General features: G+C 36.0%; 2 long non-coding RNA genes across 2 annotated transcripts; one reads left to right on the top strand and one right to left on the bottom strand.

Moving 5' to 3' along the window:
• Positions 1 to 17,382: 17,382 nt before the first annotated feature.
• LOC116183737 (uncharacterized) lies at positions 17,383 to 82,813 on the bottom strand. Its single transcript, XR_004148423.3, has 3 exons — positions 74,978 to 82,813; positions 47,672 to 47,721; positions 17,383 to 43,017 (listed from the first exon to the last, which is right to left on the bottom strand). It is a non-coding gene; the product is annotated as an uncharacterized LOC116183737 (long non-coding RNA).
• A 150-nt stretch (positions 82,814 to 82,963) lies between these two features.
• On the top strand, positions 82,964 to 92,891 carry LOC116183738 (uncharacterized). Its single transcript, XR_004148424.2, has 2 exons — positions 82,964 to 89,351; positions 92,665 to 92,891. It is a non-coding gene; the product is annotated as an uncharacterized LOC116183738 (long non-coding RNA).
• Positions 92,892 to 121,896: the final 29,005 nt, after the last annotated feature.

The following is a 121,896-nucleotide window of genomic DNA, read 5'->3' as shown; positions in this document are numbered from 1 at the left end:
GTGGGTTCTTCATGGTGACTTTCTTCAGAAACTACCCATCTGCTGGGACAGGGTGTGGGTGTCCCATCTGCTGAGGTCACTACAGGGAAAGCTCACTCTGGCCCTTGGGCCACTGCCTCCTGCTCGTTTTCCAGTGCCATGGTGTCTGCACACAGCCCTTTCCCAGCTGGCATCTTGGTGGGAATTTTGTGAACTGTTCTTCAACCTTTAATTTTCAAATTGAGGAGATGTGTTTGTCTGTGAGTCGGTTGTGCTAACTCTCCAGCCAACAAAATGTCTGAATCCCTCTCATATCTTCATAATTACATTCATTAGGCTTTCTACCCTTTTACAAATTATTTTGTATATTTTATTAAACTATATGGAACAAACTGTTTTTTGAAGGAAACTGATTCTCAGGGAAAATGTCTTTGCATTTATTTTGAATAATTACTGCTATTCCACGTGTACAAGATGAAATGTCTCCTAATTTCCATCTTTTATAGACTGCCTCACAGTTCTGCAGGCTACCAGGAGCAACAAGCAGTGGGGATTTCTACATTCAACAATTTTTGACATTTTTTGGATTTAGGCTACAGCATGGTCCCAGAAGAAGAAATGGCAGTCTTAGAAAAATGGTATTAGTTCAGTGTTGTAAATGAATGCTACATATATTCAAGCAAGTTTAATGAGGGAAAATATGTCAGATTTAGTGTTTGCTAATGTTATTGGCCAATGCATCATTGCAGCACATTCTTCAGATCTCCCCATGAAGGCTCCCACAGGTCTTTTCCAACCTAAACCATTCTATGATTCTGTGATTGTAGATAAAGATGGGTTGATTTTTTCCACTAAATATTTACTCACTTGAATAATGACTACATACCGAGTCAGAATTTTGTGGAAAAATATTCAAAGTAATTGTGTAATGACAGTTTATACTAATGACAGTTTATAGTAATGACAGTTTAAATTATGACTTAAAATGAACAAATTTAAAATCACAAATGTAGCTCCAATGCCTTGATTTTCACAGTTCTAACTGCTTGATTTTACTATTTTAGCTGCATATGCTGTAGGGCTTTTCTTCTCATCCAGCATAACTTTAAGAAGGAAGTAAAAAAAACTGCTCCAACAGGGTAACTATTGAATGTAAAAATGAGAAAAATTTGTTTCTCAAGCTTCATTGTTGCATTCTTCAAAATTATATTGGACACTGTGTTTTCCTTTTCTTAAATTTTCCTCTTAATTTTCAATGTCTTTTGAATAGAGTTGTATCTACCTATATGGAAAAATAGTTCTTTCACTATCATGCAATCCCAGTAAAATGATTAAACTTAGACTAAAAAACATCTGGAACTTTAATGGAGCTGGGAAATTTATGAACTTCTAAATTTTTAGCAGGCTTATCTTGAAGCATGAGAGCTGATATAATAATAGCTTTTCTCTTTTTGGCATGAGCAAGTGGGCTTCTACAGAAAATTTCTTGAAATCTCTCAGTCTCTAGTAAGAGTATGCTCATTAATTAATAGGTTCTCCCCCCAAAGAGTGTGGGAGCTTTTAAATGAAAGTGAAATTTATCCTGCTAACAGGAACTTATGCAAATGTTCAGAATCCCTGATTTTATAGGACAGGGAGAGTCCTGACTTAATTAATGAATGAGATTTTTCAGGATGAACTCTGAGTGAGGAAGCAGTATCACTTACTGTGGGAAAATATGGGAATTTCTGTAGAGCAAAGGAAGAAATAATCAAAAATCTGAAAATTGATAATACTGAACTAGTTGATCCAGATCTAAGCATATAGCTATTCCACCTAAATGCAGAATATTTATACAAAGTATGCATTAATAAATACAGTTGAGATTTAGCAAGTGGGGAAATAGTAGGCATATTTAGTTTTTTTTTTAATAAAATATCTGTTATCTGTAATTCAAGATTTGCCATTGGCACTAGCTGTAGATGTCATTGACATGGGAATTGGGAGCTGGGAATCTTGATCTAAGGGAACAAATATGTTCTTAATTTGAAAGAGCTTAAAACAAGATCAGATCGAGCAGTAGATATTGCATAATAAAGGACAAATCATGCTAACAGGCAGGCTGATACATTATTGTAATCCATTCTCTTCCTAATCTTGTTTCATCCTTACTGTGTGGCCTACCACTATGAAGACTAAATCATATTGAGTGATTTATTTCCAAGCTTTGGTTCTTAACATGAACTTGTCACCCCATGTCTGAATACCTGCCCACCTGGCATAAGTGTCCCGTGTGATTTGAAATTTGAAGAGAATCTAGCTCTTTCAGAAACACTGTATCAACCTTCTTCCTCACTATATCTTCCCTAACAGATAACCAAATACCTTTGGGAAGTTGACTTCAAGGCTTATTGATAAAGTACCATTGGATTCAGGGAAAAAAAATCAAAAACTTGCAAAAAAAAAAAAAAAACCCACAAACAAAAACAAACAAACAAACAAACAAAAAAACAACCTAATATGTTTCCACCACTGAGATAAATAAAAATGGAAATCCCTGTGGATTAACTTCTTTCTAATAGACTTCTGGAAATATCACATCGTTGTGAAAGTTTACAACATCTGGGTGTACAGTCCTGGTGTTACTTCGTTTTTTGCCAGCCCACTTCTGCTAGGAAGATATCAAAAAACAGATGCACCTTTTCTATTCATCATAAGTTAGGAAATTCTAGGTTTTTGTTATCCTAAATGAGAAAAATAAGAGAAAATGAAAGCTGATTTTGGTTTTTTCTCTGGACTTGGTACGTCTTGCTCCGGAAGAGATTTAAGTTCACATCAGGAAAGCTCATCTCACAATCTGAGAGCACTTGATCCATGCAAGTCAAAATACTGGCATATATTGTGGTTACACTGAAAAAAAAAAATCATCCAGTTAATTCTGAATCTCAAGGCATTGTCAAATAGAAAAAAAAATGTAATGTGCCAAATATAAAAGAAAAACATAAAAGAAGATAATCTGGAAGGATATCAGCTGTTTTGCATGAAATCAAATTTGCTGTTTCCCCCTTAGTAGCTCTAGAAGAGTTCAGTAAATTGCAGAGGGGAAGGGAATGTTAATATATAGCTATCTTCATATATTCAAAACCACTTAAAATTACAACAAATTGAAAACCAGATTGGTTTTCTGATAAAATTCCATGGAAATCAGCTGTGACTTTTTCTCTCAAACATTTAGTTAGTCTTTTGCTCTTAAGCTTACACTGAGTCGGTGAACTTTTAGTTAAAATGCTTTTCAAGACTTTAGGCCTGTTTACTCAGACAGAGGAAGAAAGAAACCTTGTAGGAATCTAGTGGTATATATTCCAACATATTGGAAGTTGCTCTTGTTATTTGTGCTAATGTGTTCTGAGATTCCTTCAGGTACTATTCACATGAAGAAATAAAGTGTACTGCTTCAGATAGCCCACCAAAAAAGTTCTTAGAAGGAAACAAACCCCACCCAAATAGAGAAGTAGGAGCTGGCTGAGAAGGATGTTAAGCAATAATAAAAACAGTGATAGTTGAGAGAAGTTAAGACATGATCAAATTATTTCCAAGTGGTCAAGGCTTACTGCAGTTGCTTTAGAGTTTTCTCCTCAACACAAGATGAATACCGATGTGTCAGCACATCTAAAAAAACCCTATCAATTATTGTTAATAGGAGTTTAAGAGATTATAATATGTGATCTTCAGAAGTTTGACTGTGTATTACCTTCAAAAATAGATCATGTTCAACCATACAATTCAAATATATCTCATACATAGTATGTGATCCAAATACTTACACAGTATAATCTTGATCCTGTAAAATTATTTACATATATAAGTTAACATTGAAATAATCCTAATACCTTTGAGAAATTATTCAAAGTTAATACAATGTAGAATGGTTTACCGTGTTGTAAGCATGAGGTAGTAAGATGATATGTGAGGTAGAGGGCTGGAGTATGGGAAGGACCATTGTGATGATTCTTAACACTTGCAGCAGCAAATTGTTTAAATGCCACACCTGTGCATTGAAGAAACAGTCTGTGAAAATCAATGCAAACAGATGCTGGACTGATTGACTGATATTATATACTTTGACCTTTAGTCTGAGTTTCAGTGAACATTTAGACATTCATCATGTGGCTCATGGTTCATGCCTTTTGAGCACACATGTAGAACTAGGCTTTGAAAGAAGACTACATTTCTATTTAATGTATATTATTTAAAAGCCTCTTTTCATGATGCACAACCCTGTCTCTCATCTCTAACTTCTGCCTTGGGAACCGGGCTCTTGTTTCAGTTCAGGATCATAACTTAGATTTGTAGAAAAGGAATATCAGCTTTCTACTCAAAAGCATTGTTTTCAGAAATTTAATGACTATGAAATTAAATTCTTTACTGAATATTTACTGCCATGTCACCAATTTTTCAGAACTTCTGCATACAGATTCTTTGACAGTGAGGAAGATCCTCTAGAAGTGAGCAGACTTTTTAAGAAAGAGATATACTTGCAAAAATTACTGTCTTTTTTTCTTGTACTGCAAAACATTCAGGCATAATTTGAATTTCTTCAACTATAAATGTCTTTTTTACCTATAAAATCTTGTTGCGGACATCCAGATAGAAAATTAAACATTCAGAATTTTGATTTATACCTAGATATTCCCATGTAAATATGGATATGTTATAATTATTTATAAATGTAGGCTTGCCACATATGATAGATTTCATGTTGATGGTATTGTTCTTGTGAAATGGTGTTATGCTTGATAACACAACAAAATTGAAACTGGAACAGAAGTACACAGATATTTGGGTCTCTGACTGAAATAAAGAATCACATAATCTGGCATGTCCTCTCATTGCTCTTTTATTTTTTTTCCTGTGCTACTGGATTTTTCTTCTAGCCTAAAATAGAGTAATTGACTCATGAAAATAATTTCAAAGTCAAAGCATTTTAGTCAGCAACCATGATGCTTTGTAGGGTTAAAATTTCAAAACTGTAGGTTGGGGGCTCTTTTAGTCATTAACATATATTTTGTTGTTGGGTCTGAAGACTGTAATGCACAGAGGTACAATAATTTAGAAAACCTCTAAGAAAGTGAAGCATATGAATTTAAGTAATGAAAGATCACCTTTATCATGAGAAAAAACAATAAACTGGTTTCTAGAGTAATACTGGAAAACCATACTGCTGAATTATACTTTTTAAAAAGTTAAATTTTTTTTGTATATTACTTTGTCTTTAGGCCTGAAAACTTATTTTCATGATAAATATCACAAGTCCTCCAGCAAACCTCCACTAGCATGGGCTCCTCTCTTCAAGAAACCACAGGTCCAGCCAGGAGCCTGCTCCAGCATGGGTTTCCCACAGGGTCACAGCCTTCTTTGGGCATCCCTCTACTCTGGTGTGGGATGTGGATGTCCATGGGCTGCAGGGGCACAGCTGCCTCACCATGGGCTGCACTGAGGGCTGCAGGGACATCTCTGCTGTGGTGCCCAAAGCACCTCCTGCCCCTTCTTCTTTGCTGTTGGTTGTTCTCACAGATTCTCACTCCTCACTTCTCTGGCCACAACTATTTCTGCACAATAATTTCCTCTTCTTAACTCTGTTATCCCAGGCACTACCACTGTCAGTGATAGGATCAGGTTTAACCAGTGGTGTATCCAACTTCAGATGGATTGGCTCTGTCAAACACAGGGGAAGCTTCAGGCTGCTTCACAAAGCAGATTCTCCCCCCCACCTCCCACTCCTTGTAGCCCCACTACTACCAAAACCTGGCTGCACACACTCAGTACAGTAGCAGTTAGTAGACTTATATCTTTCATCAAATTATATCAGTTACAGAAGCTTTTCTGTATAGTTCCCGTTGCCTGAACACTGCAGAAGTTTTTCTCCCCTCTCATAAACACTGCCCAAAAATGATGAAGCAACTATTTGAAGTTAATGTCTAATGCTACTATAAATTAGCTGTTAGGATACAAAGTTAGTGTATTGATTTTTTTTTTTTCCATCTAGTACATGCTCTTTTTATAAACAAACTTGGTCATGTGCCTATTGATATATTGCAGATGTAAATTTTATTGGAAAATGGACTGGAAAGTAATAAAAACTTCGAACAGGCAATCATTATCAGCAAATTCCATTAGTAAACTGATAAATTTCCAAACAAGTTTATTTTTTTTTAAATATGTTTTGATTATTCCAGAATGCTAAAATTGACAGATGCAAGATGGTCCCCAGTCATTTTAAAAAATAAAGAGAAACCTTTTCCGTGATTGGCGGGGAATAAAAAGGTTTCCATACTTATTGATTTTACATATATACTGATTCACAAGCAATGCAACAAGAACAAGACATGATAAGCTACAAGTAACCCAGGCAGATTCTGTGGCAAGTGTCAGTCTTTGAAGCTGGATCATGCACTCATCCTCAACAACAGTATTTGAAAATTCCACACTGTGATGATGTCTTCAAATGCTGTTAAAATACCAGGACTCCTTAGTCTTGTCTTAGGGAAATGAATTTATTGAGCCCTGCTGTAAAGAAATTAGATAACTGGGTACTGAAAGTAGACAACCAGTGAGACAAGAAGGAAAGAGGGTGGATGCTGATGCAAATTCCCAGTAAAGACTGGTTGGGTGACAATTATAAGCAGAGACAGCATCACTGTCTCACCTGTGCTGCGACTGCAGCTAGCAGTAGTTAATGAGGTAATGTATTCTGCAGATGCAGAACAGGATGGAAGCATTATTGCTGGTTTTTCCTTAAGGCTCAGGCACCTGGTTCTGCTCTATGTTTTCTGCACAGCACTACCAACAGCTCACATTATAGCAGCACGATTGTTTTGATGAATTGTTTATTGTCGTAATAAGGGTGCATACAACCTCCATTTTTTGAGATAACTATAAAATCAGCAGGTTTTTTTAAACCCCACACATTTCTATTTTAAATGCTTTTGTAAATCAATTTAGCTATGTCAGAGTTTCACTGGAAATGTGAAAATAACTCTTTTACAGTGAGCTAAGCTTGCAAAGGGCAGTATGCTATGATTTTACAGCCCAGTACTTTCCATTTCCCATTTCTGAGATGTGCATCTTGGCTCGAATGGCAAGTATTTTTGCACGTGATTGTTAGGTGTAGTAGAGTTTACCTTACATACAGATATAGGCATCCTGAGGGCATGAATAGCTCTTGATGGCCTTAACAAGACTTGCCTAGGGCATCTCCACACTTCTGAGTGATGGTTTCATTTAAGCCTAGTCCAGGACCACCGAGTCCCTGTCTGAGCCCTGTCGTAGGGTGTCTGCCTCTTCTCTCATTCCTAGAAAATGGCATGGATTTCCTGGCTTGACCTTGCTTCTGACTTGCTGCCTTGCCATTGCCTGATGACCACTGAGCTGGTGACAGGACCCTGTGCTGTCACCCCCCTGCCCTGCCCTCCCCTGTGTCAGTGACACTGCATCCTTCAGGTCTAGGATTGTGTGCCCTGGCTTGCCTCACCTGGAGCTATCCCTGATCTCGCTGCACCCTTGTGATGAGCTGCATTCATCCCATTAAATTAACATTTGGAGTTGCCAGAGCTTTTGGAGTAGCTCTGTGTGTGCACTGCACGGCTGCGGAGCTTTGGGGTGCTGGGGAGGATTCAGCTCCAAGCAGAACCTGCTTCAAACAGACACTGCTGTTGCTCAAACCCTTTGCACGTGGCATTAACAATGTGTGGCTTGTGACAAGCAGGCAGCTTCTCACTCTGTGCAGTATTTTGAAAACCTGTCAAAGAGAGATTCCTACATAAGATTCTCTGCAAGCACGTGGATTTTGCGTGTTTTCAAGTCCTTCTGTTTATAGTAGCACAGAAAATGTATTGCTGCTCTGGCATTTGTGATTATCCCAAACTCCATTTAATGGACACTTGCTAATCTGCAGAAGTCATGTTGCTAAATAACAGAGAGATTTGAAGGCAGAAGAAAGGACCCAAAAATTCAGAAGTGCTATTGAACTCACCAAGCAGTTTCTTTTCAGTAGAACAGGCCAGAGTACTTTAGATGCATAAAGAAGATTGTGTTGAAGATTAGAAAACGCTCTCCCTTCCTGCCCATTGTGGGCAGTAGGCAGGATTCTTTTCTCCAAACTGATGGGATTTGTTTCTGTACTTTTCATAACATAGAAGAATGCCTAATACTTGCTCCAATGTGGGAAACACTAATGTATCCTGATGGCAGTGCACCACTGTGTAAATAATTGATTATTTTGTAGATCAAAGACATGAATCCAGTTGAGTTATTTCCTAATATGACGGTTCAAATAATGATAATCTGGAAGATAGAATAGTGATAATCAAGAGCTAGTTTGGGCTAGTTAGCAAAAAATAAATGTCTAAACTGCAGAAATAACACACCTTATGAGTATGTCTGACCTATCTGGAGCTGTCTCTGAATTTTAACCTTTCATGGCATCTTGCATTCATGAATTTCACATTTCATTTTATTTTATTTTATTTTATTTATTTTTATTTTATTTTATTTTATTTTATTTTATTTTATTTTATTTTATTTTATTGTTTGATCTACACTTTCTGCCTGACTATTTCCTAGTATGTTCTACAGTTACCTTTCTATGATACATAAAGACATATCTTCCTCCCTTTTTTATGTCAATAGGTATTTTTTGTGAAATCATATTATTTCTTTCCCATGCTGAAATCTAAGTAATTTCATGTAATATACAAAATATTCTATGATTGTGTTCATCTTCTAGCATACTTTTTTGCAATGGCTTATCCAGACCTTTATGAAATTTTCCAATGGAAACTGTGAGTTCAAAAAGTGATGCAGTGATTTCTTGTATGTCGTTCTCAAATTGCTCTGACATGACCCTCAACATCCAGTTGCTCCCTGAATTCCTGATTGAGTGTTTTCCTGACATTTTCAGAGAACTATCCACAGAAATTCTCATATTTTTTCTTAGTTAACATGGTTGACATGGAGTTCTCAGCATCCATCAATAAAGATATTTTTTCCTTCTTGCATGACTTCTCACTTTGCTGTTGAATTTCAACAGCCATTTTATCACTTGGTTGCTGAGGTTTGCTAAACAGAATATAGCAACAACAACACCACCAACAACAAGTTATTTATTGTAGCTGGAAAAAAAATGGCCATCAAACAATGACTTTTCAAGTGATTCTTGCCTTGCAGTGTTTAAGCCATTGTCAGAAACTGTCACTAGGCCAGCAGCTGTCATAGGACCAAGGAAGTTTTGGAGAAGTGTCTTGAGGTGTCCTTGCCAGGAATAATCACACTGCTACAAAAATATCCTGAGACTTGTACAAGAACCCTGTATTGGAAAAGGAAATACTAAAAGTTTTTCACAGCAGTTTTCAGAGGCAGGTCCTTAAATTCTGATGTAACCTTGTCTCTTTGCACAAATCTGACTTATCCGGGCAGTAAGGAGCTCTTAAAAACTCTGTTTGCCTGAAGTAGCAGGAAAACAGGGCTTGTATTTGAATCTAACCACTGTGTTAGTCTACAGACAGATTAAATAAATGAATCAATGAGGAAGGAATAATGCTTAATTAATCTCAAAAAAGGTTAAATTCATGCTCTTGTTCTGTCACACTTTCTTCCTTTCATTAATAACTGCCCCCACTTAAAAAAAAAAAATCCCAATGAAAATGTTTTCACAAAGGATTAACCTTGCTAGATTTACCCTCTGCACTGAAAGCTGTTTCCCTTTAAATTTTTCTGGACATTTCAAGCATTCAGCATGAGGATCAACAGAATGAACTCCCCAGTTTAAAAAAGTAGGTCTGTAGCAAGACCTGATTACAAGAAGCTGACATTTTCATAGTGTCCAGTGAAGAATATGGAAATATGTAAATTACTTGTTTCAAACTTAAAAATAAAAATAATCAGGTCAAACTGAGGATTCCATAATAAAAGAGATGTATTTTTGAGTTATATCTGCATTAGACAGACAAGAAGGCAAATTTTCTTTTCTCCAATAGCCTAATGCACAGAAGATACTCCTAAGAAACCTAGGAAAAGTGAATTTGGGGATAGAAAATACTATTGAATTAAATTGTTTGTGCTGGAAACAGTGTTGATACCATAGGGATGTTTCAGTCTCTACTGAGCAGGTTTTGCACAGAATAGAGACCGTTTCTGCCTCTCACCTCCTCCCACCAGGGACAAGACTGGGGGGATACTCAAGAAGTCAGACTTAATTTTGTCTCCCCTTTTTGTCTGTCACTGATGCTCTGACACACACTTTAGATTTATTTTATGATGACATACAAGACTGAAATGAGATTTGTGTCTCTGAAAATTCTGTAAAGTCCAGTCTGTAAATATTCAATTGTACTGTTTCCTTTACCCTAAAAGTGCTGACTGTGTGAATCAGTGAAATGATGAAGTAGAATTTTTGAACAGATTCTCCTGTTCTTACAATAATTAAAGATCTTTTTAAATTCTGAAATTTCTTTTTCCTTTCTTTTTAAACTTATAGAATTTCTCTAAGCATGATCTTCCCAATATATTAGTTATACTTTTATATAACATGCAGAACTCTTAAACATCTGTAATCTAAGGTTGCTAAGGTTTGGGAGAAAAAGAGGGAAGTTAGGTGCATGGGTAATACAGATAACAGTTATTTTTTCCCATTTCAGCCAACACATTAGGCCAGTCATTGCAACATGCAAACCATGCAGTAGTTTCTGGATTAATTCATTTAATAAAATAACTCTGTCTTGTTTTCACAAAAAATGCAAATGGCATGCAGACATAGGCTATTTATGAAATAAGTTCCTACACTGTTGAAGCAAGGCTGGAAGAAAGACATTTAAGAATATATCTTACACCTTCGTAGAAGCATCATGTTGTGTGAAATGGAGGTTTTCCTAGCACTCCTGTAGCTGACCTTTCAATAAAATATCTGTTGAATTAGGCTAGACATGTTCTGCAAAAAAGATTTGCATGGATATTTCTGATTTTAGTTGAGATGCTTGTCCTGGGGAAACACATTCATAATAATTATTTTGAATGAGATTGGTAGGATTTTATTCTGATTTTTTTTCCCCTGACCTAAATTTATGGAGGTTCCTCAGAAACCTCCAGGAAATTAACACTTGGTCTATGTCTTGTAAAGAAAAATTGTCCCATTTAGGAAAATCTATACATTTGAATAGCTTGAAATGGCCTTTTGAGGTGTCATGGTAAATGTTTCAATTTATTTCCTCACTGTCCACAAAGCCTTGACTTCATCAGCATCTCCAAGGGGAGGAAATAAGTAGTTTCAAAAGACAAGCCACTTTCCCCTTAGCACAGGAAGCAGTGCATGTGCAGGTGGGTCTGGTCCCTGCTCTTCCATCCAGCCGTATTTCTCCAGCGTTCCTTGGTGCCTGCAGTACCATGAGATGTTGCAGCACTCAAGAAGTGGGTGCACCATCTATATTTGTATTGTGCAGTGCAAGTCTCTCCCTATGAAAATATCTATACACCCAGCTTCCAGACCTACTACACTCTCTGCTTCATTTTTTTCCAGTTTATTCTGAGTCATCCTGCAGCTATTAACAGAACAAAATCTAGCAGATTACTTTTTCATCAAGATTAAGGAGCACAACTAACATATTTAGATAGTTAATGAGATTACTTTCTTCTGTTTAGATTTATCTTCCCCAGCTTTTCCATTTTATTGGGAATAATTTTTGACCTTAGATTACTTTCACTTGGTAATAGTAAGAATAAAAAAGCAAGTGAAAGCTGCTGACTGTATTTTCTTCTAAGTTTGTATTTAAAAATTTAGCAGATGTTCTGGAATATACAGTTGAGTGTCTTGTCTGGATCAATTCTTTCAATTCCAGGATCAGAGAAAGTGTAGAAGATGTGTCACTTGAATTATGATAATATTGTATTTTTCTAGCTGAGTTGTTTTTTTTTTAAATCCAATTTACACAGTAAAATTAGCATAAAAGTATTGACACTCTTCTGGAAATCCATTAAAAGAGTGTTTCTGATCAAGTCAAGTGCTGAAGTGTCCCAATATAGAAAGTGTTAGGATACCATGGTGATTGTATCTATAAAAATCTATGTTCTGTCAAATTTCAAAGATTAAGAGGAAACACACTCTGCAGTATACCTTGGGAGAAATCATTAGTAGGAAAAAAAGACTACAGCACATAAGTACTGTGATTTTCTTTGCTTGTCTGAACTCAGTCTACCATGTTAGCTGTCAAGAGTGTCACTGGAGTTTGACAGTAGAGACCAAGAGCTGAACAGATGCTCCAACAAACTATAGTAATTTCTGGAAGATTTATAATGCAGTGCTGGAGATAAAGGCTAATTTTTTCAATCTGTCTAATCTTTCATTTTATCAAGATTCATTGATGTGTAACATAATGAGGTGAATGAACAAGTGTGAAGTGTGGCAGCTGCAAGAAAGCCCTGGCCTTTAAACTCAAGCTCCCTGCTATTAGTGAGCTGACCTGATCAGGGACAGATAAAATTTAGATATCCCCTCTTTCCACCATGTAAAACAAAAGCTTGCTCCAGAAGCTCACTACTCTCATAACAGAATCATAATTTTCAACCTGAATTTATTTCTGTCTGGTATGCATATTTTTTGTGTTAGTCTCTCTTGCAGTTGATGTGATTCTTCTACCTCCACACTGGTTCTCTTTCCATCTGACACCATCCTACTTCATCTTCCTACACCTTCCTTCATTCCTTCGTTCTGTAAAAAAGTCACTTGTAATTCCTTTCCACATCACAGCCTTCATTTTTGTAAAGACTACATCACATTACAGCCTTCATTTTGGTAAAATGAGCAAGTCAGGGTCTTTGAGTGCTGTCTGTGAAGACAACCTCTCTCATTTTCTCTCCTGCTTTTGCGATTTTAACTCCTTTTTGTGTGAGGATAGCTAGAACTTTATAGAGTTTCCAGATGAAATCTCATGAGTACATTATATAATGATATTAATATTTCCTAAGCCTCCGCAAATACTTTTATTGATACAGTCTACCACTATACATTTTTTTTTTTTAATTTAATGTTGCATCTCTTGGGTGAAAGAGATTGTAACACCCGTCCTTTTGCTGTCATTTGTGTTATGCCCAGTTCAGTAGGTGCTCTAGGCTCTACTGTAAAGTTTAATAATGAGTTTTATTAGTAGTATCAATGAATTGCATCTCTCATTACTTGAGAATATTGGTGGTATTCTTAATCCTTAGTTTCCTCATTTCTCTCTGTATTTTGAGTTGTCTTGCTTCTTTTTGCATGTGTTCATTTTAGTATTTTTACTTCTCTGCTGTGGCTACCCTTCAAGAAATACAAAACAGTTCACAAATCGTACTGTTGCATATTTAAATCTTTTTACAGTGTAACTGTGAAGGTTACTCTCCACATAATAAAGTGTACAGACTTTTTACAGGGGCTGTATAAACAGTAGTCAGCATTATAGTACATTAGAAATAGAATTGTAGAACTGTAGAATAATTTAGGTAGGAAAAGACTTTTAAGATCATGAAGTTCAACCATCAACTGAGCAGTACCACCATGTTCACCACTAAACCATGTCCTCAAGTGTCATATCCATATTTTTTGAACAGTCTCAGAAGTGGTAAATCCACCACTACCCTGTAGAGTCTGTTCCAGTGGTTGACAGCCCTTTGTGTGAAAAAAGTTTTCCTCCTATCTAATTTAAATTTCCCCAGGTGCAACCTGAGGCCATTCCCTCTCATCCTATTACTTGCTATGTGTGACAAAAGACTGACCCCCACCTGGCTGCAACCTCCTTTCAGGTACTTGCAGAAAGCATAATGTCCTCCTTTAATCTCCTTTCATGGCTAAACACCCCCATGCCTTAATAAAAATAATATTAATAATAAATTGTAATGAGGCTGCTATTTTGATGGCAAAATATTTATTAGACCAAATATAATTTAATTTATGCAATAACTCATAAAGAAAAGTGTAAATATTATTATATAGACTGTGAATACTGCAATAATATACAAAAAGGAAAACAGAGGGAGAAGGAAGTCAGAATCTTACTAGACTTTCTGATGCAATAAAGCAGACTTTTATTGTATATAAAATGTGCTTTTATGACTTTATATTCAAGACGATTGAAGAATGAGACATATAAACGCATACATTTCATTTTATACAGCCATAGCAGTGTGATTTAATGATTGTAAGTTGCATAAAGTATTTCTTAGTTTACTTAATATATGTTATATACAAAGAATGTATTTACCTAACTTGAAAATAAATGTCTCAAAATCTATTGCTGCATTTAACATTTAAAACACCATTTTTTTTTAACCTTACATTATCCTAACCCTAGCAGAGCAGAGACTTAATTTTAAGGGAGCTAAATGCAGGAAAGATCAAGGCTGGACTACATCTGATATGAATCCTCCTCTTGCCCTGGCAAGGCTGAAGAACTGAGCATTGCTGACTGCAAAGGGTTCCTCAGAAAAGATCACAGAATCATGGAATGGTTTGGGTTGGAAGAGACCTAAATTAAAGTGTCCCAAACCCCCTGCTATGAGTAGGGACACCTTCCATTAGACCAGGTTGCTCAAAGACTCCAGCCAGCCTGGACTTTAATCCTGCCAGGGATGAGGCCTCCACAGCTTCTCTGGGCAGCCTGTGCCAGTATCTTCTCACTACCCAGGCTATTTGGTAGACCATTACAAATATTGGCCGGTTAAATTTTCCACCTACAAGCTTGTTCTTGGAAACAATGTGACTCTGTTTACTGACAATGTAAAAACTCTTAAAATGAAAAAAGGAAATCTTGTGGCCATAGATAAGTGATTATAGTGAATTTTGAATGAACCTTCTGGATTATTTATGATTCATGCATAGCTTTTTCATCATAGAAGTACAATAAAAGCAGTCTCAGGGGAACTACATTTTTGTTTGGTTTTGTATAACGCATAGCACATGAGGATCTCTATAGAACTGTGCAAGTAGCTGGGATTGTTGCCTGGCCCAGGAATAAGTTGGCAGAAAGAAATATTTTCTATTATTTTTTTGCTCTTTTTCAACCAGCATGGTGTTGTCATTAAAGGCCTGTCTTTGAAGAATACGTCCTATGTCTTTAAAAAATTGTTGTGGGGGAAAGAGGAAAAAAGCCCCAACTTAATCATTACATAACTGGAAAAGAAGACCCAAATTCAACACAGAGACATATAAACTAGTACTTTGTCATAAATATAGTAGCTGCAGTCTTTGCTGTGGTGATCTGGGATCATAATGCAAATATTTTATTCCAATGTTCACCTATGAAATTTAGAGGTATAATTAAAGAGCAGTCCAATTCATGTCAGACTGATCTTGAAAGAGAAATATCTGAAAATATGTAATTTCACAGGTTGCCTTTATGAGAACTACAAAAACACAAAGCAAATCCAAATTTTATTCCAGAATATGTCACTTGAATGTTATTTAGAGAAATAGTGTCTGTGCCTGCTATGTATCCAGAGTAAAGTCTGATTGGAAAAATATTTGGTCAGAGGTTTTTCTGAGTTGTTCCCTCAGAACATAGAGGGATTTTCTTCTAATCATTCCAGTTTTGGGTATCTTTACATGACTGTGTCTGGGCTGTACTAGGGTGTGGTTGCTCCTGAACTTGATAGCAGAATCCACCTCAGAGAAATTGAACACTTCTATGGAACTGTGTTATCACTACCTTTCACTTAGCACAGGTATTCTTAAATTTGCACTCAGTAAGAACAAAAATCATATAGGAGGAGAGAAGGAAAAATTTCCTAGCACTCTGAAAAAATGCAGTTTGAGTTGGCTGTTAGATCAATTTGATTTGGAATGATATAGTGACATGAACAACCCATCATATGTGTAGGAAGCTTGAATTTCTTCTCAAACATAATACTGTCAGGACATATTTGGCCTTGCATGAGCTTAGGGGCTTTACTTATTCTAGGTATAATAATGCATAGAGAGTTAAGTTTTAAATATGTGTTAAATTTTTATGTGCCCTGTTAGAAGACAAACAAGATTTTTCTGTGGTAGGAGATGTTATTCCATTTTCTGGCACTACAGCAAATTTCTCTGCAAGCTGTTTCTTCATAATTTTTCCTTGTTTTGTTTATAGAAAAAAGGTGTAACATTTTCCAAGGTTGCTAAATTACTCTAATAAATCTGTTTCATGATGAGCGAATTCATAACATCTCAACATATTTTAACAAGTAAAAAGTTATTAAGACCTCTGTATGCTCTGGATTCTGTATAGAATTTCAGCATGTGAACTACTTTAAGTGTTTTCAGAAGCTGACCACTCTAATATTCATTCCTGAAGCCAGTCACAGAATACCATTTTCTCTGAAAGGCAAAAATTCAGAGAATGACAATTAAATGTCTCCATGCAACAAAAGCCTATGTGCTAACACATACTGTTGATTTATGGAATATTTGGTAATAGGGATTTTGACTGAAAATGGGGAAAATATTTCTGAGAGGAGGAGAAATATTTAACTTTTAGAGTCAAGTGTGTGATATCAAACCATAGAGAACTTTTTCTTTGACAGTGCGCATTAACTGAGTATAATAGAATTCAGCTCAGACAGACAAAAAAAGAACTAGACATAAAGAGAGGTTAGATAACATAGATGGCCAAAATGTTTGGATATAGCAAACATAATCCTTTGTACAAGACAGGCTTTATAACAAGTCCTGTTCAGTATGAACTTACTGGAAAGATGAAAAGCAATGAGAAAATCGAATGTGTGTTGTCTGTGAATGCAGCTTTCAAAACTCTGAAGATTCAAAAAGGAATGAAGAATTCAGTTTGATAATGAAATGTGGAAAGAGAAAATTTGCTAGCAAAGAAGGTTAAAATTGAATCATTACATTTGAATTGCATTTTAGTAAGTAGGAATTAATGTCCAGAGAGATATAAAACTATGCAATCAGTGGTATAGTTGTGAAAACACAACTGCCCTCTGTTCTTCATGAGATGGACAATGTAACTTTGTTGCTATTGAAATGAGAGAAAATTATCTGGTTGAAAAATCCATGAGATTTTTTCTGTAATATATGTCAACAGCTTTTCTATATTATTAAATGTCTTCATTATTTTCTGACCTCAATACAGCTTGCACAAATGTGAAGCTTTATCCAAGCAAGTACTATGTAAAGAACATTTTTTTGTCATTAATATGATATTTGGATATTTGACTGAAAAAATGAATGAAGGAATAATCATTAAACATGTGTATATCACCAAAGAATGAAAGAAATGTCAAAATCCTAAGTCCAAGGCATATGAAGCAGTGAGTATTGTGCTAGTTAACTCAGAGCTCAGTAGATATTCAAGGGACACGCTTGCTGTCAGTGAAATGATTTGGCTGCTTCTTTCCTTGGCATTAATACACAGCCAAGGGAGGTTATCAGTCACCATAAAAGATGTGATTCAGAAGTTTTCCAAATTAACAGCAATGAGATGAAACACTTTATACTTATAACACTCTAAACAGCTAAGTTATAAACTAAAATTATTTCATATATTCAGGAAAACATTAAGAATATAATGTTAAAGTCAAGGATCAATGTTTCTTAAGAGTGATCAATCATCTCAGTTTCATTTAATGACCACATCACTATCAATCAGGAATTCACCATACAGGAACTCAGGTCATGCCATAAGATAATCAAAGACTGGAGTAATGAAACTGAAGGGAAAACAAGCTTACAAAAAAGTAGATGTGATAAGACACAACAATAGCTGAAAAGGTATGAAGCAAAAAAAGTCTACTCTTTTAGTGAAGAATGTAGGCATATTACAAGAGAAGTCATCATCTGTAATTAGACATATATTTAGCTAGGTTACCAGACACTTCCCATTATCTTTTGTCATTTGTGTTGAAACTTTAATCACTTGGGCTGGAATTTTCTACATCATGACAGTAGCTTTAGGCCATATAAATTTGTATCTTCCTTAAATGTCAGGTAATACCACTGGAGAGTTTCTTTAAATAAAAACAAGTGGGAGAAAAGAAGCAGTATTTCTCATAATGTTTTAAAAAATCAGAACTACTATTTTTAAGAACTGCTGCAGTTTTACAGCTTAAACTTGAAATTGTTATATTAGATGGAGTCTTCTTTGGTTGGGGATTACCAGCATAAGAAAGATTTAAGACTAAAAAAGCAAAAGTTCCTTCTGAGATATATGGGAATAAAGGTTTATTTAAATATTGCAAGGGGTTCCTGAAACTAGTTTCCTTCCAGCATGAATTGAATACCTGAAGGAATTTCTGCAGAAGTTTCTCCTCAGAGCCAAGGAGGGTAAAGCATGAAAGCGAATATGACCAGGTTTCATGTAGCATTCATAACTGTGAAATGTAAGACAAAACAACCATCTCTCTCAGTTCTTACATTAAAATGTTTTATCTTCAAGACTGAATAGAGGTTCCATTTGTCATGTCCAATAGTATGTGTTTGAAGAGTGAGGGGTAGAGATTAGAGAGGATGAAGTTTTCAGTAGCTTGTCTGGATAAAGTTTTAATTTTATATCTGAAATTAGTTTTGATTAGAATCATGGGATGTATTGGAGATTTTAGATTTAAATTAGCTGATGTACAAATTTTTTCACATTCTTTTCCTGATATATGGGACCTTACAAGATTTTAAGATTGTCTATTAATTTTCACAGAGAAGAGGAAACTTATACTGAAATAATAATAATCCCTTTCTGAATAGAGATGGTAAGTGAAACTTGGAAAGGATAATGAATAGCAGAGGTATTAATGTCACAGAAAAGTCATCCAAGTAGAATTAATGCAGGAACTCCATCTGTACCTGAGTTGGGAGTAAGCAGAATAAAGGAAGAATTCCAGCTCTGATGCTGTGAAGTGAGCATGACATGGGAACATGTGGTGAAAAGCTTTTTGACTTGAAAGTACCCCAGGAAGTACATTTTGCCTAGCATGCCCTCAAATATGTTGTAATTGCATATTTCAATTTCCCTCTTGTAACCTCTTTATTCCCCAACTCATAATCATTCCTGTCCAAACCTTTTCCTAAAATCTTTATAAATAAACCAGGACTTAGCTGTACTGAGCAGCCTAATACCATAGGGCAAAACTGATGAGGAAGAAAACAGAGATCTGAAGACAAAGTGTTGCAAGGAAACAGCAGATGAATATATAGAGGAAAATACTGTCATTCTGGAGATAACACAGCTTCAAATATGGGCTTGTAGAGCTCAGAGTCTTGAAAAGATGTTGACTGAAATATACTGAGCCATAGTCTGCAGAGAAAGAAATAAATGGATGCTTGAGGCACTAAGCACATGGAATTCAGGAAGGGAAAGACTTTGCTTTGTGTGGTCTCTTCTGAGGTTGCTTACAGATATTGCTCTGAATTCCAAGGGTTCAGTACACTTGTTTTTCTATTAAACTAAATGAATTGGTCAAGTAGCTGAAAATGAGGATCCCTGATATCTACTTTCAAAATCAAAACCTTTAGCATAGATGAAAATAGTAATTTTAGCATAGGCTTTGAGCAGTTTTGTTCTCTAATTATGAAATATGTTGATCCTACAATCTAAACTCATAGGTATTCTGTGAAGCTAAATTGGATAGTACCTTTGAAATACTTACATGGTGACAAAACCAAGAAGAAAATAGTTGTTTGTAATACAAATTCTGAAAAGCGCTTGAGATGAACACACATTGGGTTAAAAGAGCAAAGCAGCTATTGAGAAGATAGTAATGAAGAAGGAACTGCGAGAAAAACAAATGAAAAAGATCTGTGTCAGGTCTGTAGCAAAAATAAGCATAAAGAGGTGAATTAAGAAGACATATATTGTATATATTCTACATATAGTTAAATATATATTATATATATATTTTATATATAATTATAATACATTAACTATTCTATTCCATTGAATTTAAAGCACAAGTTAAGAACACAGAAGTCCTTCTTTTTTGTGTGTGGAATCAAATGCTTTTCTGGAAGTAAATTCCAAAATTGCATATATTAATAAAAATAGAACAAGAGAGAATCTGCTCACCCAGAAAAAAAGCCAGAACAGGTGGAGATGCCTGAAGGAAGCTGTAGTGGTGGGGACAAGCTGGAAGTGTCAGAAATAAAGGAGTGAAGCTGCACCTGGGAAGAAGAGGAAGTGGAAGGGTTTGGGGCTTTTTGGGGGGCTTTGGGGTGTAGGGTTTTTTTGTATTTATTTAGTTTTGGGGTGGGTTTTTTTTTGGTTGGTTGGTTTTTTGGTTGGTTGGTTAGTTGGTTGGTTGGGGGGTGGGTTTTTTTTTGTTTGTTCTTTTTGATCTCAGTATCATTCTCTGTTTGTAACTGGTGATATATTAATTTAATATTTTCCAAGCTGAGTCTGCTTTGCCTTTGGTCATAATTAGTGGGTGATGTCTGTGTTGTCATCTCAGCCCTAACTTTCTCCCCTTGCTCTGTTGAGGAGGGGGAGCAAGGGAGTGGTTTGGTGGGCACCTGACAGCCAGCAAAGGTCAACCCACCACAAGAGCTCTGAGCCTTTCCTCTCAAAGAAGGGATTGATTTTGCCTAATACAACTTTGGAAAGAGGTGGTGTGCATTACAGAAACAAAATATTTTATCTTGAAATGTCAAAAATGCTGAAACATCTGCTGTGTAGATATTGTATCTATTGAGATCAGAAACTCGGGTCTCCCATGGAACTGGAAAACTCTAGAAAATCAGCGTGTACAGGTTTTCTTTCTCTTGAAAGCAGGCAAATTACAAATGAATACATATAGTACTACTAAGTAAACTATTCAAAATAGCCATAGCTTAATGAAGAGGCAGGTTAGGAGCAAGACAATTACTTTTAAACACTATTCCACACCTGCTTGAATTTCTTCCTCTGTTGTTTGCCAGACACCAGTGAGTAGGTCTGCCCATTTTCTTGAAAATGAAAATTACTTTGTGAAAATTTAGAACCAAGTGTGAGATATGTTTACAATAAATGGAATAATTTAGCTGTCACATTTATAAAAGAATAGCAGAGTATGTAGATGCAGCATCACAGACACTACTTCAGCATTTTATTCAGACACAGGATTTTTACAGTTTGCAGAAACAGGAATAGAGCAAATTGATGTCAAAAATTTCCCAGAACCTTTAGAGGGATGGATTGATGTTGCTAGCATATTAAGGAAAACATCTCAGAATCAAGAAGCAGTCTCTCTGTATGGTGGATGAAATATTACAAAAGAAGGCTGCAAAATATCTCCATCTAAGGTGACCACCACCCATAATAATGTGTTACTAGCAATGAAAAAAGACAGAAGAATTTTTAAAGGTGAATAAATTAATGCTTTTCATTCTGATAGAAGCTTTTAGATGGAACACTTAACAGCTTGCTGATGAAGGGAATAGTACTTACAGGTGTATAGGGGCATACTGAGTCTATATTAGCTAAATTGGAGGATTTTTAACATTTCACAATGTTAAAAATTTTTCCAAGAGGGAGAGAAAATGTAGTTTGATGCATTGTGAAAGATATATTTAGTCTGAAGATTTGAGATGAATTTGCTGATTTTGAGTGGTGGTCATAGAAAATGATTTTTGGGAGTGCAAAGTAGTCATTCAGTCAGAAATAAGAATCAGAGATGTCTGAGAAGAAAAATTTTCCATTGCTGGCAAATTTTGTCACTGTTAGGTCTCTCTCACTTCTTCTAAATACTCTCTGCAAGATAAAAAATCCTGGTCTTTCAAAATATTTTCTTCCATGCGTTACATTTAACTCTTCTGAGTGAGGCTAGTGAAGTTTACCATTAAAAAAACTCCAGAATATTATTCTTTCCCAGGTTTTTTTGTATTGGTGGTGTTTTCATGTTGTTATTGTTGAGATTGTTTGGTTGGTTGGATTTGGGTTTGTTTGTTTGTTTGTTGTTTAGAGAGTTTGGATTTTTTTTCCTCTTTAAATGATATGGAAAGCCTGCAGAAAAGTGCTAATGGGTGTTGAGTATGTATTTCCTTTTCCAGGTGCAGGGACCAGAAAATACATCTATCCTGTCTTGAGAACTGTGTATTACAAAGTGTGTCCATTTCTATATATAATAATATTTTTTATAATAGAAGACTTTGAAAGTACTTGCATATGTTCTTATAAAACTCTGTGTTCTATTCAGTTTGCTGTTCTCATAAAACTGTATGTTCCATTCAGTTTCTGTTTAGGCTATCTTCAGCCTTTTCAATTTAATTTTTGTCTCCAGCTTGAACAAGAGAATGCTGGGAAAGAGTAAAGGATCTGTTGGTAGTTACAGTTCAGGACCTGTTGTCTCTCCTGATCAATGCAGGTGTTGGACAAGGAAACTCACAGAACCACAGAATGGGTCAGGTTGGATGGGACCACAGTGGGTCATCTGGTCCAACCTCATTGCTTAAGCAGGGCCATCCTAGACCACAAGGATGATCTAGGCTAAATTATCTGTGTCCAGATGATTATTGATTATCTCCAGTGAGGGAGATTCTATGACCTCTCTGGGCAATCTGTTCCAGTGCTCAGTCCCCCACAGAGTAAAAAAGCTCTTCCTCATGTTCAGATGGAATTTCTATGCATCAGTTTCTACCCATTCCCTCTTGTCCTAATTGCTTGGTACCACTGAGAAGAGCTTAGTCCATCCTCCCCACACCCATCCTTTGGATACTTGCATACATTGGTGAGGTCCCTTTTCGGTCATCTCTTCTTTAGGCTGAACAGGCCCAGCTCCCTCAGCCTGTCCTCTTAACCAAAATGTTCCAGTCCCTTCATCATCTTTGTAACCTCTCCTGGACCTGCTCCAGGAGCAACATGTCTCTCTTGTCCTGAGGAGCCCATCCCTGGACATAGCCCTCCAGATGTGCCTCACCAGGGCAGAGCAGAGGGACAGGTTCACCTCCCCTGACCTGCTGGCTCTGCTCTTCCTGATGCACCCCTTCTCAGCCTTCTCAGCCACAAGGACACTGCTGGCTCAGGGGCAGCTTGTTGTCCCCAAGGACCCCCAGGTCCCTCTCTGCAGAGCTGCTTTCCAGCAGGTCAGCCCCAGCCTGTGCTGGTGTCTGGGGTTATTCTTCTCCAGGTGCAGGACCCTGCATTTGCCTTTGTTGAATTGCGTTAGCTTGCCCTCTGCCCAACTCTCGAGCCTGCCCAGGTTAAATTTCATACACTGTCACACGCAGAAATTGCAGTGTTCAAACCTTAAGGGTAAGTCAAATCTCACTGTACCAACAGAAAATATTTTATGATAGAAAGATCACTGAAAGGTACATGCTTCTTCACAGGCTCCAGAAAGACTACCATGTTATAATATCATTTTACTAAATTTATTTCTTATTTGTCAAATAAGCCCAGTACTGGAAAACTTTAGCTCAAAGAAACTAAGCAACTAAGCAAAGTGATCAAAAGAGTCCAAACAAATCCTGCAGTTGCCTTCCTAGGGCCTTCTTGTTTACTTAGTTCACCACAGAAGTGGTTGTCTGCCATGTACGTTACATAGGTGAAAGTACTGACTGTGGTGCTCTAGGCTAAGTAAACACAAGCATAGAGCAGAATGTCACCAGCAGAAGAGATAGAATTCAACTCCCTTTTTATATTGAATCGAGTCTCAGGAAACAGCTGTTGAAAGAATGATTGAAAAATAAAAGGGACATGTCCTGGTGCAAAAGCGGGAGGAAATATTTTTCTTTTTCCTCTGCAAGAAGTAATAAAAGAGAATTCACAAATATCCCACTACAGCAAAGGGATAAAATCAAGATTTTTTAATATATTTCTTATATTTTTTAATAATAATTTCAAGATAGCAGACATGATAGAAGAATTTGGAGAGTATATTTGCCTTGACTGAAATCCAAATAGATCTTGCAATTCTTTTACCAGGGTAGTCTAAACTCTTCATCTTGGCCCTATTGGTCACTTTGGGGTGGTGCTTTCTGGCTCTTCTTAAGCTGCACAAATGTTCACTGCAGCAGAAGTTTGTTCAGTTATTGAGCTGGCCAATGAGACCCATCCTGCTATGAGCCCTGGCCCGAAAGTAGGACCTTTGGATAACTTTGAAATTTGTATAAATTATTTTTTAAGCAGAAACAGAAAAAAATGCTACCTATCACTAACTGGCATTGTGCCTTGGAAAGTCAAGTTTCAATCCTTCAATTCAAGTGACTAGAACAGCCACTACAGGCAAGACTTTTAGTTTTACTTGCTCTACAACTGGACTTCATATAGAAGCAGTATGCCATGCATCAGTAAGAAAAATATTTTCTTTATGACATACAAATCCTTTTTTGACTACATAGAAAACAACCTTAAATAAGAGAAACGTCTTTCCACAAGAGAAATGTAGAAGTTCTATTTTACTATATTTTCATGAAATAGAGGTGTTATTTTACTTGTTTATACTTAGACACCTCTGTTATTATTATTCAAGCTCTTTCTAAGCCAAGAATGGTAGCATCTGAGACAAACAAGAAATAGGTAAATCAAAATAAAAAAATGTATAAAAGGAAACTTCCATGCAACATTGTCTTAATTATTGTTTTGCTAACAGTAGAGACAATTTTACCACTCAGTTTAAAGGAATCAGGATTAGGAACAGCTTAAGAGTCCTTGAAAATCCCAGGTTATGGACACTATAACTGATTCCTACCCAGATCAAAAGATACATTTTTCCTTTAGGGAATATGCAGCAAATCAGGAAATAAACAGTCAAAAATATCCACTGAAGTCTGTAACATTCCTCAGAGATGGAATTTATGAGGAAAAAAAAAAAAAAGAAGTGTTATCTACACAAAGAATTACATTTTATTAGAGTGCACAAATGTATTCTGCTTGCTACAGGTTAAATTCTCGGCAAAATGCAGTGTATCAAAACCAGAAGTGCTGATTTGCAAGAGAAACATTTTTGTTGTTGTTGTTCTCATAGCACTCTTCCCTTCTTTTTAGCAGCTTATTTAGCTGGATATTGTATTTTGCTTTGTTTTTCCTTGCCTTTTTGATTCCCTGGATTGGAATAAAATAAAGTTACTCTGTGCTGCACTAGAATGCTGAGCTCCATAGACTGTTCCAGCAGTCTATCTTTGGCGCCCTATTTAAATAATAGTGCCATCAATTGCTCTAATTGTTTCATCCTGATGCATCCATTTTAGGTTTATCAGGTTAAGATTTTATCCCCCATTCATAAAATTCAATCTATTTCATTTAATTTGTTACACTAAGGGCTCAGTGCATTCTTAATGCACGTAAAATGCCTTAGTATTTTATGTCTGATGTATTCCCAGGGATTATTTAGTTCAGCGAATCACATTATTTTTCAGACTATTGCCATTGTGATTAGGCAGGTCATCACAGAGGTGGTTGGGGTGGATCCTTAGAGGCCAAGCTAAGAGTGGGTCAGTAGCTGGTGTGTAACACGTCCCATGATGTGCTGGCTGAGTTTCAAAAGCAGGTTATTGGTAACTGATTCCTCACAGAATGCAACAGAAACAGGACCTGTACAGGCAGAGCACCTCTGAAGATCATTGGAAACCAAATGTTATTGGGAGCCTGTCAAACCCAATGTAGATTTTGTAAAACAAATTTCCTCAAAACAGTGTTTTTCACACCTTTTCACATCAAGAACAACCCATCCATCCCCTCTGGAAGGATTAATTTCATTTTTGATAGAAGCCACAGCAAGTTGTAGTTATAACGAAGGACCTTCACCAGAAACATAAAATTATTATAACAGCTTTAAAAGCCATTTTTTTACTTTGGAAAAATATATGCTGTGGCATCTGATAGGGGATACATCAGAGGAATTTTTAGTAACATTTGTTCCATGAAGATAACAGTAGCACAGCACTTCCTAGTCTAATTGCATTTGTGATATATATATAAACCCAATGTATATTTATAGATCTTACACAATGGCATTCTGCCCTCCCTCTTGATGTTTTATCTTTAACCAATGAAGTCTTCTCTGCAGCAAAATTTCCCAGAAAAAAAATTAAATCTAGTTTTTCAGTTCTGAACTAAATAAAAGAAATCAACTTCCCCACCTGCTGTGGCTGGCTGAATAGAGAGAGAAAAGCAGTGTTAATTCAAAACAAAATCACACAGTGAAGATCCATTCACAGCTATTCTCATGTTCTGCTTGCTTTCCACCAGGAACTAAAAACATATATCTGAAGCAAATATTCTTTCTGAGGAGGTGCCTTTGTAAATGCAATTTTACTGGGAGCTCACCTGCCATTCAGTGAGCAAATATGTACTCTGATCTCCCATGAATCTTGCCTTCCACTATGGCTTCCAAAATATCTGGGGTGTGTGTCAACCCTGCATATTACTAAACCCTCTCTAGGGCATGTCAGATGAAATAAATAATCTGTTTGTAATGCCAGAAAGCTCTGCTTGCTAGCATAAAGCTGTGATTATCTCATATAAAGGAGTTGATTTTCCACACTTTTTTATCCATTTTCAAATAACTGCATTACCTCACATTTCCACGTGAAGCAAGAACTCATGGATACTGATTTATAAACACTGTGAGATTCAGAAAAAAGGTAAGACTACTGCTACCAACCCAAATGACAATATTTCTGATTTCTGTGAAGTCCAGTTCAATTATTTTAAGAATCAATGGCCCTATTAACACTAGAGAGAAAGTGCAGCAGGGCACTATGATAATTTTTAACTCTCTGTCTTATATGGATTAAGTGTGGCGAATCATAAGATAACTTTAACCTTTCACCTGACCCTCCAAAGCATTCTTCGGACTTCTTAGAAGTTAAATTCTTCTTACTTACATTTGAAATAAATTACTTTATTATCTCTTTTGTATATCTTTCAAACATCAGATTTGACCCTGAAAGTACAGAACTACAGATGTGTTGTTTTAATGGAGATAATGCCTATTAACCTCACAGTTTTATCCCCGAGGATTTAGTTCCTGCTTTTTTTAAAATCATGAAAAACTTTGATTATTGTCTGTAAAGATGAGATTTCATCTTGTGTCCAAGTTTTAAAGGTCAACAAAAAATCTTCTATATTTTTTTCATGAGTCTGTTTTAATGAAGCATCTACATAGCTATAAGCTTTCCCCACATTTCCAGAAAGTGTGGCAGAGGATAAACTGCCATAACCTCAGACTGTAGCTTGATGTTCTTTTTTAATGTGGACACATCCCCCATTTTAATGTGCACTTCTACTGAGACAGAAACTTCTCAGTTTTTTTGCATTTTAATGGCTAGATATATTTTTCCAGTGTTATACCTTAAGATCTTTCATATGTAGATATCTTACCCAAACACCTCAGATCTTCAGTCTTAGTCTCATAATGCTACAGTGGTGAACTAAAGAATTATACTCATTTCGATAGAAAGGGGAATAAGAACTACAAAATATAAGTATGTTTCACAAAATAATATCAAATGAACCTGTCACCCAGGAAGAGCAAGAGCTCAATTCTCCCTAATCTGTGATTTATCATCAGGATCACAGGAGGATCACTGAAACTGCAGGAAAATTTCTGCTCAAGATTACTAATCCTAAGGAATGTCTAAATAATGTGCTCACTTACAAGAAAACTTTACCATCAGATCCCTGGCAATAAAAAACATTTTCATGCATTTTCATCTCTCTTTTGTATTCGTGACTGCATTATCCCAAGCTGATCAGATCACACTTCATTCAAGACATCATAGCGCTCTGTGGTGGGAAAACATTTTGTGGGACTGACTCTTGAGACACCAGACTCCAGCCAGTGAAACACTGACAAAAGGAAAGGAGGACCCAAGTGGTTCTAAGTGCACTGCTACTCTCCTTACTGCAGGCTGTATCAGGATAATGCTGTTCCATGAAGGCAAAAGCAAAAAATTAAAAGATGGACCTCTGCCATTTCCCTTGTATTGCCTCTGGCTTTGCACAGCATGTGGATGAGAGTGATAATGCACATGACCCAAGATGAAGCAGCAAGATAGTGAAGGGAAACCATCAGCAGAAGAGACAAAGGAAGAAAAGTGGGTTGACACTCTACATTTTTGTCCTTCATTTTTATTTTCTTTTTAAGTGATAATGGTATCAGGCATAGTAATCTTTTTGAAAATATCTTGCTTTTGGTTATTTTGATGCGTATTCAGCACATGATGTCTGTGATTTTCTAAAAATCTGTATGTGAATGCTGATAAAGATTTAAATATTTCTGCTGAAAAAAAAAGGAAAAAATATTTTAAAATATATTCATAACCATAAAGGATTAGTTTATCCCTTAATCTGGCCTATCTAGGCCAGACCCAAAATTGTGACATCCCAAAGTAAATTGTTTGTACACCAGAGGCTCTAAATGCAGTGAAGTATTTTCTCATTCTTCACTTTTCTTTTCTGTCTTTTGTGGTATTCCTCATGTCTATGCCCTATTTCTTCCTACACACATAATTATATCCCATAGTTGTTTTACCATCCTACCTACATATACATCAATAATAATATGCATCAGTTTTAAGATCAAGAGAGTAACAGAATAGGAAAAAAAGAAATGCACTATTTAATCTATTGACTTAAGAGACTATGTTATCTTTTTCAAAAGACCCCTTTCTGGTCTGTTTTGGATATGGCACATTTAAAGGGTTAAAGGCCTCTACATACAAGCTGGGAAAGCAGAAATGTGTAGCTCCATGCTGGAAGGAGATAAGGGAGACTGTGAAATGCTAGACAAGAGAGAAAGAAATTTTAGCTGTGAGTAGGTCACTCTTCATACAGCAATGGCTATTATTAATTTTCTGCAGCTTACATTTCCCTCTCAGCACAGTATCTCTCCAGGTTACTGTTGTATTATAGTAAATTCTTAATGTTTGCTTTTCTATTAGGTCACAAAGTGCCAGATAGCTTTGCAGCTTTACAGCATGTCCAAATAATTCAGCATCTCACAGGAAAAAAAAAAAAAAAAAAAAAAGGTGTAGCAGCTATTAATATATGTGGCCCTCAAGGCTAACGTAGGAAAACTGAAGCCTTTATTATTTTTTTCATTAATTTATAAAATGTGGGTTTGCTGAAGTATGAGTGGAGGATGGTGTAAATTTTTAAACAGGGGCACTCTCAGCAGTTACACAGACTCCTGTAAATACAGCTCGTCTCAGAGGACTGTAGTATTTAAACAGTGTTCTCCATTGGAACAGAACAAAAGAATTTCCTATTAATTTATGGAGCTTAGTGGTGTTCAGTATCTGCTCACACCTTCCACAAGAAATCCAGAAGCAAGCCTAGCATCAGCCATCTGTCACACTGGGGATGACTGGATGGAGTTAGGCCTGAAATGAAAACATTATATCTAGGCAGTTTTGGCTTCTCCATCCAGCTCCATCCCCTCAGCCCCCACCTTCTGTCCACAAAGGAAAGAGTTTAGAAGTATTTTTATGTTTCTTAAGCTGAACAATACAGATTTAATTGAAACAAACTATCTGCATGCTGTTACAGGATGGAAATAAGCGTTTTTTAGTAGTACAGTGGGTACAGTAGTACATTAAGGGTTCAGAGTCCTGTTGACTGCATTGCTGAGCTCATTCCACTGCTCCTTTAGGTAGGGAGTGGGGAACAGCTTGGTCTGAAAATCTCTTGTGTGAGAATCACCTTGAAAATCCTCAGTGTTACACTTTTTAGCAAGTACAGACGTATGTGATACTAGCATTCTTCACATCTTACACAGAGCATGAATTTAGATTATGGACAATACATCTGAGTGCTCAGTTTATCCCTTGCACTCAGAGTCAGCGGAAAGGACTGTAAAATTCATGTAGAAAGACAAATTTCATTTGGCTACAAATTTGTTCTGTTGCAGAAATTCCTCATAACTTTGAATAGAAAAAGATATATGCTAAGAGCTGTGATAATATTCTACAGGAGAAAAAACAAATAAAGAGGAGGAGAATGAAGATGGAAGTAGGGCTGTGATGTGTGATAAGGACAGGGAAGGGAAAGGGCAAATCTAATAAATCTCAATAGTGAACAGCTGGTCAAATTTTTTTTTTTTTGCAATGGTGATGCTGCCTGCATGCTGTGAGAAATAAGACAGTAGAAATAGAATTCTATTCAACTAAATTCAAGATAAAATTCTATTTGGGATAATTTTTAAATACGAGACACTAAATCACAAATCTTGTGGTAAGGATTTGAGACATTAGTAAAATAACAAAGAGGGACAGGGGGAGTTGAAGGATGAATGAGAAAAACATTGTATGGGAAGTGAATACATGTAAGGGTTGTGAAATAGGTAGTGGACTGATTTGGACAACTAGAAGCTTTGAAGAAAAAAAAAGAGAAAAACATGAAATGGGATAATAAAAAACAGGTTTCAGAAAAAAAAGGAGATTAGGTTGTATTAAAATGATATGTTTCTGTCAGAAGATAATTGGGTTTTGTAACAGAAAGATCTTAAAAAATCTAATCAATCTGGATCATTACATAATTCACTTTTTAATAAAGCTCACAATTATTCCATATGGAGATTGGCTGGGAAAAATTGAGATAAATATAAAAGGCTTAATGTGAGTACAGCTAACAGGAAAAAAAGAAATGGGTAATGATGAACCAAAAAGTCTTCAGCTTAAGTGCTAAGAGTGGAAGTATATTAAAGAGTCATTTTAAAGATGTACATCCTTTGTTGTTGTGATTAATAAACTTCAAAAAGTTGAATTGTTTGAATAAGATGTGTTGAATATTTGAAAATGGCAGGTACTGTTAATATGGAGTAGTTAAAAGGATATTATTCAGAGATAATTGACATTAGGACTGATGGAACATAAATAGAATAGCATATAAAATTGTGAAGTACAAAGGACTTTAATTATTAAAGGCTAATAAACAAAGTAAAACAAATCCCTTGTAATAATCTTAGTGCTTATCAATGAGATGCCATGGGAAGGAAGTGGATCTGAGTGCATTCATCAATCACAGGATAATTTGTGTGCTGCCATTGTGAAGTGGTAGTGAAAAAAACTAGTGAAAGACTGGGATATGTCAGAGGAGACATTTCCAGTGGAGGAAGGGAGAATGTTAATGTGACTGTGGCAGGCTTGGATGAGACCTGATCTGGAATATTGTTCAATTCCTCATTCATAGTCAGGAGAAATGAATTTTAAAAAGTTCAAGAAACAGTCTGTTATGATTCTCAGGGGAAGGAAGAGTCTATTTCATGAAAGGACGCTGAAAGAGCTTAGAATTTTAGCAGAACAAAAGCAGAGAAGGGATAAGATTGCTGTCTTTAAATACATCAGAGTGGTAAAGCCGGAGACAGGAAGGAAGTGTTTAGGTTAAAGAATAGTATTGGCTCAGGAACAAGTGGGAACAAACTGTCCATGAATAAATTTAAACTGGAAAGGAAATGAGGGCAAAATGCTCTGGTGTTCAATAATGCAACTTTTGGAAATTGTTTATATTATATTATGTTTTTTACGTTTATTATTTTACAGCATAGCATAGCACAACACAGCATGATAAGATTGCCTTCTATAAGGCTGTCGTAGGAATTTTACTCCAGTTCTCTGTTTCTTATTTTGTGTGAATGTGTAAATGCCTGCAAGTATAAATATTTAATTTGCAGTAAAACTGGAGGTCATCTGGGATTATTTAAACAGAGATGCAAAAGGTAGGCCAACTGTGCATTTACACAATAGTTGGAGTCAGAGATTTTGATGAGAAGATACACTTACTACCCTGAAATAAGGTGCTTTAGAAAAAGTATATCTAAGCATTATACCTATAATATTTAGGTAAAGTTTTGGATTAAATTTTTCAAATTCTGTCCCTATGCTCAAACCAATTTTGTTGCCTTAGCCAAAGCACAGAAAGATAGATTAAAACTGATAACAAGTAAGGCTAGAAATATACCTTTGTGGTTACATAATTTGGTTTTCATTCTATAAAGAAAATGAAAACCTCTCTGTCTCTGACCAATTGGGGTTTGTGTTGTTTGTCTTGGTTTGTGGTTTTGTTTTTTTTTTTTTCCCTCCAAAGAATGAACTTTTTATGAATAAATGGATTTGAGTAGGAAGATGGTAAAGGAGTTTGTTATTCTATTCTAGAAATGATACAAACTACCTAGCATATAGTGTGGAAGAGTACATGGTCAGTTTGGGGGGATAAATACCTCGAAGAATTGTGTAATAATATTAAGCACTCTCAAAAGAATACTCAGAGTATGGAATTGAGATAAGATTATGAATTATAGGGGTCTTAATGTAGAAGTGGAAACCTTAGAAGATAGGGCACCAAAGTAAGTGACAAAGTAAAAACCTCTGCAAAGCCTGCAGAGGCTCAGGTTTTGTATATGCTGTTTGAAAAGGTTTGAGGAGAAGGTGAAGTGTTGAGGGAAGTTTTTCACATTTCCAGTAAAAAAACAGTGATCTTCACAGTGATCTGATATGTTCAGAGGTGGATCAGTTTTTGTGTTTTGTAATGTAACAGGAGTTGATTTTTTGAGAAAATGTCCCAAAAAGATTGCCTCATTTTGTCCTCCCATTAAAGAAAATAAATTTTTGTGATGCTTACCTGCTTTAACACAGTACTCTTCCTTGGACATGTGTGTTACACAGAAAGAGCATCCTCGGGAGGGTTCAGCATCAAACAGTTGCACAGTCTACCACCTGGTGAGCTGACCTGCTTTTTCTGAGTGCTGTTGCTGAGAAACACAGCAGAAATGCAGATCATTGTTTGTGTTCTTCTTTCTCTGCCCTTGAATTGGCTTTTGGTCTCTTCTTGTTTACTCATGTCTCCATTCCTCACTGTTTTTATATATTCAAACAGTATATTCATTTGCCTTTTCAAAATGATCATACCTCAGTTTAAAATTTTAAACAAGAGCAGTTTACTTTGCAACTAGTTTTTAATATAAACTTTTGCCATATATAATACCTAAGTCCTTGTTTGTATAAAGGGCAAATGAATTTACCATTTTCTGAGAGAGTGTTATTTTTCTGAGCATTTTCTTTAGCATTGTTTTATTGCTCTGAGGCTGCCAAAATTACTATCAGTAATGGATGGAAAATCCACAATTATGATTCTTAGAAAAAAAAAAATGTTTGGACAGGTCATGGTGTTCTATTTGTTTAAAGTGATATTGGCCGATTCACCATTTACTGCAAAATTTTTTTCATGGATATGAGTAAAGACACTTTTTATGTGCATTCACTGGCAACCAGACAAGATCATCTTAAAGAGCTTCTTAACCAAGCCTTAATTTTACCTTTTCTGTAACTTGAATTTGTAAATGTATGTCAATGAGAAGGATGGAAAATGGCCATTTCAATATGGCTACCCCCAGGATTTTCACGTGAACCACAGCCTGCCTGTGGTTTGTGCTATCATCATCATTTTCTTGAGCGTCAGAATAGAATCCTAGCAGTGTCATTTTGCAAGTTTCTTTAATAATTTCATGTTAAAAGTGTAGAATCAATGACATTGGTCTTGCATTCCTTTCTTCCTCAGAAAACTCATAAATGAAAAGTGAAATAATCCTCAAACTACAACTTGAATTTGAATCAGTGTGGTAGTTTTCTTATAAGAGTTTGGCAATAGTTTATACTAAAAATAGGAAAGTCATGACCTTCAATGAGATGGCAAATGAGAAATTTCCAACAACTGCCCTTTCAGTACTGAATTGGCTAAATATTTCACTACTGCTGAGCTACAAAGCTGATCTGCTATGATGAGATGTACCATAGGGACCAAGTGCAGGTGCCACTTGTCAAATTATTTTGACACTGAAATAAGGTGGTTTGTTTTCAGAATTGCAAGTTTCTCTCTGCTATCATTTCTTTATGATCAAAGAAATCTTCCAGGAATGGGTGGCAGAACCAGTGATAGTTCTCAACACTAGTTTCATTTGAATCTCTGAATGGAGAGGTAAGGACCTGTTCTATACAGGAAGTATGTCTGGGTTACCTACTCTCTGTGGCATCTAATTTGCATGGAGGAAAGAAACTCCCCATGTCTCATTGCCTCCTCTGATTCTAAAAAGAACAGGATGTCCCAATTCATTCTTACCCAGGATTGTATTATCTTGACTTAGAAAGATATGAACAGAGTGGGAGAAATTGTCATGGCATAGCTGACTTCAATGTGAAAATAACTCAAGAAATTGTACTGAAGCAATGTATATATGGCCCATATATTTAGATAAGTGTCTCTTCATAACAGTTTTAATTTATTCTCTGAAATTTCCAAACCATCATAATATAAAGTAAAAAAAAAGTAATTTTCAAGCTGGATAAGTTTTTCTTTAATTTATTTAATCACAGAAATTTTTCCGTATTTTCTTTTTCTTTTCTGAATTATTTCTTACACACAATAGTTAATATGCATTTGTACAATACATTAGGGGCCCCGTTACCTTGACAAAATTCATTGGTTTTAAATTAACCTGAATGTAGACGGCAGAATTCCATGTGGGAAAATTAATATAATGTTAATGTCTCTGGAAGTTGTAAAACACTCGTAAACCCCAAAAAAATCATATGGAACATACCTTTTATTTCTAGAGGGTTTGTTTTCCCTTCTAGTTTATTAAGCAGAACTCCCATTTCTTTACAGGTTTATAGGCCTGCTTCTGGACTTTGCCACTGGGCTGCCTGAAGAAGTTATAGGACAATGCTTGCTCTTTTTGACATTGATTTTTAAGAAAAACTTATTTGTGTAGAGAAATAGGCAGTTGTATTCTTTAAACAATAATGTGACCATTTTGTAGGAAGCCACATAAACTTCTTTATGTTCAATTTCTACTGTAATTCTTTCACCAAAATATTGCCTTAGGTGGGATTCATTTAATCTGCTTCTAGATTTCTACAGATTAGATGTTTAGGATGCATCTGAACTACGCAACCTTTGCTCCCTTCAAGTACTGGAGAGAAACAGGTACTTTAAGGGCTGTTCATGTGACCTAATTTAGTTGTTTGTTTTTGGATGAGATGAATCAGAATGCACATTTCATCAGGCTGAGTCACCACTGTTTCAAGTATGATGTACTGTTCACAGCTCTCCTGTGTGACTCCTGGGAGTCCATAGGTGTTTGCTTTCCCTGGGATAGTGCTGGTCACCACATTGTCCCTTCAGTGCTGGGGATAAGCTCCATGTACTCCAGAGACAGCTGTGCCATTGGGAACAGCATGTTACAGAATGGGGAACATTGCTCTGTTCTTGGTAGTCCTGAACCTCTACCTTTAGCATAAAAAGCAGGCAAACTTGCCAAGGAGGTAAAAAATACCATTGATGCTGAGTTGAAACTTGTAATAAATAAATAAAATCACTTTTTCCAACTTTTGGACTCACCTATGTAGTTTGTTATTTTAAGTGCAGTTGTATGACTCCCATGACTTCCAAAAATTTAATTTAGGGATTAAGATAATTAATCTGCTTCATTTAATTTATGCCATCATTGTATTCCATCTAGTGTTCCTGGGTGTTTCATAAATGCTCTCAGCAAAGATAGTACAAATATGGTATGTCAGCATCCTTTGAAAGGGCATACAAGTGAAACTGGTGAACTGACATAACACTTCTCAGGTAAAATAAGGAGAAGAATTCTTTCCCCACCTCCTCCATCCATCCCTGATCTATTTATTTACTCAGTCCTTGGCATACCTGGGTAGCCTTGATCATATTTTTTCTGTGAGAAAATGCAGATCACCAATAAAAGGGAAATGTCTGCCTAGTTTCCTTTTTCTGCTGGGATAGGGGATGGAATTTGCACACTGAGGGGCAGCATGAGCACCAGAGCTGGCTCAGAGCAGTGTTCAGAAGCAGCAAGCTATTAGGCTGGTTAAATCTGTCTTGTCGGAATACATCCTGCACCACACCAAGCTCCACATGGTAAAACACTCTTCTATACTGTGAAAAAGCCAAGTTAAACCCTCTCTATTTCTTTACCTCAATCAATCTTTGCTTCTGTGATGCTGGCAAAGAACTCTGTATGATCTGACTGAGCCTCTGACTTTGTCTTCACAATCCACTTGTGATGCTGCAAAGCAAGAAGTAACTCTGCCATTGCTTACAATATGGATTGGTTATTCTGATGCTTTTAGTTTTTTATGTGTGTTATATTTGGGCCAAAATTTTAAAATGCAGCATAAATTTTGGGGTCTGAAGTTGGCATAAGTCTGGCATTCAGAAATCAAGAGTGTTTTTTTTTTAAAGTATTAACAGAAACATACATCTCCTATACCTACACTGGGTGGAGGAAGAAGGGAAAAAAAACTAATGAGGGTGGGGGAAGGATGACTGCATTTCATTTGTATGCAAGTGAGCTTGAAGTCACAGAGACCTGCAGGAGACCACCATTGCTGAAAATTTGATCTTGGGCTTATCAAAGTAGTTTACTAAAAACAAGATCACAGAAAGCACTTTTATAAACTATTTTCATGCTCAATGAAATCTACAGCAATAAATTAACTGTTGCAAGAAATGTGTGAAAAAACCGCGACATATTGTGCTTGGAAAGAGGGACTTGCTCCAACTCGCTGTCAGAAGAGATAGCAGACATGCAAACAATTTCTCAATGTGTATCAGAAAGGGTCACAAAGATTAGGGAAAAATTTGAATCTGACAAGTTAATTTGCAGTCTTGAAACTCTACTAAACACAAATTAGTAATAGTGATTACTGCTATGAAACTAGTTTGCAGGCTGCCAAAGTTGCTGACTGTTAATGACCGTGTCTAATCTAATGGACATATTTACTCTGTTACTGAGATTTACCAGTTTGAGTACTGTGTCAACTCAGAAAATCTCTCACAGAGCTGTGAGATGGCCAAAAAAGCAATTCAGAGAATGAAAAATCTGCTAAATGAACAGTCATGGTCAATACACAATATTGCGACAGTGTAGAAATGTATAATTATATGGATAGTCTTTCCCAGAATAGATGATTTATTTTTGCAAGTAAATTTGATAATGGAGTTGATATCTTACCTTACTGAGAAGAGTAACAGAACAGTTACAGCTGGTATTTCAATAGTTACTATTAAAAAGAAGGCTTCTACACCTGAAAGAAGATGCTAGCTGTCTTGAATTTTAGAGCTGTGTTGGAGACAGAGAACTTGACATGTTCTTTTCCTGTTTCATTGCTTTCATTCCATGCCATCCAAGAGGTAGTGCTGAATAAGGATTTAAAACGTTAACAGTTGTATTGTATTTTCAAACTCTGAAATGTACAGAATTTAGAAAAGTTAATAAAAATATTTTCTTTTCCTTTGAAAATTTCTCTAAAAATGAGAAAACTAGAGTTGATAGTGGTCTGGTTTTCTGGATGAAAGATTCTGAAAGATAGAAAAATTAGAAGTTTTGCTTTCCCTTTTTTTTTTTTTTACAGAGAAGTTTAATGAAGTCCTAGCAAATATAACTGTAATGTCATAAGGTGTGCAACAGTAACAAATGTTACAAAGTATATAACCAGCCACTTCAAAGTTCAAGGTTATGGGAAGCATATCAAACTGATCACACCCTTAAAACTGTCCTGAATTGTGCAAGTTTCTTTATATCATTTTTGGAAAGTGAAGTCATTTTAAACTTAGAGAGTATGAAAGATGCTGAGTTTGCAGCTTTTATTTTACAGTTATGTTTAAAAATTTAAGCCTAAAATGTCCTTCTCTCATGCAAATAACACGAGATCTTACTCTAGTGATGGGATCTTACCCCAACACTCTTCCCAGTTTCTTGCATCTGAAGGAGACATCCAATTGTGCATATATATACATCTATAGAACAATAAGATATTAAAGTACTCCTCAGCTGTAACCAAAATTGTATCAAAAGTATAAACATTCCAAAATAACTCTAGGATCCTTATAATTAGGGTTATTTATCATAGTTGTTTTCAAATTGGTCATGGACTACATTTACTGTTTTAAACCAAAAAGAAGTGCATCATGAGGAGCATTTCTGCCCCAGCAGCCCTTGGATAAAGATTGGAACAGAGAGATGTTACAGCTCACGGTGCCTCTGCTTGCCAACTAGCTTAGTTCAGACCTTCCCATGTCTTCAAGGGCTTCCATTCATTTGAGAGATATGCTTTTTCTACTGTTTTGCTTAATTGAAACTTCCCTGAAATTTGGAAGTATTTGAAACTTCCCCAGCTTTGGGGCTCAGAGACCCACCAGCAGCTCTGCCACATTTTTATATTCCTAGCTGAAGTGCCTAAGTTGCTAGACTCTTTGCACCTCTCCTGTGTGCTTATTTACTTTCAGGCAAGTAGCCTGAAAGGAGAAGTATCTAGAGGTCTAAAATAGGTCAGATGAACCTCTCCTTAACATATGTATACATTTTACCTTTTCCTCCTTTTTCTTTATTCATCTTGGAGTGACTCACTCCAACATCTGACTTGTGGGTAAGTAAAAATAGGAGAGACAAATCTCATCTTTTCCTTAAAAATCATTCTTGGATTGCAGGTTACTTCAGTATAAGATAATGACAAAGAACTAGTGGGGTGGTTCACGTGGTTTGATTTGATTCAAGGCAAGCTAACATCTGACACCACACAGTGCAAATGCTCTTTTATTACCTTTGCCATTTTTCGGTGGCAATTTCTCATTTTTTAAAAGTGAATAATAGAATAGCTTTAATTCCTAAATTTCACTTAGACCTTCAAATTAAATTAATTAAATTAAAAAGAAAAGACAGTGCAACCCTTCATATTTAAAAGGTAGTGATGACAAAAATCTTAGCTTTAGAAAAAAAATTGATTCATAAAGGTATGTGCAATCCTTCTTTGCATAACACATTTGGGTTGCAGACATTAAAGGCGTCTCTTCTTTCAGACATTTTTTGTAACATTTACATTTTATACATCTTAATCTCATTATATTATCTACTCAAAATAATTAAAAGGTTCTGGATGAGTGTAGAACAAATTATTACTCTTTCAAGGTCTGAGTAAGCGATGGATCATATAGGACACCTATGGTGCAACCATTTAAAATATGTCAACATGGAAGAAATTTGTTAGGAATATGCTTTTCTGGTATAAGGAGAAAAAAATTATTTTTCTAGGAAGAAAAACAGTATCAGCATTTGAAATCAAATAATAACTGCCAAATCAGCACATGTCAAAAGATAAATTAGAATCAAAGAAATTCTATGAACTTCTTTAGAATTCATGACTTAAAATCCACATTGATTTAAAGTTGTGTATGGATTCTCTTTTCCTTCTTCAGTGTGTTTTGACAGGTACTTTGTCCTCTTGTATTTGCCAACTGATTTTTTAAAAATATGAATTTCAGTTTTTTTGTGTTCCTTCACTATTTTCTGCTCTATTAAGAGCATATATTTGATATTTTCAGCATGCAATTGTTTGGAAACTGAAGTTAGTGACAGAATTTTATGCAATTTCAGTAAGACCTATGTGCACATCACATTGTATAAGTTTGGAACCTAAGATTTCTATTATTTATAAAATTGATATATCTGCTCCTTCAGTAGAATATGTATGACAAAAGATCTAGACAGATATTTTTAGGATCTTATTTTGTAAACATTTCTACATTACTTTTTTTTTTTTTTTCATTTTTCTATATATAATAAAGAACTTGAAACTTCTATAAGAAACAAAGAGGAGAACAGTCTTGAACCAGATTATGGAAACCAATGTTCTCAGGCCTAAAATAAATCTTTTATATAAAGTCTTCAGCAACCAGCTTTGATGCTGAATGCATGTGCAACAATCAACACCTGCTCCTGTATCACTTCAAGAGGCTGTATTTATCTCTGTTTCCAAAACAGTTACTCCTGATGATTCCTCATATCTTTTTTCTCTATTTTCCTTATTGACATGTGAAATGCATGAAAAACAGCAAAGCAGCTTCATTGATTGTGAGTGGAAGGAAGCCTACATGGTAAGATCTTGGGCTATATAAACCAAGTAAATGACCATTTCTCTGAAGAGTCAGAATTTGTCTGGTCAGTCAAGCTGCACAGTTGAACTACGCACCAGCCAGCCAAAGTACATCCTCGTAGTACCGTAAATATGAAGCTTATCATGTTATTATAATCTCTAAAATGATCTTAACCTCAGCTTCTTCCTACCTTTTGCTATATTTAAAGCTGCATGCAACCTTCCTTATTTACACACTCTACTTGCCAGCCAAGCATATTAAAAAAAAATTGATATATCCCTTTTTGGGAAAGGCTTGCTGCCACTCTCACAGATGAATGCATTTGTACAGAGAGGGAGAAGACAGGATGTGAGGGGAATTCACAACACCTGGTTCTAAGCCTTCCTTTCCCACTGTGCATTTCCCTGCCAGGAGCAGGATCAATATTATCGTATATTTACACAACAGTGCATCAAGGTCCTTGGAAAAGCTGTGTTTTGCATGATTAAATAACTGCAAAGTGAAATTCTCTTAGAAATATTTTTCATCGAGCTGGGATTAAAACAGTCATAGTAAGAGGTCAAATAATTTCAAAGCTTTTTGTATTAGACAACATGAAATACACAATGATAACTTCATTATTCCCTCCCTCTAGTTGTACACCTGACAGGCCAAAACCAGGATATGACAATCTTAGAACAGATGATAGTAGAGATCTTAAATCTATGTATTCCAAAGAGTAAAAACTCACTAGGTATTGTCTATAAAACCAATTTGTACTCCAACTGGGAAAGCTCTGTCTGCTGTCATTGTCAAGCCCTGTGGATCCAAAGATAGAAATAGATCCTAGAAATAGAGGGGTAAAATCTTCTGAAGATGTGAATTGCTTACCTAGGTAGAAAGCATAAAAACTATTTGATGCCATGAAGAGATTTGTTTGTTTATTCTCTGGATTTATTACATGAAAAGAATTCTTTAGGTTCCCTGAAGAGACTGCAGGGGAAAGTGGTGAGAGCTGAGGGATAACTATTTTCTAAGGAGCTGAACTGAGGTGGTTCCAGAAGGAGGGCAGGCTGACTGATTTACTGAGCTTGCTGGCGGTTGAAATGCATCAGTTTAAGTGTTTTTCTCAATCAACTATGGCACAATGAGAGGTAAATTAGGGAGCTGGTGAGCTACAGAGAGAAGGAGAGATTTAGTGAGAGAGCAGGTAAAAAGAGGCCAGAGAGGGAGAATTTATTTCCATAATGAGAATATATTTTTCTGGAATAGACTTTGTTTTTACAGAGAAAAACATCTACTCATCCAGACAGAACAGAGCTGTGATTGAATCTACTTGCTCCTCTGGCTAATACTGTGTATTTCTGAAAAAAATTGCTTTGATGTCAGACTTAATTGTCTTGGTGGAAGGAGCTAAAAAACCCCTGCAAAGAAAAACACTCTTGCATGGCTTTAAAAACTGGAAATTTTACATGGATATTATTATTACCTTTGAATCACTAAATGCCTCCTGTAGTTCAGTGGGTATTATTTCCTTCAATGGCAGATGTGTGATGATGAGTCAAAAAATGCAAAGTTAGTTCTAGGAATGGAAAACTTTGGAAAGTGCTAACTGTATGCAATTATTTCTTCTCTTTAGTGTTTCTTTGCATTTCTCTGACAATATAACCTGTGGGGGTACAGGAATTCTTTACTGGTGTCATTTTTTGGTGTCCATATCGCAATGCCAGCATTTCCACAGAGCTCTGAAATGATTTTGCACAAGGTCAAAACTTAGGTTTTTAGGTTGTGTTGTACATTCCTTCTATAATGAAATATGCATAGATAAACTGTTTTTTAGGTTCAAATGAGCTGCTGTTTAAAACATTAAACACAGAAATTGTGATGGAGCTTATACCACCTCGTAATTTTTGTTGACGTTTAACCTAAATTACAGTGACTGCTGCTTAGTCCTGGTGGATACTAAACTGCAGCTGTTTTTTTAAATATTATTGTGTGAACCCTACAGAGCTGGTTCTAATTTTTTTGCCTTCCTTTCCAAAAATTAGCTCCTTTGTTACAAAAAAAAAAAAAAAAGAATTGCTATTGTTCACATAGCAGTTAGTTAAGAAGGATACATGAAACTATTCAGGTTTTAATTTCTTTTGTTATGAAATACTTCTGCAATAGAATATGCTGTCATTATTTTTAATTGACAGGTATAGTGTGCAGGTTTATGTATTTCATGTACTTGTAGTTTTTCAACCAAATATAATTATATTTGTCTCTTTATTTTCAAATCACCCACTTTTCCCACTGGCATATAAATCTTTGAGTGTATGTCAGGATTTTTTCTGTCAAAGATATATTGCCTATTTCCTTAGATAAATCATTATTTTCATTCTTTTTTTCATTTCATTCCCAGATTGCTCAAATCCCTCCTGTTATCAAAATGCCATAGAATGGCACACCAACATTTCAATTAAAAATTTGATGAGCTTGTGGAAAAACTGCCTTTGATTTTAGTGGACTTTGAATTTCTATGACAAAAATATCCAGACCTAGAAAGATATTAATTTTTTCAGTTTGGTTGTCAAAAACAAATTACATGAAAATTCTTCATTTTTCATTTTTATAGAATACTCCCTTGTTTTGACACATTTAATTTCTTCCCAACCATTGATTCCAAAACTATCAGCAAGCAACTTGGCTTAACATAAGGAATTAGTATTTGATACAGTATGCTCTAGAAACTTTCAGCATCCAACAACAATATTCAAATTGCACTTAAGTTATGCATTAGAAAGATGATATTCTGGACATATTGTAAAGCTTTAACTCAGGTTCTTATGATGAAATATGAGTCTGGATTCCTATATCTAGCTCTTATGCTTGGCTTTTTTAGGCCTGCATTACAAAAACAGCTAACTAAGATGGACCAAGGATAATAATTACTGTAGGAAGAGAGGGTTTTTTTTAAAGTTTTTTTTTTGTTTTAACTCCTTTTTAAAAAACTGATTTCAGAAATTCTAAGAACTGAAATACTATTTTTGATGACATATTCCCTTTTTTTCATTTTCTTTTCAGTCAGAAAATAGTTGAAAATATGGAGATCAAATGTTTCTACTTTCAACTTCACAGCTATTTGGAAAATTTTATTCCAATTTGCAAACTTTTGTAACCTTGAGCTGCTCCTTGCTCACTCCCCTCTTCATAGTAGGATGGTGAGAAGAATCTGGGAAAAAAAAGAAAGGTGAATCTAATGGATTAAAATAAGGACAGTTTAATTAAAATACAGCAATTAAAATACAATCCAGTAATTATGATGGTATGGTTATGATGGTGATGAAAAGAGAGACAACAAAAAGACAGAGGGAGGAACAAATCCCAAGAGAGACAAGAGACATACAGTGCAGTTATTCAGCACCCACTGACTGATGCCCAGCCGGTCCCCAGGAGCGATCGATGTCTCCCGACCAACTCCCCCCAGGTCATGCACTGAGCAGGATGCTCTGTGCTATGGAATATCCCTCTGGCCAGTTTGGATCAGCTGGCCTGGCCATGCTGTCTCACAGCTTCCTTGTGCCCTCCTCGCTGGAAGAGCATGGGAAACTGAAAAGTCCTCACTTCGACTAAGCATTACTTAATAACAACTAAAACATAAGGGTGTTATCAACAGCATTCTAATACTAAATCCCACATCCACAGGCCTGTACCAGGTACTAGAAAGAAAATTTACTTTAATAAAGACAAAACCAGAATACCTAGAAATTTCATTTTTCTTGTAAGATTTTTTTTCTTGAGTAGTTACAAATTTACACTACTTATCTTTTTAATGTATACACAAGCACAGAAAACTTGTAGAATTTGCCATAGTTATACAATTCCTGGAAGTAAAGAGCCACTGAAAAATTAATAACACTGCTTGCCTCAATCAGTTTTAGACTTGTTAGGAATATGTTTCAAAGGTAATGAGTGCATTTAACACCTTTTGACTTAAAAAACTGACAGCAGTTCTTTGTCTTAGGAAAATCAGATTTAGCACAGTTTTGTTTAAATCTGAGTGGAGATCTATTGTAGTCAGGCGGGTTTGAAATAGTTTAGTCTTCATTTGTAGCAAAGCAGCAAATACTGTTAACAGTGTAGTACATCACGACAAGTAAATTGAAGGCGAAGTAAAGCAAGAAAAAGCTGTTTGAACGCAGGTTTTGAGTCTACCTGAAGGTCATACAGAGAGAAGATGAAAAAAGGCACAGCTCAGACATATAATGCTGCCTTTACTGGTTCTGTTTCTATTCTGATAGTCTGGGGATAAAGCCGTGCAGATATGTCAGGATGAATGATTTTTGGATTTTGATTTCAAGAAGTGCCCTTGTGAGAGTCTGCACAGGAGTAAATTAATGGCAGGAGATGCAAGAAGAGGCTAAGGCATTCTATGTAAGGACTCTGTAGTTATAATTTAAGGGTCAGTTATGACATTCTTCAGTTAAAACCTCAGTACATGTATACAACTTACATTTTATTTCTGTTGAAATATTTGCAGATTACTCCAAAGCCATTTTTCAGCCAATCAGAATTTTCAAAATTAATTTAAGTGTATTTCAAATCTTGTAGTTGCATTTTCTCAAATGAACCATTTACTATACTATGTCTTGGTGTTGAAGCTCAAAGGACATTTGATTTCAATATATATGGTTATGATGTACTGAAACACTATGATAATATTTCAAAGAATTTATGTACCTTCTAGAGCCAGAAAAATACTTTGATATCCATATGCTTTACACAGAGATATAAGACATCCCTCTAAATCGCATATATTCTCTTTTAGCTTATTTACCATAAAGATGCAAACAATCTTTCTTTTTTTATTTTTTTTTTCTCCCTTAGGAAATATTAGTCTACTCTTCTCATACCTGCTCATAAATCTGTAGTAAAAATATTGCTTCCAGAAATATCTTGGGTTGTTTCCCTCTCATCCAGCTTCATGTGTTCTGCAGTTTATATGTGTACACACTAACTAGTAACCCAATGCTCTCTTCAAGGTCAATAGAGAGCAATACATAGTGATTCATCTGACCTATTTTAATCATCTATTTTAGGATGAGATGACTCATGCTTTGAAAGTGCCAATTTTACTCCACTCACTGTGAAAAAGTCTTGACAACTAGCTAACATGAAAATATCTGTACTGCTGATGTCTATATTTGTGATTTCACAAATGCCATTCTATGTGCTATCTTCAGAACTCTCTGATTTCCCCATCCTTTATTTATAAAAATTCTAGTCATCCAATCAATGAGCCAAAATAGAATTGTATAGCACTGCTGAATATGCATATACCATAATATCAACTAGTTAGTAGCATATTTTAAACAATCTCCATGAAAGAAACTCACATGGTTGACTGAATTCAGAAAGTAATTTTTTCAGAGTGAAAGAGCTTCAGAAGCAATTCTTCTCTTGCAGGGCTAACAGAAATTTAACTCAGGAGAAAATATTTTGGTAAAGAGTATAATTGGTGCTAATATAACTAAAAAGGTACACCCCTCTCATATGATTGGATTCAGTTGTTATTGGAAAAGTATTGGAAAAGCAGTATGCCCATAACTTTGACTGTTTTGATAAGGCTGAGAGGTTTTGTACCTTAATCACATCTTAACAGTGAAAACAGTGTTCTGCATGCAGCCCATCCTGAACATAGTTCTTGTTTAATGTGTGATGGGAACAAAAGTTGTTTGACAATTTGTAAAAAATGCAGTTGTTATACATTATGGCAATGGGGTATATAGACTAAAGGGTCAGACAAATGGACCTTTTTGAGTACCCTCCTTCATGTAATGAATGTGACAGTATAATTATATGACTTATCTTTTTGGACATTACTAGACAGATGAATTTTCATCATGAATATGGGAAACTAGTGAAAAACTTCTAAAGTTAAAATCTTACTCCATGCATTAAAAGCATACGTCAATGCCTCAGATATTGTATAAACAAATTTACCTCTCATAATGTATCCTAGGTTTGCTGTATTTTGGCAATTTATCCTTATTCATTAAAAAGCCCCCTCATTTTGATGAGTACAGATGCTGATCCCTAAATACTAAAAGTCAGCAAGAGCTGAAGCTTACTTTTGTAATTTTTGAAACATAGTGCCAGCATTTAGTAGTGTTAAACTCTACTGAAACATGCATAAGCATATGAGTTGAGAGTTTACAAAAGCAATCATTGTCTCAGGCTTCACTGTAAGTGTAACCAACCAACTAACTGTGAATTAATGACAGCTTCCAATTTTGTAGGGTTCTAGAACTGTTATATAAACATGTAGCAATTAATTTTAGAAACAAACGAATTTCCTCTCATGCTTGCTTTATTGGTCATTTTACAGGACTAATAGGTTAATTACATGGCTGGTTAAGGAAAGGCAGAGTTATTAATATCTCAGTATAAATGAAATGTGTTTTTACAGAAGGTATCAACATCAAAAACCAAGCCAAGCAGTGATAGGATATGGATGAAAGGGATCTGGCACTTCAGCCTGTGTCCTGACCAGCGTAGATACTGCCAAGTTTTCTGTCTTAAAAATTGTAGCTTTCTATACTGCTTTACTGAAATCACTGTCTATATGAACTGCCTTGCAATTTCAGCCTTTGTTGTCCTAATCTGAGGAGTTAAATGCTTTGCTAAATTTCCTGTAATTTTGGCAAAAGCTGAAAAAGTGTTATCAAGTGTATCTTCAGCTTTCTGTAGGATGGAGTTGGGTTTGGTTTTTCATGTGCTGGTCTGCTATTGGATATGTAATTTAATTCTTTGCTTGCATGGTATGCAAAGGGATTTTCAGCACCCTAGAGGCATGGTGACCACCTTGAATTGTTTTCAGAAGCTGGGTCTATGAAACTTCTGACAATTATTTTCTTGTTTTTTAATGAGCTTTTACTCCTGCCTCCATCTTGCAGAGAGTTGGGAAATCCAAGAAATTATCAGCATGTCCAAGATCTATGAAAATCGGTGGTGATGAAGTTCACTCATTGGATTATGGTATCATATAAAATGAGATATTCAAGGAGCCATGGTCTTCCATTTAAATCAGATACACTTGTGAAACTTAATAAACTCTGCCCTATTTAGATAGCTTTGGGTATACACAGATAGAACACAACAGCATCATATTTAATATACATATGATGCATTATTTATCCTGATTTTCAGCATGTAAATATTAAGTCCCATATTCTCTTATTCTGTTTATTATTGAGTAGCAGCTTAATTTAATTCAGTAGGCAAAAGATACAGGAAATTTAAGGATGGCCAAGCTACACCATTAAGTGCTTTATAATGATGAATTAAAGAATTACACATCTCAAAAGCATTGTTATTTAAGAAGAAATTCAAAGATATCTAAGAAGTTATTTAATGTCTAATTTATTATGTTTCTCTCAGCTTTAATTGCATTCTAATTTTCTAATTAATTTTAGAATGAATACTCAAGGGCACACCTATTTATCTGCCAATTTTAAGATGCATAATTGTCCTTGAATAACCAGCATAGAATCTTTAAAAAACCCTGAACACAGAGTTATAAATAATAAAATATTTGAACATTAAAAAAAAAAAGACATCTTAGTCACATAAAGATGTGCTTTTTTTTTTAGACTATGTTCTCTGAAACATTAACAAATGTAAGCATCTTTAAAACAGTTCATTGACATTGAAACTGTCAAAAGTTTTCAAGTTGAGGAATATGATACATATTTGTTTCCAGAAATGTGTTAAAATGGCTTGGAAATGACGAACATGTAATATGAAAAGAAGTCAACCATTTAGCAGAAGCAGTGCTAAATATGAAAGTTGTTCAAAGTTAGAAGCAGTAAAGTATGGTCACTCACTTTTGAAAAGAAAAGAGTTGAAGAATGAGAGTTCATTCAAGTAGTGCACCCTGGAAAATATATGGACACATAAATAAACAGAAATTCACATATATGCATGATTCTCTTTATTTCAGGTGCAGATAAATTTATTAGCAATCATGTGGTTATTTAATAACAGAGAATTTCAGTCATCTCTCCAAGATGAAAATGTAAATTATAAAGTTTTGGCCAAAAAATATGAATGGAACATTTATGACTGTTAATAGTTGTTAAGGTTAAATGTAATGTCAAATCTATACTGATATACTTTGATCATATCAGTTTCTCATCTGAAATTCTCAAACCTTGTTAAAGTATAACTTTTTAAAAGACTTTAATTTTTTCTTGTGCTAATTTATCTTTTATTAAGATAAAGGTCCAAAATTCATCTGGTCATATGATGATATCTACACATTGATTAGTCATCTTTATTGGAAAATAAATAGACAATTACACTATGTCATCTCTTAATATTTACCACTAAAAAGCTGACATTTCTTTATGATCAGAAATGTGTTTGTGCATTTACATTTTTATGACAAAAACTTCACATTTCCTCAATAACTTTACTCATGTATAGATTTAATCATTACATGCTGATGAATACTTGCAGTACAGATACTATGCATTTGTTTAAATATTCAAATAATTTCTTGAACTTAATTTTCTTAGAATAATTTTTAATTTCAAAAACATAAAAATAGTTTAATATTTTTCAGAGCTATGTTTAAAAAGAATTATAACTGTCCTGGAAATCAAACACAGATTTTCTCTAGAAATAATAATCCGTGAAAGAATCCTTACGAATCCTAGTCAAATAGCATTTCAAGAAAACTTACATGTACCTGATTGTCTTCTATTAAACTGACGGAGAGCCCAAAACTGTAAGCAATTATGATAATTTTAGTTTAATAACACTATTTCAAACTCTTGTCTAAAAAAATAGATTAATAACATCTCAAATGACTTTTATCTAATTATGTTTTATTTTTTGAGTGCTCATATTTAAATTAATTAAGAAACCTCAAAGTTTTCTAAAAATCTTCAGTATTTTAGAGCAACAGGATGTATTATTTAAATGCTTTTCTGTTTTGTTTTGTTTTTGGGTTTTTTCTACAGCTATTCAAAAATGCATGGGAATTTTTATTGTCTAACATCATCTACCATTAGTACAGTACTAAATAGATACTGTTACACACATATGAGAATTATTCTGGTCTCTAGATCAGCTTTGTTTCTTTCTTTGTGATTAAAAAAAATAACAAAAAAAATTACTAGCTTCACTCTTCTCTTGAACAGTAATTTTAATCTTTATATGCTTCCTTAAAGAAAAAAAAATCATAACTCTTGAGAACTTACAGCATTGATTTTCTATTAAGAAAGTGACAAAATCAGCAAAATACTATGGAAAAAATTGGTAGGTTAGAAATATTACAATGTTAGCCAAATATAGCATAATATTAAGCAATCAAGTCACTTAGATTTATTTATTTGTTGGAGAGATTTCATTAATAAGTATAGCACAAGTAAAACAAAGGCATCACGTCATTATACCTAACCATAAAATTATATGGGCTTTGTGTTCCGCAGCTCATAAAACAGTATTCCCAAATGTAGTCTAATCTTAAGAGACTCAGTGTTTTTACATTTTCATAACTGCCACAAAACATCTGCAGCAAAAACATGTATGTGTTCCTAGGATTGGCTTTTTTAATCTATTTTAAATAGCTGGTCTGTTTATGGTCTAGCTCTGCTTCTGTGGCTTCTTGATGAAAAGCAGAAAGATAAGACCCTGTATAATAAAGTTATTCCTAATTTCTGTTGCTTAAAAGAAGCAAGTCCTTGCTTAGAGACTTTTGGAAAGAAATGACTTCTACTTTTTACACCGTTAATCTGGTAGTTTGACCCCAACTCTGTACCCTAAAGCAGCATGCCAAAATATGCAAAGCTCTCACAGATTTTCCTTAACTGTGTACCATCTTTTGAACTGCACATGATACAGAATATGAAAGTTTAAATCAACAGTTAAGTCGCTTTTGGGATCTGCATTGATCCTTCTTTTCCCCTTTATTTTTGTACGTGTCAAATTAGCACAGAAGCCCCCTGGACTACAGATTTTATATTTATTTTATATTTCATGATCTTTAAAATAAAAATTCAGATTCATGAATTCTGCAAACTGGTGGAGCAATTTGAGGAAAACTTAATTTTTTTCCTTGAAGAAACATAAAAGTTTCATTTTCTCTGATTCATGGGATCATGTACTTGGAGGTGACCTGAAGTAATGGGAAGGCACATGAGCACCTGCTAAAAATTGTGAGGTAAATTTGGAAAAAGGTATACAAATCTGCAAAGCAGCAGAACAAGCAAAAGTGCAAATGCACAATTTCAGAAATGAGGAAAATGGAGAAAGAAAGAAGGAGGTTATTGCAAAGCAGAACATTCTGAGGCCACGCAAGAAAAGCACCTGAGTGAATTTCTTAGCACAGAGATCAGCCTAAGCAACTGGGTAAAAAGAAATCATCGTGCAGACCAGATCCACCCAGCAGAGCTTCCCACAAACACAGTCTTGTCATTGCTGCCGTACTTTATGCCTGCTCAGGGTGATGGTTTCTTGGATGCTGAGCTGAGGAGAGGAAGTGGCTACTGCTGTGATAACTACTTGCCTTAAAACGAGGCAAAAGAGGCAGTAAAAGGCAGTAAACCCTACATCATGTCTTTTTCCTGCACACAACATCAGTGTGTCAAAGCACACAGAATGCCTTGAAAGAGCAGGGCCAACAAAGCTGTGGAATGGCACAAGACCATGCCAAACTCTTTACTGGGCAGAGGCAATAAAGGGTCAAGTAGCCCTCCCAGCACTGGTAAGGGGTAGCTATTCCAGTCTCCTGGGGAGAAAGTGAATCTGGGAAAAATGAGGGTTTTCACTGTTGTTGAATTATATTATCCAGGAAAACTTGTCATTTGTTTTTATTGTACTTCTTTCTCAGAGCAAGTGTTGTCCCAGGGAGGCAGTCTTTTCCTCGTGTTTGCTGTTGCTCAAAAAGCCAAAACTTTCTTACTGGTGCACATTCCTTACAAACAGGTCTCAACGAAAAAAAAAAAACTCCTTCATCTAAAGTTATCATCTCCTTCTTATAGAAATGTGTTGGCTGCTGGCTCCTCTATTGGAATAGGGGTCTCTTGGACAGTGACATGTCTAACAGCAGTGAAGACAAAATGTTAAATCTAGCTCTCACAGCTGTCCCTTACACCTTACTTGGACCTAAATAAGTAAGTTATGCTAGCTTCACATCCATGTTTCTAAGAATTAGAAAAACATTACAGATAGGTCCTGCTCCTCACTTCCTAAGATGATATATTATGACTTTGTTTCTTAAAGGTGGTGTTCTCTTACTTGCACTTTCCCTTCAACATAAAAAGAAATCAGGGGACAAAAAAGCAGAGAGGGCTCACCAGAGGTGAAGCTAAGAATCTGTGTCTCCTACTTTTCAGTCTCTGACAGCATTTATGTGAAATTTCTGAAAGTCAGGACCATTTCAGTTCTGTACATCAACAAGAGATATAAATATCCAAACTGCTTCTCCCAGTGTGATGGTGGAGGTAAAAAAGTCAGAAGTGATGAAGAACATGGGCATATATATAATTTTCTTGATGAAAGTTAGCATAAACAAAGTGGACTAGAGGGGAAATACAAATTACAACAAAATTATGATCCTTTCTGCAATGGATGTAGGAAGCCCAGCAGCTGGATACTCTTAGCATTTATTTTTTTATTTCCAAAGCTTTGCAAATGGATTTAGTGCATCATGTTTACTCTTCAGCACCTTGACGAAAGGAAACCTCAACTGCAGCAAAGCTGTGGTGTATTTAGCACAATTTATCATCTCTGTTTCTACAGACATTTCTGTTCACACTCTGGGTGCTGCAGCAACTAAAGTTAAAGGAAAATCTTGTCTTGGAACAATGGATCTCTGCAACCTTGTGTTCTAGGACTGACATAGATTTAAGGACCACCAGAACTGACAAGACCTAGGTGTACTGTTGAAAAGGAAAGCTTTTTGATTAAATTCCTGTTTTCAGTAAATGCTATGCAGATGCTATTCAGTTATTTCATGAAGGTTTTGCCATGTGGTACATCGATCAGGAATGCAACATCTTCTGGTAGAACCCATTGCTCTTCTCTAGGAGAACTCCACTTGGTGACAAAGCCTCTTTAACCAGTTTAATTAAAATTTTACTCTGGCAATCTTTTGTAGTTAAAATGCTTTTCTAATTGCTACTTGAACAAAACAAACTATTTACAAATTATCATTCTTGAAGGAAGCAAGGAAATAGTAACTATCTGCTCAAATTTTCTTCTGGGTAAATGCTTACTTGAGATCTTGAAAATCCTTGAAGTGAGTATTTATAAGTAAACATAATAGTGGTTAGAGACTTCAAAGACTTAATCGCAAGAAGATTTAATGTGAGAAAATATTATTAAAGTAAAATTAGTATAAACTAACTTTAGTCATGCCAATGTTCTGTATCTAGTAAGATAGTCTGTTTTTTCTGTAATCAATGGCAATGGACAGGGAAGTCCTAAGGCTATTAGTCTTGACTGCATTTGACACTTTACACTGTGAAATGCTTCTCTGACAACTGACTCCAAAGGGAGTCCAGATAATAGACTTGATGCCCAACTCTTAAAAGCTAAATAAAATGAATCTCATTCTTCATTTCCAGATAATAATAGATGCAATCATTACAATTGCTCCATTTCCACAAACACCCACAGTTCATTACAAGACTAACACATAAGCATGATATTATTAACATAATTATTCTGGATAAAACACAACTATGCATTTCAATAAAAATGGGATCAACTTATTTTATTATCCTTTTTTTCTTTTTTAATTGCAGTCCTTGATGTACTTAACTACTCTTCATTCTAACATGAGAATATTATGTATTAAATTTTCTCTCCTTGAAATACTATTTTTCCCCAGATTTTCACTATGCCCTTCACCTCCATTTGTTCCCCTTTCAATAAAATTGTTTTTGCTTCTTTCCATAAGAGCAAGGATACCTCTTTTAATGACTCACTGTACATCCTGAAGTTGCATTCTGCTCTCGGTGTGTATCCACACTCCTGCTTTGTTGGTTATCATTCTCAGTAAAACATCATTAAAACCACTTTGGGTGAAATCCTACTTTGCTGTAGAGGTCACTAGAAAAATTTCACTTGAAAAAGTTTTCAGTGGGACAATATATACTTCTGTTTGTGAAGAGACCCATATGAAAAATTTAGCCTTCTACAAATCACCCAACCAGTCGGAATTTCTCTCTTTAGAATGCTAAAGAGATGCTATGCAGGGCACACAAAGCTTCACCCACTTGTCAGGGCTTAACTCAAACAGGAAAAGAACAGGCATGCACTTAATTATTCTGGTAATGAGCATCCTGGTGATGTAAGTAGCATAAATGTAAGTTATTACCTGAGTAGTATTTACTTTATTTCTTAACAAGTCTAAGTCCATAATATTAGAGCAGTCTTTTTTACATATTTCAGGTTTCACTCTGAACATCTTTTGTTACATACTGCATAACTAATTACTGTTAAAGCAACATTATTCTAGAGTAACACGGTTATTGAATGCTCCAAAAAGACACCCACCCAGCATTCTCCAAATCTTCTAATGATGGCTGTCTCTTTTCATTCCTTCATTGTTGCCCTGACTGTAGAATTTTCTGAGCTTAAATTGTTCTTGTTTTCAAGGGTGCAGATGTTCAGCTTTTCCAAGAAAAGGCTGTGGTTAGCCAGTTTGCACCTCAGATTTCACCTTTAAAAGATGAAGACTCTTAAGGCTTCTCCACTTTGCAATAATTCACTTTTGCAAAGTTAAATTACTTAACAACTGCAAAATATGCTGAGATCCTGCTGTAAAGAAGTTATGATATGGAAGCTACAAAATGGAAGTATAATGCTTACAAATGCAGAGAATCAGCAGTTTGGGTGACAGGTCATTTGCAAACAGAATGTGAGAGAGAACAAGGTCTCCAGGGAGTAATTTAGTTCATTGTCTGAAGATTTATACCTGCTGGTGTTGCCAGCTGAATAGATTTGTTCCATACAAAAATACAAATTGATCTATTATATGACTTTTTAAAATTCTTCCAAGTCTTTATTTCAGAGAGAGATATTATCTGGTTAATGTACATGCTGTTATAGCAGGATGGGGTGGTGCATTTGAAATAAATCAGTTTAGGTCAAATGAATCGTTATTTCGGAAATTTCTTGTGACAGGCACTTTATTGTTGCATCATTAATAGTGCTTGTTAAAATAATATAATTTTGTTTTGTGTGAACCATAGGATTTCAAACTGGATGTCATTCTAGGGCTTCTGCAGAAGATAATAATCAAACCAACAGAAAGGCTTGAAGAGATGCCTCATGATTTATTCTGTCTCCGAATGCTGACATTCTTATATGTATTGACAATCCATTGACATATACTGTAATGGCTCCGAAACAACTTTTCAGATTATCTTAATGATCTGATAATAAAGTATTTTAATAAGATTTTTTCCCTTTCTGTTATGCAGTATTTTTCCTTCTGCTCTTGATAAAAATGTAAAACTTAAAATAAGTTTTGTCTGGTATTTTTATACAGTTCGATGTTTAACATTGTGTGAAAAATGCTGTTTGATGTAACTGTGCAGAAAATGTGTCTTCCTATTAACTTCTTATGAACTCTGCAAAAATGCCTGCCTTATTTTTGCACAGCTCAGTTTTATATTAAACAACCTGATTTTCTCATAAAGGGGATATGTGGAACTAAACTTCTCACTAATTCTCACCGTGTCACTATTCTTAGGAGAGCTGCAGTTGCCACACTGAAGCATAAATGCTGCATGACAATCCCCAGAACAGCATTTAAAATATTATGTAAAAGTAAAAGAAATACTTTGTCCATTACTTGGCAGAATTCTTTCTCTATGTCCTGTTAGTGGCAAGTCTCTCTTTCCCTTTCTATCACACATTTTCCAGTTTTATTGAAGAGTTCCCTTTGATTGAAAAGAGATTATATAAAGGGAGTAACAGAGAATAAGAAATTGAAAAAACACACCAGCTTATTCTTATCTTGTAAAAGAAACAGAATATAAAGATTGGCTCAGATTAGAATTCATAGAGTAAATGATGGTACAGAAGAAACTAAATGGTAATCTTCATTTATAATTCCGGGGCAGGAAACTGAAATAATTTTATGATCATTAGGATATCACTGAAATACTAAAGGACAACACTAGAAACTCAGAAGTCTGTTGACAAGAAAACTTCTGAATCAAAAATACAGCTGACTTATTTTTTGACATATTTCATTCTTTTTTCTAACTAGCCCCTTACAAAAGTGCTTGCAATATGTTAGAAAACATATATATGTCCAGGAATCTTCTAGTGATGTGGAAAATTGCAATAAAAATATTTCTACCAGTATCAATTGATAGGAAATATAAACACAAGTGTAGTAGATAGCAAGAGGATGAGAACCATACAAGTGGCGGACACTTACAGGAGCAGGCCATCAGGATCCTACCACATGCCTACCACATGCTTCAGTTCTTCAGAAGAAGAATCAGAAGATGATTTGGCAGAATCAGAGATGGTGAGTACATCCTGATCACTCACAGAGGCAGGATGGTTGGATCCTGATGCATCTTTGACACTCATCCACAACCGATACCCTCCTAATAAGAGCCCTGCAAGTGGGGGGATAGACTGGGAAACTGGTGCTGCTTGTCATTGCAGGCCATCCTGGACAGCCTCCCTGGATACTTGCCAGACTACTTACATGCATTCCTGTGTGTGCTAAAATGTGAGTATTAGGGGCTTAGTCAGTGGTATTCTAAAATAAATTAGCATTTGCATTCTGTAAGACCTGAGAGTGCTGTGAGACCATTCTGTGCACCTGAGATACTGCACTGACCCTCATCAATGCCACTGATATAAGGATGAAGAAGCACACACAGCCCCATCTATACTGTGCCATTTTCCCACAAGCAGCTGGAGGCTTCTTGCAGTTGTAGACAAGGGGACCTCTCTTCATCACCTGCCTCATCTATTAAAGCTGGCCTAGAAATTAAATTTTCTGATTTGTGAACAATTGGCTGGTTCTTTTGTTTTGTGTGGTCTTGTGTGGGAAATATCCTGGGCCTTTTCCTTATTGTCCTCATTACACTGATGGTCTTTACGTATATTTACAGGTAAAAACATAGATATCTGTAGATATTCATATATAGTCATATATATATATATATGCATATCTTGTCTTCCTTATGGGAAGGAAATGGAGAGCCATTTAGAGGCTAATCTCAGATCTTCTAGGTGTGACACTTTCAAATCACAAAGTCCAGCCCATTAAAGAGCAGTTTGAAAACGTGCAGTGTGAGCCAGTATCCAGTCTTTGGATCAATCAGATCAGCAAGGGGCAGTGCTCAGCCTGTGGACATGGGCTCCATGCAGATGTCAGGATGGAGACATTTGTTTTGAAGAGTGCAACTGGGATGTTCTGCACTCAACTCTAAGAATTTTCACCGTCGAAGGAAAGCATATAATTTTTTTCCTGTTTTCTCCTAGAAAATATCCATTAGCCATTGAATTCTGTATGGATTCACATAAAGACAAATATTTTTCCTATTAATTATTTTTTGATTGAGATATCTTTATATTTTGCATCAAATCTGGGAAGGACTTTACTAAGGATTTTTTCCAATACTTTATTTTAAGGATTTTATTTTAAAAATCCTCAAATGATCAGAAATCCATGAATCTAAATCAGTGACAATAATACTGCTATCTTAATTATATTTTGGCTCCTTCTCCAAATCATGTTAAAATCTCAGCTTAGCCAAGTATATAAGCAAGTTTCAATAATTCAGATGTCTCCACATTAGAATATGACATGAGAGCAGTCACAGGACTCTTAATTCTGTTTTAGTAGAATCTAGTGGATTGCTACTTATGTACAATTCTTTTTATTATTATTTGAGTCAATGAGATTGCTAATCAAGTAATATGAAGCAACTAATGTATAGGAGGAGGCTAATGTCTAATGGAATCTCAGAGCCATAAATTCATTTGGGATTTAACATCTGTGGTGTTCACCTATGGTGCTATCTGTTCTGATTCTTCAAGCCACACCTCTCTGAGAAATGTCAATGCATAGAATGAACTGCATAATAGTTCTGTTTGACACCAAATATCATATCCTCATGATGTGTTGAGAAAAGATACTGGTGCAACATCGAAGGAGTGCAATAAAAACTAAAAAAGATATGTCATGAAAACTATTAATTCTGTTGCATGACCTCACTTGGAGGTGTTGAAGTAACTCCAGGACAGGTGCAGTGCAAGGCTCAGTGGATTAGACTGGTCTCTGCTAAATGGAAGGTTGCCTTGCCCCACCGTGTCATCCAAGGACAAAAAGAGTGCAAAAGAGTTTTGAGTTCCCACTGAAACAAAGTCCTTCCCTGAAGCTGAACTCAAATCCCATGTAGTTCATTGTTAAGGTACCCCTCATGCTTGATGATTGACTGCCTTGTCATGCATGAGATATCAAAACAACTAATATTTGACTCAATTAAATTACCTCTTAAATCCCATTAAATCAGGTCTCCTAATCACATAAAAAATGCTTCATCACTAAGTTTTAAATATCCTGTATGGTCTGCAAAATTGATGCCTTGCATTTCAGTAGCACCAAGCTGAGTTTTTGCAGTTTTTGTATAACATCTGAATATTTTTTATCTTTACTGCAACAGTGTTCATATGTTTTACTATTGTACTTGTACTAAATGCCTCAGCAGATCTGTAGGTCTTCTTCACAAACAATTGACAATCAAATGATAAATTCTGAAGATGGTTTTCTTTCACAAAACATTTCAGTGGACCTCATCTTGTATGACCTAGCATAGAAGAAATGCTAATTTCTGTGGGTTGTGCTACTGAACTTGAATTTATTGCATTGTGCATCTGCTAGAAGTATTGGTTAACCAGAACAAAATTGGCCAAACTGTTGTTAGAGGGGAGAATCAGCTTTTTTTGCTACATATGATTCAAATTTCTCACCTTCTGAAGTCAGCATCCTATTTAGCCACTACAGAGAAACGGGTGCTTTTAGGGATTATGCATTTGACCTGCTTCAGACATAGATTTAGGATCAAATGGTTTTATATCTTACACAGTGGTTGTTTTGTGGGGTTTTTGTTTCTAATGAATATGAAGTGAGTAGAGTGTAGCTCAGCAATAAACATGAAAGAGAGAAGTTCAGTGAGATGCAAATCTTCCCAGCAGACTACAAGTGATATGAAGGACTGTATGTCACAGATACTTATGCCATCTTCAGTTATTCTGTGTTTCTGTTGTTCAGACAAATGCTTTGCCTGTTTTATATTGAACTAGAGGCTGCACTAATGAAAATGACTGCCTGATGCAAAATAATTTCAGTTAAACAATGCTGAACTTTGAGAGATACTACTGGCAACAAGACTCCAATTTGACCCTGTGCCACTGATTGTGAGCCTCTGGGATCTGCTGTTCAGCCAGTTCTCAATCCACCTCAGTCTCTGCCTATTCTGTTCACACCTCCTGAGTTTATCTATGAGGATATTCTTGCTCTTTTGGAAGGCTGGGATGATATTTACTTTCTTCCAGTCCTCAGGAATCTCTCCTGTCCACCACAACCTTTCAAAGATGTTTCTGAGTGCCTTGTTTATGGTATCTATCAGCTTTCTCAGCACTCATGGTTGCATCTTGTCAGGGCCCATGGATTTGCTGATGTTAAGATCTGACCCAGTGGGCCATGACCAAGCAAAATTCTTCCTTCCACTGTTCTTTACCCTCTCTCCTGGGTAAGATATTCCTGAGAGTTGGTCTTGTTGGCGAAGCCAAATGCAACAAAGATTTCATTTGAAAATAACCTCTTATAGTATCATGTTGTTGTTCCCTGGGAGAAAACAAAGTTGCTCCATGCAAATAAAATGCTGTGAGTCCCGAACTCTAACTCAAATGTCCCTTGGGATTCAAAGAATGTTCAAGTCACACATCAGAATCAGTACCTCACTGCTGACTGTGTTGTCATGGTGATTCCTCTTCTCTACTGGTTTTATGAGAAGGCTCTAGAGGCCCACAATACCTCATAGTATGTTTCTAAAAGGTCAGCAATGCTCTTGGTAGTATAGAGTTTGGAAACCATGTCCATCAGTAGTCCTTACTTCAGTGAAGGTTGGTGGCTCAAAGCAGAGCTTGTTTGGGAAACTGACCATCAGACCAGTTTTCACTTTTAATTTTGCAAGCCACAGTCCTTGCAACCTCAATACGTGTGACACTTGAAATACAGACTTCTCTTGCTGAAAAGAAAGTTGCAGAAGCTCAGCTGTCCTTCTGCCTGTGTTACATACTTGACAAAGTCATTCTGGCCAGGTTTTTATGCCTTTTTTCTCTCCAGCATCAGAATGTGAGGGAAATTGCCTAATGCTGAGATAATTTCTTCAGCTCTGGTGAATGTACTTAAAGAAAACAAATATAACTCACCATTTTTACATAATGAGATGTTTTGTTTTTCCTCCCTCTGCAGCATTTGAATAGAGTATATTCAATATACTCTATTCAAATATATATATATAGAGAGAGAGTATATTACTAAGAAGATAAGTTATTACATTTCTATGAAAGCAGATCATCTTAAAATTAGATCATGGTTTTCTCTTAAATGTTCACGTTTAATTTTCAGTGTGGACTTTCTAATCTCATAGATAAGCCCAGAACCAAAGCTCAATGAAGGGATTTTACAGCTGTCGTTTATTATGTTTTCAGTCAACCTCATAAAACACATTTTACTTGCAGATATGCATGAATACAGCAAGGAAGGCTAGCATGTAAACAACAAGCTTCTAAGCATTAGACACAGAGGTATTCAGGGAAGGAAACAGTAGTTGCACCCAGTAAATATGCTGCCAGTCTCAGACTTGTTCAGTCTGTAGGGCAAAGAGTTTACCATGCCTTTGTGTTTATGTATGGTTAGAAACCAAAATATCAAATTTGTATTACTTTTAGTAATTTGAAGCCTTTTGAAGTGAGCAAAAGAGCTGTAGCTACTTTACTGGGAGCCTAGAAAGTGATAAAAAAGGATTCCTAAGGTAAGGATTCTAAAGAACAGCACTAAACATTAAGAATGTGAGTAGTGAGATTTCTAAAGCAAGAATCAAAAGAGACATATCTGACTGTGTAGTCTCTTTTACCCTTTCTCATGCATGTCACATTGACTCATGAACAGTCTTAGTTCTTTCAGACTAAAGTTGAGACATTTTCTGTGGAACAGGCAACAGTGTCCAGTACTTTTCTTTTGTGAGGTCTCCTGATTCTCATTTGAACTTCTACAAACAGCTGTAATATGAATAAACCAGATTAATCATCTACTTTGCTGACAGTTGTATTCACCAAAACTGAATAAACAAAGCAAAGTAACCTAAACTTAAATTATTGCTATAGTTTGCAGATAATTGTCGGCTGTGATGCGGATAATTGTGAAATCCATGTGGTTTTTTTGCACTCATTATATTAAATGTTTCTTAATGACTACTCACTTTTCTTTACGTATGAAAAGTGTCCTTATACATTGTATAGTCAGTGAGCCTTCCCATGCTAGCAAGTGAGGAAACACAGACCCAGAGCAGTCTTCAAAGGAAGACAAAGGGTAGATACAAACCCTACAATTTCTAAAGGAATTTAACATGTATGGTTAATTTGTTTAAACTTGTGGCAACATTTGCTGAAATGTTTATTTACCTTAGAAGAGCTTTCACAACATTGACTTAATATGATATGTATGATGGAAAGCCCTAAATCATTCTAATAATTATTATTCCTAGTACATCCATCAGAGGTTTCTCAACAGAAGGGATGGTTACCTTTCTTTCAAACAGTTCTTTATATCTTTTTAGAACAATGGCTGAGGACACAAACTAACATATTCTATGTTAGTGACTATACCCACTTGCATACATTATGAATAGCTTATTTTATTTTCATATCTTTAATATTTTAGAAGAGTTTTTAGGCAGCTAGAATATGATCCATGAACAGTGTAGTATGAGAGCCTAAAAACCCTGAGGTAAATATAAAATGTCAGAAATATGTTGTAATGGATTTGCTTCAATTCCTTTTATAATAAAATTCAAATTAAAATTTGCAATATTCAAAAAAGAGCTGATAATCCAAATTCACATCTCCAATTCAGAAGGAGGGAAGTAGATACCCAAAAAACTTAAAAAATTTCCAAAAGGAAAAATTAAAAAAGTGGAATACAAAATTTTAACACAAATTTGTGTTATTATAATCTGAAGCAAATAGTATATCACCCTGCAAAACAAGTTGAAAACAGCTCTCTAATGAGGGAAAACACATGTTCTGTGGAGCTCTTAATTGTCTTCAAAAAGAATAATTTGACTTGTTACACCAGCCCTTTAGTTTATACTAATCGGCAAAACTGTACCATCATCAAGCAAGAGCAAGTAAACTGTTAATTCATCAAAGGCAAGCAGAGTCCTACCTAATATTTTTTGTGTTGCATATAAAATAAGTCATTAAATATTTGAGTGCATCAAACGGTCTTCAGTTCTGTTCATGTTCAGGACTTCACAGATGTGGTTTATCTTTCCAGGGGGAGAACATCTTTTAAGGAATCTATTCCATCCTTCTTGCACCACTTGTTCTATAGTTAACCAACAGACTCTAAAACACATCTTTATCCCCTGGTTTGTAGATCCTTAGGTGGCTGGTAGGCAGGTGAATAGAGTCTTTGTTCATGCTCTTCTGTTTTTCAATGGGATGCTGTCCTCTAGATGCTGCTTAATTATCCACTGCATTTATTTCTATAGATATGTATTCCATTTATACTATTAACAGTGATTTCCTTTAGAACCAACATTTGTGAAAAGAGGTCACTAGCTCTCTGAGGAAGATGACAGATCTTCTTAGTGTTATTACAGAATATTTGCCTTTTCCGGAAAGCTGTATGTTTCTAAATACTTCAAAAGGACAGAGTTCAATCAAAATAGTGCAGAATCAGACTATATATATATGTATATATATGTGTAACTATATGGATTTTAGACAAATGCAGGCAAGAAGTTGGCAATTTGTGTATGCCAACAACAAATGCCATAAAATTAGAAATAGGAAATGTCCCTTTTTCAGATTAAAGAATGGTATTTTAAGTCAGTTCTTCATATCAGGAAACTGTTAAACATCATATAGTCAAAAAATTATTTAGATCTAAGACCATGAAGTCCAACCAGCACTGCCAAGTCCACACTAAACCCTTTACTTTTAAATACCTCTGGGGATAGTAACACAACCACCCTTTAGACAGCCTGTTCCAAAGCCTGACAATTCTTTCCATGAAGAAATATTTCCTAATATCTAAACTAAACCTGCCCAGGTGTAACTTGAGGCCATTATCTCTTGTTCTATCATTTGTTACTTGGGAGAAGAGGCCAACCCCACCTGGCCACATCCTCCTTTCGGGCAGCTGCAGAGAGCAGTGAGCTCCCCCCGAGCCTCCTGTTCTCCAGGCTGACCCCCCCAGCTCCCTCAGCTGCTCCTCACAGCCCTTGTGCTCCAGCCCCTTCCCCAGCCCCGCTGCCCCTCTCTGGACACGCTCCAGCCCCTCAATGTCTTTCTTGCAGTGAGGGGCCCAGAACGGAGCCCAGGGTTGGCGGTGTGGCCTCAGCAGTGCTGAGTGCAGGGGGACGGTCACTGCCCTGCTCCTGCTGGCACAGCAGTGCTGATATAAGCTCAGATGGTTACACAGACACACTGCTGGCTCAATTCAGCCACTGCTGGCCAGCACACCCATCTTGGAGCTGGACAATACCCCTAGGGCATCTACAGTGTCACAGGACAATGATGCTTATGTAGCTTACCCACTCACAAACCACACTATCAAAAGCTAATCAGACTTTTGTGGTCCAGCATTATGTGTCCAGAATTATGTCCCATGTACAAGTTAAGAGATTTGAATATCTCTATTATCAATATACAAGGCAAGAAAATTAACATCTGGTAAGGGCATTGTTCAAAGTCTAGTATTTTTCTTGTTCCACAACCTTTTTGGATGTCATTCTTTTCTAACAGTCCCTCTGAAAGCAATAATCCACCAGAGATTTCCATAGAGGGACATGTTTTTATCTAAACCTCGACCTTGATTTTTAACTTTTTATTTTTACTGTGATTTTGGTCTCATCAGGATGAAAATGTGTTTCTAAAGAAAAGAAAACATTCAAAAGTACTGAAAAGGCATGTAGCAACAATACTGTATAGCAAGAGTGTGGCTGCCAACAACTTGACCAAAAACTGTCTGAAACTGCAGTGTTCCTATGAATAAATTCAGTTTTGATAAGCCAGCTAATTTGTTTAGGAGCATCTATAGAGCATTTGCATGGGCCATTTTCATTTAGTGCCTAACAGTATTCTGATGGATATCTGCTGATAATAATTTCTTCCTGTTTCAGGGCATTCATGGTTCAGAGATGCTGAATGACCCCATGGCTGAACAATCCTAATTGTTTTCCAATACAAAGCAATGACACAAGTTAGGATGGGAGAATCCAGGTGGTTAAGTATTTCAAAAAATACAACATTTTAAAGACAGTCACTCCATGCATATGCCACAGCAGAATAGTTTAACACATATATGATGCAGATATTGCATGGCCATTTACACAGTTTGCACATAGGTCTTCTATAGTTAAGAAATGCTCTTATATTCTGAATCTAGGCCTCCAGGTTTCTAGTGCTTCAGGTAAGGCTGCTCAATGAAATGTGCGATGTGCCCTTTTATGTTTGAATGAAAAAGGCCTAAATTATTTAATATGTATTGCTGCAGAATGAAAAGAGGTTATGCTGCTGCAGGAAGCAGGAATAAAACTCCTCAATTGGACTTCTTGCTTTTTCCACTTTGTAGTGTTTACATGTATAAAAAAAATCACTGATACCAAAATCTTATTTTCAGTGATCAAAGTGAGAGAATGTGTCAGTTGCTTCTGATATGGAATGTCTCAATATTGTTAGTGTTTGTTTCACTCCTTTTTAATTTAATAGCTCCATGGATGCTTGAATACATAATAGACCTTTTAAAATTCATCTTTTTGTCTGATGCAATTTTAGAATTTAGAGGAAAAGATCATCACATGATTTTGAAAAGGATTTAAAAATCATCCATCTCTGTCTTTACCATAGGCAGGGAAGCTCCTTATAAACGTGGGTGCTTGTCATGTAGGCACTGAAAGAAAAAAGTGAGTACAAAGTGGTGATTGTCTCTTTTTAATGCTTTGAAGCTCTCACTGCTAGCAATATACAGGCTTCCTCTTGTTGCTAACATGTCTGCCTGTTTTTGTTCAAACAGTTTGTTTTACAGAAATAGATCTAGGCTCACAGCACATTTCTTAATAGCTTCTCATTCCTAATACATATTAATGCCAAGTCACACACAATTTTATGTCACTTATAATACTGTAAAGTATTTATGCAGAAATTATGAATCAGAGAAAATGAGGTTGTAGGATTTTATGTTTGTATCAGGGAAACTTGTGCTTTGTCAGACAATGCTTCCAAGACAGGTATTTTTCACATCTCTTTAATTTTGTGGCATCATTCCTCTCTGACAATGAAATGCTACAGTTTTCTCATAATGAATGACTAAAATGGAAGCCAGGTGTGATGGGAATGAGCACTATGGATAGGTGAGGTCATAGAAATGAAAAGGAACCGATCATCTATCCCAAGAAAATTTGTATTAGTAATCTGGTATCTTTTCATTAATGACTGAGATGTTCTCTGAACATGATGTGCAGTTTTATTATGAGATGACAATAATTAACAAAAATTTAGGCTAAAATAATAGAGAAAATTGAAAGGTGGCACACACTGAAGTAATTATGGAAACTGGCAAGCATTTCAGAGCTCCATTTGTTTGCAAGAATCAACAAGAAGCTGGAAAAGGCAAAAATGCCTTAACATTCAGGGAATGCAATTCAGATATGAACAAGCTGATATTCATGGAGTTTTCCAGTTTCTATTGCATTGTTATCTGCTCCATACTGCAAATATATACACTCCTGTACTTGCCATTTGAGAAATGAAACAGCAAGAGGGAAAAGGCAGTGCATTTCATTGAAGCATGAGAATTAAAGTCAGATGCTTCAACATTCTCTCAGACTGATTTACCTCTACAATTCTGTGCAAATCATTACCATTTCATATTTTAGTGAGCCTACCAGTCCGTAAAGACTGTAATATTTTCTCATTTCACAAAGATGCTGCCTGTATTCATATGTATGTATAAAATATTTTTACAGATAGTGCAGCTATTATCATAGCTTAAAAATGAACTTGGTATTTGCCTTTGAGAAAGAAAAACCTTTCTGATGAAATCCCCAGAGAAATTTTCAGTTTCTGGTTTTGTTTTACTGCTTTGATGCTTTCAGTGCCTTATCTAAAGAATTAAAATGTCATTAAAGAAAAGCACCTTCATCAGTCTGAAATGCTACCTACAGTCATGATTTGTATGGAATGATCTCACGGACTACATTTTTTGTATTTTAAATGAATGCAGAGTTAATGTACTGTCTTAGAATAAAACAAAGTAACTCTGATTATGGTTGCAAAAACCTGATTTGCATTTCTTTATGTGAAGCCAAATCTCCCTCTGAACTTTTTAGTTCCTCTATGGCAGTCCCAGGAATCCCTATCTTTAGCAATACAGAGCAATATGTCTCATATTGTGCTTTGTATTGTAATCTGCACATTCCCAATGATTAATGGGATACACAGAATAATCATTAGAGTGTTAAAAAATTAAACTTGATACTATGGAATTTATAAAGCTTAAAAAATAAGCATATGTAATGTCTTCTAATTAACTGCCAGTTGCATTTAACCAATCTGCAGTATGAACTGTTATTACTTCTTTGCAAACAAAGACCAATGGACACAGAAAGTCCTTTCAAATCAGTTGTGTGCATCCATGATAACCCAGGTATCCATGTTATCATCTGCCTTACTGCACAGGATTTTTATAGCTTCCTGTGATGCATCTGATATTGACCACTGTCAGAAATGAGGACTCAGCCTCCATGAGCTTCAGGTCATGCTTATTTTCTACGTTAGATAATTCTGTCTTCAGTTTAACACTCTAGTGTAAAACTGCAGAAATCCAAATGGAATTAAAATGAAACAGTAGTTGGTACTTCTTCACTATTTTCACTGGAGATAAGACAGGCATGACAATTAGGACCTCCCTGATCTGAATCTCTTCACATATTTCCAATAAAAGCTTATGTAATGCTTTCTGATGTTTATACTTGCTCTAAGATTTGATACTGAGACGACTGACCTGGAGTGAAATAACTATATCACATAACAAGAATTATTAAAGAAAGAAGCAGAAAGTACTAATAGCTAATGACCATTTTATAGTATTTTTTTCTGAAATTACAGAAGCAGTGCTCATATCTCACAGTGGATATAACTAAAGTCTGCAAGCTGCAATGGTAAAATATATAATACTTCCACAATTGCTATGAACCAAATTTTGAAATTGTTTTATTCCTCATCTATAATATGACACAGCTTAAAATTATTCCAACAAAGAGATATTTACAAGTGGTCATACATATTTTGTTTGATTCTATTGCTGTTGGATCAGTGGACCTGATTGCTAAAATAAGTTGCAAGGTCTTTGATATCTAAATGTTTTCCCAGGTAAAGATTACATATGTCATTTAGAAATTTTAACTATACCAGGATTTTTTTAATTTAAAAAATCCTAGAAAAACAAAACAAAAACCCAAATACCCAAAAAACCCCCTGAACTCCAATAAACCAACTCACAAAATAGAGGTTTTGAATATATGGTAATATTTCGGTCATTAGAAATGGGAAGAGACAGACTTGTGAAATTAGAGATTGTATATAGAATGGAAACTCACTAGTTTTGATGACCTTATTTAGACTTCCATTTTACACCTGCAGTAATATAAGAACAAGTAATTCTAGAGACAATTTGTGTAGAGTAATGGATTTTCTGATTCACCAGAGAATTATTCTAGCATTATGTCAGTACAACATGGTATTGCAAAGACTCAGTATTTACCTTTTAAGTTTAATCAGGCAATTACATATCCAGATGAGGTAAATGGCATAAAAAATTCTTGGAAAAACCTGTTCAGTTTGGATCTGTAAATTTCTGTAGAGGAACACGGAAGGTATATGCAGATACACAGAAGACATATAACCAGAAGTATATATCCTGATATATCCAGATATACAGAAGATATATATCCATCTCTAACTTCTGCATTTATACCCAAACCCAGGGCTAGATAATAATTTGCAATTGCAAGTCTGTATATAAGTTCTAAAAATTAAGGCTATGGGCAAATAGTAGCTATTTTACTGTATTATTTTAATAGAGTGTTATCTGCTGAGTTGAATTTCTGATGTGATACCAGAAACAGTGTGCTAACATGTTGATGCTGAGAAACAAAATATGGAGGTTTTTTATCTGATGACTTTCATGAAGTGATATGAAAATATGATACTATAGGAAAATTGGCTATACTCACACTCCGTATAAAATGTCCCATATCCTCAATGATTCCATGAAGAAAAGATTAGGGGAGGGCAGAAGAAGGGGAGGATAATTGTAAAAAGAGTTTTAACTCTGTTCAAGTGTATCCTCTAAAAAAACGTTCCTTTGCCCTCTTCAGTGAGAACATTTCAAACCTTCAGATAATTTCATGAACAAATTGCCCACATATATAAGCAGAAACTTTGGTGTTCACAAAGATCAGAACTCCCTGGAATAACATAAACTTTTTCTATATTAGTAAAAGAGCAATGACAAATCAAAAATGTGTAGTGCTTCTTTCTTAGCTCATTAGCAATGAATTTGGATTATGAACTAATATTTTGATAGGAAAACTATATTTGCATTAAATAAAAGTTTGTTGAGGAAATGTTTCTGATGGTTTATAGTTTCATCAATATGTTAATAGAAAGTCAGCCAGGTGTGCTGTTATTCTTTCTATTGCCTTGAAAGTTATGCTTTAGAAACCTTACTCAAATCAACATTTCCATTTGGTACTTGAAAAGCATATAAAATTAGAAGAGAAGGAAGAGACAGAAAACCTGTTGTATCCAGTTTACAAGAACATCTTGCCATTGATTTATGTCTCTGCCTTTTGAAAGTGTAGTTTAAGATCTGTCCTTGAAAACACGGATCATATCACACTGCCAAGTATTTCACAGATATTAAGAAATGTGTCTTTTGCCATTGCTATGAAATCAGTTTGCATTTCCTGAAACAACATATAAAAATATTCAATATTAGTGCAGCTTAGGACATGAAATTAGACTTGATGCCTTCTATGGTTTTTGCAAATTGTCTAACACAGTAACAAATTAGCTGCAGAATTCCAAATGATAACCACTATTTCATCTTGAGTATCAACTCACAATAGACTTGCTTCTGGTATAATTTCCTGTGAAAATATATAAATATATATAAATATACATAAATATATAAATATAAATATATATATAAATATATATTAAATATATAAGTATATAAACATTTGTGTACATATGAAGAGACATATATATATATATACATGTACATATACATATACACATAATATAAAAATCATAATGTGTTTCTCTTGGTGTATTTTCAAATTTAGTAATTCTATCAATTAAAATGAAAAAAATCTATCTCCTTCTAATCTGTAGCTGCTCCAGATTTAGTATTGTGGTTCCCAGGTCTCTTGAGCTACATAGTTACTACAAAAACAACTGAAAAAATTCTGACAGGTTTAAGTTTTACGAGTAGTGTTATGACTAGTTTCTTGTCTCTGAGAAGAGTGTTTAAATATTGAAATATCTCTCTTGTGAAAATTGGTAATCCTTTGACACTTGGGATTTTTTCTGATTGGGATAGCAAGTTTGACACTTTTTTTGCAGAAGTTTGTGGGGATTTATTTAAATTTTTTTTACATTATCATAAACCAGAAAATTCAGAAAAAGGGTTAAATAATGATGTTTGCGATTATAGTAAAATACTTGGATATTTGAAAATTAGAGCAGCTTGGGCTGAGATTAATAGATGTCTCCAAGGCCCTATAATATCATTCTGTTTACATATGCCTCTTCATGGCTAAGTTTTGTAGCACATGATTTGCTTTCAAGATATAATAATATGATTTTCATCATGTGTTGCAATTTCAAACATGAAAAAGTGTTGATATATCATGGGAAAAGCAATCCATTCACATAGCTATTTCTATTTGAGAGAGTGAGGAAGGGATGTGCTTGAGTTATAACCCCTGTGAGATTCTGCAGCAGCAAAACCCAGACTGAAGTTAAAGCAGACTACAAAATAAAACAATTCAATTAATTTCAAAAGACCCCAGACTTTTCTCATTCTGATTATCTGACCATATCTTTATTTCCTAACAGGAAAAACAGTTTACTTGGAAAAATTATTTGCAGAAACTGCATTTTTCTGTTTACAAAAAATATAAAAAGTTCATTACCAGATTTTTCTGTGAATCCATAATAAACCAAAAAACTCTTAAAATAATATTTGAAATCACTTTGCTGCTGGATGTTGAATTTTCACATGAAATTTTATCGAGGCCTCAATGGTTTATAACAGCACAGGCTTCAGGGGCAAGCCGAGTGAACAGGAGATCAATGGACCTGCCTGGGATGTGTGACGGCACGCGTAATGAAGTCCAAAGTGAAGAGCAGCAGGCTCACATGTGCACAAGCTGTTTCTGAGTCCCTGAGCTTTATGTACAGCTAGGCACTGGACAAGATAATTGTGCCTGCTGTGCATCTGGAGGTGAGATTTGACAGCCCCTACACACACAGCTGAGTGGTCAGCCCTTTCCCAGATGAGAGACATGGAACCCGAATGTTAATTACCAGATCTCAACCCACTATTGCAACCTGCTATAACAGCTCCCAGATGGGGCTAACAGGTATCCATATACACTTCTCTCTTGTTCTGAAGGAAATTATCTTTTCCCCATTATACAGATATATGGCAAACACTGGTTCTTCATTCCTGAAAGGTCCCATCTCTGAAAGGTCCCAGGAGGCCCAGCACCTGTGGCCAGATCCAACCTACAGCTGTGGTGATGGTTCCACTGCAAGGCAGCCCTGCCCTTGCCCAGTCACAGCCCTGTTGATCCACAAGTTGATGTCCCATCCCTGTGCCCATGAACATCCTGGGCTGTTTGACATTGATTCCCCTCACCAGGTCTTATCCTGGTGCACATTCATGGGAGGCACCCTGATGTCTCCCACCATTTCCCAGGTAGCTGGAGCAAGTGCTTTAGCAACATTAATGAACTCCTGTTCTTTCCTTTCTCCTCAATGCAAAACCCCAATGCTTTCTGTTGTTTTGCTGCATACTGTAGTTTGATGACATTGGATCCACCCAAGTTTAGGGATACAACTGGAAGAAGTGTTCACTTGACACTTTCCTTCATTTATCAGCAGTCCTGGCTGATCAGGGAGGCCCCAGGCAGTAAATGTGATGCCCATCTATTAGTGGGGCTGGAGAGCAGATCCAGGGGACTACAGGCCTGTCAGCCTGACCTTGGGTCTGAGGAATGTCAAGGAGCATATCATCCCAAGTGACCTCACATGGTATGTGCAGGACTACCAGGAGATGAGGCCCAGCCAGCATTGGCTGGTGAAAGGCAGGTCCTCTTTAAACAACTTTATTTCTTTTTATGGCAAGTTGACCCACTTAGTAGACAAGGAAAAGATAGTGGATGTTGTCTGCCTGGAGTTTAGTCCTGGAGAAACTGGCTCATGGCTTGGACGGGTGCACTGTTTGCTGGGTAAAAAAACTGGCTGCATTGCTGAGCCCAGAGGGTGGTACTGAATGGAGTTACATCCAATTGGGTCACAAGTGGGATTACCCAGGGCTCAGTTTTAATCTGTTTAATACCTTTACTGATGACTTGGATCAAATGCATCCTCAGCAAGTGTTGAGACAACACTAGGGGTGTCAATCTGCTGCAGGGCAGGAAGGCTCTGCAGGGCAATCTGGACAGGCTGGATTGATGGGCCAAGGCCAAGTGCCAGGTGCTTCCTCGGGGTCACAACAACTCCAGGCAGTGCCACAGGCTGGGGACAGATTGGCTGAGAACCTGCTTGGTGGAAAAGGACCTGGGGGTGCTAGTTGACAGCAGCTGAACATAAAGCAATGTGTGCCCAGGTGGCCAAGAAGGCTGATGGCACCCTGGCCTGATCAGCACTGCTGTGCCAGCAGGAGCAGGGCAGTGACCGTCCCCCTGTACTCAGCACTGCTGAGGCCACATCTCACAATTAAGTCACCCTGAAGCCTTCTCTTTTCTAGGCTGAACAATTCCAATTCTCTCAGTCTCTCCTCAAAGGAGATGTGCTTCATACCTCTCATCAACTTGGTGGTCCTTCTTTGGATTTGCTCCAACAAAAAAGTGTCCTACCCATGTTGGGGACCTCAGAACTGGATCCAGTACTCAAGGTGGAGTCTCATGAGAGCAGAACAGAGAGGCAGAATCACCTTCCTTGAACTGCTGATGGCCTTACTTCTTTTGATGCTATGAAATTGAATTGAGTGTTAGGAAAATATATTAAATATTAGGAAAATAGATTGAATGTTAGGAAATATTTCTTCTCCAAAATGGTTGCCACACATTGAAACAAGCTATCCAGGGAAATGGTGGAGTCTCCGTTCCTGGAGGTACTCTAAATACAAGTAGATTTGGTACTCAGAGACATGGTTTAATAGTGGGCTTGACAGTAGTTGTTTAACAGTTGGTCTTAGTGTTCTAAAAGGTATTTTCCAAACTAATTTATTCCATGATTCCTTGATTCTATGATTTGCATTCAAAGCAATTCATATTTTCAAGATGTTTCTCACTTGAAAATTAGTAATCCAATTTGCATGCTTTTTCATGCCGGTACTACACACTAATAAATTGTATACTAGCAATGCTCACATATACCATGTTGACCACTAAGCAGGCAAAGCAATGTCCTGTTCCCTAAAATATAAGGAATACAAAGCCAGGAGTTGCTTTTTGGAGTCCTGTATTTGATGTGTCAATTTATGATCTATGTTACCCTGAAATGGCTCTCTTAAACATGTAGCAGCTTGTTGACTTGTTCACACATGGTATTGTGCCATTTTTAAATGTAGTTTACAAATTTAAGATATGTAGTCAGGTGTTGATTCATATTTAAATGCTAGAAGATCAAACTGTGTAAAATGCCTTAGTAAATATTTTAGACATATTAAGAAAGCAAAGAGGAGAAAGAAAACAAGTACTGACAACTGGTAGGAGCTTTTATACTACACTCGACATGTATTTGAATATCTTTTACAGCTTCTGTTATTATAAACCACTAGTTAGTGGTTAATATTATAAATTATTCTTTATGAACATAAAGAAGGAAAAGCATATCAGATTTGTCAAATTGATTTTTATGTGAACTATGTGAACTATGTGAACATGTGAACTATGATTAGACAGGGAAATACTACTGCTGTATTACTGGAAGGACCCAAGAAAGGAACGCATATATGATTAAAGCCCTTATCATATAGTCAGTCTTCAATGTGTTATACCAGTATTTAGAAGACTTAGTTGTTCATACATCTTCTGCATTTCTAGTTGTCTCCCACAGACTTTCCAAACCTCCTGGGTTTTGTCATGGTAACAGCTTAATTTATCTCATTTCAGCCTGTGTGATGAAAATTTGTCAGAGAACTCTCTACAGTGCCTCCAAACATTTGTTTGCTTTGGTATTCTGTCGTGGTTTGACATGGAAAAGAATTTTTCTCACAAGGAAGAGGTCCATTTGGATATTGACCAATTGAAGGTGGACACGCCTCTGAGAACACAGAGGGGTTAAAAGCAGAATTCCCAGGGGAACTCGCTCTCTTTGGTTCCGCTCAGCCCCAGTGCAGCCTCTCCCCTGCCCGGCCGTGGCTGGGTGGGGAGGGGAAGCCCCATGGCCTGACTGAGGTGGGCCCAAGGGTGGAGGGACTGGAACCAGGCTGACCCCTGCAGATGGAAGGGTGGAGAAATCTGGGATGTCTCCATTCCCCCCACAGACTCTCTCTCTCTTGAGAGAGAGAAAGAGACATCAGCAGTTTTATCAGCAGTTTCACCGTAGGGAAGGAGAAGAGCAGGGGGGCTGCAAGGTGCCCAGGTGCCTGTGGGAGCCAGAGCCTGGGCAGAGAGCCATCCCTGGGAGTTGGGACTTTTAACCCTTCCTGAGAAATGAAAGCTTTGTGAAATTTTTCTCCTCCTCAGTTTGAAAGAGAGGAAGAGAGACAGCTTGGACCCTGGGATGTTAGGAGAAATTCTACGTGGGAGGAGATGATGGAGTGGCTTTTGGCTGGACTTTTTCTTGGTAGCCACAGACTGAACCGATCTTTTCCTCCAAGAGAGACTGTATTTTAGGAGGATGCCAGTGAGCCAAAGAGACCATGCTTCAGCTGGGAAAAGACAGAAGTGGAGCGAACAGAGGAAAGTTAGGGGGTTTGTGGTGGTGCCCCCTGTCTTCAGAGAAGAAGAAGAGAATAAGATCTCTGCTCTTGGACCCTCGGCCCCAGACGAAAATGGGGGGGTCTGAAAAATTGAACTGTTGCTTTTTTCCCCTCTTGGCAGGGCATCCTTGAAAAGAAAAATCCTAAAAGCAGTCTGTCCATCCATGCATTGGTGGTGAGAGCACTGTGCATGGAAAGGGGAGGGTCACTATAAGCAAACTTTATTCTCCAGGCGGTGCCATGTGTGACATGGAAACACAGGATGTGGAGCTGTGTTTCCTGGGGGGTCTGTGGCACAGGAGGGGCTCTTCTCTCCCTCAATGGACTGAGTATCGATTGTCTGGAGGGTAGAAACCTGATTGGGGTCCAGGTTGTGTCTCGCTGTGGTTTGTTGGAGTTGGGTGGTGGGAGGAGGAATGCTTTGCAAGGTTTTCATTTTGAATTTTGTGTGGTTTTTTTTCCCCTTCTTTTTCCTTTTATACTAGTATAGTAGTAGTAGCTTAATAAAGTTTTTTTCTGTTATTAAGCTTGGGACTGCTTTGCTCTGTTCTCGATCGCGTTTCACAGCATTCAATTGAGAGATTGCATTTTCATGGGGGCATTGTGCCAGTGTCAAACCATGACATATTCTGAATTTATACCTGACAATACAGAAAAATTTCAAACTCTTTTTTTTGACTTACTAAACTGAATTAATATGAAAATTGGTTACAATGGCCATTGTGAAGTAATTTTGCCCCATTTCCTTCTTAGATCTGGTAGTATATGGCCTATCATGGCACTTAAAACAGTATTTTGAAATAAAAGTTTTCAATATTTTCTTAATATTGACTTAACAGACAAGAGATGGACTTCACCATTCATTAAAAGCATACTGGAATAAGGAGCTACCAGCCAGGCACAACAAATATCCAAATCCATTCTAAACTAAACTCAGCTTGGGAAGGTGTAGCCAGCAATCTTGGGGAAAATTAATATTTTATGTGTGCCTTCAGTGTCCAACATTTGCAACAGACTTTGTTGTTAAATTCTGCACTGAATTCCACCTAAGTCCATATTTTAATTGAGCATATTACTACTGGAAAATACTTTGAAAAATATTTATGAACAAAGGCATTTTAAGAATTTATATTTGCAGGAGATGTAGCTAGTCCAGCAAAATTTTCCATGTAAAAAACTGACTTTTAAAATGGAGCCCGCTCTTTGCCATTACATAACTGGGGTGTTGGAAATACTTATTTGAATTATTTAATTAAGAATTATTGGAAAAGAAATGACTTTTGGCCAAGATTGCTGATCACTAGTGAAAGCCAGCTGAGCTTACTAGTCTTACCATGATGGTTTCATACAAGGATATCACTTCTACAGAGTAGGTTTTTATTTTATTTTGACGGTGCCCACTGTCTGATGTGCAACACAACCCTGACAGATCTAAAGAAAGAAAAAGTTACTGATTGTTTCCATGTGTATTCATGAGAATGCAGATTACAAAACCTTTCAGTGGTCTCTGTTGTTGGCTGTGCTTTTACAAGCAGCTTCTTCAGAGAAGAAAGTCAGGCAAATGATTACAGCTGAAGATATTTCACTGACACAAACACAAACTAGACTTGATAAGAATCCTCACCTTTAGTCGCCTTATTCCTTTTATCTTGGGAGACACTCATTAGCTTTGGGAGACACTCATTAGCTTCTACTTCAGTGAGAGCTAGGCCAAAGCTGATCCGAAGTCCAAGAAAAATATTCAGCCTGTGTGGAGACGAGAAATTTGATGAAATTTGCAAACAAAAAAGAGCAAAATGTGTCATCTTACTTGATATAAAATGTTGTCCCACTCAGTACTTAGCACAGATGCTGCCTGAGTGAGTCATTTGTGCAATATACTATAAACACAAATCAGTTCGTTTCTTGGAAAACACAGAGAGAAACTTGAGCTTGTTCATATTCACAGAGCTATTCCATTTCTATTTTGAAAGTTTGGTCTGTATGAGGTTAGCAGAATTAGGAACAAATTATAAAAGAGTTGGTTTTTTATTGAAGTTTGTCTTCTGTTAGCTACACAGATATGAAGGACATGCCAAATGATTTTTAAAATATTGGATATGTCTTGTAATTAAAATTTGTTGTGAGTCTTTTTCTGCTCACTTTTCTAGGCTTTGATTCAGCAAAGCACTTAAACATGTGCCTGATATCAATGCCATCAAGTAGTCTCATGGTAGCCAAGTGAAACAAGCATATGGTAATGAAAATATTTAAGAGGACTTGTGCAATTGTTTTGCCTATAAGCACACGGGATAGAGGTAATTATGTATCAATTTCTGTTTTGATGCATAGTGTTCTTCTGTTTTTTATCTTCCTTACATTCTTTAATCATCTATTTTAAAATAGAATATCAAAGTATGTTACAAAAATATGCGATCAGACTGCTGCCAAGTCATTTTCAATTAAAAAAGAGGAATTTTTATGTTCAGCTGAAAATAAGACACTTGAATTTATTGATAGTTTAATATTATTTGTAAACAATTTATTCTGAAATTTGCACATGTACTTAAGAAGTTATACATTATAAATTTGGAATGGTTTGGGTTTTTTATTAAATATTAATTAGCTCTGCTAAATGGCTTGGAAAGAATCAGCAGATGTCTTTATCCTCTGCTTAAAATTTGTGGTAACAAACTAGCTATTTCTAATTTTAAACAGGGATGACTGCCCAGAACCTGCTTTTGGAGTATCAAAACATTATTTTTCATGATATGGATAGAGCTTCTGAATGGTTGCTTGCACAGAAAATTAGCTCCCATTTTGTCCCATTTTGAGAATAAAGGTTCTTCATGGCACGTGGATGTTTTACTTCTTCATAGTACTGCCTATACTTACAGAATTTCACAGTCACAAAAAAACAGAGGCAGTAATGCTGCAGCCCCCTTACCCTCAAATAAAAATTGCTAAAAACTCTGCATTTTACAAGATTTCAAAGTTATTAAATTCTGTGCATGTAGAAAATTCACAGCTTTTCCCCCTACGGTTACTATACAAGCTGGGACAACATTATATATTCTGTGTTGAATTTGTGTCAACTTCAGAGTGAAATCCATGCACATTGTAGGTTTTGCCCCACTGAGTATTAGATATTAGACCCATAGTATAACCAGGGCCTAATCTTCTGAGCTTTAAGCTTTAAGCTTTCTCAGTGATGAGGGCTTAACTAATTTTCACTCCAAGAAATCACCTTGCTTTAGATCAGTGGGGAAACCATCAACCAGGGCGAAAGTTGGCTTATTTCAAAAAGAAGTACTTAGTCTTCTTGAAGAAGGGTCTCTGGCTTTGGAATTTGCTATACCAACGCTTGACTGAAACACCTGAGTATCATCTGAGTATCTGTCCAAACAGCTGGTATATATTTATTTGTGCATGTGTGAGAGTGCATACTCAGTTGCTGCAGAACAAATGGGCAGCTTACATTATTTGAGTTTAGGAACGTATACCTTTGAATTATGCTACTGTTTTTTAGGTCTAAATGAAGTTTTTTTTCAAAATTATTAAATTATATTGAGGTGATTTGGAGCCTTTCTAGCATTTTAAACTACTAAGCAGGCAGGAAACAAATAAATGCTAAAGCTTTCTCTGATTTCAGATCATTACATATTCTCATTGCTACCCAATATAACTGCAATTTGTTCCTGCAAAGTTAGCATTATAATATAGCTCACAGAATTAATGTTTTAAAAATATCTCTATAAATGGTGTATGCTATATTTACTATAGAAACTGAAATTGCAAAGGTTTCTGAATCTCCCAAACCCTCACATTATGTATTTTCTTTCTGTTAGGTTGAAATATAGGAGACCATTTTCTAATATGCTATGAAGGAGAAATACTTCTGATTAAATAGGACTATTACACTTGCCTTCAGACTTGGAGAATAGATTTCCGCTAAACATAGTCAAGGTCAGAACTGAATGGAGAGTATTTTGTTTCATAGAGGTTGATACCAACTCCTAGAAGTGGCTTAATTGGCCACAGTTGATGGTATCGATAATGAATCAATGGCATTGTTACAATAGTGTAGAGCAGCAGGTAAGAGTGAGGGGCTAAGAAATCTATATTATTTTAGTATCTTGAAGTTGGTTGCTAAGCACTAGCATGATGTGGAGAATGTATTTAATGCCATTCTGAGAAGAAAAAGAAATAAGAAATCGGATATTAAAAAAATGCAGCTGCTGTTTATAGAGTCACAATTACTGGAGATGATTTAAGATATGAGGTTTATAAGAGCTTGCTCAAAAAAAATGTAGATTGCAGTAGAAAGACAAGAACTCCTTTACAGTATATTATAGTCATCAGCAGTTCTATGGGTCTATAGTTGGAGTAAGGGGTGGTGGTAGAAAGAGTGAGCATAGTTAATTGGTTTAAATACAAGCATTTGTTCAGGATTTGTACATGCTTCCTTTTCAGAGAAAGTCAGCCAGTAGTTATCCTGTCCTGGGACAGACTCTTCAGGTATTTTCTTATAGTTTTGGAAAATCCAGAGTAGCAGTGTCATTATTGACACTGTAAAGGATAATAGGAAACAACTATTCACTTTATTTCACAGCACAGAAACTAACAGACATGAAATTAAATTATGGGGTAGCAGTCTTCGTGCAAATAAAATAAGTTAATTTTGTGCAGTACTCATAATTAAGTCGTCCAACCTACTGCCACATGGTACTAGCTACGTCAGAGGCATTGATGAGTTCAAAAAGTAATAAAAGAAATTCAGAAAATAAAATTCCATTAAAACCTGTTTAAAAAGTGCTTCTGAGTCTGCAATAATCTAATTCACAGACTGGGAGTTTATCTGAGAGCTATCACTTATGGTTGCCCCATGCTTATTTTATTTATCTGGGTTTTTCTTAGCCCACATCACACAGGTTCCTGAATGAGGTGAAACTCTGATTTGACTGGGCATAACTACTCATATTTTCTTATATATTCTTTATGTTAACTTATGACATGATGGGACAAAATTTCTGTTTAGGTTTGTTCTTGACTTGATATTGCTTTAATACTGCAATATGATTTTTACAGACCCCCCTGTTAATCCTTCAGACCTGGATTTAAGGATATTAACCAAAACACTACAGATTTTATAATTTTATCTTCTTTATTGTTCCATTATATGGTTTATCCAGCAAAAGTCCTTCTGTATAAAGCAAGCGAATGAAATGCAGACTTCTGCTGTGGTGACATTGATACCCTTAAAATGTCACTTGAATAGGTAACAGAAAGCATTTTGACAGTCACAGATTTCTTCCATTGGAAAAGCAGCACTTGATCCAAGCTAAGGCTATGCTTCAGAACTAGACTTTTCTAGATAGGAAGAAACGAAGCCAAATCTAAAGGAGAACATCAAAATTCAGTGAATTCCACAGGGTAATAATTAAAGGAATTGTTATATTTTTATAATTTTGTTTCTTAATTTGCACAGTGATGGAGCTCTGTGAGTCAGTACTATGAGTAAGAAGTGACAAAAAAAAGCCCTACTTACTCTCTGTTATGCCTCTTCCTTGATGAATTTATACATGCAGGAAAAGTGTAGACTTGGCAGATCTACCACTGTTCTTTCCCATGTCCCAAGTCTAAACATCCAGCAAAACTCCTCAGGAATTTCACAATATACAATTTTAGCTTTAACCATCTCACTGTCTTAGTATTTATAACTGAATTGTATTTTTTTTTCAACACAAACTATTACAAAATGGAGAAAAGTAGTAACCTGGGTACTGCTGGTACTCTAGAGCACACCCACTAGTTTTTCCTTATGGGCTAGTAATTTTGAGTTTTTACAGCATATTTTCACTAAGTACACCTATTACTGCTGATCTGTCTTTGATGCTACTGGAATTCTTCACATTAAATGAGTTAAAGTGTCAAAGCTGTAGTTACCTGTGTAGACTGGTACAATGCATTTCCTACATTTACTGCTCATTAGCACATGTATGAAGTAGCTTCATGCACCTAGTATATCTGTAATGAATATTAAACCATCTCATCTACTCATAATAATATAATGGCTCCTGTGATGACAGACTCTGTTTGCATAGGAAGCAGATGTTGATGTTTACCTAAATGTAATTTGCAATGATGAGTGGTGGTGAGCTGGGTTTTTTTTGCCAGAACAATTCAGCCTGTGTTAAGTTTCTGCAAAATCCATTGTGGTCTCTTAGGTCATTACAGATACACATTTTATCTCAGTGAATAAATGGGACTCTATATCAAGATATTAAATTATGAATATAAGAAAACTATTTATTTAAAGATGCATATACTAAGTCTCTGAAATGTGATGTCAAGGAAAAATTCTGCGTAAACTTCAACCAAAGATGAAAATAGGACTTGTTGGGTTTATAAATGTATTTCTGACAAATAAATATAGTAGGAATTATTCAGAGAGGGTGCCAGTAGCTAGAAAATGAAATCAGTAACTCGTAATGTTGAAATAAAACACATTTATATTAGTAGAGGAGTGCCATAAACTACAATGAATTACAAAAGGATTATATCAATTCCCCATCATTTAAAGTCTTTAAATCTAGGGTGGAAATCTTTCTAAAAGATACTTTTTAGTTCAACTTGACAAAAATTGATGAATGATTTTTTTATAATCTCTGTTATGTCATAGATAAAAAAGAGCAATATTGGGATTTCTTTTGGTTTTAGTATCTGTAAAATCTTTGATATAATGAAATACAATCAGATAAGCACATCTATTTTACTTCTGAATTCTCTATATATTTTTTACTTTTGGACATAAGTTACAACTTTAGATAAATCATGTTTCAGGAATTCCTGTTTTGAATTTGAAGCTGTTCTCTATGCCCAGATATTTTGTAATCTCTTTCTAATCCCAAAACATGTCTCCTCATCATCACACTCATATTTGGAACTGGGGACATAACAGCATTTCTTGATGAACAATAATTTATTCTATGAGTTTCAGGCTCACTTCTCTGAATCTCCTTTTTTATTGTTGGTATATTGCAGATATTTGGTTTTTGTCACTTCTTGGAATCCTGAAATTAGGTCTTAATGAAATTCATAGTCAGCCATAAATCTATAACTGTAATGATCATATCAGTGCTATATACAGAGAGCTTCAAAAGTCCCTACTCATTTCTGAAAATATTCTGTGTTGGACAGAAAAATGTGGAAGGCATGTCCAGAAGCAATCTTTTCCTTTGTTGTTTCCTAAATCATACCACTGGCTCAAGAGACAATAAACCCAGAGAAAATACAGATCTTCTGTCTCTCCTTATTTTCATCAAAGTGGATGTGGTACTGCTTGGCTGAAAGTGGTATTCTAAATTTAAATCACTTGCAGTTACAGTGGACTTATTCACATTTTTTTCCAAATTTTGGGGTTCCTTGAAGAGTCATAGTTGTCTAAACATTTTAAAAAATTAGTCCGCACTTCAATGTGAATAAAGATTGTGGTCTGATCACTTGCAGAATACTGGCCTTAAAATTTCTGCTTCAAGTCCATTTGGAATGATCTGGAGTCTGACGTGCATTTGTAACTGTATCTGTCTATATTTTTTTTTCTTTTGGAAAGACAACACCTTTCCACTCTCTAAGGTCTTCCTTTGGGGGCTCTTTTGAAATTAATTCTCTGGGTTTTTTTGCTAATTTTGTCCTGCTGCATCTCTTCTGTATCCTGAAAATGCCTTTCCCTCCTTGACATTTAGACTCTTCAAGTATTTATAGATTGTTACCATGTCCCCCTTTAGTAATTTCTTAGACAAACTATGCATATTTATCGCTTGCAATCAATCCTCATACATCAATCATTCCAGAAGTCTAATCATTTTTGCAGCTTTCTTCAGATCTTCTTCCAATATGTGAATATCCTTCTAATAAGGTACCTAAAATTAAATACAATGGGTCATATCTGCAGCTCATGTAAATCAGTGTGACTGTGCTGAAGATTGTTGATTCATGCTAGCTGAAGTTAAAGAGCAACATTTCTAATACGAAGATATCAAAACCGTACATATTATGTGAAGTGAGCCTAAAATCACACAGAGCTTTTTTTTTGTAATAAATCTTCTTTGAATTAATTTCCATCACTTAGCTACAATTTTGAATAGAGAATTTCCAGTTTGCTCCCTTTAAAACATCAAAATAATCTGCATTTTTTCATTTTTATTAGTGTTTTGAGGAGCTCCTTCAATATCCCTGAAATACTTCTTTCCATCCTTGGCACAGCCATGTGTCCCACACCTCTAACTGGAGACCGTGGCCACACAGAGGTGATGCAGGTTTAGAGTGGCTGTGGGTAGGATGGTTCTAGCCCAGAAGGTATCAAGCATCAATGGCTGGCATCCTCCCAAAGCTTATCTCCTATGTCTTCTCCTAAGAGAAATATTATAACCCACCTTGCAGCAGCTTATCTACCTTTGGAGTCCTCTTTGTCACCCTATTGGCTCCATCAAACATCCATCCCTCATCACATTCATTCCAAAATCAGATATTTGTGTCATTATAATCCAACAAAGGTTGTTCAGATTCATAGTAGAGAAAGATATGCTTCTTTTTTAAAACTTTTTTTCAAACAAACTATGTCTAGAGGGCAAAAGTAGCAGCCCTAATTAGGCTACTAACAGCTCTAGGCTTCATGAATTGTCAATGGAGATGAATATATTTTTATTCTGGATAATTAATACAGCATTTAGTGGAAAAAATTAGCCCTAAAAATAAGTAAAAATGAAATTTATAAATAACATACAAGATAAGGTATCACTGCTAGCTGTGAAATGGTGTCTTTCCATTAGAAATACTGTAGAAGGGCTTTCATAATTAAATTTAACAGGATTAATCTCCTGTAATATATTACAAATACACACACACATACACAAGTAGTGAAGAAACTTATTTGACTATGTCACTGTGGTCAGTTCTGTCCTGAACTGACACTACTTAGGGGGAGAGTTGCTGTTTCTGGACTGTTATTTTCCACAGTACTGAATTTATAATTTTTCTTTTTTCACTAATATGCAATACAACTGGCCGTACTTTGGAGAAATCTTTTTTCTAAATGCTTTGTGAGTGAGGTGGCACTTGGTTTCAAACCAAGACAGCATTTTCTTCAGGGAGCACATCGTTCAGACTAAAACTTCTTTATTTGAAAAAGTACAGAAGCTAGGCCACTTTGATAATAATAAAGGAAACGTATTGACTTATTGCTGTTTTAAAAACTGTTTTGCATATGTGCCTTCCCCCCTTCTTTTTTTTTTAATTTACACAAATTTCTCTGGTATTTTCATTTTATGTGAAGGTTTCCTGCTTGATTTCCTTCAGAACCATTTAGTACATCTTCTATTTCCATAGGCTTATAATTCCACAGGGAGGAGTAAAACAAATGCCATCTAAGCTATATATATACTGAAAAATCTTTCCATCCAATACTGAAGTAGTCCTGTGATAACATGGAAGTCATATGTATTTGTTCAAATAATTAGGGCCACAAAATTGGGATAAGGGGGATTAGTATTTTTGTTATACATACATATATATATATATATATATATATATATATATATATATATCTACAGAGAGAAAAATCAAAGCTTTCATGAGATGCTATATATATGAGCATTGTGTTTCACCACAGAGATGTATATAGAGAAACACATTTTGAAATTTCCCTCAGCATTAATCAGCATATGATCATGGTTCAAATAGGCTAGACTTCCAGATGCCGAGTAGGCTTCTGAGATAAACTGACAACCAATTATAAAAGCTATGAAAATAGAAATTTGGCATAGTAAACAATGGGGTTGTCTGCTGGGCTTGTTCCCCCTCATGGTACTCCTGTTATGCGTGGTACTTCCCTCACTGCTTCTCATGAGTTCTTTACACCAACTGTAGGGATTCATACTGCACTCTAACTGTCGATTACAGCTAGATCTCTGTTTCTGACCTTGTACACCTTTTAAATGTTTTGCAAGGAGTGGTGTGAAGGGAGTAGAAAATACTGATTTATGAGGTGTGGTAAACTAGCAAGCTAATATTGAGTAGACTCCTCTCTTCCTTGAAAGCTCAAGGCTGCATTCTCAGAGGATTTATTGTGACTGACTTTGGAAAAACAGAGGTTGCTCCAGTCACTGATGGTAAACTAGTAGCTACATGTACCTATTTTACATCAGTGGCTCCCTTTCACAGTAGGCAAAACAGTTTTTTTTTTCTTTCTAAGGCTGAAGGAATGAAACTGAACTATGCTTCCTGCTGGAACTTGCTAGGAAAGGGGAGGAAAAAAGAATGGAAAGAAACAGCAGAAATATCTGAACAATTTATTACCATTACCAGCTGTCCGTTTGTCTACAACTAACACTGCTTTATAGGCAACCTCAGGACATCACATTTTAGCCTGTTTGTCTCTTACAAATAATTGGTATTGCATCTTCAAGACTGGGGTTAAGGAATAATCCTCCCTGCCTTGTAAAAGAGTCTATGGAGCCTGCCTGTGAAGAAAAGGAGAGGAATTCTGGGATTGATAGCGTCACTTGGTAATTGACTGACACTAAAACGGTCAATGAAATACAAAATACTGCTCAATGGCAAAAGCAATCATATCTATGAAGATACAAATATGATTGCAACATTTGTTACAATTGAAGGAATCACAAAATTGCTATGATGGTTCTTTCAAGAGAGCTTAATGCCCAGTAATCTCAGAAAGGCAAAATGCGATACTAGAAGTTGTTAAGGAAGGAAGGTAGAATGTAAAAGAAAACATCATTAAGGCAGCATATAAATCACTATGACATTTATATTTTTTTAGTAATTCAGTGCATTCTAATAGTCTTATCTGAAAAGTGTTAGGCAGAAATAGAAAAGCAAGAACAAATGTGACAAGGATAAGCAACAGTGCGGAAAAGCTCTGTTTTTAAGGGAGATTAAACAGAGTAAGACTTCCCATTTGGAAAAGCTGTGATATAGTAAAAGTTTATAAAATCAGGAGTGATGACCATTCATTAGCTCTCAAAAAGAGAGCAAGAGGTTGTCAAGTGATATTTTTCAAGCAGCAGGTTTAAAATAAGTTAATAACTTTTTAAATATGATCGCAATTAAAATGTAAAACTCATTGCCACAGGATATTATGAACAAAGGTAGAAATTGATTCAGACAAATTTAAGGAAGACTAAAAAAATCCTTCAGGGGCTGTTAAATACAAATATCTGAAGTCATGCTTAATTTAAGAAATCCTTAAACTAGTAATTATAAGATACTTATAGCATTCAAATTTGTCTTGTTTTTATATAACTTTAAGCATCCAGTGTCCACTGCTGCTTCCTCTCAGAGCACTGTTTCAGGCCTTGGACTACAGTTCTTTCAGGTGCTCCTCTGTCATTGTCTGCTAAAAGAAATGACAGTGGTCAGAAGGAAAGAAGGCCACCAGGTAGTGTAGAACCTGTTTTGGGGAGTCAGCTGGGCTATAAAAACAACAAATTCCTCTTTTTTTCTAAATATTGTCTGCAGTGATTATGAACTGAAGCTTTTCAGAGCTTCTGAAACTAATATTTCTGTTCTTACAAATGATCTGCATGTTTGTGAGGCAGAGAGAATGAGTGTGTGCAGCAGCACTGTGATCTCTCCTACACGTGTCTTATCAATGTGATTCCATTGCAACCTCCATCCCACAGGTATACTCAGGGAACTGTTCCTACACCTAGTCTGATCCTTGCTTTCAGCAAACATTATTCTAAAATATGCCAGGAGCACAGAGGTGTTTCTTGTGAGGTACCAGTGACCAGATGGAAAGTAAAATTTGTCATTCAACTGAACTTTTGGATGCATTAGTCTCAAAACAGTTCAGGAAAATACTCTTCTGAGTGTAAACCACGAAATAGAGAAAAATAAAGATTTAGATACACACCTAACTAACATTTCCAAATATCTCTAAATTAATCATATTTTGTTCTATTTTAAATTCTGCCACATTTTTTGTGGCTTTTTTATTTACCAATTACAGTGACAAGTTTTGACTAACCAGTCAAAACTTTTTTAAAATTATTTTTTCCTTAATAATTTTCTATTTTTTCTGAATAGGAACTTGTAATGCTTCATTTCTACCAAGATTTGTCATTGATGTGTGAGTCCAGAGACGTGATTGACTATGCAATTTTATCCTTCAAAAAGTAGGTAAGTAAGTAAGGAGAAACTAGTAGTTTCTCCCTAATCTTTAAAAAACTGGAAAAAGACTGAGTAACTGCTCTCATAAATCCAGTGTACAGTGTACTTCTGTAGATCAAGACAAGGCTGTAAAAGAACATAAGACTGTAGCTTGCAGACCAAAGCTAGATTTTCCACACAGTACTATCTGACCATTACCCTTCTATTCTTCTCATTATAATTTAAGTAAAGCACAGTCCTGGTCTAAGGCTTCAAAAGGTTCACCTCTCTGCTTTCTCTGTTTTGGTTGGTTTTATTAATCAGTCAATAGTAGCAATGCCCTTAACTACAGATAGTGTCCGTCTAGTCAAAACACAGAGGAAGTAATTTATTCTTATTTCAAAATTATACTCTAGTATAAAATAAAAATCATCTAATTTCTAGATAATATTACTTTAGGAAAGAATTTTCTTTAGGAAAGAAAATTTCCCTGAAATGTAATTGCAGGTTTTGAATTGGACATTATAGAAAAATAGACAACTTCTCTACTTTCTCTTTTGTTAGCCCTTGGGAATTTTAAATTTAAAAATAAGAAAGGAGGAAGTAATGTCTTACCTTTTAAAAGTAATTTGTTTCATGTTGGTAAGCAGCAGTTTTGCTATTACATATTTATTCACTTCAAAGCATGACCATGCTTCTTCATCTCCAAAGAACAATTTTAGCACTCTACTGTTTTAACACAGTTAAGCTGGAAGGCAGTCAAGGGATGTGAGGAAGTAATTTGTTGTACATTTAATGGTGTGAAGTATCCACCAGGGAAAACTTAAAAGATTTTTCTGTTTCCTCACAAAAGTGTCCATGAGTGAAATTCCAATTTCCTGAGTGGTTCTCTGATTAGCTTTTCACAACTCTGTCCTGTGTCAGACAATTGGCAAGAAAACAAAGATCAGGCTTTTGTTGATATTCACGAACATTACACCTTTATCATCATCCCATTGGTGACGTGTCCCACATTTGCTATGAGGGAAGCTCCACAACTGCTGAGCTTATCTTCAGAAAGCAGTCCTGTGGTGCTCTGTAACTGTGTGAGGCTGGAGCTAATCTGCTGCTTAACTCTGTTCCTGCGGGGATGCCGAGCACTGCAGCAGCTGAGCGCCAGCTCTGCACAGCTCAGGCGCTCCGTGGGCCACGAGCTGCTGCGCATCGGAGCCATCACTCGCCCACTGGTTCCTCAAAGCTCCCCTTGGGCCTCCATCACACAGGAGCCTGCATTAGCTGACTCTTCTGTGGCCCAGGGTTAAAATGAAGCATGTCTTTCCTGAAATCCCCATCTAGTTCTTCCTTAGAAAATGAATGCAAAGCTCAACAAAGAACAAAGCACTGTTTAGAGGAAGCTTTTAAGGGATGCTGTGCTAGAGTTGTACTACACAATTCTCAACACACTGAGTTTAGTTAATAACACAATGGTCCTTTAAGCAATAAAACCTCTTTATTTTTTGAGAGAATTCCTGGAACTGAGGGAGCAGATTGATTTACTTGTAACCTGCACTGAATCGGGTGTTGCATATTAGAGCTGACCTTCTGTCATGAATCTGGTTTAGTATTTACTTTCCATTAAATAGAGAAAGGCTTCCAAAGAGCCCCTTGATGCATCCTTTATGAGACGCTTGTGAGTTGCTACTTGTCTTCGTACCATCATGTCTCTCTGTGTCATGAAGTCAATCTTATCCTTAGTTTTCCTTAAATACTTTCTTTCATAAATACAATGTTCATCACAAAAAAAGGGTGTTTTGATTATTACTAAAATAAAGCTCCTTGGATAAGTGGCTTTATATGAAACTTATATTTTATTTCTGTGAGCAGTGTTTAACCACAAAGAAACTGTCATGCACATCATTCTGCTTGCAAATAGTATTTATATCGCCACCGTGGACATCCTGTTTAAGAAAACAAATATGTGGGATTTTTTTCTTATTTGGACAGCAGGAATAGATGCATGGATTTGCATACTCACAAGGTTCTTGTGTGTTGCAATGAAAATGAAATTATTCTTGTATCAACATGAAAATATATTCTTATATAAAATTCCACACATTCAGTCTTAATGCTAAGGTATTAGGGTTAACTAACAGTTTATTAAGTGCTCTTAGAGATTTCTTCTGTAGATGTAAGCAGAAATTATTTCAGCATTTAGAAAGAGCAGTATGTACTAAAGTGGTAGAGAGTTGGGTTTGCTAGGGCTATTACTTTTAACACGTTTTCTGATTAATTCATTAGTGCGTCATTCCTTAAAAAGGAAATGACACTTCACGGCAGTAGTCTGAGAAAATCCTGATAATATTTTAATCTACAGTATTTTCAGCAAAGTGCTCAAGGTTTTCAGCAAAAATGTTTATCCGATGGAGTTATCTTTAAAAAAAAATTGCATTAAGTCTGCCTCACTGCATGTCATGCAGAACAAAATTCAATATTTTGGTCAATAACTTGGCAGCAAGATAAAAATGTATGATCTTCCACACCAGGTCAGTTCAAATCCAGGCTCCTGTGTGAAACCATCCCATACAGAAAGTGAAAGGAAAGTTTATATGAAGAAGGCAGGCTTAGTGACATTTTCTCCAGCTTGTAGTAGTCAAGAGCTTTACCAGTTTTAGAACCAAGAAATTTATTTTTGTACTGTCTTTTAAAAAGAACCAAAATCATATGACAGACAAAGACAGTAGAAGGATACATTTGTTCTTTAAGATGTTGAGTCCGAAGGTGTTGTGGATTGCCTTGAAACACAGTGGTGTTCCACTTGCCAGGGGACTTTCAATTTTTTTTAATCAAAGAAGACTCTTTAGTTTGCACTTACCAGATGAGCACAGAGAATTGTGCTTCTATCAACCCAAATAAAATGCCACACTACAAAAAAGCAGTTGAGAATTATTTTTATCCTCTCCCATCCTACCTGTCTACCTCTGTGTCTGGGATCATTATCTGGTGTACTGCAGTACTGGTGTGCTATCACTCTGGAGATTCTGAAGGAAGAGTGAAATCCCTCAGGAGAAAGATAATGGTCACCATAACCGCAATGTTTATGGCTGTTTCTCAGATTCAGTAGCATCAGATGGCTGTGTGTGAGGTAAGTGATGCAGTCCAGTGTCACTGGGGAGCCATATGACATTGCAATGACTTCTGAAAAGTCCCCCTAGGCTGGCTGTTAGTTCCCTAACAAAATAATGCTACTACTCAACAGCACCTAAGGGTCTCCTTTTCTATTGAAATGCCGAAAGAGAAAACAAAGAAGTGAAAGACCTGCATTCTGTAGTTTATAGTATTTGTTTTGTTCTAACTCAAGATAGCTGTACTGAAGGGAAAGAATAAAGAAGCTAGTGATACTGTGAAAATCAGAGGCAAAAAGGGAGACTGTGGCAAGCACTGAGCCAGAGGCTGTAATCAATTAACTGATTGCTGAACTTCAGCCCCCTACATTACATCTGCCAGCAGCAGTGAAAGATGTACCGAAAATTCCCCCTCCCAGAACCACAAAGCCTGTGGAACTCTAGTCATAAATACTTCAAAAGGACAGGGTCTGCTCTAGTATAGATTTCACCACCTTGATAATCAGCAGCCTTTCAGTAGTATCCATTTATAAATAGAAGATCCTTGGAATAGAGAGATGTGAATGCAGATGTCTGACGTAATAAAGCTCAAACTAATCTCCAGTATTTTATTAAGAAATCATTATACTGAACTGCTTCAGGTGAAATCTTTCTCCATTGAAGTTAGCAGCAAAATTCCCTCTGACTTCAGACAGCAAGAAATAAAACCTTTTCAAGACAGTTATTAAGCTGCAGAACAGCTAAAAGGTAAGGAATTAATTTTTATTAAATGGAAATCTATATCTATTTCACAAACATAACTAGAGAAGAGATTCTATTGATTTTTACCTAATTTGTTATATTTACTGATATGAAGAGTCTTTGAAAGTCCTTTTTTATTTTCTGGCAATAACTTCCTATGATTTTTTTTTTTAAATTTTACTTTGGAAACAGTGATTTTAAAAAGAAAATAATAATCTTCTTACAAATAACCTGGCAAGTAACTCAACTTTCACTGCAGCAAACTAAGAAATCCTATCTAGAATGTTGCAATGAGCAACATGGGAAGAGTTTTTTGGCAAGTGTTTCTGACTCACAGTTTAAAGAGATATGTCTGTTTTCAATGCTCTCAGCCAGTTATCCCAGTGCTGGCTTGGCCTAGTCTGATTGCTGGGGCATGTAGTCTGTGTTATGAATTCTATCTGTCTTTTTGCTATACTTATATAACTCTTTAAAATAATTTTAGAAAACACTTTAAAAAGAGCATTGTCAAAAGAGACAGATAAACAACGGATTATCATCATAAATATTCAAACAATTTGTAATCAAATGGAAAAATTGTACTGATGTCAGGATTTAAGGATAGCAAGGCATTTTAGCTTTGTGTACTTCCTTTGGGAAAAGACGTGAACTGGCCACAAAGCCCTTGAAATGCCCTGGAGACAGTTGCAAATGTAGATTGCAAACAGCTCAAGTGAAAGAGAGACTTTTCCCTTGTTGTAATGACTAGGGAAGAATTGATCAAGACCATAAAGGTAAAAGGCACAAGTGAGTGAGAAAGCCATACAATAATAATTCATGAGACATATGAAAGTCAAAGGAAAGAAGAGCAAAATAAAGGCATCAGATTTCAGGAAAGTAGGCTTCAGTAAACAAGAATTGTCTTGTAAAAAATATTAGAATTCAAGAAACCTAGGAATTACTTAAGTGAGCAATATTAAGGGTATAAATCCAAACTAACCCAGAACAGATCGTAAAAGATTTGCTAAATTTTGACCTTTTCAGGCAGCATCTGAAAAGGTAAAGCTGGGTCATTTCCTTAGGGTAGGGAAGCATTGCATAAATGTGATGCCACAGAATTGAAAATTATTAAGTCATGCAATAGATTCCAGTCCCAAAGGCCATGATGATGATAAAATCATCATCACATAAAAAAAAAGGACAAAACCAAATTAAATTAAATTAAATAGCAGTTAAAAAAAAAAAGAAAGAAAAGAAAACCACTCTAGAGATGACTGACATGTTTTTTTTAATACTTTTTCTGAGTCACTCTTATTTATAAGGATGAGAGATGAAATATTACAGCAATGAGTAACAATCGAGAAAATTTAAGATCAAGGCTCTAAGTGGGAAGGAACAGGTTAAATGCCTATTACTGAGTTAGATGTTTTCAATTAGCTGTGATACTTGAAGAATAAGCTGGTGGAATATCAAAGATGATAGAAGTAGCTCTAAAAAGACAAAGACAATTCGTAATGATCAAGAATGAATGCAACAGTGATCTTTGAAAGTAATGTGAAACAATTTTAGGAAATTAGATATACTTTAGTTCCTGGAAGAATACTAGAACAAATAAACTACTTGTAAATGTCTAAAAAACCCCAAGGAAATTATTCACTGTCAATATGGATTTGTCAAAACAAAATTGTATCAGAATAATCTAATTTCCTTCTGTGAGAGAGCAACTGTGGATAGAAAAGAATCAGCAGATGTCACACATAGCTTTTAACACTGCCTCATAATATTCTCATAATTAAGCCAAGGAAGTCTGTTCCAAACAAAAGTATAGAAAGTGGGCACAGAAAGACTTGAATCGCTTTCCTGATAAATCACTTGCCAATAGTTCTCTGTCAAATTGGAATGATTCTGTGAAGTAGTGTATGGTTCAGGCTCTTTTATTTTCCTTCAAGACTGGAGAGAAGTAATTGACATGTGCTTACTAAACCTGCAGGAAGAATCATAGGTTACAACAAATTGGTTGACCTTGCCAGATCTGTGACATTAGTACTCCTATTCACATGTTTATCTCAAGTTCAGAGCAGTAGTTCTTTGTATATATTATGCATAGAAATAAGTATACTCACACTTTGACTGTTTTAGGTGCACGGGGTCACAAAACCATGTTATATTTCCTGTAAAATGTTTGTTACTTTTATATTGGGCATATCTTCCATTAAAAATTTGGTTTGCTTTAAAAGTTTTCTTTAAAAATTGTCATAGCCCCTAATAAATAAAATTAAATTAGCTGTAATTAGTTGAGAATTTTTAAAAAGTAACAAAATTATTAATATTTCAGTGAATTTTGATAATGAACATTGTTATACTTTAAAAGGCTATGAATAGATTATTTTTCATCTTCTCTAGCCCATACCATTTGGCTAGATGTGTGAATAATATTGCTCATTTTCCTTCTTGAATGAAGAAGCAAATATCTTCAGAATAAAGTGAGAATCTTTAGAATAATGCTCCTCACTTTAATTAGTAGCATTCATAATTTGAAATGTTGTTTTTCACTTCCATCTTCATTATCTACTTAAAAGTTGCTGCTCCTATAAATATTTTTCAAATTGCATGGAGGAAGATAAAACATACAAGAATGCCAGGAAAAAAAAAGAAAAGTGTAATGGTTTTTTTTTTGAAAGGCAGTTTCACTTTTGGAAACCAATTAGCATATTATTTTTGTATTATTTTTCTGCTTTATAGCTTGCAAAGTTTGCATTGCCCACCAATAGGTGGCACTAATAATTTCTGCATTATCTCCGTAGTTCTGTTGTCTTTCAATGTTGATGGAGTTATATCCTAGTATATCTACCATTTCCATAATCTTTGCTTGATTTTGATTTATATTTAATGTTTAACAAAAAAAATTGTATAAAAATACAGGTGTTAGATACCTATGTATATATTAAATTTATGGGTACAGTACAGATACATTAATAAACTCTAAACAGACAGTGTTTTTTGCCTGAGGGATCAAATATTAATTTGCTCAAAAAACCAAAGCTGTAAATTGCTGATGCACAGCATCTGAAGGGTACATTTAACATTGAAATAAAATGGATAGAGTATATAACTCCAATACAACGTTCATGTTTCTCACTTTCATTTAATTTATTTCTTGGAGAAAGATTTCAGATGTTGTTTTTAGAGTAGTTGAAGAAAATAGCATCATGCAAGCTGAATCTTATGGTTGTGATCTACCTGGCTACATATGTCTATGACCACTGCTTGATTTCTGAGCACCTGCAATTATCTGTCCTTTACCTGTACGCTCTGATTTCTTTATTTCCCTCTATTTCAGCTTCAGGGTGGCACCATCATATTACAAGAAGTGAAAGGATAAAGCAAAGAAGAGCTGGTTGGCTGAGTTTCCCATGCAACTCCAAGAAGAGTCAAGCCTCTTTTAGCTCACCAGAGACAAAGACATACATGCAAAGTTTTTAAAAGAGCATAGGCTGCAGTGAAAGCTGGATGCTACCAGCACTAGGTACTTCTCTTCCTCTCTGTCTGAGTAAAACCCAGGTTATGACTTGCTTTCAACATCCTGTCAAGATCTGCTAAGTTCTTTTGTGATCCAGCCTTTGCAGCTGTGCTGCACAAGGTCTTTTATCATGGCTTGTGCTGCGTTGCAGACCCAAAATATACCTGTTGTGCTTAACAGACACTGCAAAAACCATTGTCACTTCAAAACAGATCTCATTTCTGACAGCAAGGAGATGAAGCCAGTTATTTCAGTAACACAACTTTCAGATCTCAGATTTCAAGATTTCTCAAAAAATTTAGTTGAGCCAATTTTCCTCTTTTAGACTATACACTAAAAGTCTGCTTTTTGGAAGACTCTTCCCACACCAGCTGTCTTCTGCTGTATCACTGCAGCACTGGCTGTGGTAGGCATGCTGGGATGGGAAAGAGATGTCAAATAGAGAGGAGACAGATATGCACATAGGAGAACTGAACTTATCAGTAGTATATAGCAATTAAAGGTATCTTAGACACACCCAGTGATTACAGGAAGATGGATGTTTCTACCATATTTCCCTGTGAGATGAGTGTATGCTTTGAAATTTCTGGTAGGAAAGAAAGGCGGCAGCAATAAAGTTAGCACACAAACACCATCTGTGAAAGCCAGAAAGCATCTATAGATCCTCTGCCTGCTAGAGGCTTATTACATCATGTATGAGAAGGGATAGAAAAAACCCAGAAAGAGGAAGGAGAGAGGGAAATACAGACTAAGCCTTCCCCCACCTCCCTAAAAGAAGCATGATAAAACTAAGAAGTAAATATGAATTAAAAAATACTGTACAGACCATCTGAACACTGATATGTTACTGCCATACAAATCATATGCATTTTCCATGTTGTGTAGATAAAATGAATTATTGCCAATTAACACAAAGCTTCAGCCTGAGGCACTATCCATGCATATGTAAAAACTACATCTATCCTGAAGACACAATTTAAATAGAAAACCTGTAAGAAGATTGTACTCCTAACAAGGAGGGAATATGCTGCGAGTCAGGAGAATTTTTCTGGAAACCTGTAAAACACATCTATTGCCTACAGAAATGAGCAATAATAAATGCCTTCAGCTCATGCTCCTTGTTTGGTACCAATCTTTAAGTCAGTTCCCTGGATTCCTCTGTCTCTTCCCAATAAACATCACTTAACATATCTATTTTCTTCCCACTGTGCTCTACTCCCCGTACACACCAGCAAGCAACACCTGAATTTACATGAGAATACAAAGACAGAGTCATCTAAGGTGAAACTTTGATTATCCCAGTGGTAAGTTTCCATCATTTCACCCAACTACAATGACTCCAGCTCTCTGGGACATTTCTCTTCCCAGGGACACTCACTTTTCCTTCTGTGTTATGCAATATCAGTAAAGAAAATTATACTACAAGGTCATCTCTGGTGCTGTTGATTACAAAGTTCTCAGTGGAGGTGGTCTTTGAGGAAGCTTTGTTAAGCATGTACTTGTTGCCATAACCAGAACAGCTCTCCCCGCCTTCTTTTTATTATTTTTTTTTTTCCTCATTACCCTCCACTCTGCTGGTTTATGCTTTACATATCCTCTAAAGACCTCTCAGAGTGTAATTTAATTGCTGCTGGGGGAAGAAAAGTGCCCATGAATGGAAAATTCTACTTTTTGCTCTTTCTAGTAGAACATAGCAGATAATATTTTTCTCTGGAGACTTCTTTTTATTTATTGATAGAAGGTATCCATCCCAGTTCACCATTTCTATGCCTGTACCTTCACTTGTATTTTTCATTTTGAGCACTTCATATACATGCTGTTAACTGTGGATTGCAGTCTTACATGGTTTTATCACTGTAATGCCATGATGAATTGGGAAATGTCACTGTACTGACTTTATAGGCAACACATTAAGCATCAATACATTGTGAGCTCAGGCTTGTGGAAAAGCCATTCATTACAAATGTGCTAATTCTTTATAGGCATATGCAAAGCTTGTCCCAAATGCAGGATAACTCAGATCTGGCTTTTCCTGGGATGGTACTGTAACATACTTTAAAATAACAGAAAGAAATTAAATGTTACCTTCTTTTACTATATACTAAGTTTATGTTAAACATCTAGCCATTTTTGTTGACTTTATTTTTATAACATTTTACCCTATTTTTTTACTAATTGTCCCAAATTTACAATGAAAAATGTAGCAAAAAAGAAATGGAAACTTATTTTTCTTTTATCTTAGGCTGACTGATGGAATATCTTTGCCTTCATTTCTTTCAGTATTTTTGGATGTGATTCTTGATTTAATATAGCATCTTTCATGCTTAGGCATCTCAGAGGGTGTTTAACAAAAAAAATAACACCACATCTGCTGCAGTGTAATTCAAGGTGTGTAGGATTGAAAGGATAGAGGAAAGAAAGCATATTTCAAAAGGACAGCATGAGAAAAAGAGGAATACATTAGCTATCATTTTTACTTTAAAATCTTGTGTTTCAGAACCATGAGGTGAAGCAAATTACACATAAACTCAGCTAGTAGTGTTGATATAAGAGATTTTGTTGTGACAACATAGGAGTAAATACCATAGGTATATTCATGAATATAAAATTTGATATGTAGCAAATGCCTGTTTAAGAACAAACCTAATGTTTGTTCCTAATGTAGATTTTGGAAATATTGGCTGACATATTTGGCAATGCACTGTCAGGATGAATTAGATCCCACCTTTACTCACAGAACGAGAAAAAACTGTCTTGCTCTGTTGCAGACTGCAACCCATTGTCTGTGCCTCAAGGGTGGCAAAAGAATGACCCAGGCACAAAGAAATATGTCATGCCAAAGGTAAATTGATGATGTAAGCAACACAATTAAAAAGGATTGCTCATTATTGGTCCAAAATACAACAGACATAATTCCCTCTTGGCTAGGTTTTGGACTCTCCACCCTGAGTAAATTCTCAACACACATCTATGCCATGCCTGCACCTATTTCTAGTCAGCTTTATCTTTTGCAAAGTATCAGTTTGGGCCTACCACTTTGCAGTCTTCATTATATTTAACACCAATATCTCAAAAAAAGGAAAGTGGAAGTAACAGTACAATAAAGCACAAAATAAGCAATTGCATAACCTAAATTTAAACACTGCCCTTTAGATTTGAAACAACAAAATAAAACAAAACAACCAAAACCAAAAGCTAAATACCAAAAAACAAAACAAAACAACAAGAAGAAACTAAATTAGGGAAAATTTAGGGACACACTTCTCTCCATACAGCAGATGAGAAGGGTTTAGGAATTGAAAATGGTATTCAAAACTATGATATAAATCAGAATATTAAGTCAGAATAGCTGTGATAAAAGTTGAAGTACACCTGAAATTTTGTTCCTCTTGAGGAATTCCAGTATTTATCTCAGGTTGTACTAAGATGCATTCATGAATCTCAGTCAATGGCTCATACAGAGATTTTTTTTTTTATTTTGGCAGAAATTCACTAAGGAAAATCTAAAATCCCAAAGAGCCTAATTAATTAGGAGATTTGCTTCTTAGCAAAAATGACTAATTTATCATACATCCTTGCTCAGAAAAATCATAGGTAACCAGGGGCATAATTCCTTGTTTAGCTGAAACATGAATGTTGGGAACCCAGAATTGTTTTAATACAGGGCGTTTTGTTATACTCGCTTCATGCTGAAGTTTTAATAATAGTATAACCACAGTAATTACATAGCAACTGCTAATGTGAACATAACACACGTAATGGAGAGATGTGTATAGCCTGTAGAAATTAAGTGCCAAGGGTGGGCTTTGTCTCATCTAATTTTAGAGCTCTAAAGTGTTCATGTCTGTCTTCAAGCTGGTCATCCTTAGACTTCTCAAAAGAGGAAAACAGGTATTCCTTGATATACAGCTGACCTATTTCAAATTTCTGCTTTGAGACAGTGTGAACTGTACCCTAAAAGTCCACCATCTTTCTCCAGAGAGATGAGGGTTTAGCTGGAATGTAGATGTACATGCTATAGACGTGTACGTTTCACCAAAATATGGTCTACCCACATTGTATTATCTGAGTTTATTAGGAAATCCTTTGTAAAAATCCCAAACACATAAGATAAATAAGTATTAAAAATTTATTCCTTGGAACACTCCTCTAGGCAATATTTATACTTACTGTGCTATCAGTCCCCTGGCAATATAAGGTTATGAAAAAGGAAGTGAAGCACAGAGCAGTCTGTGGAGAACAAAATTTAAGTAAATCTGAATTTTTTCCAAATTAGTGATTCAGAATCTATTGTCCTAGACTCTGAAACTCATATGGCAATTTTAGACTGGTTTAGTTAGACTTGAAACCCATGAAAACATTCGATTTTGTTCAAGGAGTCTAAATCAAGTGCTAGTCATGAAATATCGTTGCAAAGTGGGATTTGGGAAAATTTCCTCTTGTTACCACAAATAAAAATTGCATACAAAGTTCTGAAAGAAAGCACAACTGCTTTTTCCTAAAACAATTTCACCAGGGCATGAATGATGTTATGTTTTTCATGACAACTTGAGGGATTTTTTTTTTTTTTTGTAATTGTTTCATCAGCTGTATTATTTTTCCTTTCTAACTTATAACTTCTACAGTGAAAGCTGAGTTTTGGACATGATACACAACCTGTGTATGTAAATGACAATGGATTATTGATGTTCTTATTTTCTCTTTCAAAGCTGAAAATATATTTTTTTAAAAATCAATAAAATATCCGAAACTGTCTGACATAACCAACTTAATAGGTGTTGTAATTAAAATCCTGGTCAGTGCTAGATCCTCCAGATGTTACAATTAGTTCTGTGAATTGGCCTAGTCTGGGAATTGTCTCTGTATATTGACCTTCCTTTTCCAGGACAGGTTCTTTGTTTGAACTATACACAAATTTGAAAAAAAGAAAAATTGTGATATCTGATATCAGATTACTATCAATGATGTCAGAGACAAATATGATTGAAGTAACTCAGACTCAGTATTTTGCCAGTAACATTGCTGGTACACTCTGCAGTACACTCTAGCATCTGAAGCATTTTGAATTCTTTTGCTACCAAGCTTAAGAATTTGCACATTTGAAGAGCATCTTTCAGATGAGGGGTCTGTGCATAGATTCAGTTCTGCTAATCTTATTTCAAACATATATTGCATTTTTTTTCTTCTTATTGCGAGACAAAGACACTTTGTAATATGAGAAAAACAACAACAATTCTAAAACAACGTTATTATTCTTAAGAATAGAATTCAGCAGAGTATAGTTGTATGTAAGCAACCGTTTTTCTGGGTTTGGCTTCATTATTTTGGCTTTTGCATACAACTGAAGAGCTCAAAACTTTTCTGTTGTCTGCTGCCTTCCTTTATGTGCCACAAGGAATGTCTTTAAATGCAACAAGAAACAGCAGAGGAAATTGAAGATTGTTATGAGCCAAATCACAGCTATGTTCAACATCATCAGCAATAAAAGTTGATGTCTGAGAAACATCCTTATTTTAGGATACATGATGGTTTGGTGATTAGAAGAGTACTCACTTAGGAAGTGGAAAACCTCCTTTTGCCTGGAGGGCTCTCTTATGACAGCTCTCACACATCAGCCTTTTCCTCCCATTAATCACAAGGTGTTATTAGGCCACTTTACAATTCTTGTTGAAGCTGGACTGCTGTAAACCTGGAAAAGCATGAGCTGTAAGATCAGAGAGAAAGACTGAACCAAAGAGTGTAAAGAGGGCCCCTTAGCAGTGAGAGATATTTCTTATTTTTTTCATTTTGGTTGTAAGTTTATTTCTAGTTTTATCCAGGGACAATCTACAATATAAAATACATAAACAGTCCCTGGAACAGAGATCAGAATTCCAGATATTTCTTTGTTAAATTATATAGAATAAATCAGTAGACCATCATACTTCTCTTTGGTGTTATTAAATGTTAAAAGGAAAGACTTGTGCTATGAATGTGACTTGTACTGAGGAATAGATAGGGAATTCAAGCTGATGTTCAGAGAACAGAGAAATGATAAACCTGTCTATCTGCATAATTCTGACTTGTTGTGCACCATCATATGAACAATACAGACCATATGAGAAGAGTGTAATGAATCTTGTACTAATGTGAAATTTCCCCAAATATACTCATATTAATTATTCAAAAGAGTCGTATCTTGTTATTGATAGATGAATTAATGAAGTTCGAAAATTTGTTCTGTAATTATTTTACACTAGCCCTCAAATAATTTTCATAGACATTCCCTCCAATTTTTCATTTTGTAAAGAGTAAGACTTCAACAACATCCTAGCATCATCTCAGTATTGATGAGAGGAGACAAGAAATTATTGCTCCGTGTCTTTTCACTGCTACCCTGTTTAATATTTTTAGGGATTTATTTAATTGATTTTCTTGCTGATGCATCAATGAAAGGGCTCACTATTATTTTGATTATCAACTATCATCCTCTCATCTCTTTCACAGCAATTTTTGTGTTGGTTACTTTACTCTGTAAATGTGGTCTAAATTATTTAGTTCAAAACAAATTATTTTGTCTGAATTAATTTTTTTACCATTCTTCTGAATGTAACTGAGTGATGAAAACTTGCATTCATACTATGAAAGTCTGGAAAGCTGGGATTTAACTAATTAGTAAAGGAAGTTGCAATTATAACAAAAAAGAGTGTTGCTCTGGAATGAATATTCATGTTTGAGACACATTGTAAATATTTCTTATGTCTTCTGCCTACACTTTTTGAATAGACAAAATGCTGATATGTCTGTTTCTATGGCTCTTGTGTAGATGAGTTTTCAGTTTATCCTGCCTGTCTTCTCACCTATTCTTCTCTGTGAGGAAAACATATATCTGCTTGAAAGTGAGTATCTTAACAAATCTCATGGATTTATTGCTCTGCATGAATAGCCTCCTTTTTGAGCTTGCTAAACTTAATATAACACGAAATAATTAGCTCCTCCTAAACAGTTGGAAATAGAAAGTCAGCAGTTTAGTTCTTTTTGCCACATTTTCCCAAGGGTAATTTCATTTTTTTCCTCTAGGACATTCAGCCTAATAAACATCTGTTCTAGGTTTAAAGGAACAACATGAGCTACTACAGTGTTTTTTATAGCTCAGGGAGCTTCCCTAAGTTGTTTGCTGTCATGCTTTATTGAGATCCAATAGCACTTCTGAATTTCAAACAATGAAACCTCAATGCTCAATTACTAGTATTCATTTTTCATAGGAATAGGGGATATTAATAAGAATATGAATAAGACCTCCCAGATCAATCAATCCAGTCCCTGCTGCCTAGGCAACCATATTATTCTGTTTTTTTATCAAAACAACCTTTATCTGTAATGGACTACAGCACAGTGGATAGCAAAGCACTACATGTAAGATGCTAGAGTTTTTCAGAAACAATACTGCTTTTTTTTTTTTCCTAGATGGGAAGAATATAGAGAATATTTTCAGCATCTGTGATTTGAGAACAACCCTAACGATTTTAAAATAGATTGGCACTGTTACCAGAGGAAAGTGAACCCCTTGCCTTGGGAAAAAGAAGACACAAACGAGACGGAATATAAATGCAGAATGGTCAGGATTATCATTATATGAATATTGTAGGTCTTATTTTGGACTATGAAATCATAAAAGCATTGAATGTTTTGGGTTGGAAGGCGTCTTTAAAAATCAGCTAGTCCAACACCCCTGCCATGGACAGGGACATTTTCCACTAGGTCAGGTTGCTCAAAGCCCCATCCAACCTGTCCACTTCTGATGTTAGGCCAGAACTGACATTGAGTTTGAGCATTTCCAGTGATGGTGCATCCACAGAATGCAGTATGTTGAACACTTTCCTTTTCCTGGACAAAATAATTCTGGAAAATAGTGATAGTGTGCTGCAAAGGCATGAGCAAAATAGAAATCAACAATATTTCACCTAATTTAATTTTCAGTGATGGTCTTTACTTCCACTGAATTTCCTATTCCTCCTGATTCTTATTCAGTGAACTTTTCACATAGAATAAAACTGTTCTAAAATTTTCAATTGAAACTCCCATGGGAGATTTAAATAAACTGATCAAGGAAGGTTTCTGCATTGTGTAGGTATAATAAAAATACAATAAACTTTCTGAATTGTTTGGAAACTAAGGGAGGTGCCAGTAGGTAGGACATTTGGATTGCTTTTGAGCCATTAAACACATTCCTGTGAGAAATAAAAGATCAAGAAAGGTGCTGATGGCGCTTTTGTAAAAGTTCAAATAATGGACATAAAGGGCTCCTCACCACCTTCAACATAGGTTCCATATTGTTAAAAAAGCTAGAGAGAAAACAGAGTGAGCAAAGTGCTGAATGTGACAGAAAACCTATGCAGTGATGGCAAACTGTGTGCACAGATAGTAGAAAGGGTGTAAGGGGTCTCATTATAAAAAAAGATGAAACTTAGCAAAGAAGACAAAAAAGGTGGTGGGTTTTTTTGACTAGTTAGTTAATTATTGTCCTCAGAGACAGAGTACCCTTAATCCTAAATAACCCCAGGTAATCTGTTTTGTAGTAGCATTCATACACCATTTCAAATCAATGCAGGGAAGAGAGTGCTCTAACCAGCATGTTACATACTTTCATCCTGCAGCATAATCACTTTGAAGTTCTGTTGCTTGAGGGAAGCAGCAGATTTCAGATAGTACAACATTTTCTAATGAGGAGGATGCAGAGAAACCTACTGAAATAAATTCTTGAAGAGAATTTGTCTGTTAATGTTTTGGTTTTTTGCCTCCTGAATGTGCATTTTATTTATCATAGCTATTTAGGAAAGGTCTCAGAAAGATTTTATTCCTGAATGGATCTCCACAGCTGTATAGCCCCCACTTTGTTGCTGCTTCAGCTACAGCTTTTTCATATAAATTTAAAAAATCAATTCTTTAAGCATTTCCTAGAATTTTTTTTTCTATTTGTTCACGAACTCTTGGCAAGATGAAAAGGAGAAATTGAAACAGATTTTCTCATTTATCTGGTAATTATTTACTTTTCTTTTCAGACAAGATTTGAAAAAGAAATATATATCCCCAGAAGACTCAAGGAATCTCTTGGTATTTCTTTTGTAGGGTGCTCACTAGATGAAACTAGTCTTAGAACAACTCAAAAGAAGAGGAATAGCAGATGCTTGCTAAATCTATGCCTCATTTATTGAAAACCATGAACTGCAATACATGAGGTCTCCCGTAGCTTTTAATATACAGTTATTGGGTTACTAATGACATTTGGTATGGTGGAGGGTTTTCCTGTTCTGGAAATTCAAGTCAACATGTGATTGATCTGCTATAGCCAAGCCATGAAAAGAATCTGTAAAACAGCTTCTGGCTATTGGCTGAGAGTCACAAAGAAAGGTACTGAATAACTGTCTAATTTTCAGCTGCCATAGTGGTCCTCATGGAAACTCATGGAAAAGTCAAGGCAGAGGTAAAATTTCCATGTGTGCTTTGTAGCCAACATACTTGAAAGATATTAGTTTATAACTACCATTCCGAGGTTTAAAGAATGACCTGCATGTACTACCTCTAAGACAATAACTTTCATGGATTGCAAGAATTTTCCAACAGTCAGGCTGGTGCATTTTTCTGCTACTGACATGTTCATTTTTACTTCTAAGGACTGCATACTGCTTCCTCATCATTAGACACTTGGTGATAGTAGCGTCAATCAAATTCTGGTCATTTGACCAGCTGCTCAGCATTACTTGATTAGTTCATGCACAGCAAGATTAACATACTTCTCTGAGTGCTTCCAGTCCTTTATCTTAATTAATATGATGAACTAGGTCATATTAAATGGAGAAAAATGCAGATGGGTGTGAATGTGGCCTGCAAAGGAATATCCAGCTCACAGTAACAGTTTTATCTGATATTATATCTCTTGAAACATTCACACAGACAGAACTGTTCTAATTCACTGCCAGAGAGGTTTTCACTAGTTTGATTCCTCACTCTGCCACTCACGCATTGTATAACCTTGGGTAATGCACATAGCTTATGCATAATTTGTACTCCTTGTTATAATGGGAATAATATGATTTATTAATCCCAGAGAGCTGAAGTGAGATCTTTTCAATATTGGGGAAGTGCAATATAATTTTCATGTCTGAACCTCTCTTAACCTCCAAAGTATTACAATGATTAAATATTGATTAGTTTATAAAAAGCTATGTTGCAGCATTTACAGCCAAGTGAGGGAGAGTGTTAATCTGTGGCAAGCAAGAAAAGCATGAAAAGCTGACGGGGACCTGATGAATCAAAACATGACCATATAGATCTTTTGAAATGCCTTTATAGATCCTGTGAAGAGCAAATGCAAGGGCTTTAGGTGGATTATCAGTGACAGATGTAATAACAGCTATTCCACCACTGTCTTTCCCACAATATTTGTATTATCTCCCAAGAAATTCATCGAGGCAGGTAGACTGTGGCAACAAAGAAGAAAAACCACATAGAAATTGCTGTGCAGGTGCTCCAGGAGGCGGATGTTGTCCCTGTTATTATACGAGTGACAAAACAAATTTGTTTTGGTAGCAGAATCTAGAGCAAGGATGAGGTCCCTGCTGTCTCTGTTCATCAGCTAGATGTTGCCCTAGGCCAGGGCCATGCTGTTGCTAATTTTGGTTTATTTTGCTACTCAGCTCAGTTTGTGTCTGTAATTCACCTAATCATTATGATTAGCAAATTCACTTATTTCTGTTTTGAAGACTCCATGCACGGATCTTTGTAAAATGTAAAATACTAGGTGTACATGGAAGCAATTTCTAAATGTCTTACAACTACAATGCTTCACTTAGAGAAGTGAAGGAATCTTAGAGAAATCTTAAAGGAAATCAGAATCGTGATTCTTCATGTTTCTCTACACTGAATAAAGAGTGATATGCCATGGAGAAGCAGGAGAAAGCAGTGAATGAAATGTTCTATCTATACTTAATCTAGAAAATCAATGAAAAATTCATTTGGAATAATGCATTCCTAGAACAGGCCTCAGGAATTCTTATAACACCTCCCTGTAAACCAGTGCAGCACTTGCTTTACCAAAATAATCCTAAAATATTAAGGAGGAAATCTGTGAATAAGCCCTTAGGATTAGATGTCAAATACAATCTTGAAAAAACCCTTTTCTGCACCTGGTATTCCCTGCAAATGTCTTCTTGGAGTCCTGAAGTTGAAGGAGACTTCATGCCTTCAGAAGTGGAAGAGTCTCTTGATCACTCTGCTATGGGCTTTTCTGGAAGATGAATGTTCAGTATCATTCTTCACCTCACAGACATAAATTTACCAGTGAATGATAATCACCAAGGAAATTTCAGAGATAAGACTCTTTGCTGTTAAATTTTTTCTGGTTTGTGTTCTGGTTTTTCTATTTGCAGTGATCTAGGATGCAAGAAAGAAAAACCCATAAACCCTATACTGTTTTCCATAGGTTTTATCTGTAAGTGGTAAGTCAGTATGAAAGTTCTATAAAATCTTATATTCAGATTTGTATATCTACTCAAGATTTTATTAGAAATAAAAATGCAATGCTAAACTTACTACAAAATGAACCAGAAAAAAGACTATAATCTGTTTGGTTTTCAGAGGAAACGTTTACTTTGTGGGTGACTGGAGTACACAGTAGATTTGATACACACCCAAGCTTCTTAAAAGTGATGTCATATTGTGGCAGGTAAAATTCTGCAATGTACTTTGCATGTTGAACTGGTCTGAGATACAGGATGGAAGAACTGTGATACCGAATACACAACCCTAACTTACAAAAACATCACCAGAAAGGGCAGGACACCTCAGGCTATTGGTAAGAGGATAGCAAACCTTTCATTTCTGGATCACTGCTTGCATCCGGCTGTGTTTAGTAGTGCCTGTAGGTCATTCAGTGAAATGAATTGGATATTGCAGATTGGCTTGCAAAGGGACAGGAGTTCACACCACGGAGCCATCAGTGTGGACATTGGGATTGGCAGAAGGGCCAATGCCTGCCTCCAACACAGGGCTGAGCTACATCAAAGGCAGACTGTGGTAAAGCTTGTGAGGCTGCAGAAGCAGAAGTTTTAATGACTGGATCTTCCATCACTTAATTGAGAACAATTGTTACACTATGGCCTCCAAGGCTGTCAGCCTGCTATCTTGAAACACTAACTCATTGCAGATTGTAGAGTGGGATGGGAAACCTGCATCTGAATGCTGTAAAATTTAAACTTATACTGTGTGAGAAGCTACTGATGTCAGGCTCAACTCTAGCTCTGAAATTAAACAAGTAGACTTAAACTCAGAGTTTTGACTTCAGGAGTAGTCTCAGGAGCTCATTTTCATCAATTTAAAGATAAAATGAGAAATGAGATGCAAAACATGGATTTTTTTTTTTTTTTTTGTCTAACTTAGGCAATTCTAGTTTAACTCTTTAGAATATCACCACTATTCTTGTTGATTTCAGCAAAGACAGAATGAGTGGAAATGTAAGCAAACTCCATTTAAGTATAAAAAACAGTGGCAGTACTCATTAAATGACATATATGGGATTGTTTCACTAATGCCTGTGGCATTTTCATAGCATTAAGTGACTGGATGCCTGAGGCTGGGTAGGCACCTATTCCTCACACACTCAATTGCACAACTTTCCTGCCCCCATGGCTTGAAACAGCATTTATTTTCTGTAGTTACTCCTGAAAACATTCCAAATCCTGTATTTCTTTGGGGTGGTTTTTCTGAAGAAAAAGCAAAGCTATGGAATCAGTTTTCCTGCATTGTTTCCACATAATCCACCAAGTTGCTTGCAGGGGATCCTGTAAAGGAGATTGCACTGTGAGAAGGGTCCAGAGGGAAGCTGGTGATTTGATATTGAGAAGAAGGTGTTAAAAGCAAATCGCACAAGGACGCTTATGGTCTCAAGTATCTGAGATTCCAGAAAAGTTCCTTCTGGCAAGATAACTCTGGATTTGAAATGTGAGCTTCAAGTGAGACAAAACATGAACAGAACACGAAAAAGACATCTGTGTTTCAAAACTATTTCACAGAAATTACCTTGTTAGGTTTAATCTACACTGAAGACAAGACTCAGGATCAATTATTAACCCAGGGATGTGTTTCTGTGCTAGCAAAACCCTAAAGGAAAGAACTGAAATGTTCCAAAGAAGTTGAAACAGAAGGTACTGGGTATTTGTATCTAATAGAGCAAGAAGGTGGTCCTGGTTTTAACAGCTTTTTTTTCAGAACCATCAAAAATTACACCTATTTTTTTCACCATATTAGTGAGGTGTCCTGGGATTGTGCATGTATGTATGCATACGTACATGCATAATGACTACGTACTAATATTTTTTGTTCAATTCATCTAGTATTTCTTAATGAAAAAGAAAATATTTTTCAGAAACCTACCTGCTATATATAAAGACACTGACTCTGACAAAATATTTTCCAGCCATTTTCACACATTCTGTTGTGTGGTTTTGTGCTTGTTTTCTTCTCTTACCTGAGTTCTTTCAAATAATAGGAAACTCATCACTGGAACTCCTATGGCCTGCTAACTCTTAAGAAATTAATTTTCTGCAGTTTGGAGAAGATTGGTAATCCCTCTGAAACTTAATACAGCTCAGTCTAATGTAGGTATCTGAAATAGGTCAAGTGTTTCTGGTTCTTTATATTAGTAATAAAGTTTAGGGTGACAAGCTCAGATGTAGCCAACAGCAATGTAGATATTTATAGTTTAATAATGCCAATCCTATGCACTCTACCAGGTCCCATGTGTGCCATTCACATGAACATCAGTACAAAGGTAATCAAATTGTGATAGTAGCTCCTCCACTTCTACTTTATGTTCTTCAACAAGAAAAAGTTCTTGTTTCTCAGGAAGAGAAGAGCACATAAAAACGTGTAGTGTTTGTGTTTTCTGCTGATCTTTTCACTGTACTGCTATGGAAGACATAATGGCAATTAACTGTGCAGCAAGAAGGACTTAATTTCATTTACAGGTGTAACACAAAGAGAGTGCGTCATTACAAGCCTTGGTGATATTCCACCTCTTTTTAGACCTAAAAAGCAACATACTTGCTTAAGTACAACAAATTGTGTTAGTATGTTTTCTTGAATTTAAATGAGTTCTTCTTGCACAAAAACTTCCTGTTTGAGAGTTTAATTACCAAATAATGTATGTTTTTTCTTCTTTTTTTTCAAATTAAGTCCAGCAGTTTTGGCTCCTTGTATCACTGAATGATGAAGAGAACAATTTTATCAGAGCTCTTCAATCCTGATTTATTGGTATATGTTGCTGGAAAGAAAAAGTGATTACCTTTTCTTTGCCTTGTCACTTTCAAAACTCTGGAAGTACAGGTTTATAGCTAGAAATTGTAATTGGGATGTAAAGATTTAATTGTAATTAGAATGTATGGTGAGATTCATAAACACTGGTTTGGGAGTAACTAACAGATCTGAATCTCTGTCCCACTTTGGTGACCAATTCTAATTTTTCCTTACCTTTTGTCACCCTTCCCCAGACACCATAGATGGTGATTTTACCCAAGCTACACTCGGGTGACAAAATCTTGCTCTGGGTTAAATGCAGTGGTACTGTCTCTGGGCTAGGAAGTTTTTCTGCTAGAGGATAGAGGAGACTATTCTAAGGTAGTACCACAGATTCACAGAATCACTGAATAAAACCTCTAAGGTCAGGTCCAAACTTTGATCACCACCCAGTCACCTAGACCAGAACACTGGGTGCCATATCCAGTCATTATTTTTCCTCAAACCTCCTTGATCCCTCCTCAATGTCATGGAAAGAACAAACCCGTCTTGAAAAGGAATGAAAATGCCTTAAAGAAAAAGCTCAGAACCAAAGAGAATGGGGAAAACTAATAAAAAAATCATGAAGTGTGAATAATATTTCTAAAGGAATTAATAAAAAAATAGAGCCTAAGTGTTCAACACATGACCAAAGGGCTGCTGGGCATTGTTCACTTGCTATCTCTGGAAAGTAGAGCACCTGTTGGATGATCAGACCTTTAACTTAACCTGGGAAAAACATCCTTCTGCCTTTCTGCTCCAGAATGATGATACACTTGGTACTCAGTCTTTTTATTGGGGAAATATACCACCAGCCAGTATTTCAGAAGCAATCAACAGGGTTTTGCAGTCCCCTCAGGTATCCTTGGTGAGTCTGAATATGTTATCAATACAGGGCCTTGCCTTTGAAATAGAAATAATGGCTTACTCTTCTACATGGCATTCCCTTTTCGGAGACAGAATGTAAGTGCATCATAAGACAAAGAATAGACAGGTTAGAATTGCAAAACTTTGGAGAAAAGATACCTCTAGCTAGAAAATATTCAAACCCTTAGATGATATCACAGGAATTTGGACTGAAGTTTTAGATGTTTGCAGTAATATTTTAATAAGGACTCACATAAAACAGGCACTGAGGCAGATGAAAACAATAAATCCTGTGTACTTGAGGTGCATGTGCCATTTGTTCAGTCCTGTTAAATGTCAAGGTTTGGAGCTGCAGAGATAAGTCACCTCTCCAGGATGATTTAGCATCATCTATCTGTTGAGCACATAAATATCTATCAAAGAATGCTAAGGCTCTCCAGACTGCCTTTCACTTTGTTTATGGAATTTAATAAAATAGACTCCAAGGCTACTGCTAGCTCCTCACACATCAAGGACCTGATGCAGAAGTAGGTAGTACCAAAAAGAACTGGTAATAGAAGCTTTTTCTACTTGGCAGGATCTTTGTGTTTGGAAAAATTTGGCTGAATATATGAAATGCTGTTTTCTTGTTTATACTTGTTTTTCGTAAGCAGAGAAAGTCTATGTAGTCTTTCATGATGGTGAAAGGCCTCTAGAGCAGTCAGGCTACACTTTCCAACTGTACTAAAGGCATGACCTTTCCCTTTCCCTTTCCCTTTCCCTTTCCCTTTCCCTTTCCCTTTCCCTTTCCCTTTCCCCTTTCCCTTTCTTTCTCTTCATAGCCAAAGCCATAATATGTGTGCCACTGCAGTCTGAGGCATGGGATGACAAGATTCCTGAAAATTACATTTGTTTAACCTATTAAGTAATGGGATTTTTAAGAATAGGCCTTCACATTGTATTGTTCAAATAGAGATGATCATAAAACTTCCTGCATGATTCAATTTTTGTATTGTCATTCACTTTATACAACCACAACTTCTTCTGATTGTAAATAATTTTGTAAAAAATAACCAATTAAATTACTCAGTATCAACATGATTGTCCAGAATTTAGATGGCATAGTAAAGAACTAGCTGTTTACTGGCAACTAATTTCAACTCCATAGAAAATGACACTTCACTGTGGCTGTAGTGAAATGTGGAAGCCATTGGCAGTTTATTACATAAATATTCCCCTACACTTCCATACTGAATGTAGGAGACATATCAAAACATACAAGCAGGAGGTATTAACAGTAACAGCAATTTCCATGTCCTAATGGGAAGAGCCTGTTTGTTTTCCTAACAGTGTTCACAAGGTTAATAGATATAGGTAAGTGCAGAAATATTTTTTTGTTAAGCTCTTTCTTAGTTCCTAGTTTCTTCCTTAGTTCTTAATTCATTAGTTCCTTTATGAACATGTAGGTTAGTTGCTACACATTTGAACAAACTCAACCATCCAGAAATAAAGAGACTTGTGGGGAAGTGATTTCTATTTCCTGAGCATAGAAAATAAAGCAGACTTAACTTCATCATCAGTTCTATGAAAGAGCTGCTGCATGATTTCAGAGAACTGGATATCTCTTCCCTGTTTAAAGTTTTCATGGAAACAATGATTTTATGCTCATAGTATTGAAAAGTTTGATAACATCTGGCCTCTACCCCCAGAAGCTTTCATTTGTCAAAACATGCTTCTCTGAGACCACTTAATTACTGGCTATTTAAGCAAAAACTTGCTTTCAAAAATTCTACTAAGGAAGAACAAGGAGTTTCTTAAACCTCATTGAAAAAGAAAATTCCAATGCATTTTTTCCAGGCTACCATCTTCAAGCTTGGAAGTGGAATAGGGAAAACAGAAAAAAAAAAAAGAAAAAGAAAAAGAAAAAGAAAAAGAAAAAGAAAAAGAAAAAGAAAAAGAAAAAGAAAAAGAAAAAGAAAAAGAAAAAGAAAAAGAAAAAGAAAAAGAAAAAGAAAAAGAAAAAGAAAAAGAAAAAGAAAAAGAAAAAGAAAAAGAAAAAGAAAAAGAAAAAGAGGGGGAGGACAAAACCCCAAGCCCAATCCATGGCTCACTTATTAGAAGAAAGAAAAGGGATCCAAAGGAGGGTACACTGCAGCACTTCTCCCTTATTGAGTGCTCTGAAATGTCATGATATGGGGATGAATATTCTTGGCGTACAGTCTCTCAAAATCAGCACATAAAATTGTCAGTGATTCAGGGGAAAGGAAAATGAAGGCATCACAGGACCCTTTACTACCTTTCTTCTTCCATTTTTCTTGATTACTTCAAAGCTTCTTTACTTAAGTCAGACTATGCCATGTTAAGAATGTTCAAAATAGTTTTTCCTGTGTGATGTTTTTACACTGGTGTCATTTCATCTGCTAACACTGATTTTGACTTGTGAATAATGGGTCCATTCTCTGATCTGTAATGGGAAGTGTGTTTCTGCTGCTTGTATCGCTTAAAGATTTATGGGAAATGACTGAAGTGATGACATGGACCAGGTCACAGCGGCAGTCCTGATACTGCCTTTACTTCAAAGATACTCAGTACTCTTCCATCAGCCTCCCTAAGTAAAAGCAGAAAAAGCACACCAATTACTGCAAATCACCTGCTTTCAAGCTTTTCTATATGTACTGTGTCAAATAATATTTTTGCAGTTACAGTCAGATCTTTTACAGTTGAATAAAATTATTATCATTACTGCATAAAAGAAACAACTTGCTACAAGAAATATAGTAGCTGATATAGAGTATGACATGGGAATAATTCTTTCAATAATGAAGAAAGAGTGGTTAGCGACACCGGTTCTTCTTGGTTTATTTAGGGAACCACAGATTATGAAACTGAGCAAAACAATATTTCAGAGAAATGGAGACATCTGGTAAAATAACAGAATATAATTGCTGTACCATCATTTACTGCAATTCACCTAAGGACAGCTAAGGGATTGCAGAGATAGTTCAATTTAAACTAATTTCTATTGACGTGGTCAAATATCCTCTTTCCTCAGTTTATTACCCAAACAAATGAGCTTAGTAGAAGATATTATGAAGAGTCTGGACTGATGAGATGATTCCCTTACAATGCAGAGCTACTGCAATTTTCTCCTAATGACTCTTTTGAAATCCCAAGAGGAGAAGAGAAAAGTTTGGATTAGTCAGATGTTGCAAGAAACCTCAAGCCAAAGAATCTCTTGGATTGTAAAAGCTACACATTGATGTATTGGTATTCCAGAGATTTTGGGGCTAAAGTGAAGCTCTGCTCTCAGATGTTCATTAAGTTTGTACATAAACTGTAGGCTCATAATACAAGCTACTGAAGTCCTTCATCGTTACTTTAGTTTTTCTTTTCCTTTACATTTACTTTCTGGGGTTTCCTTTTTATTACATTAATTAAACTTATTTTTCAGGTGCATTTATTGATTTGTGTGATATCTTTATCAAGCATAACAGGACATGACAAGAAAAATGTCCATGTGGAAATATCTGAAGAATACTGGTATTCAAGTATCAGACATCAATGTTTTCACAAGGGAAAATAAAAAAGAAAAAAAGAATTAAACCCCCAGAAGTTTCTAGTTAAGGCAGGGAAAATTATTTATTTCCTAGAAAGGAAAATATTTGCAAGCGAGACTTTAAATAATGATATTTTGAGTTGAATATACGTAAATATGGACTCTTTGCCATGAGGAAGAGAGTTTAGACCTGCAGGAATATAGGCTCTTTAGTTTAAGGTCTGCTCAGTTTTGGTTTTCTGAGTGTACTTAGATGCATTTTAGTAGAGTAATTCTTAGCACTTTACCAATAACAATTTTGTCTATATGCATGTTTTTTATTTATCCTGTCTGCCAAGTATTGAATGCATATATTTCACAGATGATGTTGAACAGTGCAAGAAATAGTTAAATTCATACAATTCAGGCAAGTATTTTTTAACTGTCATTATTAGAAAATCCTAAGGATGAATGCATAGATTGTGTTCAAACAGTTTGAGAAGGCTCCACCTATCCCTGGTTTTGGTCCTATGACGTTTTGCCAGCCTGATTTTTTTATGGTTGGTAGAGATGTGATCTTCAGTCACTTTCTAAAACAAAAATTATTATTGGTTACAGAGAATAAAATATACAAGTGGCTAAGCCTGTTTTTGTAATCAACACACAGACACACAGGCACACACACTTACCCAGAGCATTGCAGCTGCAATAAACATGTTTTCAAGCTGTAGTCAGTGCATTTTCATTAGAAGGAAGAGTTCAGCCACAGTAACATCACTCCTGTGGCTCAAGTAAAATGAACATATTGCTGTGATATCCCTGTATTTAAATGTCAAATGGTGCTTGTTTATGAGGTATTTAGTGAAAAGTTACGATAGCCATTGGTTCCAGGGCAAGAAACAATCAGATACCATGAATTTCCAGATATATTAAAAATACCAAATTTTCTGCAGTCACTTTTGCTACCACCTTTTTTAAATTATCACTATGTCAGTGAAATTATGGAAAAGTATATTGAATAGGAACTGCAATGCAAATTTGCCACAGTATTTCTTATATGTGTAATTGCTAAGCTTTTTTATGATAACCCTTTTCCATTTACATTTCTGATGAGCCAAAGTATCTCTTTATTTTGGGAATTTCAGTTGCAGCCTATGTACACTTCTAAGAATTAAAGGAAAAAAAGAAAAACAAATTTTTTTTCCAGTTTCTGCTCACATCCCAAACTTGCTTGATTCTACAAATCATTAAACTCCTACTTCAACACGGGAGAAAAGCTCCTCCAGACAGAGTTGTAAAAATATGAATTTGTTTTGTTGAAAGGGAAAGGGAAAGGGAAAGGGAAAGGGAAAGGGAAAGGTCATGTCTTTAGTACAGCTGGAAAGAGTAGTAATGCTAACCTTGGTTATGGGTCAAATTCCAACCCAGCTTCTTACTCACTTCTCCACAGTACAAGAAGAAAATCAGAAAGGCAAGATGAAGAGAGGGAGGTCACTTACCAGTCATTCTCATGGCAAAACAGATTTGGCTTGGGGAAAATTAATTTAATTTATCACCAATTAAAATAGATTTGGTTAGAAAGAAGCAAAGGAAAAATTAAAACGGGCCCCTTTCCCTCACTGCATCTCTTCTAGGCTCAACTTCATTCCTTTACTCCTGACTTTACCTCCTATTCCAGTGGGAAGAGGGATTGGGATGGGTATGTGATCAGTCCATAACTGACCCTCTCTGCTGCTCCTTTTCCTACTCCACTGTGGGCTCTTCCCCTACTCCCTTGTGGGCAGGGCCATGGAGGAATGTTTGCAGCTCTGATGCCTCTGTACACAGGCCATTCCTTTAGCATCCCACTGGCCTACACCTTCACCAACAGCCCATGCAGAGCCTTCCTCGAAATCATGGTGTAATTTTCTTTCCATTTTCTGAAATTCAATAAATGATCCCTTTTAGTGCGTGAGGCTGATGCCTTAAGTTATCCATCTTAATCCTGAGGACATCCTCATAATGTTTTAGAAACAGGAGCTCTCTGGCTCGTACCCAGATTTTGGTTTACTTCACACACTGTAATCTGCTGCCATTTTGCCTTTTTCAGCTGCACTTCTCTCCTTTATGATGGCCCTCTACATTACTGAGTGCATTAAAGATCCCATTTTTCTATGGCATTTTTTTGGAAACACCTTCTGAGTTCCATGTTTATTTAATAAGGCCAGAACTCTGCCACTGTATTCTTCATGTCAGTGATTTACTTTGTGGAGAGAAGCAGATAAATTGCATTTCTACTCAGAAAATCATGAAAACACCTTGAAATGAACTGCAGCAAGAGTAGGATCATCTTTACTCACACAGACATACAGCCACTGCAAAAGACACTACCAATTCCATCTAACAATTAATTTTGATTGAATTACAACTTAATCCCAGAAAAAGGTCTCCCTGCAACTATAGAAGTTTTGCCAACATAAGATTCAACTACTTTATTCCAGTTGTTAATCAACTTCACTATTAAAAATATACTACTAATTTCTGCTTTGACTTTATCTAGTTGTATTCCAATTTATAGCAATTGTTTTCTGCTATTCTTTGTCCCTCATTCTATAAAGACCTTTAATGTGTTTGAATTTATAAATCCCAGGACTGCATTTAACCATATTACCACTTCTTTATGCAGCTGAAAATACCTCCTCTTTAAATTTATTATTATCTCCCATAAGGTAGTAGTCCTTCCAGCTGACAGAACCTGCATTCTCTGCTGCAACAGTATTGAAATGCATTTTGTAGGAATGTGTCCAATGGGCTGAATGACAACAGACTGTGTGCATTGATTGCTCCTTCCTTACAGAAGCTCTACTCATGATTTCATCATTCACAGATTTGTACAGCACTTGGTTTGTACTTAGGGCCACTCCTTTTATGTGTGCTGCATGTATGGAAAAGCATATTTCCTTGTCCCAGGGGCTGCTGCTTTTGACATTTGTTAATCTCAGGTTGAAGGGGTAGCCTCAGGTTGCACCAGAGGAGGTTTAGATCCATGTATTAAGAAAAATTCCTTCACCGAATAGATGGTCAAGCATTGGAATACACTGCCCAGGGAAAAATTGAATCACCCTGGTGACCTTAGAAGTTTGATCCAAACTTAATGATTCTAACTGACCATTTAATGTGTGATCCATTGGTATCAGCTGGTGGGAATCCACTTCTTATATCTCTCTCTTTTCCTTAAAATAAAGGCAAAGCTCATCTAATTACTCTCCCTCAAAAATTATTTAATCCTTTTGAAAAATCTAGAAAGTTTCCACTAAACTGAGGAGGTCTCCAGCTTTTATAAGAATAAGCAATTATGAAAGAAACATCCTCTATGCTATGTAATGAGAGCAAAGGTAAGAAGTGCACTTGCACACACAGGGTGAGAATAAGAATAAAATTTTTGACAATGCTAGAGCTCACAGACTTTCCTGCTGGTAAGAAGTCCCTTCCTTGACAGGTAAATTCACTGGAGGCTTCAACCTTCAAAAAGCTATGGACCTTTCCAGCTTCCTGTTTGCATCACTGGCCTCTTTGCAGCCTCATCTCTTTGTTTTCCCATCGGTGCCTCTTACATAGCAGCAGTGGTTAATACTGGACTGCAGTTTCTCAAGCTAGATGTGACACTACAGGCAATTTTATTCTTAGGTAATGCATAGCTTATTGATGAGCCTGTCTACGTCCCTCTTTCAAAGCAGGATAATAGCATGTCCAATTAATTATGTCTACAAGATCAGACTCCACCGGGAGTCCTATAAAATCTGAAGACATGGAAGGGTATCAAACGTTGACACGTTTGTTTTTTAACTTGCAAACTCACTCAAATCATACTATCCAGAAGCTGTCCAGTACTGACACAACAAATGAAACAAATAAACAGTCTGGTTATCCATCAACTTGGAGTTTTGTGGGGAAAAAAAAAAAAAAAAAAAAAGGGAAATACTAAGAGTGTTCTTCTCTTCTCTAGTTCAAATTTTCATAGTGCTTCTTGGGAATTTTGAGAAAACTTGAACCTGTCTTGCAAATGTGCATAAAGGGAAAACAGAGATGAAAATTACCCCATGATTAGGTGTTGTTCTCCATGTCTAGCTAAAAGTAGAAAACTCATATCTGTAGTGAAACAAACCATCAGTTTTTTCCTGTTGAGGATTTTTTTTCCCCTTTTGAAAAATAAGAATGCATAGTATTCAAGGAAAATGGCAAAATAAATTGGTTCTACATATGCTGAAGGTATTTAGTTAAAATCTATGCCACTGCAAGGAAAGCAAATAGAAGCATCTGGCTTATATTAATGTTAGTAATCCCTTCAGTGAGATATAGCTGCTGTTCCATAGATAATGCAAAGTACCCTGGACTAAGGATCATAGAATGACTTCTGGCTTATGCTAGTGGAAGTATTCTTTTGGCCTGAAAGCACACTGCACCTAGAAAGCAAGTCCCTTAAATATAAAATATAAACATAAAATCTTTTAGTTACTTTATGTTTTGATATGTGTTAAGAGTTTCTTCTAAGTGTGATTGGTGCAAGATATTTGAAGACGAATTTTGAAAAACTTCAGGAAGGAAATGTTGCTTTTGTCTATACGCTGGTCCTATAGCTATCCTAAAAACAACTTGCCTTAATTTTACAAGGTAATTTAAAGACTATGAGTATGGAATTTTAAACCAGATAAATATTTATCTCTGTATCACTGTCTTTCATCTATTATCTACCTCTCGATAGATCTGTATGCAAAGAAATTATAATATTTAAATGTAAAATTACATATTGAGATATACCTCTTTACATATCATTTGCAACTTTATACATATATACAAATTTATACTCACATAAATATAGATGTTTATACATCTAAAAAAGTTTAAACTTTCTCCAAGTCTGCAACAGCCTTATGTACATGACTATAATACAAGATACAAAATTTCAGAACAAACATCTTTGGCTATGGAAAAATTGTCACCTTTCTTTCTCTCCACCCACCAAAATCCCCCCACTTTGCTTAGGCAAAATAATTAAAAAAAGGAAGACAAAATTATGTCTAGCTTGATATATATAAACATGTTATATAAAATTATGTTAATAGAATATGAATATAATTCAATATATGTGACAGAACTTAATGTTGCTCATACTTCCTTTACCAAATTTTCCACCATAATCCTTTGGCTTGCACACCAGGATTTCTTTTTCCCCACTGGGGCTGAATGACAACCATGCCTTTATTTACTATTACCTTCTTTACAGATTTGTCAGATCTCCTGCCCTTTCAGATTTTGATGAATAAGAGGCCAGTGGCTCAGTAAGGCTCATTTCATGAGCTGTAGCAACACTGGGGTGCAAGAGTAGTCCCCCAGTCAGCTTCAGGGCAAAATTATCCCAATGCACATTCTTTAGGTCCTGAAGTACTCACAGATCTCATTCTCAACAAACTAAGGTGTGACCTTTTCAGGTATGTGTGGATTGGACTGAGGACTGTAAGTTTAAAAATGGTAAAGATATAGGAGAAATGCTATTGAAATATTTAATCAAATCCTCCACCCAGAAACACGATGCAGCACTGACTTCCATGTTGTTGCACAGGGCTGACCAGGATAGGAATTTTCACAGTTGCTGTTCACTGTGCAGCCTGGTTTGAGTATCTGAATTACAAGACTTCAGTCATCACATTTCAAGAGAACAGTCTCTTGAGGAAAGAATGTATTACTTTATATTTTCATGTATATATAGACAAATACATATTTGCAGTGTAGCCTAATGGTGTTCCACACTGAAAAATAAGTATTTGCTGCAAGTGATTTGCTATAATAAAAGCAACACCATATAGCTGCAGAGAACATTTTTTATGAGGCTTAATTCTAGTGAAGCTTTTTTCTGTAGCAGCACTAATCATTTTAGGAGTCACTGGGACAACATTTTTCTTTTGTTGGTGGTTCACAACTTAATTCTACTGAAATCTCTCTGAGGTTTGACCAGTCCCAGTGGAGTCTATCTCCAATTCTCCATTCTGTGTTTGGTCCTTTGGCTATCCAAGTCCTGACTTTGCCTTCCAGTATTCTGGTGATATCTATACCATATACTCCTAACTTATTCATAAGGACTTAAGTTACCCCTAATTAATGTAGTTCAAGTGCAGGAAGCAGTTAAACCTCAATATAAATATTGTTATCTGGCCTACTTGAAAGTCATAAAAAGCTCAATTACCCTATAACATGTCAAATGAAAGCATATTTTTCTTGTCAAGGATGGGATGTGCTGTGTACATTGCACTTAAAGTATTGCAAGCATCTGTGCGGCCAAAGTGTAAATTATTGTAAATCTGTTGGATTTCCTCTTTCGGGGGTCTGCCTTGGGGTGCCTCGATATCTGGGCAGCACAAAGAACGACAGGCACAAGCCTCATAACAATTTTGGCTGTGGGAACTGCCACGCCAACAAAACCCAAACAGCTGAATTTTCACAAGGACCCGGTTATAATGCAGAACAGAACATCAGTATGTTTATAGTTTCACAGAGGCCAGAGTGGAGAGTCATGTGTCTGATTAATCATGTTTAATTACCAGCTCTTATTAGGCTCGTATCCATTTGGACACCATGCTGTAATGCAGCAGAGAGATCGTCACCCACTGTGTGAGCAGAAGTGGCAGACAGGCGCATGCGGCTCCTCTGACTCCTTTTTGTCTGGAAAATGCAGTTGAAAACTGTACTGGCATCCACAAAACATAAAACACTTAATGTGCTTTCATCTTGGTTTATATAAGCTGTATTTCAACACAGATATTTCAGGCCACCTGACATAGTGCTTTATGTGGAACATAGTCCTGTATTTCAGGAAGAATTTTTGCACAAACGTGGTTATTTTTGCAGCCTATAAGGACACTGGCAAGAATGTTTTGATTAAAAAAATCTTTAAAATTACATAAATAAAAATCATGTGTCAGGACATATACTGCTATTCTGATATAAGTTAATTTGGTAATAAGAATTTGCCTACTTTAATACACTTATATGATTGGAAGATTGAAACTTTAACAGGTATTTTTCCTATGGTGCTCAATATATATCTTCCCACTTTAAACACTGTCTCCCAATAGTGCTAGACCTAATGTCTTGCCTGAAGATAGCTACGATATTAATATACAGAATGTGTAAACCAGCTTGCCTATCTTTCCTTCTACTTGCAAGGTTGTTTTCTGTTTTTACAGTACAGACTATGAGAAAAATATTTCCACTTGTGCTTAATACAGCACAGCAGGGATAAGAATTATACCTTCAGAAATTTCATAGAATCACAAAATAATAGACTTGTTTGGGTTAGAAGGGAACTTTAAGGGACATCTAGCCCAAGAGCCCCTGCAATGTGTAAGGACATTTTTAACAAGATCGGATTGCATAGGGCCATGTTCCACACTGCCTTGAATGCTTCCAGGGATGAGGCACCTACAATCTTTCAGGGTAACCTGCTTCAGTTTCATCCCTTTTGCAATTATTGCAATTAAATCTGCTTAGCAAACTTCCATAAAAATAAAATTATCTACTTGTAAATTCTAACACTGCTAAAGGAACTAATTGTGAAATGAAAAAGAAAAAATATTGAGAACTGAACATCTGCTGTGTTTGTGCCTCTAAAATCTCTACTTGGCATATTCATTTGCAGACTTATATTTTCAGGATTTGTTTAGGAAGATGCTGGAAACATGCCACTACCTCTCATGCCACAAAAATTATACAGATGATCAAAATGAATGAATTATTAAATTATATGTGAGCTTCCCTGTAAATGTGGGATATTCAGAAGTTTCTGCCTCAGAACAGAGAGCTGAGAGTCACCTTTTTTCTTTTTGTTACTGTGCATTTTCTTTTTGTTATTATCCATTAAAAAAAAAAAAAGCTCCTCTCTCCAGCACTAAATGTAATTAAGAAGCTTTTGAAAATAATGACTTAATGATCTGCCTTCTTTTTCCCCATATTGTAGCCAAGCAAACAGAGCAACTGACTCACAAAAAGTTCAGACCATTATTTTATATGGACACATCATTTCAGCTGACAGTGCTTCACCTGAATGATATGTGTTAAAGTAACAGCATAAATTAAGCATGAATCCATTACAAAGTGGGATTCTTTTTTTGTTTCTCCTCTGGTTAACATTATGTAACTCACAAAAATGGCTTGAAGAAAAAATACCTTTTTCAAGACAGATCTGTCTTCACCAGATTAAATTCTGGTCCTGAATTTTAAAAAGTCAAACACTATAAACCCTTTCTAGAGGGTAACAATAGCTTTATGCTTCCATGTTCACATGAAACCCTTTTAAAACTTACAACCTTCCATCTAGTCTTTAGTCATGTGTATTCATCTGGGGCTTTTGCCCCCAAATAAGAATGTTTATGGCTAAGTTCTCTGCTTTGATCTCTTTACCATCTTATATTTTAAAAAAAATTGGAAAAGGGTTGAACCATTTTGAGCCTAATTAGTTTTGACTTACCATAGGTCTCTTCTCCCCAGCAACAAGTGATAGGAGAGGAAATTTCTTCAAGTTGTGCCAGGAAATATTTACATTGGATATTAGGAAAAATTTCTTCACTGAAGCAGTGATCAGGCATTGGAGCAGGCTGCACAGGGAAGTGATGGACTCACCATCCATGGAGGTATTTAAAAAGGCATGTAGGTATGGCACTTAGGGACATGTTTTATTGTCAGACTTGGCAGTGCTGGATTAATAGTTGGACTTGATCTTAATGATGCTTTCAAACCTAAATGATTCTATGGTTCTATGACTGAAAAAACTCTAGCTCAGGACTGCAGTTTTGTACTAATTATGTGACTTCCTGGGTAGAAGAATTGCATAAGAGGTTCTCTGCAGGTCTGCCTGTTGGACTGTTGTGTCTGCACTATCATTACATATGGTCTGAGCTCAAACCCAGACTGGCTGAAGGTTCTACTCTGATGGCTGTCAGGAAAGTTGTCTCAGCAGGGGAAAAGTCCAGCTGTGCTGACAGGCATGTGTGCAGCAGGGGCAGGTCCCCTTCAAACAGGCTTCAGCTCACTGCCTTCAATTTGCTCTTACAGTGCTGGTCTGGGACCAACGCTGTCACTTGAACTGTGGGAGCAGGAACCAGATGGTTTTGGGATGCTTCAAGAGCATAGGTGAACACAGTGCTATCTCATGGGGGAAAAGACCATTCTGGAGCACAGGAAAATCTGTTTCTGAATAAACTGAGGTGAACGCAAAGTGTCTATACAACAGATTTTTCTTTGCCCACCAGAACATTGCTTCATCTTTCTTTGTATAGTGAAGTGGATTTAACTGCTCACAGTGAACAGACAGGACTGATTTATGTTTTCAGAAGAATTTAATGAAAGTTGCCAGTCCTTTCATTTTACCCATTTTTCAACACCTTCTGACTGTAAAATTGGCTGAGTTGTGCTGACTTCTAACTGATGATGCCAAAGCTGTTCCCAGAAACCAGTCAGGATTTCTTCAATCTTCTTTTAGAGAGGGATAAGCTTGGAAGGGAGCAGGCCATCTTAGAAAAACATTATGGGAAGGTGGAGAAAAAAATGAGGAGAAATGAATATGTGTTCATAATATGTTTCTCAGCTTTCTGATGAGGAGATTCATCATCAAGACCAGGAGTAGCATAGTGAGGATACACCCCTCATTCCAGATTAATCTCAGAAGTTTCTTTCTTTCTGTATATTGATTAGGTCACAGCTCCTCACTCCTCAGTGCTGCTTCTCAGCCTGCTTTCTGCTTCTTCCAAGCAATTTCTAGATCTGGAGCATCAACTTCCCAGCAGCAGCTGTCTGAGAAGCTCAATAAGAAGAAGTTACTTATTTGGGTCCATATACCTGGTAGGAATAATTACTTTTGGCTCAGACTCTCCCTTCATGCCTCCATAGACATCCCTGCTCTTTTTGTCGTTGTTCCTCTGCCAGTGCTTTCTCCTGGTCTGTATTTCACACATGTCTTCAAAGCCTGACCGAAACCCAAGGTTGACAACAAGACAATGACTTATACAAACACAGCTGAAACATGAAGGGAAATTCGCTCACCTCAGGAATGAAGCCCATGTAAGGGGACTGGGGTATGATATTCATTGTAATAATGTCAAGGTCTACTAACTACACTGCAGGAGGCACACTAAAGAGACTTTAATAGAGACACCAGTGAAATAGAGATGTCATGACCCAAGGATCCAAGGGAACATAACATACTTTTTATGCCTCCTGTGAGGGAGAAAATATTTTTGGGGGTAACTTTTAAAACTGACACAAATTACAACTTTTATAAGAAATAAGAAAGTTTATAAGTTTTCTGATTCTTAAGGCTGGATGATCCAGAC

The sequence above is a fragment of the Lonchura striata genome, chromosome 1 (assembly GCF_050655825.1).
Source record: "Lonchura striata isolate lonStrDom1 chromosome 1, ASM5065582v1, whole genome shotgun sequence".
NCBI lineage: Eukaryota > Metazoa > Chordata > Aves > Passeriformes > Estrildidae > Lonchura > Lonchura striata.
Note: the sequence above shows the minus strand (reverse complement) of the source record. Positions and strands in the feature narration are given on the sequence as shown.